Source organism: Anser cygnoides, chromosome Z, assembly GCF_040182565.1.
Source record: "Anser cygnoides isolate HZ-2024a breed goose chromosome Z, Taihu_goose_T2T_genome, whole genome shotgun sequence".
In the NCBI taxonomy this organism is placed as follows: Eukaryota; Metazoa; Chordata; class Aves; order Anseriformes; family Anatidae; genus Anser; species Anser cygnoides.
In genome coordinates, this window is record NC_089912.1 from 4950262 (window position 1) to 5070000 (window position 119739).

The 119739-nt window shown below is 39.8% G+C and overlaps 3 long non-coding RNA genes across 4 annotated transcripts; 2 read left to right on the forward strand and 1 right to left on the reverse strand.

Annotated features, from left to right (window-relative positions):
• The first annotated feature begins 23142 nt into the window (after nt 1–23142).
• On the forward strand, nt 23143–46491 carry LOC125181136 (uncharacterized). Of its 2 annotated transcripts, none has more exons than XR_007160185.2 (3): nt 23143–23443; nt 41877–41978; nt 44851–46491. It is a non-coding gene; the product is annotated as an uncharacterized lncRNA (long non-coding RNA). The 2 variants fall into 2 exon arrangements; XR_007160186.2 differs by lacking the exon at nt 23143–23443 and adding an exon at nt 35080–37422.
• A 4576-nt stretch (nt 46492–51067) lies between these two features.
• On the reverse strand, nt 51068–65911 carry LOC106049248 (uncharacterized). Its single transcript, XR_001214415.3, has 4 exons — nt 65828–65911; nt 60895–61105; nt 57017–57121; nt 51068–53059 (listed from the first exon to the last, which is right to left on the reverse strand). It is a non-coding gene; the product is annotated as an uncharacterized lncRNA (long non-coding RNA).
• Nucleotides 65912–83449: 17538 nt separating this feature from the next.
• Nucleotides 83450–90695, forward strand: LOC136789107 (uncharacterized). The gene is made up of 3 exons (XR_010827914.1): nt 83450–83555; nt 84112–85384; nt 89023–90695. It is a non-coding gene; the product is annotated as an uncharacterized lncRNA (long non-coding RNA).
• The last annotated feature ends 29044 nt before the right edge of the window (nt 90696–119739 follow it).

Consider the following 119739-nt stretch of genomic DNA (forward strand, 5'->3'; position numbering starts at 1 on the left):
GTGATTGGGTATGCTCAGTTAACAAGCTGAAGATGCCTAAACATCAGACTAAACAGAGGTGTTTTGGGAGAAGCAACCAATTAAGGTCCCTGCTTCTCTGTACGTGTAATCAGGTTTTTAGCCAGAACATTTCAAGGAAAGTCTGACTTACTGCAGTGGATGCTCTGGGGGATGTTCTAAGTTGTATAATTTCAGTGTGCTGCTAATCCTTAGTGGCTTACAGTTTTAGGAAATGACGCCCCTAGACTCTAAGTGAACCCTGCAGTGACTGAACTAAACAGCTGTTAAAAAATAATAATAAATAGGAAAGAGGAGGACATCAGCCTTTTGTTTCCTGCAGCTGATGGCTGTAGGGCTAACCCCAGAAATAGGTCGTTTATTGTAAAAATTTGGTATTTCTTAGCTGCGTGGGATGTTTGCTGTTAGTGAATAAGCGGCATTGACTTTTTTAGGTGTCATCATGGCATCACAGCATCACGGCAGGGCACGTGGGGTGCCAAGGGGCTGCGGCTGTCAAATGAGGAGCCGAGGAGTCTTGTGTTTGTGGGACCTGAATTTGATGGACCCTTGAAGCAAGGGCCAATGTTGCCTCCTGGATTTTGGGGATGCTGCTTGCACACTGTGGGCATGTGGAAGTGGCTGAGAGCTTGCTCAGCCTCCGGTCTGAGGGTGAGGGGCTTCAGCACCCTTCGTTGTCATCCCAGTGCCTTTCATGGGAATGGATGGTAATGAGGAAGTAAGAGGAGCATTTGGTGTGTTTGTCAGCTTGCAGAAGTTTACTGTTAGTAAACAGTCCTGCATAAAAGAGAAGAGTCCTTACGGGAAAAAATAAATAAATAAATAAATCACTATTTGAACAAGTCCATCTTACAATTTTTTTTTATCCCCTTCCTGTATGGCCTGTAGGAAGGCTGAAAATGCTGGCTTTTTTGGAAGGTGTAGATTTGGGAAGTGTGAAGGTTTGTTCACCATTGTAAATAATAATACTTAGTAGTAAATAGCAGTAATTAAAAAAGAGCTCATAAGCTCATATGTATGGGAAGTATTAAGCCTGATTGCACTTGCTGGAACTGTTCCCACTCTCCAGCGTTCCACATGGCATAACTGAGGAGGGCAAAGAGTCTGGAAAGAAAATAGAAAGGGTTTAGCCTTCAGTACTTCTAGGAAGCTTTTCATTTTAATAAAATCAGTTTCTTAGCAAATTGCTTTTGGGGCAGGCAAGGAGAGGGGCAGCACCGCCACCTGCCTGCCACGGACATGGACCTGTCCAATGCAGAAGGATTGTGGCGTGGACAAACACACTCCTACCCTTGGAGCTTTCCTGAAGTCATCCAAAATTGCCATCAGATCTTCAGCACTCATTCTAATGTTTCACCTGAGTTATGGCAGGAGCCAGCCTCCCTGCCAAGATATTTTGGGTCAAACAGGCTCCTGCAAACCTGTGGCAGAGGTTCAGAATATTGCCAAGGAAGAGCCCTCCGTTGTGACGGTGTTCTTGGATCTGTTTTTAATATGTTGTGAATACATGTTTCGTAAGAGTATGTGTGATTTGTGCGGAACTGAAGAAGGGTTGACATTTTTTCTGGCTTTATCTGAATGCTGGTTTTATTTTTGGGGGGAAGGAGGAGGAAGATAGCTTTGGCTGCAAACTTTTCCTCTCAAACATAAAATTGGTTAGAACAATGAACACAAACTGCTGCATATTTTAGCACAATCAGGTTGATAGTATTATTATTATTACTACTGCTACTACTATTACTGCTACTACTATTATTACTAGCAGTATTACTATTATTACTAGTAATATTACTATTATGGTAAAAAATTCTTCCTAAAATTATTGCTCAAAGTGACACAAAGATAGTTCCTATTAGTTTTGGAGACTACTGACACCTGCAAAGACACATCTCATATAGTCCTTGGTTGCCTAATTGACGAAACGAAGCTTTTCTTCTCGAGAGGAGATTACCAATTAGCAAAAGGTGTTAGTGCACTCGAATCCAGCAGCCACGCATCCCCTGAACCCTTCCGAGCCATAGCTGGGAGGAGAAGCTTTCAGGACAGACCTTTCCCACGAACTTCCCCAGGCTGCACTTTTACCGAAACAAAAAGTCCCCGGAGGCCTGGTGGCAGCAGCTCCTTTCAGCCAACACAGCGCTTGGTGCTGTGCAAAGCAGCGTCCCCCGGTGCTGCCGTACCTGCACAAAGCACAGCGTGCAGGCAGGGTGTTCGCAGGCAGGCTTGTTTTATCTTCCTTGGCAAACACAGCAGGCACGAGCTGGCTTGGAAGCTTGGTCTGCTCTGGCTGAAGTACAAGAGCTACAGCTGAAAAAATCACTGCAGACGTTTATTAATCTAACTCGGTGCATTTTGCCATGCCATACAAAACTCACACAAAGACCCAAAGAGTTGCAGGATTCCACACGGTCAGCAGTCTGCAAGCACATCTATTCTGCAAAAGCAAAGTTATGATCCTCGCCATTAATTTCCTCATAAGGACATTTTCCTGAAGACTGCAATAAGGTTACTTTGAAACTAACAAAACAATTTTTTTTTGAATTTTAAGCAGCAATTTAGTTTTGCAGGTACCCTTATAATCCTACAGTCTCTACTGTTATTAGGAGAATGATTCCCAAGTTCTGTATTTCTGTGAATCTAAACATACAGATTACATGACAGATCCTTCCCTTGAACTATATTTGTTATACCAACTCAACTGAATATTGCTGAAAACAATATTGTGTTTATTCTGTGAGGAAGATGCTGAAACATTTTTCTTTGGCATCTTTCCAAAAATCTTTGGAACTCTCAGTTCTAAAATACTCTAAAATGTTGTAATTTGATATAAAGTGAAAGCAAATTCAAAAAGTCTTTTAAAATTATGATGTAATTATATTCTTCCATAATTGAAGGAGATTATGGAAAGCAAAGAACAGATCAGTACATGAAAAAACATATTCCTTAGGCAAAAAATAAACAAATAAATAAATAAATAAAATAAAAAGGAGAAGTTGCCTTTAACATCCATAACATCCACATTTCATTTTGAATTTAATATAAAATTAATGGTAGTGGGAGAAGAATACAGGGTTTCATGTCATTATTTGTCTCACTGAAGGAACTGTTATTTTTATAAGGCATCCTTTTAGTAGAAAGCTCCCTTTTTAAAAACAATAAAGCAAACACAGGAACAATTGTGGTCTATGCACCGTCTTGAACTACTGAACAGAAAGAATTAGGAAGCACAAGTAACTCAAATGTGGTTTAGGATGGGTGAGCAGTACATGCAGCAGAGCAGAACCATGTGCTGGGGGTCACAGCTGTTACTATTAAATTATTCAGGCAGTGTAGCATGACTTCTCGTACCCCAAACTATTTTAATCCGATTGCATAAAAACCCTTCTTCAGAGTAAAACATAAGTAATTTTAATTATATTTACAACCATTTACAACCATTAATGTGCCTATCTCACCTTAAAATAAGGTGGAGAAGAGGAGGCTCAGGGGCGACCTTATCGCTCTCTATAGGTACCTTAAAGGAGGCTGTAGAGCAGTGGGGGTTGGTCTGTTCTCCCACGTGCCTGGTGACAGGACGAGGGGGAATGGGCTAAACTGCCAGGGGAGGTTTAGGTTGGATGTTAGGAAGAACTTCTTTACTGAAAGGGTTGTTAGGCATTGGAATGGGCTGCCCAGGGAAGTGGTTGAGTCACCATCCCTGGAGGTCATTAAGAGACGTTTAGATGTTGAGCTTCCCTTCCCTTCCCTTCCCTTCCCTTCCCTTCCCTTCCCTTCCCTTCCCTTCCCTTCCCTTCCCTTCCCTTCCCTTCCCTTCCCTTCCCTTCCCTTCCCTTCCCTTCCCTTCCCTTCCCTTCCCTTCCCTTCCCTTCCCTTCCCTTCCCTTCCCTTCCCTTCCCTTCCCTTCCCTTCCCTTCCCTTCCCTTCCCTTCCCTTCCCTTCCCTTCCCTTCCCTTCCCTTCCCTTCCCTTCCCTTCCCTTCCCTTCCCTTCCCTTCCCTTCCCTTCCCTTCCCTTCCCTTCCCTTCCCTTCCCTTCCCTTCCCTTCCCTTCCCTTCCCTTCCCTTCCCTTCCCTTCCCTTCCCTTCCCTTCCCTTCCCTTGCCTTCCCTTCCCTTCCCTCATTATTTCATTCACATTCATTTCCACACTCTTACTTTTATAATTAAATAATACTTAACTGAACGTATTTTAATGGCGTATGTAATGAACATATTACTACTTCTTTGAAACTGTCCACTTGGGCTGATGGAACATACTTTTGATGTATGATCATGACAGTCATCCCATTGATTCTGGCTTTTTTTTTTTTTTTTGGTCAGGAATTTGGCAACATTTGGCAATAGACATTACATTTTTATGTTTTCAGGAGTGAACAATTATCTTCACCAAGATATGAAAGTGTGGGAGTGGAGGTTAGCAACTAAATTATTAAGGCCATTGCCCTGGTGTTGAACCACATTTAATTTGGTGTAATTCCATGAATGCAGCCATCAAGTCCCAGGTCAGCTGGGCTGTTTCGTGTTCCCTCCACAACTCCCACAAGACAGGCCTTCCAGAAGATGACATCTGTGATTATCTTCATAATTCCGGACTAAGGTTATTCATGGTTTATATCCATTATCTTCTGTGCAAAATATGTTATTTCACTTGCCTCATTTTTTCACCTCTTCTTTCCCACCTTGCCTACATATTCCCAGGGGCAATAGCATTCTCCCAGGGTGATAATTTTGGTAGGCCACCTTTGGAGACAGTCCCTCTGGACATTTATACACTCGTCACTTCTGGAAGCAGCATGTGAGATGCATGAGACAAACCAGCAGCAAAGCTAAAGCATTTCCGTATAACACATGCACAGTAGATCTTCTGAGACTTGCACAGTTTTAAAAATCTATGATGGTGTAAAGCCTCAGCATGACAGGCTTGACTCTCCACGATAGCTCTGCAGAAAATAGAATTAGATTTCAATGTGTTATGAAATTCAGTGTCTTAGGGTTCTCAGATAGCAGTGAGAGTACCTGAACCAAGGAGAAATAATGTTACAAAGAGAAGCCACTTTATTAAGTGAATTGTCATTTCATGTTTGGAATTAAAGAGAGAGCAAACACGATGCTGAGGATTTTTAAGCTTTTACTTCCAAGCTGCAGTAAACCTGCAAGACTTATTCACAGCAGCAGAATAATGACATCTCAAGGTTTATGCGCAGCATTAGCAGGCAAGGAAGGTCTCAGAAGTAGGTTGACTCAGCAGTACCTGACCAGACTGCTGGCTGAGCTGAGGAAATATCATTGCCGCCAGGAATTAAATGCAGAGGCTCCTTCAGCTTGTGTAAATTTCTCTGTGCCATTTGAAAAAGGTACTTGGAGAAAAAGTAGTCTGTTTTTTAATTTCAATGTTTTACTCATTTGTTTAAGTACATCTCCGGTTTGTGTTGTCGAATGTGAACAGGCTTCCCAAGTGAATAACTTAAAAAATAATTGAAATTCCTCTCTTTAATATCAGCTTGAGGATCTCGATATCAATGCCTACGAGTTCATCTTTCCAGCATTAGAACATTTTCAGCAGTTATTAAAATCATGCCTCTTCGTGTTATCTTCTAAATGCACAACCTCTTTATTGTATCCTAATCCAACAAGATGAATGTGGAGGTGATGTTCCCATCCTGTTATTTTCCAGTCTGGTTCCAGTTCTGATATCAAAAAGGAGTAGTTCTCCATGTGCAGTAGAAAAAGAAGACAAGATCCACAGGGGGCTTTTGGCATGTTTGTGGCCACTTCATGCAGCTTTCTTTATTCTGTGACAACTGAAGTGAGGGCCTGTGGGAAATGGCTGAGGTTTGTTCCCTATCCCCATCTTCAGAAGTAGATTTTTCATGGCTGGAGGCAGATCACCTTGCCATACCTCACACCCCCATGCCCCCGTTATTGCCAAACTTCCTCTGCATGCTCTCTCCCATGACAGATGCTGCCAAGATCTCTGCTCTCAGTGTGTGGGTGATGCTGATTGCTTCATGTTAGTGGGCAGCAATATTTGCTGTCCCTAGGTGGCTCAGAAGAGACATTTATATATATATCTATGTATATATGACCCTCACAGTCAAAAATCTTTTGCCCCCTGTGTGAGCTCCATTGGCTCCTTCTGCTTCCAAGCTATCAGCTGGGAAGCTGGTGGGGAACAATCTTCAGTATGCTTTTTCGCTGCCACCACCCCAGATTGAGAGAAGAAGTGATTAAGGTTTGGAAGAAAGATGGATTAAGCCAAGCCCCCTTGATGCCCTAAGGAAATCCAAGCATGTGTGTGTGTGTGTGTGTTGAGGGGGGTGGTGGTGGTGGTGGGGAAGCCTTGACCCAGGATCCTTGTCTCCAGGACCCTTCATCCAATTGCTTAGTCTCAATATCCTAATATCCACCTTCCTGGCCACTTCTCTAGTACATTTTGACCTGAATTTTAAAGATTTCCTCTCCATAAAAACTGTTCTTGCAGGCCACTATCACATTGCAAAGTTCAGAGATGTCTTCTGGCCCCCCTCTCCCCAGTTCTTTTTATGTCTGACACTACTGCCGGTTTCTGTAGATTGTCTTTTTTATGTTTTCATGACCTTCAGGCAGACTAAACAAAAATGTGGCCTTTTGTCTTCTCCTTCTTGCTTGTCTTACATTATAACTATTCCTTCCACTTTCTGTTTTCTGTTTGTTGTTTCATCCATATCAAGATATGTACTGTTTTTTGTTTTGTTTTTGTTTCTAGCGGAGAATTTATTTTGTATTTTTTTTCCTTTTTTTTTTTTTTTTTACGAGTTTGATACAAAATGTGTTTTGGAAGTGTTGGAAGGTGTCTCTGACTTGGGCCTCATTAAACCTGTTTTTGTTAGCATAACATTTCAGGAGGTTTCTGCCATTGTAAGTTTTAGTACTTTATCATATGTGCCTTGACCTTGACTGCAGAAAAAAGTATAATAATAGGCATGTCTCTTTTTTATTGTGACTGAGGAAAGGTCTCCAAGGCTAACAACTCCCAACTTTCCATGGCACTTGATGGTAAAATATGAGATTTTACCTTTTCTAGATTAATCAGTGCTTCATAGATATAAAATGACCGTCCAGTTGTGTTCAAGTGTGAAAAAAGGTGTGACATTAGGCTGAGAGTTTCAACACCATAGCTGATAAGTATTTTCTGCTGATTTGCATAAAACTTGCCCAAACTACTTTTGAGAATCCAAACGTCTGACTGCTGAGATTTTTACTGCATTTGTGGGGCAAGGGGTGTTCAGAAGCCAAGTGGTAATGCTGGTTTGTAATTCTGTTTGCCACTCTTACTCCCCAAAGTAGATTGTTACCTCAAAAAAAAAAGAAAAAAGAAAAAAAACTGATTTCTGAAGATCAAAGCCTAAATAATATCAAGGTCATAATATTAAGGAAGACCTGAGGTTCTCCCCTTACAAGTCCTGAGGCACCCTGAGAGGTTTCTCCGCCAGCAAGCAAACCCCTTTTCCATTTTGTGCTGGGGCAGTGGTAAGGACCTGGGTAGGTCTGCCCACTGGGAGCCCCCTCTGCCCACCACCTCTGCTGGGCATGCTGAGTGATTTACAGCTGCTTCGAGTAGCTCTGCTCCTGTGGGTGCTGTGCAGATCCAGCCCTGAAGTTGAAGAGCACCATGAGCTCAGCCAAGCTTCTCAGGTTCTCTGACTTGCTGCAGGATGTCCTGAAGATGTGTTCCTTCACCTACAGTCAGTGAAGTGGTCCAGAGCTAAGATATGCAAGTAATGAAACTGGAGAGGACAGCAGAACAACCTCTTTTTGATGTTTTCCTTTATATTGTGATGGTATGTATATTTATTCATGTTTCCTGTTTCCTGGAGGATGGAAACGGGAAATACAACTGTTTGTAATTGGAATGGGACACTAATCCTTGTTTTTGACCCATGCAGTTGACTTCATTCCCAGCTTGAACCTATGTAGCTGTATTTTCACTGTTTATGACATGAGCAGAGCCCGTCACATAGTTTTAGCTTTGTAGTCACTGTTGGGCCATCTATTATCCTGCATCTCCTATTAATTTTGAAAAACATAATAAACTCACTCTGAGAGATCTGCATGGTATATCTTAATGTATTTTTTTTTTTCTGTACATTTTCTAGGTTTTCATTTTTAAGCCTATTTCACGGGATCTGGCATTACTGCAGTGCTGGCACAGTTGTGATGCCAACATATGGCTCTTGAATGGAGGAACAATGTGTGCAATCCTGACAGCAAAGGGACTGGAAATCTTCAGGAGCTGATGAACGGTGTTATGAAACCATCTTTCCAGCTGGAATGAAGGAACAAATTCTGCGTGCTCACCTTGTGCAGTCAGATGGATGCAGGCAAGTGTTTAGGCTTTTCTCTGCAGGGCAGTCATGCTGAACGCGAGACACATTCCAATAATCGAAATGCTATAATTGTTTACTTCAGAAATGCTGCATTTGGTTGCTTTATGAGCATGCACAGCCTGTGTCGTTGCTAGGTAAGGCTGCAGTTGGCTTTTGCAGGGAGAAAGCAAGGAGACTGAATCCATACGGCAAATATGCTCACGCTGCTACACTGGAAATCTCCATTTTAGACCTACTTGTGGTCTCCATTTGTTTTTTTGCTTGTGAACCTGAAGCTAAAAGGCAAAGTGTGTTCTTGTTTGTGCGTTATTGGCACATGTTGTGGATTTTCATGTAGAAAAGGCTAGACTGGCTGCTGCTCTTCCAGCCAGGGATCGTGGCTCGTGTTGGGGCAAGCACAGCTCTGTGTTACCTGACAGGGACGCCGGTGCTGCAGGCTGGCAGCGGGTACCTCAGGACAGGAGTTATTCAGGTTGGAAAAGACCTCTAGGATCATCTAGTCCAACCTTTAACCTTGTACTAAAGTCCACCACTAAACCAAGCTACTAAGTTCTACATCTACACGATTCTTGAAGACCTCTGGGGTGGTGACTCAGCCACTTCCCTGGGCAGCCTGTTCCAATCCCAGACAACCCTTTCTTTAAACAAATTTCTCCTAATATCCAACCTAAAGATAGGAGGGGAAGGTGGGCCCTGCGTGACACCCGGGCCTGCTCTCTGACCGGGCTCAGAGCCTGTCATGGCAGTGGTGCTGCCGTAGGCCCGTTTTGTCAATCACTCACCCTTGTGCACAGCACAGGGGAAAGGGAATGGCCCCAGTGAAGAGGAGTGGGTTGTGGTGGGGTGTCTGGAAAGCAAAGCTTGGCTTCCATAGCTTGGTATAACCGGTGGTGTGTTCACACCATGTTCACAGTCACTGTAGGCCCACTGTCAGGTTAGGCCAGGAGTGGCAGGACTGCTGGAGTTCATGTCATAGCCCTCTCACCAAACACCACATCTGTTCTACCAGAGGAAGATTGTGATCTGCTGCCTCTAGCAACTGCAAAACAAACACGGTGGGGACCTGCCAGGTGTAGCACGCCTCAGAAACTCTTCCCCAGGCACCTCACAGGCTCTGGATAACCTTCAGATGGTGCAAAGTCTTCACCTTGCACCCGAGATCTCTCTGAAGAAGAACACTGAGTGCTGCAGCTTCGCTGCAAGCGAGGGAAATGTTTACAAGCAAAGATTAAACTGACTCAAATAGCTGCATCACAGACCGTGAACACTGAAGGAAATGAAAGACAGGAGAAGGAGTAGTCAACATACTGTGATCCTTTCATTTCAGCTGCCTTGAGCAACATTTTTCTTACAAAGGACAAGTCAAGCACTCTGCAGACATAAGGAACATAACAGGTGAGTAAAACAGGAGTTAAAAAGAAATCTCTTTGCTTTTAAAGTTATCAGATTTGGATCTGGAAGTCATTGAGAGTTGAAAAATATGCACCCCATGATACCATTTTTACAAATCCTCTTCTTAAAATAGAAAGACACTTTAAAACTATTAAAAAGAAACAAAAAATTGAAATCAAGCAACACAAATCCCATTTTCTGTTAAAACTTTGTGTTGTAGTTCTACAATCTTACTGAAAATTTAGTGTTGCAAGATAATTCAAGTTCTTAATGGAATTATTTTAAAATTAAAAAATAATTTGATTTTCTGGACTCCAGGGTATAATTTGATGCTCTATATTCTAGAAAAATGTTTTCAAATTAGTTTTTATCTGCTGAATAGAAAGATAAAGCCAGTACTGGAGAAAATACAGCATGTAACACATCAAGGGATTAAAAATAGATGTTTCCATTGTTGTCTATTTTGGGTTAGTGTCCCAGAATTATGTGACATAAATTGCCTTAAACAATAAAACACAAAGAACTAAACAGCTAACACTAGTATTCTTCCATGAGGTAGGGAAGGTTAATAGCAATAATATTCCAAGGGAAGTTATGGAAGAAGAACACAACTCTAACTTGGCTTTACTATGGAAAAAGCTCATTTTTGTTTTGCTTTGGGGTGGCCCAAGACAACCCTGCTCCACCATGGGGAGGTCACAGACCTGCACCAGGCTGCAGCCTTGCCATGTGGTGGCAATGCAGTGGTTTATGGGCCTGGATGCAGTGTGTAGCTCTTCATGTGTGCTCTGCATCAGCATCACCACTACACTGAGGTGAGCTTTGGAGCTGATTTCTCAATTTTTGTAACCCATCCCTAATTATCTAAGCAGGTTTTTATACCTCAGTACCAGAGCTGGTGGGCATCTGACATACACAAGAGAAAAGGTGCATAAGGCATTGTCTAACGTGTGCATGGCCAATACACATCCAAATGAAGCCCATGTATGAAGACATATATATATTTTTTTTCCAAATGATTTTCACTGTTGTGTAGTGATGCTTATTTGGGTTTATCATTACAGAGATGGAGTATGATGGGTGATGATTACCAACAGCAGAAAAAGAAATAGCAATTCTTGCTTTTGCAGTGCTTTCTTGCTCTTGTAGTTCAAAGCACTTGTCAAGCACTTACACGCCCACTTTACAGCAAAGGGTTGTAACTGTTGGCTTAAGCCATCTTGATTCCATTTGTGTAGCAAAATAGATTTTCTCCAGCTGAGGACCTGCCATCGGTTATTTATAGGTTGGCTGCAAACTTTAAGGTGCAAAGTTGCATGGGATAAAGAAAGAAGAAAGGGAGAATGTGAGAGGATATAAATGCAGAGGATGCAGCTTGAACAGCTCTGGGAAACATGAACTAGGAGGGGAAGTTGAAGAAAATGAGGATTAGTTTACTGTAGTGAAGAGATGACTAAGAAGAATCTGATAATCTTTAAATATTCCAAAAAGAACTTTAAGAAAGAAAGGGATAGCTCTCCTTTCTGTCTGCTATAAATGAGATGGGAATTCTGAGTTCATATCATGTTATAAAAGATATGGTTGAGTTTAAACATCAGGGAAAGCTAATGAATATTAAGAACAGGTAAACACTGGAAAATCTGTGTTTTGCCTCGGGAAGCTGAAATACCAACCAATATTATGAGTGGTTTTTAAGACCAAGCTAGAAAAACATGTATAAGGAAAGACATACGTGTAGTCAACTCTGCCTTCAGGCAGCAATATGGATCACAGGATATCCTTACAGCCCTAATTTTTAAAACCTATACCTATGAAGAATCCTTTCTGTAGGTAAATTCAGATCTGTTTCTGGAATCCAAAAAATTCTGACAATTAGATATATCATATACTTGCAGTTTTAATCAGATTGAAGTTTTACAGAAATAGTAAAAGAAACTAAAGTCCTGGTCATTTTGAAATTATAAAAAGTAAGTTTACCCTTGGTTTCTGGTGGTGTTTTACAAACTTTTCAGGGCTTGCCCTTGTAATTTATGGTGTCATCAGAATCCATCCACAAGAATACAACCTTTATTCAACCTTTATATTCATTTTCACAGAATATAAAATCTGCTGACAATCTGAAAAGACAGATGTGAAAAGCATCAGCAATAAAATAAGCCCCAAGCCCTTCCTGTAGCTCATCCACCGTGGTCTGAGCAGTGCTGCTAAACTGACAATGAGATGCTGGGGCTGTGGTTAACTGCAAGAGGATGGCATTTTGCCTCACCTGACAGAGAAGTCCCTGTGGGATTGCTGGAGGACATGCATGCCACTTTGGACTGAAAGATGAAAATATTGTGTAGCTTGTTTACTCTGAGTGGCTCTTCATTTGACAGGGACAAACGTGCTCCTAGCATGGAAGTATGGGTGTAGGTCTGTCAGGATAACAGAAGCACCATGCACAGAGGAAGTTCCTCTGATCATCCCAAGCATAAAATGTGAGGAATGGCAGCCTTTATGAGGGACTTCCCTGACTCCTGCCCTCCCCAGTGCTCCCAGTGCCTTCCAGTAGGATCCTATAGGATCATTAATCCTATGAAAAGAGTCATTAATGCACAAATGACATAAACCATTCAGTTCACACAATACCTGACTGTAAACTGTGGCATTATCTATGAGCAGCAGGAGGATGACAATAAGGACCAAAACAAATCTCAAGGCACAACACCAGTAGGCTGAGAGCCTCCACTAGAGCTGTCAGATTTCTTCCTAGCATGAAAGGGAGCTCCCCCCTCCCTGCCTGTTTAAGGCCTAAACATCACAGGGGCTGCAGAAGTTCCTGTAGGACCAGCTGTTTTGACTGAGAGCAGCAGCTGCCCAGCAGCTTTGGGGTTTTGGGGCTGCTGGGGTGCAGCAGCATCCTCCCACCAGCACGCTGTCCCAGTCGCAACCAGAGGCAAACCGCAGCCACCGAGATGAAAGGCTGCCTCCCTCTGATCTCTTCACGATGAAATCGCTCCAGTGCCACACTGTACTTTGTGTCAATACCTATTTCATTTTTCAAAATCGAAAAAGATATGAGTACTTTGTTCCCTGAATTCCTGCTTCTCGGGGTAACCTAGCAACTCCCCATGCTACGCGGCACGCAGCGGCGCGCCACCCTGCTGCACATCCATGCTGACAAGCTCGCCATGCAGCATTTCACTTGCAGATCATTTACCGAAACTTGTGGCTCTCCTCTCCCTTGAACTTCAGAAATGACAAGAGGAATGGTTTTATTCTCTTTCTTTTGGGCAGCCTTAATCATCCACTGTTCACCGGAGCTGAATAGCTGAAGCTATTTGCATGGCATTTGTAGTTGACACCACCCTGCGAACTCATAATCACTGGAAGCATGAGAATGTATTCAGGCGCACATTTCTGTGTCATTAAAAATTTGCAAGCTAAAATTGTACCTGTGAACAAACAGCCTTCTCGGAAAAAAACAAAAAACAAAAAACAACAGGGAAATCTCGCAAGTGTGGGATGGAAACACCATGCTAGCACATGCCTGGGTTGTTCTGCAGCAGGTGAGGCATCCCCTTCTCTTCTCCCTGCCACCAAGGTGTGCACCCTCCCCAAGCACAGCCTGTCTCCTTCACTTTCCCGCTGCCAAGGGCCCTTCTCCAGATATTGTTCCCAAAGCTGGTGGGAAGAAGAACTTAAACATCACGTAAGGGTTGAAAATTCCTGCTGGGGTTGGATGTTTGCCTGTGGTTTAGCTGCTGGCGAGCAAGAGCAAGGGCACAAAGTTCTGGGGAGAAGGATGAGAAAGTTTTGCATGCAGGTATGAGATGAATCCCTGTGACAATTCTTTAATGCTACAGCTTGTCCAGGAGGGGCTGGAAGAAGCCTGGGAGATGCTTTAAATTTAAATAGCTGACAAACCAGGGCATCGTGGTGCCCTGACTGTTCCTGGCGAGGCTGTGCTGGCCAGACCCCAGCATACTGGGGAAGATCTGGCAGCTCCATGTTATCCAAGGTGTCTTTTGAACAGGGTGGGCAGCTGAAACAAATTTATGAATCATGGTAAAGCAATCTTGTCTGAAGGAATGGCTAAAAAATTTTATTCTACTTTTGTACTCAACAAATCAATGTGTGGTTTGTTTCTTACTTTTTAATTCAGTGGCATTATTTTTTTTTCTTCCTGCATTTGGGCTCATTTTATTAGGTTTATTTTTTTTTTTTGCAAATTTTTCTTTTTTGTCTCATTTTACATTTTTCCCCCAAGGGAAAAGAGGGAAAAAACAAACTACAAAAAAATAATACAAATCAAGAGGCCATTATACTCAGATCATTGTTTGGTGAAACATCAGAAGTTTCAGTGAATTGCTCCACCAACTTTGTAGCTGGAAACAATCTTTTGAATACCCACACTGTATGTATTTGGTTAAAAAAAGAAAGCGTATGTGGTGGAGGAAAAGAGCATTTCATTGTTGACATGTTTTTCCAGATCCTAATATTCTACAAGGAAAGGAAACATTTTCCTTTCTTGTGACATTTGCTTCCCCTGCTATTCCCAAAAATCTCTCTTCTCTGACTCACAACAGAAGTGTGATAGTGTATGCACTGTCTTAACCATATAGAATTAATCTGAGTTTACTAACATGGAGTTATAACATAGCTGACCCGGATTCCTTGTTTACTTTGTTCTAATGGCATGAAAAAGCACCTTAAATTGTGATTGGGAAAATTACATTTTCACCCTTTTTACACAGGCAAAATTGGTTAAAAGTTTTCCTTTAAGAGAATCAGTTTAACTAGCTCTTTCCTTCCCACCCCATCTCATGGTCACTATTCAAAACCACAAGTTTATCTGAGAGCCCGTGCACATTCAACAATAAAAGTTCAGTAAATAAACATCTCCCAGCTTGACTCCCCAATGACTGTGATTTGTGCTAAATAACAAATGACCCATTTCATCAAGCCTGTTGTTACTGACTGACCGACAAGGTGGTAAATATTATAGCTAATGCAGCATACCATGGTGATCCTAGGAGGGCAACAATGCTGAAAAGCATGAGTACAATGTACAGTCTGTCTGGTAAATGGCCAAAGGGTAATGCTAGTCCTGAAATCAACTGCATTAAAAAAAAAAAAGTAGGAAAAAAAGAAAAAGAAAAATACATTTGGCTTTCCAAGATCCTGAGTATTTTTGGATGTGGCAGTCCGTCTGCTGATCCTTTCAGGCAGGTTTGAAATCTAAAGTAGCACATGGTAAGAAAAGAAGCATTTGTGTGTCTGCATCACACAGGTGCAAATGGGAGCATCACTGAGCCCACCTGTGGGAGGGGGCTCCTGTCTGAGCATCACTGGGGCGCTGCTGCTTTCAAGGCAACGGGATGGGGAGTGCTGGGAGGGGAAATAGCCCTCCAAATAAAAAAATGCAGTGAATGAAGCTGCATTTTCCCAGCAGATTTTGTCTGTAACACCTACAGTTCATAGTAGTATTAGTATGAAGGATACACCATAAATATTGATCTCCCTGAGAAGCTGACTCTCTAAAAGCTGAATAAAATGTTGTTTGTGGATGTGCTCAGATACCTTCATTTCTCAGATACTGTTTTGTCTCAAAGTGGGGAATGTGTGAGAAGTTGTAGAGGGGAGGGAAGAAAAGGGAAAGTATCTAGAAAGGTGCAAGAAATAGATAACAGTAGTGTAAAGAGAGTGTAGATGAGGGAGGAAGAGGAAATATTTGGAAAAGCAGATAGCAAAAAATTGTATGGATGGAAATCTTATGGAAGACACAAGTCTCTGTTCCTGAAAAGCATGGAGAAAGAAAAAGAAAGGCAGAACCAGAAAGAAACTGGTGATATAGGAGTAAACATGGGAATGCATGCTGAGAATAACAAACAATGAGAAATCACTGAAAGGAAAGATGGCAGAAGGAGAATGGTGTTAAAAATACATGAATGAACAGAAGATATGTACAAATCAGAGAGACTAAATTGTTAAAATGACGTGAGCTGAGAAACTGAAGAAACAGGTATGGACAGGTAAGTAGGAAGCAAAAGAAATCAAAGGAAGTGAAAAGGAAAGGTATTACTTGCTAGAAAACTGGGAGCCAAAACTTGATATGAAAAGCACATGTAAATATTTTTGAAGTGAAGCTGTCACGTTTCAACATGTGCAGGTTTGATCACAACATAAAATCTGAAAAGCATTACTGGGAAAGGCTGCAGCATGGTATAACCGACGCCGTATCTGAGCATTTCCAGAGGGCATGTGATCTAAACCAGTAATGCACAGCAACCCCATATGACACCGTGGGTGGCACAGGGTTTAGCTGTATATGAAATGTTTGTCTTCCGGAGCCTGCATCAAGGCAGGGACATGCATGCCATGATGCCGCCTTGGCATTATGCTAAAGCTCTGCTCACTTGTGGGGATACTCCTCTTTTAATACAGGGAGCATGTGGCTTCACTGTCAGTAGGCACCACGGCTGAACGGGAGGTGATCTAAAGACACAAGGAAAGAAAACGTGAAGGGAGCAAATTGTAAATTGTATGAAGTAATCCAGAAACTTCATTAGGGGGGTTGTACTCATCGTTGTTACCTGTGGAGATCATTTAGGAGATATATGCTGGTAATCAAAAAAATGCTTTGTGTTACTTAGGGAGAGGTGGACAGAGAAGGTATGCAACCCACATTTCACAAAGATAATACAGATATTAAAGTAAATAACAAGAACTGTGTTTCAGCTCTCATTATTGTTCAAAGCAGAGATCTTGAGATCTTCATAGCTGACATCCTAAAACATACACAGAAAGTATGAGAGGGTTATATGTGTTTCAGAGAGATAACATTACTTGTTTTGGGATTGCTAGAAACAGCTATGTCACTATTTTTTTATTATTATTTTATTTTGTGCCTGTTGTATTCTTTAGGAAAAGAGTGACTCGATTTTAGTTGAGCCACATTTTTTTTTAAATATGTTTTTTCTTAATATTCACCCAGGCCTCTCTGACAATGTGAGGTACAACAAATGGGTATGTTTGGGTGTGAAACCTGTTGCAAATTCTGACGCCCAGTCACTTCTGCTTCACAATGTAAAATGGCAGGAAAGATAAGAAAACTACAGCTGTGAGTTACCAAATTACAGAGCCATTATTTTAATACCCATGATTCAGCTGTCAGAAGCTGATCTAACACATCCACATGCAAAACTTCAAATACATCAACTTTTCAGTATATACATGGGTATAATTCACCCTACTTCCAAACACAGAGAAAAGATTCGTACTGTTTTGCGATCCAGATTTGGAGGCAGAGAAGCTTGCATCAGTTTACTCTCATCTCAAGCAAAGAAGTTGGCTGAAGAAAGGTGTGCCTACCTGTCAAGGGATCATCAGTCTTTTTTCTTCCAAAAGTTTTGAAAATAGGTCATAACTGCTTCTCTCCCTAATATTGCGTTACTGTATTTTGCTGGGCAGTTAAAAAAAAAAAAAAAAAAGGAGAAAAGGAGTATTTGCTTTGAAATTTTTCTTTCCAAGGAATTCCTCTCTTCCTAAAGTAATGCTTGAAGAGAAATAAAATGTTGGAGTTACTTACCGAGCCTTTTACAAAACACAGGGAAATAGACATTCAGTGGTAACGAGAGGAAAGAAATTGAGTATTTTGTGCAGGCACTGGAAGCAATTCACCTTTGGTGCTGAAAACCCACCCCTGACAAGGTCGGGAGAAGCAGGTCTGCTTGGCGAGGTGCCCACAGGGGCTCCTGGCAGAGGTGCCACTGCCCCCTCCCGTGCAGGGGCCGGAGGCTGTCAGAGTTTTTTTAAAACATTCTTTTTTATTCAATATTATTATTCTGCCTTGTTTTTCTCCTGTCCTGTGTTGTGTATCCCCTTCATGGATCCTTTGCCCTTCTGCTCCAAGTCCTGCAGGTCCATCTTTCTTAAACTCCCTCCTGTACATCCATCGCTCCCTGCCCGGTTTTGTGGTGTTTCATTGGAACTGAAGGCAGAGTGCAGTCTCTCTTTCTGCAATTCAGAATGAAACAAATCCAAACGAAGCTAGCCTACTTCACAATTTGCAGAGCTATATGTAGGTACCCACAGATAAGCACTTCTGTGACAGCCCTGGGCCGGGTGGAATAGGTCGGGCTTCATGAGACAGGGAGAGAGCTTCATCTACAGCTTCTTACGTACAAAGTGAGACAGAAACGGCCTCAAGTTCCCTCTACATACACACTAGTTTGGAACTAACCCAGTTGTAGAGGCCTTTTTGGCCCCTGGGGAGAAGTAGCTCCCCTCCAAGGTCCACTTCACAAGGCTGCTGCCAAGTTAACAGCAAGCCTTCTCCTCCCAGCCCTCTCTTTTTCCTCCTTCTACAAAGAAAAGAAACCTCACCTTCAAACAAGCCCTGCACATCTTCAGGTTCCTTAGGTTGGCTTTCGTGACCTGGGCTGGCTTGCGTGCGCTTAGAGAAAGCTTCCTAAAGCAATAACGTAGCAGTCCTGTGGTTCCCTCTCCTACTGCCCAGGCACCTGTTCGCTGTCCCACCTCGCACGGTCATTTTGGGGAAAGAAAACAGATGTCTGTAGAACCTGCGTTTATTGAACTGCTGCTGGTATGGCAGAACATGGCACGCGCTTCCATCACACAGGATTTACTCTAAAAACAGAAACTCGGAACAGCAAACAGTGCTGATCTGAGTCTTACCATTAAACAACTTCCAGTCTGCTACATCTCTTCACTCCGAGTGCTTAAACAGCTAACGCACAGCTTCTACATTGCGACAGAAGTTTACTTTGGATGTGCAGGCGTACTGAGATATGTGTTAGTAGGACTTACAGTTATTAGATTTTGCAATAGTTTTTCGGTCGTTTGTGGACTGGAATATACTGTCAGAAACAATGTAATGTGGAAGTGATGAATCTTGACATTTAAATATTTGTCTTGAAGAAGAAATGTCAGGAATGTATGCAGCCATCTGGGCTTTTGCGCTCAAGTATTAGTGATTAGTGCTGATCAAAAGGAAAATTTATACCTACAAAATATTTAAAAGTTATTTTAATTTCAAAATATATTCCATTTTTATTTTAAAAATCTGTTCTTTTCCACAAATATGTTGTTATTATACATTTAACACTGTGGCCATGTTAGAGAAAAACTCTCTTTTTTTTTCAGAGAAAAATTCTTCCCTCAGAGGGCGGTGAGGCCCAGGCCCAGGCTGCCCAGAGGAGCTGTGGCTGCCCCATCCCTGGCAGTGCCCAAGGCCAGGCTGGATGGGGCTGGGGGCAGCCTGGGCTGGTGGAGAAGAGGGCCCTGCCCATGGCAGGGGGGTGGCACTGGGTGGGCTTTAAGGGCCCTTCCAGCCCAAACCGTTCTGTGATATGGTTTTATGAGTCACAGCATCCGGCCTTTCAGAGAGTCCAGTGCCGGTGCTACTTTGCACGCTATAACATTTTCTTTTCACTTCACGTCATGACTACAGCAATGTTCCTCAAAGAAGAGCCGTCAGGACTGGTGCCAACACCAAACAGTCTGGAGCAGTGGCACATCATCGATCTTTTGTCATCAAAAAATATGAGGGGGGTTCCTACATACTCAGGTGCCAACTGCAGGTGAATAAAATATTCAGGACTGTCATATTTTCACATACAGCTAGGTTTGCTATAGCTTTCATTTCATTCCAGAATACTATGAGAATATACATAAAACCATAGCAAATGTTATAAGCCAGGCTTTGCATGCGTCTTACAGGTAAGGTCAGGTCATCAGCTTTTTTTCAAACAAGAACTATTAAATTCAGAATCCTTCATGTGATCCTATGCACATTTTAAAATATTTCATACAGGTTCACTTGTTAATCTGAAGTTTATGCTGTGAAATGCTCGCTGTTGGGCTCATTTTCCCAATTGCATCCAAACTCTTTGGCCAATTGCAGCTGAATCCATCAGAAAGAATCAATAATAAAAAGTTCCCCCAAGATTTAGGGAAACAGCTGGCCTTGTGGTGGTGTGGGTTTCTGTTACTGCCTTCAAGGCTGCAGCATGTGCTGAGTTGTTCCCAGAAACTGGAGAAACAAAGATGAAAAGTGCTGCAAATGCTGCAGCCACAAGAGAGCTTAGTTTGGTGCTCCTATCTCAGCAAATGCCAGAAACTTTAACGTGGGACACAAATCCATTGAAAACAAGCTCCACCAGAAGTGTTTGCAGGTCTCTGTTGATGCTCTTGTCATTTGCCTCACCTACTGTGTGCTATTTTACAAAATACACTTATGAAGCCCTTGCACCACGCTGACCCAAGCCTGCGCCTAAGTTTGTGGCCATTTCCTAAGTCAGTAGGAATGTTTGGATCCAAAAATGTGCAGGTACAATCTCTTGCAAGCACAAAACATTGAAATCACAAAAAATGTGCCTACAAATGAGCTCTAGATTCTATTATTTTCCATTTGAAAGCAGTAAAGTCACAATTAACTGTGGAGACAATTCTGCAAGCGCTGTTTCTGATGGCAGATTGTGTTTAAAAGCCTCCCGTTTCTACAGGTGCGTATGCCAAGTCGTGGGAAGAGAAAGACAGAGAGAGAGAGATTAACTATTAGGTGCCTATGATCACTGTTACTAAACTGCACTTTGAAGTGCTGATGCCTGTTCTGCATTTACCTCCTTTATGTGCTTCATGCAGAAGCCAGCAGGCGCAGTGTGACGGAGTCTCCTGCAGGGCTGTGTGTGGGCATAGTGCAGGAAAACCTACCTCTTGGACTGCAGTAATGGAGAGAAACTTGGGGTGATTTATGCAGGTTGGCACCGATATTCTGTGGAGTAATGAAGTTAAAGCCCCAAGCTTGCACCTCCTGTGCTAATGTGTTGGCTTCAGCGAAACCAAGTTTCCAGCCTTCGTGTTGAGATCAGCATATGCCATTGCAAGAGCAACAGAACTTAAGAAAAGATACTATAAAAGGCATCAGAATAATGCAACTTCTTTGTTGTGCTGTGGCTTCCTTGTACCTGTTTTATCACAGTATGTCTTGACCATCTATGGCAGAAGCAGTCTCAAAATACCTGCAAATATTCATAAATTGAGAGTACGTTTATTAAAAGTGGTGGTGCAAATAAAATGATCCATGAAAAACAAAGCAAACTGCCCTGGTAAAGCATTGCCTCCAGCTCCTTTTTCCCGTGGGACAAGTGACATGCATTTTAAGAACATGTTTCATTGGCTGTGTACCCTGAGCATCTCCCATCCAGCAGAATAGGCTGCAGATTCAGGGATGTGATATCACCTGTTCCTGCCTTCTGTATTCACAAAGGGAACCGTGAAGATGGAGAGCAAACTTAAACTGTGGCTCCTTCGTTGTGCTACAGCCTTATCATTTAAGTACCACAAGCATTTTATTTATGAGCTGTAAAAATCTGATCTTGCACTTTCACCAGCCTTCAGGACTGCTATGGGGAGAAGTGGACAACCACACAAAGCTATGTAACAAATCTTGTTAAAATGCAGGGATTATATTCAGGTTCTTAATTCTATTACAGCATGGACAATGACTATATTTGTGTTAGTTTCACAATTTGAGGTTAAATAAATCAGTGAATGGAAATCTGGGTGGCAACAGAAAGAGATACTACAGATGGTGATGTAGGCACACAAATGCCAGGCAAATGTTTCTTAAGAAAAATGTAAAACACATTTTCCTTGCCTTCCCATGACTTCCTTCTAATCTGGAGCCTACACAGAGGTTTGAGTCATTTCTGCCTTTCTTTGACCCTTTAATTCAGCGCTTGGTTTGGAGGCTCAGGAGATATATTTATTTATCTCTATGTCTGACTCTCACAAAATGTTCTTTAAGTGGAGAGTAGCTGGAAAGCTCCAGCACACTTGTTCTGTTTCTTGCTGTATTAATACGTCTCACTGTCCCAGAGCTGCCATTTGCAATGATTACCAGATTGAATGACATACAGTATCTTCTCCATCAGCACCACCACAGGGTTTTCCCTGCTGATTTGATTAACCTATCATACTGCTAGTAAAATAAAACAAAAAGCTCTCCTAGACAATAATGCAGCTTGAGTTGCAGGCCTTCACCCATTGTGCCATCCATCTGCTGTTTGTGGGGCCACCTTCCCCGAAGGGAGATGGAGTGCTGAGGCTGAATCTGCCACCTGCAACCCTGCTCAGAAAGTCCCCCTCTCACTCCACGCTCTGAAATCATCCTACTGGGACTCAGAAAAAGACTATAGGAAAACCAAAGTAAGGATTATGTGATTAACTGGTTTGGCTTTCTGAGGGATAATCTTTGTAGGTAAGTGGTGGGGCATCAGGATGCACAGAGCAGGGGAGCAGGAATATTAGAGTTTATTTGTTGTTGTTGTTTCTGGCTGCCTGTGACTGTGTAAGACACTTGGCTGCCTTACAGGTGTGAACATGTGGTTACATCTTCACCGATGAAAATGCAACCTAACTGCGTATTGAAGTGAACTGAAGTAAATCCTTCACGTGCAACTTGATGAGCTGGCGTGGCTGGATATCTAAGAGCAGTTACCTGGAACAGGGCTGCTCTCAAGAGGAGACTTTAATATGCTTGTATTTCATGAAATTTTTCTCATCATGAATCCTCCACGGCTGAGGATCTTGTTTCTGTAAATCTTTGCATGAGCTGGACCCATGGAGAGGGGTAGCTTTGAAATAGGGATTTTTTTCACTCAAATGAAACTGAATTTTGAATCTTGTGATGACTAAATTTGCCCACTGTTCTGTCCACTAGAATGACATCAGAACTGACTCTAGCAAGTCTCTGTCAGACCATTTCCTTAAAACCTTAGTAATTATTTAGGCGGCTAAATATATTGAAGAGAGATATTAAACTTTGTTTAAATTGTTAATTTTATTAAAATGGCGTAATTTAATGAGCCACATTTAAGATATCATTATTTATATGTCATCCAAGTCCATTCAGAATCACAAAATAAGTTTGTAGCTTGGAAATATCTTGGTAAAAAATCAAATTAAATACTATTTTGCAATGAGATACTCATTGAAGATTATGCAAATATGAAGAAGTAGGATGCAGAGAAGTCCTCATTTCTTGGCATAGCATCTTCATTTGTTCACCAGACCTATTAAAAACTAAGAAATTCCCCCAGAGGCAAATTTTGTTTCCTCTTCCCACCCTCTGTAATTTGAGAAAATTTACTGGATTACTTAGATCACCAGCATGATCCGTTATGTCAAAATCCTATTTTGTGAATTCATACACATTAGATTAGCAACAACTGGTTTTAGTCTTCGAAGTCAGCTAAATTATGAATCTACATACCAAGTGAAAAACATCTCTTCACTGAGTGCTTATCATCTTCTGTGAAGAAAATTAAGGCTCCTGCCGCAGGGCTGTTACACTGGCTGCATCTAGGCTGAAAGTCAAAACACACTGTGGTGTTAGCGGGGTCTGACCTTCTGAGTCTGTTCTACATGGATTTAGCATCAAGAAATCAAGCAGAAGTGTAGAGGTAACACCTAAGTGCTGTACACCTCATTTTGTTCAAGCAGCCAGGCTGGCTGCTGGGACAGGGTGTCCCCTTCGAGCCCTCCCTTGGCACAGCTAGCAGGGCACCAGAGGCCTGGCAGCACCGGGTCCTGTGAGGGCAGATCTGTCCCATCAGAGCCACTTTCTGGCTTCAGTTACCACCATGCACAGCCTGGGTGTGCAGGTAGGCACCGATTTCACCCTGTCTGTAGTGCAGCATCAACACAACCTCGTGTCACCTTCACTCCTGCACTGTGAGGGTGACGGAGCACTGGCACAGGTTGCCCGGAGAGGCTGTGGAGTCTCCTTACCTGGGGATATGCAAAACCCGCCTGGATGCTATCCTGTGCAGTGTGTTTTAGGTGACCCTGCTGGGCAGCGTGGTTGCACCAGATGGTATTCAGAGGTCCCTTCCAACCTCGGCCATCTTGTGATTCTGAGTCACGTCGCATGCAGAGGCCTGCGGCCTGCTCGTGAGTGGACTCGGGGCCGGACTCCTGAGAAACCCGTGATTGCCCATTTGGCCAAAAAAGCCACCCTTTTTCATTTAGTTTCCATGCTGTAAATACACAAAACAGGGAGTTTTGTCATAAATTAATAGTTTGCTGATGTGATTACTTCTGCCCATTGGAAAGCAGGCAAGGTTCCCTTTTCCTGCATCATATACACAGATATTAAATCAGCAATCTTTCAGTTGTTGAGAAATCCTCACGTTAAAGCTTCTTAAAAGCTTTCTCAGAAAAAAATCATCTCAAAATAAAGGATTGTAATTTCTTTTTATGGTACCTGTTCTGGTGCTAGGAGGGAAGCAGTATAGTATTATCTGAGCAGTCTGACAGAGCGGTATGATCTATCACACTTGATTATATCTGGTGCAAATAACAATGATTTTTTTTGCTTCAATTTGAATTATTACTTACAATGCAGATACCAGAAAACTACATTAAAATAAATAAATAAATAAATAGATCTCTGACAGAATAAAATGCTGTTATGTTGTTGTTGAAAAGCGATGTCAGTGTCTGAATGAAGAGCATAGAAAGCATTTCTGTTCATATGTGAGTGATATATGTTTATTTAATTTAATTTATATTATTCAGGGTCAATACAGCCCTGAATTTAGAAGCCTTTTGCTGAGCTGATCAGAAGATACTGAGTTTTCATCCCATTTTACCTGACAACCCCACCCACATGTATTTTTATATAATACTCTGCAGAATCATAGTCTATCTTTTGGTCACTGCTCTAATTCAAGCATGTTCAAGCTCTAATTATGCATGTCCCAGGAAAACTTTGCTAACTTGCATCTGTGCATATGAATCAAATGATTGAATGCTGTTCATTGGTGGGTAAATGAACTGATACAATTGAAGAAAAAGAAAGATAAAAAGTCATAAAATGTCTAAATGAATTTTGCATCAATTTTCTTCCAGTGTATGGTAGGATGGGACACAAACTCTAGAAAATAGAATAAACATAATTGTTCTAGTAATTTGCTGTGACATTTACTAATAAATCTTTCTAGGAGCTGGAGAGAGATGACCATACTCTTCTGTGGAGCATAAGATGTATGTCTGTGTAAACCTGGGCTATTAGTAAGGTTCAGCTGCAGAGAAATCTGTCTCAGAGATGGTTTAGAAGGAAATATGCCTGATCTCATCTCATCTCTTCTTTCTTTCTTTCTTTCTTTCTTTCTTTCTTTCTTTCTTTCTTTCTTTCTTTCTTTCTTTCTTTCTTTCTTTCTTTCTTTCTTTCTTTCTTTCTTTTTCATTCTTTCTTTCTTTCAAGAGATCTAAAGGAAGAGTTTTAAAAGAAAATGTTTCATTTTGCATTTTATTTAGGCTATAAATTCAAAATCCAGGCCTTCTTTACCCTTGTGGTAGAAGACTCCTCTGCTGACTGGAAAATTCATACTGCTGTCAGATGAGGAGCACAAATGGAGCCTGATTAATTGACAGAAAGAATGGTCTTTACTACACTATTTAAAACTTTTTGTTTGCTTGCTTTTATGTTAACGGTTATTTAATGTGAGTGCCTCAGAAACAATGCCAATGGTCTTTGTTAAGATTAATCATTCTCTTCCTTCTGAATTACTTGTTGACATGCTAACAGACTACACCTCTGAAGCCTCTGGTGAGCCCTTCAGAAGAAGCAGGGAATCAGGAGCTTCTCAAATCTTCATTTGAGTTGGGGATGAGAGAGGGGAACAAGAAGGAAAGCAAGCATCAGTTTTTATCAAACGACATTGGAGGTCTTCTGTATCTATCTTTAAGTAGGAAGTAAAGTACAGGTCCAAGGATTCTTTTAGGTTCCCTCTTTGGGACCAAAATAATTAGATGTTTTAGAGGGGTAGTTTCAGATTGCAAGTGGTTTGAAAAGTACAAGGTGCTTGTATAGGTTTTACTGAAAGAAAGAAAAAAAAGTGTATTTTTTATCACCACTGAATGTCTCTCCAAAGAAAAATGAAAATAAGATGGAGAATAAGGTAAAGTTTTGTTTCTTGTAGCTGCCATGAATATTCAGGAAGTGAAACAGTCGCAACTCAGAAAATTATTCTGTTTTCAACTGTTTTCAACAGCAGCTTAAGAAAGCCATTTTTCCATTAAAACTGTCAGTTTTGTAACACAGCCATGATTTCAAGCACAGCAATGAAATAATCTAGTTGAAATCAAAGATGGATTACATATGTTTATGTTTATGTTTACATATTCTTAACCCTTAACAGTAAATCTGGTTGTAGGGCTTTTTTCTAGAACATCAGAAAGGAAACCACAGCAATGATGCCAAAATCAACAAAGTGAGCTGCCTCAAGAAGAGCGATTTTCTTTAGGTCTCCTGGTGAAAACCAGAATTCTTTCTTACAGCCAGCTTCCAGTTCCAATGTCAATTTCTGGTCTGGATGTAGGAAATGTACGATGATATTCTTTGATTTCTATTATGAAGAAAGATAGTCTTCATAGTCATAACAGTCAGTATGGATCACTCTGTGAGTACTCCTCATGAATAAGCTGTAGATATTTTTTCTTACACTTCACCCACTTATAGGCAAATTATTTATCACTTACATTAAGTCTCCATCACAGTTGTCTAATACAATGATTTAATGTTTTTTATAGGAGTGGGAATTATCCTGATTCAATCACCATGGGTTCCTTCTTAGAAGGGAATGGCTAAACTTTCTACCTTGTTCTCCATTTGTACTGATACAGTAGATTTTATTTATTTATTTATTTATTTATTTATGTATTTATTATTTAATGAAGGACTTTGAATTAGTCATTGGGGGGGGTAGGGGAGGAGGAGGGAGGCTAGTGTTGAGAAAATGTCTTACAAAATTTGTTGACATGATTTATTTAAAAGGAAGCTTAACACCACGGTGAACAAACAGCAGGTTGAGCGATGAAATCACAATACATATATAAAATGTAGATGATAAAGTTGATAACTAGTCTCTCAATTCAAGAGCTGAGACGTCTACTTCCCAGAAGCAGTGACTGTCCCGTGAGTAGCCTGCTTCTAGTTCATTCTCCTGGCAATTATCTTTACATAACACACTGACCTACCTCTAGGGTTCGTCCTCTGGGATGTGGGTGGCAAGGAGGCCTATCTCGCACAGCTTTTAGGTGTCAATCCAGCGTGTCACTGCAGTCATTATCTTGGTCAAATGAGAAGGTTGCATAACATCGATTTAAAGCTCAAACTGGGGAGACCGACTATATTTATAAATTTTCCAGGTGAAGGCCACAGCTACAAACTTGCCATCTGATCTGGGGGTATTTTGAGGCCTTTATGGGAACACGTTGCCTGAAGTCAGTGGGTGCAGGTCTGACCCTAAAGCCCTGGTGTGAGAGTAACAAGTTGCCCCCATGCCTGCAGCTTAATTAGCGATGTTGTTCTTTTGGGCAAAATTCAGAGCATGAGCAGGCTCCTGCCCTACCTGCAGTGCATTTAACCAGACAGGGAAATCACCCTCCCTCTCCCCCCTGCTGAAGGCTGGCTAGGACACAAGCAGCACCTACGCTCACACTGAGCTGGATCTTGGCATTATGCAGGCTGGGGATTTTTCTCATTTATTTTTCAAGCCTCTAACATGTTCTTCCCTCTCAGAGACGTTTGCTCTTTCATTAGCATATATGAAATATCCTGTGATAGTTAAAACAAATATCCATTTAGAGTTTTTACACAGAATTATTTCTCTCCTAGCAAATCATTTCAGAAATTAAATTACATTTCATCGTCGGCCCAAGACTTCAATGCTTCTTAACTATCAGTTTTAGTCCTATGAGAGGGAATTGAGATTTTGAAAAGAAGCTGGAAAAAGGAGGATTATATGTCTTATGCACCTTAAAAAATTATGTGTTCTTGGATGAAAACAGCATGATTGTATAATACCATTCATTTTGATTTGAAAAAAGGACCGTCTGGGTATCTTCAGAATGGAAGATTCCCTTCTCCAGGTTGCACAAACAAATTGATTTTTTAGCATGTGAAAAGTTACAGTCTCATTAACCTGCAGATGTGCCTAACTTTGGGGAGAAGCAGAGGGCTTAGAGAGGGACGTGCTCACCAGGAAAGTACAGTGACCCGAAACAAAATACAAGTGGGAGTTTTGCAAACTGAAGCTGCTCATAGATGTACCAGATGGATACAGCAAGCTTTACGGGTCTACCCAGAGAGATTTTTGATGCTCCACCAGAGGAAGTCAAAAAAAAAAAAAAAGGGCAAGCACAATTCAGCTTGTCTCAAAGACAAAAAGTCTCAAATATCATATAATGAGTTGGATGTCATTTAAATACTTCCCTAGACAGAAGCTGTGAGATGGCAACGAACGTTTCTAGCATTAGCTTAGTTTCAGTATAGAAAGTTTATGAATAGCAGCCATGAACAGGGAGGTAGAGGGATGTTTAAGGGGTGTGTGTTAAAGGAAGGAAAAGGAGCTTCTGTACAGGGCTAAGTGTGCAATGCTGAACCGAAATGACCCTGCAGCTATAAATATACAAATATATATACATTATATATATATATATATATAACCCTGCAGCTATAAATATATAAGTATATATAAAGTTAAATGGGGCTACCTGAAGAATGTGCTTGAGTTGTTAGAGCGTGAGACACCTGTTGTCTGAGAGGTTTCTGTGCTTTCATAGGAGATAAATTCCTCAAGGACTCCATGGCTAAAGCAAAGCAATCGCACATGTGTGTCATTTACTCTGAAAAAATATCACAAGCGTTGATGGTTGCTTGACCTTCATCGGTCTGTTTAATTAATCAGTGGAGAAACAGCTGATTGAAAAGCTAATGTCATACACGGTGGGGATACAAAATCATTTGTTTCTTCATTTATTTACAGTAGGGGATTTCTCTAAAGATGAGCTTATTGGGCTGCACTTCTGGGCTCATCCATGGCTGAGAAGTGCCAGAAGATTGACTTAGAGTTTTTGAGAGAATACCTGCCTTTTTGAGAGACTGGAGGAAGTGCAGACATCTTCAATGCAGGATGGCATGTCTGGATCAGAATTGAGATAACAACACCTACTGTTCAGAAGAAATCCTCTGGCTATCAAAACACCACAATTTGAACAATGCTGAAGGATTTCTGTGAATAATGGACAATGAACAGTTCTGCTGCTACGGCCTTGATATGTTTCTGTCACTGAACTATAACTATATACTGATAACACCATCACAACTACAATTTTTATAAACGGATGCACAAAACGTGTCCAGCAGAAAATAACGAGCTAGTGTTGGGTAGGAAACTCTCGGACACAAACTGTGGTGTTTGGTGAAGACTGTAGGACTGGATATGATTGCCATTTAAAAACTGTTATGAACTGAAATGAGGAAGTGGAAAATCATCAAGCACCTGGGCAGTCCAGGAACACCTGATACGTGCTGTGTAACACACATGCCTCTGTTGTGAATGCAGAGGACGCTGCTCACTTGCAGGTGCTGGGCTGGGGAGTCTTGTCCTGTGTGAGCTTCTGGTTTTGTGCTTCTTCTCTTTGGGGTCCACCTACACAGTGGTTCCAGACAGACACTGTAAATACAACTCTCCATTACTTATATAATTTATCTTATAGTTAAAAATTAACTATTCAGTGGCATTTAGGTGCAAAACACCTTAAATTTTCTATTTCAAAAGAGTAACCTGAAATTGCTAAGGTGTTTTCAGTCTTATTTTATTTACATTTTAGTCTTATTATTTTTCAGTCTTATTATTTGCAATTTTTTTCAGTCTTATTATTTACATTTATATACTCCATGCATCCATCATAGAGCATAGATGCACACAAGCTAGTTTTGAATGGGTTTTCCTGATAAATTAGCCTGCAGACAGCTCTGCTCTACCTGATGCTGCCATCAGATGTAGCATCCTGCTGTGTAACAAAGCCATTTTTTCCTCTTGCCCAGAAACAAAAACCTGGAAATTATAGATGAAAAGTATTCATATATTCAGGCTTCTGCTCATCACTTGGTGTTGCGCCATGCAGCTCCTAATCTTTACTCTCTTTCAAGCAAGCTCAACACGTTTCCTCACTATGCAGCTTCCAGCTGCAAGCACACTTTGTGGGTGCTTTTTGTGACCTAGCTGGGACGTGCCAGGCTATACTAATCCCAAATACTTTCCTTTCTACAAGCAGGGGAAAAAAATGTCTTCAAGGATGTAATATTCTATCAGCTTACATGACCACCTCAAGCAGTTAGTTCAGAGGGAGTTTAAACTACATTTCCATGTGATTATTTCTTACATAATTTAGATTTTTTTTTTCCCCTGTATTTGTAGGGATCACTAGCACTTGTACTTTCAGAAGGCACTCTAGGAAGTTAGTGAGGGCAAAAACCTCCAATTTTTTTGGTCACCTCTAGAAGATTTACATGTGAGTGTAATGAGAATGAGTGACAAACTTGGTCATGGGGCCATTCGTGCAGAGACACTTTTAGAAGCAGACAAAATTTAGATTTCACTTGTTATAGCGAGATGAGGAGAAAGTAGCTCATTAGAGATGTAGATCTAAAAATAGAGCAGAATGAAAGAAAAGATGAGCCGAGCTTTCAGAACCCAGGAAATGAAGTTATATGCTTGGGTCATGCCTCAGACTGGATGGCTGGAATAAGTGGGGTTTGGGAGTAGACTGTCAGGGCAAATGTAGCTTCTGCAACCAAAAGGAAAGGTGCTGCATTTAGAAGTAGAGCTTTTGTAACTTAGCATGATGAAATTCCCAGAAATCTGATCTTGAGTCCTAGTGTAATATTCCTAGAGATCTGGGGCATGCTTGTGGCAACTCAGATTTTAGGTAAGGCTCGAAAATTTATGAGTGAAAGAAAGGCAGAGAGAGGTTAAGATGTTCATGCATATACAGTCCTTTTCTCTACAAATGTTTATAGCTTTATTAGTAGCACTATACCCACAACATTGCTGAATAATTTGTGGAACTCTTTTTGGCCAGAATATGTTTTGTAAAAAATTGCTTTAAAGTCATCAAAATATTATTATGGCTGCAGAGATGTTTTAAATATTTACTTGTTTTAAATTGGGCTCATTTTTTAACACAGTTTTAATTAGCCCCATTCCTTAAAGCAGGAGATCTTTGCTGATGCAGACCTGTGATAAAGAATAAGGCTGGTAAGTTGAGCAAATTTTCCACTGAGCCATGCATACAGAACCCTTTTCAAGAACTCTTTCCATTTGTGACTTTATCAAGTCATATGTTCACATGCTGGCTACAGCTTGTGGTCCTAGACAAGCAAGAAAAATGTCTGTAATTCTGTCTCACCCAGCACAGTTTGGGACCCCACCACTGGGCGCCTGCTGTGTCCAAGCAATAAACCTGCTCTTCAGTCCACTGAGTTGGGTGTGAATATTGGGGTTGCACAGGAGGCCACCCTTACCACTTGTTCAGCCTTCACTGCTGGTCATTGATCAGCCCTGGGTCCTGATGGCAGTCCCAAATTAGGGGCTCTTGGTGTGATTTTAAAAGCCCCTTAAAAAAGCTGATGCCTAGAAAACTTTGGTAGATTTTTTTTTTACAAATATTTCTATTTATACTTTATGTGTCTTCAGTTATTTATTTCTCCGCTATATTATTCTGAATGTTGAAAAAAAAAAAAAGCTTCTTAAGAGATCCAGTCGTGCTGCTCAATCCCTATCTAAAACCTGGTGCCAGCTGCAGCACTTTCTAATCTTGGAAACAGACTGAATGTTAACTGATTTTTGCCTCCTCTGCATATGTACCACCTTACATATTTGTGCTGTAAATATCTATGCAAGGTAAATAAGCAATTACAGTTAGGACTGGAATAGTCTTTGCCTCCATGCAAGGTTCTTAAGTAGAATAATATTAATAGCCTTACTTAAATAGCCAAAGAAGGAATGATTTTCACAATCTGGTGATAGGTTGGAAAAAAAATCATTATTTTGATAAAAATGTTTTAAATAAATAATTTTAATAAATATGTCGGCTGTTAAAAAAAATGAAAGCAGGAGCTACACCACCAAATATATATTGTATATATTTTTGTTTGTTTGTTTGTTTGTTTTCCCAAGAACGACATTTGGCATATCTGTTTCTTTTTCAATACAAACTATTTTGGTGGAAAATTAGTGTATTAACAACAGAGGGAAGTTTCTGTTTTGGTTTGGAGGCTGTGTCTTTCTGAGAACATGTTCTGAGGGAAAATCACTGATGAGGTGTTTTGGGACAACTTACTGTGAATTAGTGACTCTCTCCTATTCTGACAGTGTAATGGCTGTCATAGAAACCAGTTGCCATATTGCAATTTTGATAAATAAAAATGTGATTTTTAAAAACGTGCTTTTTAGTGAAAGCAATCATCCTAGTCATAGAAGATGTTCACTCTGATCTCTGTATTGGCTCTCTGGGGCAATACTTCTCTCCTGTCTGGTGGTATCATCCGCTGAGTGCTTGTTGTGAAAGCAGTCATAACCGTGTCCTCACCATCCAAAAATCTTCTCCTCTCTTTTCTCCTGTTCTTTCTCTCTGATGTACACACACTTACATGTGTCTACGATAAATGTACAAAATCCAAATAAGCATAGACTAATGTAATTGTTGGCTCCTGAGACAGCTGTGGCTTAAATGGAGCTCAAGCAATAAAGCAGCCTTGCAAAGCTGCCATGGAAATGTGCCAGGCAAGGCACAATTATTGCTCAATGTCCTTGCCACAGTGAAGAGGCAAGGGCAATCTGGAAGAGGAAATAGTGAGAAAGTTTGAGCTGACCGACATATTGCCTAATGAAATAAATGCATGTTCAAGCAGATTGAAATAGTTATGGAATTGATACAACTGATATAAATACGGGTGGTGAAGCTTTTGGCTTCTGTAAAAACAATGAAGCTCCAAGTCTGCGGCAAGCATGTGCCTTACATTTAATGCACTGAATGTAGACAACTGATGCTTTCCAAATACAGACTGCCAAGTGCACAAAGAGCAAAGTTTAGTCAAAGTTCACGCTCAGGTCATACACGCAGTGCAGCCATCAATCTGGACAACCTCTCAGTAACCTCCACATACTTCCAGATTACATCTGGGATCCTTTGTGTCCTGATTAGAAAATGCAACAGTTAATTTGTTTTAAATAGGAAATTAAACAGTCATGTAAAGTGTTATATGAGGGTCATAAAATGGTTCTCAAGGTGCATTGATGAGGTCTGTTTGGGATTTTGACTCAACATTTTGCTGCAGCCAAGAGAAAGAGGAGCAGAATGACTGGAGAAAGTAATTGCAAACTTTTCTTTATATGAAAAGTCAGAAGAGAAAATATCTCAAGCAAGTGCTAAATTGGCAGACTATAGTATGAAGATTTTTAAATGGTTTAATTCTTCGAGTCTCCATCCTTCTCTCACAGACCACGCAGAACTTGCGTGCCTCTTGCACTGCAAAAACCATGCTGCCTGCTGGAGGCCTGCAGGAGCACTGCAGGATGAGGATGCTGGCAGAAAATTGCTAAAAAGTTCCTTAAAACGAAACACATCAAAAAAAAGAGGAGCTGTAAGAAAGTGGAATGTGTCCTCAACCTAGCACTGGGAGCAGGGTGATAGTACTGGTGCTGAAGAGGCACCACTGCGTCTGTCAGTGATTTTTTATTTTTATTTATTTGCTTGTTTTTGAATCTCTGTGTTCTGAAACCAAAGGCGCTTAGATGTTGGAGAAGAGTCAGCACTGGGTGACTGGGGACAGCAAGAAGAGGGGAAGAGGCAGAAGGTCACACACGGCCCAAAATCATGAGGGACATGGGACCTACACCTAGGAGAGGCAGAGGAGAGTACTTTCAAAATAAAGACAAGAACTAATAATATTATAATTTCCTACCTCTTTCCTTCCTTGGTCAGTGAAGTTACTGACATGGTTCCTACATGCTACATCCCTCATCATTCAGAAAACAAACAGGAAAAGAGATCTAACGTGTAAAATTCAATTTTAGAAGGAACACAATAGATTTGAATCCAGGCTGTTTCATTTAAGAAAGATGAGATTTATAACTGTTGAAATATTAACCTTGAAAATCTTGATTTATGAGTGATAATGGAAGCACCGACAAGACCCTTTTGTGTACTCACTAGTGCTGCAACTCCTGATATATGCAAAGCTGATGAGATAAAAGAAAACTAATAAAGGAAAAATAAAGGAAGACAAACTGTTTTAATCTGTTTTAATATCAAATAACTCCAAAGACCCGATTACATGTTTTCCAGAACTAAAATCACTGAAAATCAGTGTAGGTTTACCTACAAAAGACAGTGAACTAGGAGCAGATGTTAAGATGAAACAAAAACAAGTCAGTTGCTGATAATAAGTATTGAGCAAGCCTCTGAAGATGTGGTGATTTGATTCAGGGAGGCACCCAGAAGTTTGAAAGTCTTCAAATCTCTCTAACATAGAAGTTGTTTTTTTCTCTGGAGATTTCTCTCAGTAATAGTGTGCAGTTGGATTCCAATGCGAGTTTTTCTCTTTCTTTTCTTTTCTTTTCTTTTCTTTTCTTTTCTTTTCTTTTCTTTTCTTTTCTTTTCTTTTCTTTTCTTTTCTTTTCTTTTCTTTTCTTTTCTTTTCTTTTCTTTTCTTTTCTTTTCTTTTCTTTTCTTTTCTTTTCTTTTCTTTTCTTTTCTTTTCTTTTCTTTTCTTTTCTTTTCTTTTCTTTTCTTTTCTTTTCTTTTCTTTTCTTTTCTTTTCTTTTCTTTTCTTTTCTTTTCTTTTCTTTTCTTTTCTTTTCTTTTCTTTTCTTTTCTTTTCTTTTCTTTTCTTTTCTTTTCTTTTCTTTTCTTTTCTTTTCTTTTCTTTTCTTTTCTTTTCTTTTCTTTTCTTTTCTTTTCTTTTCTTTTCTTTTCTTTTCTTTTCTTTTCTTTTCTTTTTTTCTTTTCTTTTTTTCTTTTTTTTCTTTTCTTTTCTTTTCTTTTCTTTTCTTTTCTTTTCTTTTCTTTTCTTTTCTTTTCTTTTCTTTTCTTTTCTTTTCTTTTCTTTTCTTTTCTTTTCTTTTCTTTTCTTTTCTTTTCTTTTCTTTTCTTTTCTTTTCTTTTCTTTTCTTTTCTTTTCTTTTCTTTTCTTTTTTTTTTCTTTTCTTTTCTTTTCTTTTCTTTTCTTTTCTTTTCTTTTCTTTTCTTTTCTTTTCTTTTCTTTTCTTTTCTTTTCTTTTCTTTTCTTTTCTTTTCTTTTCTTTTCTTTTCTTTTCTTTTCTTTTCTTTTCTTTTCTTTTCTTTTCTTTTCTTTTCTTTTCTTTTCTTTTCTTTTCTTTTCTTTTCTTTTCTTTTCTTTTCTTTTCTTTTCTTTTCTTTTTCTTTTCTTTTAAGTACTCTCCTTCTTACAGATGATGGAAACATCAACCAGATCAATAAAATTAGAAACAAAACCATTTAAGTGATTTTAAAAATAAATAAAATTTGTCATTTTAGAGTAAGCATTTAACAGTTTTTCTCACTGCATTCAAATCAATAATCACAGCACTAGGAAAATAAGACAAAGTATTTTACTATTCTTCAGTATGGTATTTTGGTGTTAACTGTGTAGTCAGTTCTAACATTTCTCAGGTAAAACACAACACCAAGTAATACTCCATCAGATGTTTCCAGGGATGAGTACCATAGTATGATCTGAACAGGACACCTTTATTAAAACAACAGCAAGTATGCACACTCTAGACAGGGAAACTGATATTTCTGAATTCTGTGACCTACAGCATGCTAGCAAGTTACTGTAGACATGATGCTGTATAGGACATGGATGTGACTTTTGTTGTGATTTCAATTAATTAAGGAAAATTTCAGCAGAACTCTGCATGTTAACTGAGCCACTGTGCAGGAAACCTGACTGCAGAACTGGAAGGATACTTAGATGTGGCCTCCCAGACATTCTCATCCCACCACCCTACGACTTACAATGTACCAGTTAGCAACGGAACAAGTGGGAAGTTCATAATCATGAAAACAAAACAAAACAAAACAAAACAGAACAAACAAACAACAACAACAAAAAAACACAAACCACCTGGACCAAAAAATTTCAATATTTTGAGATACTAGGCTGAAGAAAATACATACTGTCTTCTTTTTAATTCTTTAATGGACTTTAACAGTGGATAAATTTAAGGAAATTTCAACAATACATGAAAGAGTTATGAATCTTTTTTACAAATAAAAGTATCTGTGCATGATGTCTTGTAGTTCTTGACACCTGTGTACTACTGCACACAATATCACACATGCAGGAATTATTGGGAATTTTATTAATCAAGCACAGCAATACCCAGAAGGTGCGTTGCAGAGAACATGCGTGCTGGAAGGTGGCTAGCTACTGACAGCAATAATTTTTCTGTTTTAAATATCCTCGTCATCCAACTGAGGAATGGTAGCTACTGCATATGGCCAAAGAGACTTGTCACATAATCAGATGGATAAATGTCAAGTAGTCAGAAAATCCTTCTTCAGAACTATGTAGTGAGTGCTCATGAAAAATTCCCACTTTTTTGAAAATCTGGATAATTTTCAGGTTTATGAAAGTCTTAATTGGTTCCAAAGTGATTCAAAATCACAAAAGAGGTTAACTGTGTAGACAGAAATTGCAATTTGCTTCATGTTCTGTACTTCTTCAGCTTTTGTCTTAATTGGGATCAGGGTGTAGTAGTGTAGAAGAAGGAGACAGGATTGGGGCAAGTGATGAAAATGGCACCTCCACTCTGCCCTTTCAAGCCATGAACCAGTGTGGAGGAGCAAAAGTCAGTGCAACTGTTGTGGAGGCGTGGAGAAAATCAAGACAGGGCCAGAAATTAAACAGGCCCAAAATCTGACCATTACTAGCCAGCTAAGAGGGTCTTCACGAGTGGTGGTACTCTGTTGATGCTAACATCTCAGATGAAGAGCATCTCAGTTTCTTGCTGCACCAAGCACGGTGACAGAACTAGGTTGATGGAGGAGGGACGTGTTTGCAAAGGATCTTCCAAAAATCCTGAGCCAGAGGTAAAGCTTCCAATTGTCAAGCAAGAAGCACAAACAGTGTTGAGGAGGACCTGCTCAAGCATGGTGCAATTTGTACCTGTTGGTAGCCATGGCACAACAGAAAATTGCCAAGTGACTGTCTTGGTGCTGATGTAGCCCAAACTACTGTGCGTGCTTGCTGGGGACATGAATCTTATTCTACAGAAGAAAGCTGGCTGGAAAAAAGCACAGAGGTTAACACCACATTCATTTCAACTATTGATATTGACATGAACCACATAACCCAATGAAACGGTTCTTATATATAAGGCAAATATTATGTCATTTTATTACTTATAGTTAACTTGCACTGAAGTGATATGCAAGTCATTTGAGTCTGTACATAGAAATAAAAACATCTGCAGGGTATTCCCAAGGTTATAATTTTGCCAAGGATTTCTCTGATGTCATAAACTGAAAGAGCTGAGTTGAGCTGTTTAGTCATAGGAAGGAACCCCAAGATGAAAATTATAGCCTTGTAACGCACAGCAGGCAAGGCTTTATACATTAACAGCCTTAAGTGCGCCATCTGTGACGATTATATCTTCTCTAAAGACTCAGGGTTCCAGTGAAATGGTTTGCATACATATAAAGTGATTTTTTTCCCCATCTACTTTTGCCGTCTTCTCATTGCAGAAGAAGATGTCAGTCTGTGCTCAGTCAATAGGAAGGCGTAAGTGTTATCCAGTTAAAATTTGATTAGAAAAGAAGAGAAATAAAGTTGGAAAGCTGTAGCTTTAAATCTGGTTTAGATAAAATTTCAAAGTGTTGTCACACCAGTCACAGTATCCTCTGCTGACATCAGTGTGTAAGACTATCAGAAAACAATCATATAATTCTGACAGAGATAAGACAATGCTGAGCTTACACTGAAAATACAGAAAGGTCATCAAGCAGTCACATACTGCTCATATGATATTTATCTTTTGGATCCTCAATCCAGAATGCCAAATGTGGGCTACTGTAAATCTTGCCATTGACAAACAAGCAAACGAACAAACACATCCTTGCAAAACCGTATTATGAGAGCACGAGTAGCCTCCTGCCTGGATAAAAGCTTTCTTTTCTGTTAAATTTAACAGATTCGTGTTGATTGGATAGGTCATCTTGAAGAATGACACCTTTAATGAATAATTTGAGGAAAACCAAAAGGAAAGACAGTTTTAGAAATATAATCTATGTTTTTATGTTATGCTCCCTTTCCTTGATAGTAAGAAAAGTTATTGTGTATATGTGAATTTATCTCTCTGTAAGAGAAAGTTAAGATAAGACAGAAATAGAACAAGCTAATGAACATCTGTATTACTTAAATGACACACACACAAAAAATCTTGAGACCTATCAGGCAGCACATTATCATGCACTACCTTTTGCATACAAATTTGATATGGAAGTTAATAATATACCTTCTGTATATTCTACACATTACCTTTGTGGGAGAGGCAATGCTCTCTGCCTGTGTATCTCTGTGTATATACTTGTGTATGTTTGTGTAGAGTTTGAAATCACCTGATATGCACGATATGCTAGCATCAAAAACCCCATATTACCTGGCATGTTCTGCTCCTGAAGAAGAAAATTAATAATAACTAATGATGGTCTCAAGACACCATTTTGTAACAAAACTTCTAATATTCCTTTTTGATTAAGGATGGAACATATTTGTATCTGTAATCCTTCATTTAAGTATATATATATATATAGAAAAAAATATATATTATACAATTAAACATGTTTGGTTCATATCATGTGTATGAAGATACTTATGTATGCAAGTTCCTGAATTCAGAGCAATTCTGGATTGATCTTAATAATCACCAACTGCCTCATCAATTGTTTGTCCCTTGCCTTTTTTTAGGTATGCTGTGACATGTTATCTAACAGGTGTCTGAGACAGAGGCTGTTAAATAGGGGATGATATGAGGGAAAAACATTTTAAAAGAAGGTTAGAAAAGCAAATGACTTAGAAGAAGTGCTATCACATATTGCTCACTCTTTTCCTGACACAGCATCTATTTCGAATTGAAACTTAATTTTATTTTCCACAGTGGAAATAGGATTTTGAGTTTTAACTTTCTTGGTTAGAACAATGTAGACAGTTCAGAAAAATGCATTCATTTATGGAAATTTATAGCTTAGAAGGACAAGGTCAATATTGGCCAAAAAATTCTAACTCAGTTGCCGGTCATTTCAAACAATGTATGAGTGGTTCCCATCAGAGCTTGCAGTATGTAATTTAGTGAATATTTCAGACTGTCCACTGGCATCTTAATTTCTCCAGCAGATCTCCCATGTCAGAGGCAACTGACTACTGGTCCAGTTATTTATATTTCCAGAGTGAATTAACAAAAGCAGCTTTCATGGTTTTCTTCGGTGTTTCATACCACAGATATGCCTGATTGGAAAAGTAGGTTTATATTGAATCGCCATTGAAAATATCATTGGGATGATTTATAGAAAAGGAATTCGCATAATGACTGCATTTGATGAAACTGAAAGCTGCTTCATTGGTTTTGTGAATTTGTGATGTTCCCAAGGCCTTGGGATGAACTCACTGGCTTCAGCCACTCTCCTGGTGACACCCAATCCATTACTCAAAAAATGTCCTACAGGATATTTCCTGCATTGTTCCTGTTTTTCCCTAAGGAACAGTGTGCTACAGAAATCAAACATGCAAGAAGGTTTGGAGCAGAGAGTTAATATGTGTAATCTATTTCATGTGAAAGATGTTTTTCTTTTTGAGACCTCTGGTCAAGTCCAAGGCTGGATCCCATGGAGCTCAAGCAGGGCACCCGGTCTGCACATGTCTGTTTTCTCCCATGGGCACTGATGGTACTTGGAAATTTCCAAAGCACTTGTCAGGATCTGTCCCAGCAATAAGCATGTTCCTAAATGCAAACATTTCAGGGGAGTGAATACAAGGCAATAAGGCAAACATCTCATAACTCTGCTGGAAGGATCTCAGAGGTTGTTATCCGCCTAGACAAATCTACAAGTCACGACTTTACTCAGAAGCAAGAAATGCTTACTTCAACAGGCAGAAAAAATAGCCAAGTCCCACATCTATTAATGAACTGACTTACTGCCTGAGAAAGGGAAACCCGAGATTGTTTGACCAGTGACAAATGTTGGAGATTATATGGAGAAAATAACATCTGAAAATACCCAGAGGCTGGTGTGAGTGACCTGCTCTGTCTGTGCCTTTGAGCATTCTTTAATACGAGCCCAGAAAAATGCAGAAAAGCTTCTTGTTCTGGGTTACCTTGCACCTGGCCTCACAGCCTGCCACTTTCGATTATTTAACACATACAAGCAGCCCCTACACGGTCAAAGGAAGGCACAGTGAAATACTAAAAGTGATCAAATGAACGAGGCTTGACGCCTCTTTTGGAATCTGCAGGAAATGACAACAGCTCCCTGTTGTTGAGAATGAAAGACTATTGTTCTGGAAGAGCAAGAGCCATTAAGCTAATTATACATTTGCATTGATTTGGTGAGAACTGAATGAAGTTAAATTAATACAAGCCAGATGTAAACCAATTTAAGTGTGTTTGCATAGGGGCTTTCACCAGTTTAATTGATTTAAAACCAATTTCATGCACAAACAAAGCCATATATCCTTTTTCTTCTTCTTTACAGACTGAAAATCAAGTAATCATTTCAACTTGGATTTTGAGAACTCTACATTAAAAATGTAGCTGCATTGCTATGTAAGAATGACTCGACTAACTATTATCACAATGCATATCCTTCCAGAAAGAGATCTCAGATTCAGACTTCTCTTTGTAACCAAATCCTGTATGTCAGGATTTGGGTCCAGACCCTTGGCTTACAGGATCAGAATCATGGCTTTATGGTTACATGAGGGTGAAATTGTAATTTAGTTTTTTTTTTTTTTTTTTTTGTGTGCTGCTTATTAGGGAAATAAAAAACAACCACAAAAAGACAAGAAAAAAAAAAAGAAAAAAGAAAACAAAAAAGGCTTTAAGATGCTTCAGATATACAGAAAAGAAGAATGTTATTTTAAATTTTAAATTACCTTTTTAAAAAAACAAAACAAAACAGGCTTTTATTGTTGTCTTTAAAATCAGCAGTTTGGAGAAGTTGCAGATGGAGAGGGGAAAACCACAGAGCTCCTAAAACACATGCCAAAATTTGCCTGCTCTGCCAAGACGTAAGGAGTAGAGATGTCAATGTCAAAGTGATGGGATGGCAAGGACCCTGCTGCTGCAGCATAGCACATAAATGAAGGAATGGCCATTTTTGAGATATAAGCAAAATGCCTGTACACACATGGTCAAATGCTTGATCATGTGCAAATGAAATAGAAGAACTAGAAGAGTATACAAAAAGTACGGAACAATGCTACAGACTTGGTAATGCATGCATTTACTTGCAGAAGAAATAGAGTCAGCAGGAACCAATATTTATCTTCTGGAGAAAAGTGACTGGCTCATATTAAGTCAGTTTAGACAAACATGGGATTAAATTTCCTATGTCCAATGGAGATTCTGAGTGTCTCCTTTAAAGCAAAGTTGCATCTATAACATGCAAAAACCATACAAATTTATCTTTATTCTTCATAGTTTCCTTAGAACTAATAGTTCTTTATTTGACATAATAAAATAGATATAATTTACAGTTTTTAGTTTTATCTTGTGTCATGTTTTATTTATCAACATTAAAAATTACTTAGAATTGCATAATTCAAAATAATGATATAAGCAATTCATTAATTCAATTACAAATTAAGCACTTGATACAGTTCCTTGCTCAAAAATGCAGACATGAAAAAATGCTTTTTAATTATAAAATTATCAACCGTGACTTGATGAGTCATTTAATGTCCCACTGCAAATGCTTCCTTGATGAAACAAGGCACATCTGTTAAGACAAAATGCACTACTTTCACCTCACCAGAACCGTGTGCAGCCTGAAGTCACCATCATACATCCTCCACGGTAACCCAACTGTGCAAATTCTAAATCCTCAGTTTCCATAGTTCCATTCTGTGGGCTCTTTGCAAATAGCTGCATGAATTTTTCACCAGGAAAAAAAAAAAAAAAAAAGAAAAGAAAAATAAAAAATAAAGAAATCAACGACTCACATGTTCTTATTTTGTTTCAGGGCTGCCTGGGAGCTTCTGGGATATAAACACTCATGCGTCCTGACATCTGCATTGAAAGAGCGGAGGCTGCTGAACCTTTAGCGCAGGCTGCTCTCCTCCAGGTACTCACTTAGACCAAAAAGTGAAATCTAAAATAAAAAATCCAAAGAGAAACTTCCCAAAGTCAGAATTTTGCTAATTCTCTGAACAGCAGAGAGAGACTTCCTGGGTGGAAAGGTCTTGGCTGTAAGTATTAAGCAAAAGGTGGCAAATCATAACTACCATCACTTGGAAGCTTTCTGTCTGTAACTCAGGGAGCAACGTAAAGGCAAATCTTGCAGATATTCAGAAATATTCCTGTATGGCTTCAGAGCAGGTGCTGGAAAGCCCATGGTTTTCTGCTCTCCTTTCTGATTGCTGAGGTTTCAACGTTGCAAACATGCTACTTCATATTACTGATGGAACACAGCAAAATGAAGCCAGAAATTCATTCCCTAGCAATAAAATCAACCTGAAATTTAAGTTATGTAGTGGATGGTCAAAGTCCTTGTCCCCAGTCTAAGAAACACATGGCACTTCTATCCTAGCGTGGATGGGAGGGATTTAAGGGTGCTAGAGAGGACCCTTTAGACTGTCCCTGTATTGAGTCTGTCTTTTACACTGAAAACTCATTGGGTCAGAGCCTGCCAGCTACTGTGTGTTTGCAGAGAGTTTAATATAATAGGGACTGAAACCTCGGCTGCTGAAAAGACATAGACATAATACACATCACTGGTAACAAAAATTTCAAGCTGTGATAAAAATTATCCCTCTCCACAGTTTCTCTGCTTGAAATATTATCCTGAAAGCCAGTAGGAAAACAGAGTCCTCAAAATGTAGCCTTCTGATTTGTTTACTCAGGCTACGCTTAGTCATTTAAAAACAGTGTCTGTGTGTGTGTTAGCTTTAGCTAACAGTGTCAGGCTTAGAGAAAAAATCCCCGTGTGTTTCTTTTTCTGTAGTGTGTGTGTTTATGTATGTCTGCTCTCTTCCTATTGTCAGCATCTCACCGTGCTTTGGGTGCTGTCTCAGAGAGCTCACAGCCAAAAAGATAAATAGCACTGAGTGGGAAAGAGAAAGATGCAATCAAAATATGCTCAAAATTTCTGTGTAGGATCTCTCCCTTGGGACATATGAAAAGTCTAATCCACTTTCAGAGGTGGTAAAAAAAAAAACCTCAAAAGTGTGTTTTCTATACCTGTACTATCACTTCAACTGCAAACACAGAGCTGGAATTGTCTTTCCAAATGTGTTTGTCTGTGAAGTTGTAAGGAGCCTTATCAATGACAGCAATTAATTCTGCTGTATTACCTCTTTCCTAACTACATTTATGTAGTTAGGAAAGATGATCCTGAAGGCACACAACCACATTATCACGTGTACACACTGATGTGCACTGACAACGCCTAAAGCCTATTTACCGTTGCATAGCCTCACAGAAAAACGCAGACCAATTTTGTAATAGTTTAGCGGGCAAACGGACATGTTTTAGCTCATTTTATTCCCTGACACCAAGCCAAAATTAGCAATCAGTTTAGATACCTCTGGTTGTCCATTTCTCTGAGGAAATGACTAGGCTGAGGCAGCGACATTACCTCTTTATGCCATTCAAGGCATGTACTACGATTCAGAGGAGCGAGGTTCACAACACAGTCCCAGGGCTCGGCACAGAGATAATGCATCATTCCACAGCAACTTTCTCCTGCCATCCCCAGAGCAGCCACCACACAAGCCCACACCATTTTTCACCAGGAAATTAGGTTGTTAAACCCAACACATGACAGCGTTTCTGCGAGGGGTGTTAACGCAGGTGTGGATTTCCACGCAACTCGTAGCACACAAATGCATTGGAAAATAAGCAGCTAAGTTCAAGTTTAAATATATACATATATATAAACACGCACAATCCAAACAAAACAGACAAAAAACCCTGCCCCATCTGTCAAATTGTGTGTATGACATCATCAGATATTCTTCACTTGTTTGCAGCCATTCAGACCAACCTGCCCCACAGCCCGGGCTTTGTGCTCCAGCTCTCTTTACAGGCTCAGCGGGCTGGAAAATTACCACATGCTGTCACAGTTAGCTCAGCCAGGTCTTGTTATCATTGTTTCCAAGGAATCCATTCATCCCATTATTTTACATATCGGGCAGACGTCCTGCCACGGAGGCTTGGGCCGCGCTAGCTTGAAGGGCCAAACGTTAATGGTTCGCTTTTGTTGGCGCAGTACGTGGGAAAAAGTGCCCAGACAGCTCACTGACACTGGTTTAGGACCTCCAGACTTAGGGGGTAGACTGTGAAGAGCTTTTATGTAAACAAGACCTCAATAAACAAAGAATATATTCTGTGTCAATATTCATAACCCATAAATTTTTCTCCTCGTCCCCCACTCCTGCCCCCCAGAGCAGCATAACTCTTCGGATACAAAGAGGCAAGAAAGTGGTATGGATGGTCAATGCCTTTCACAGAGCCGATCTGGGGGATGTGTGCAAGAAACCATACAACCAACCCTGATTTATAAGGGATATTATTGAGCTCCCGGGTGGAACAAAGCAGTTTTATTTCGAGCTTGCTCTACTATTGGTGTGGCTGATAATGGGGCATGTGATTGTGGAAATTTAAAGCTTGTGATTTGTGTATGTCATAGCTGATGTGTCAAAAGGAAGGCAGAGCATGCCTTTCTTTCCTTCCTGGGCATGGATTTTCAAGCAAATGGATCGCACTAACGGCAAATTTTATTTCCCTCTGAGGGAACTGAAAAGCCTGGCAATGTTCAGGAAGTACATGGTAAATTCGGATCATTCAGAAAAAAAAGAAAACAAAAATCAGGATAAAGAATAATATGTTCAGTTATGTTGTTTCCCCCTCATGTTGATGGTATTTTTAGTTTCTTTCCTTTTTTTTTTTTAGCCCAAATTCTTTTCTCAGCTGACTTGACTTCTGTGATTTCACAGGGCTTGGTTCCGATCGGGAGGGGCTCTTGCTCTGGGACAGCTCCACCAGCTTCACCTGAGTTCGTCCGCCTTCAGCCCACCATGGTCAGGAGGAGGACCTGGCTGGTGGGAATGGCTCTTGGCAGGGCATCTCCAACCAGGACGAGTCCTCGTCAGTGATGTGATGTCTCGGGGGCAGAAAGAGACGCTTGGATCCTTCAGTTTGAATGGAGTGGAGTGAATAACAAAATGTGTCACGCAAACAAGTTGCAAAACCCTTTATGCCAAGAGGGAGGCACTTTTAAAACCGCGTAAAAATTAATCCCAAGCGAGAGTGTCTCTGAGTGCCTGGGGCTTAATTGTCAGATCTGAGTACGCTCTTCTGCCTCAGGTGTCAGGCTGGTGCTGGGGAGGGAAGGGGCTGGGCTTGGCATCTGCTGCCTGCAGCGTGCATTTCAGGTGCTGAGTATTTCCCTTCTGTTATTTCCTTTGCCTTTGGACAACAAAGGTCTTGATAACATGACCTGGCTGCTCCTACTGTGACAGCATGTGGTAATTAGCTGAGTCCACTGGCATTTCAAAAACCTAAACAAGAGTCTCAGCTTTTTAAGCTTGCCTGCAACTAGCACAGCTGTTATTTCAGTTAATTTGTTTTATTGATACGGGAAACATCTACAAAGAGCCCCACAAAAGTCAGCAGCACAGTATATCTTGTTTTCTGTAAACAGTACTGAGTGCATGAGAACAACTCTCAGGCTCTTTCTAAAGCCCGTCTGAGATATGTTTCAGGTAGTGATAAAATGTGTGAAAATACTTGCACTATCCTAAATTCAGGTTAGCCAGTTCACGTCTCTATGAAATATATTCTAATTTCAACCTAGATTATTTTGGTGTCTGGCAGCTACTTTTTCCCTTCTTCAGATGGCATTAAGAGCCAATTGAGGTAAATTTATTTTTCCATAAAAGTAAAAGCATCAAGGCTAGAAGTCCAAAGCCAAGCCTTCCAAAAAATTATCCTAATAATTTTGTAAAGCGTAGATAATGTCATCTTGGAATAAAAAGATTTTTTCAGGGTAAGAAATGCTACATTAAGATAAACATTAGAACTTAGTGTTGCCACCTTAAACGTAACTTTTAAAAAAAATCTTACAGGCTTTAAAATAAGCATAAAGAGAGAGAGAGAGAGAAATAAGAATTAGACTAAAAAAGTGAAAGAGCACAGGAAATAAATAACACTTAAAAAATCAATTATTTCAGGCATTCTGAAATGCAGTGTTTTGCCCTTAACTTTTCAAGCTTTTATGTTCGTGTGCACTCACTCATGCAATTTCCAGTGTATTTAGGGAAGATGGAGTCTGGAAGTGAAATGGGAATAAATTAATAGGAATTGGCCTTAGTTTATGTGGTCTTCTAAAACTGTATTACCAAATACACAGACTGCATTATTCAAAGCAGCAGTTTCATGCCTAGCTTTTCGTGGCAGTAAAAGTGTTTTTGAGTGGGAAAAAAGTGCAAAAAGAAAGACATTTTAATGTACAGTGGCAGACAAATGCCTAAGTCCCATTAACATCTGGGGACATTAGAGCACTTGATCTTTTTCTGTGCACTGCTTTACTGGGAGTCACCTGGTGCTTAGCCCTTGAAAATAATAAAAAGCCACCACTTGCCTGGCAGTCAGAATGTCTCTTGTAGCAAAGGGTTTATTTTTCCTCACTTAATACTGTGCTGCTGTCAGACCTCAGGGTTATGCCTGCCCTCCTGTTTAGCACAATGAGTCAGACTGTCCATTTTCAAAGAACCATCACGCACCCACGCACCCCCAAGCCCTCCATTCTCTGATGCATATATCTCCATCAGAAATTCAGGTGTGGAGGGAAGGAGTAGCCCCTTCTTACAGTGCTAAAATGCCACTCGGTTTTTAACTAGTCAGCTCCTGCACTCTGCTCTCCAGCAGCCTGAACAGGATGGAAAACCTTGCCCTAAGTTTTCACTTGCATTTCCAGTTCTTCAGAAGAGCTTTCTATTGCAGAATGAAGATTACAGCCCACAATACAGCAAGGACTGAGCCTGTGCTGAGGATCATAATTGCCTTCTCTTTGTTAATATGCATTTCCCTTTGGAAATGTCCTTTTCATCACCTGGATCAGGAGGTTTTTTACTTTGGGAAGCAGATGAAGATGTCCCTGCTAACCAAGGTACATTACCTCTTCTGGGGCAGCAGACTGACAGTGAGCCTGTCCTTCACAGATGTAGGCTACGTAAATTCTTCTCTAAATTACAAAACATGGTATCTGAAATGTTTGGGATAAGATTTTAGAGAAGAAGAAAATAAAGAATTAAATGTTCTGATAAGTGGCTGAGACACTCACCTCAAAGCTTATAAGAAAGAACTTAACTGCAGGCTACCAAGAAACCTCTTTAATCTCCTGACCACAAAGTGTAAGCACAGATAAGTAACTTCCATTGCCTGCCCACAAGCATGAACAGCTACCGTTTATCTGAAATTTGTAAAACCAGAAAGCTCTCTCTGGGCATGACTAAGAGTCAAAACGACTTGGAAAGAAAATCCATGCTACTCCACTATATGGAAATAAGAATATCTGTATTCTCACAAAAGCTTCTCCAGGACTGTAGAAAAAAAAAAATCATAACTCAGTGTGATAGTGGCCTATGATATTCTGCAAATAAACAGAGCTTTCTTAAGCATGAAAATCATATCTTTGATTTTGACAGCCATCTTTTCCAAGTAAACATGGAGATACTTAAGGGACTGATTCAGTGACCTTAAGTGAAGGCAATAATACAACTGCAGAACAGCTCACACTGAATTTGGTAGGATTTTGACCAAGGAATATTACTTGAATTCATAAAATTTACAAGAAAAGGCATTCAAGGGCATTCAAGGAAATCAGCAACCTCTGCATCCTTGTCCTTGTGTCACCTTCCATTCTCTTTGTAAAAAGAAGTAAAAACAGCTCAGAAAAGTATGCAAAACTAATATAGACTTTATCTACCTGACCCATCATAACAAATCAGCAACTGTCCATAGTATTAGCCATTTCCTATCATGTTACATTAATATTACAGAAGTTTAGCATTTGATTGCCCCAATAGGATATGACCTTGCAATCATTTCAAGCAATTTTCATATCAGATTAGTGAAAACAAAGGCTAGCACACTCAGATGCTAGGATGGAAACTACCAATAGAACACGTCAAAATATTTCTTTTTTTTTTCTTGTATATTAATGTTTGTATTTCCCATTTCAACATTTTCCTACAAAATTTCATTACTGGACTTGGACAACTAGCACATTATCACTTACTTTTCAAATTAAGTAAGTAACCCATGAAGAATCATTGTAGCAGCTTTTAACACCTTTTATTATCAAATTTACAGCTTCAAGAGAAACAGTGGTGGCTACTGGTGAGGACTGTGTGAGACAACAAAATCAGAAGTGATGCAATGAAACTTACGTAAGATACAGATAAAGAAAAAAATTCCTAGAGGAGTTGTCCTTCTAATGATACAGTAATTGTCTCAAGGAAGTGGTGAAAACCCCTTTTCACTATACAATCAGTGTTACACTGAAAAAAGCACTACTGTCTAGAGAATAATCTTGTGCCAGGCAGCAAGAGGATTGGCTTGTTTTTATCTTCACTTTCTCAGATTCTATGATTCAAGACTGGCTTAAAAGATGAAAGACTAATGGTATTTAATGGCTTGCTGAGTTCTTGTCTGATTGCTACACGGTTTTCTTGCTTTCAGAAATTAAATAATTTAAGAAGAGAAGAAGAAGACATTTATATAGCTTATGGATTTTTTTTTCTCTAGTCACATTAATATAAAGAGATTCAAACAAAGCTCCTTCAGAGTCTGCCTGCACCACAAAAGAGAATCACTGATAATGCAAGTGGTGGAAAGGCAGTGATGCAGCATGTCTACACTGATGACTGCAGTTCTGGTGGAAATTCAGTCCACATTCACTCTTTTAACATCCATTTTATTTTACTTTATTTTATCCTGTTGCAATTTGTGGTACCTTCCTTGTGCTTTTTTCTAAGCTTTCTAAGACCCTTCTGGAAGTTTTATAAAGCAAATTCAGGGTGCTGGGAAAACCTGGAGAGGTTTGGTGGGAAAAGAGCTCATATGTGCTTAATTGCCTGGGAAACTCTGAAAGAACCAGTCCCATTTCATAATCCTGTCAGGTTCAAACTCTGGCTGAGAAATCATGTTCATTTCTCACCAAGAACATGTATTTTCTGGAGCCTGCAGAGCATTTGACATACTAGGGAGAGCATTATTACGGCAGTATCTGGTGCAGGGAGAAGAAAAGGAGGGAAAGATTAGAAAAACACAAGCTTGCTACACTGTGATACCCAGTAATGTGTAAAAAGCTCATAATCTCAGGTTTTGCCTTGGGCTGGTGCCATCTCTGTGTCACTTGCCTGTGAAAAGGGCAGGCTGAAAGCAACAGTTCCTGAATTTATTACTGCAGTGAGCAATTCATTTAGACTGAACAGATACTAATTGCAGCAAACCTTGAATTCCATCATTCTTGCTTTTTATTTTTTTTTTACTGAGTAAAGTCAATCATTTCTCCTTTATCATCTGTTCATCCCTTGTATATCCTTGCGATTCCAGTAGATCTCATTGAGAGATGAGATTGTTTGTGTCTTCTGGTTTGTCTCCTCAGCTCTCTGGCCAGTCTGTTTTCTTCCCTGTCCTTGCTTAGAGAAATGGACAAATCGATTAGTTTAATAGCATCCGGGACTGTGAGGTATCTCTTGCACTTTTTTCTACATGCCACAACCTTGGTGTCACTACTTCTGGCCCTTTTCTGTGGGTGATTTGAAGATCTCAGCGTTTCCTGCTGCTTCTGCTCAGCTGAACAGTGTTTGGCTCCACGTGGAGCTTGGCCACCTGCAGCGCGCCCAAGCTGTGCCTGAGCTGCAGAAATGGCAAGGCTTCCTCTTTGCTGGATGTCATTAGCAGTGCCTAGATGCTGCTCAGGCCAGAGCATTTACAAGAAACTTCTCAGACATGCTGGAAATGAGTAAAGTAGATCACCTGAGAAGCAAGTGCTGCTGGCAAAATAGCCACTCCTGCTGCACGCTGTGCTATTCATAAAGGTAAGTGGCCTCCAGCAAGCTGGGCTCCCCATGCCGTGAAGTGCACAAAATAGAGCCTTTACCTATGCACCGTGGGAGACGGAACCTTACACACTGGCTTCATTACACAAAGACTTTCCATCCACACTGCCAGGACAGCAGGCACAGGCTGAAATTCTAGCAATTACTTTGGCTTCATTTCATGCTAAGCATTATAAAGTGCTGGAGATGATAATGCTTGGCATAAGTGTCCCCTTTGCTGTGACTGTGTCTGTAGCACACCGCAACCGTGCCTTTTCTGTTTGACATTGGAAATTAACATCGCCATACTTCATTTTAAACATCTGTTAAATGGAAATAATAACACAGTGCCTACCCCCTGAAGAGGCCTGTTGTGAGGCTTAACTAATTATTGCGCACTTGCAAAGTGCTCTGAGATCTCAAAAAGAAATATATCATCAAAGTGCAAAGTATTATTCTTGTGCAGCCGTCGGAGAGCACATTTTCAGACAGGCTATAAATCTGTTACCAGTGTGATCCACGATAGGTCTGTCAGCTGAAGGAAAGACATGAATGTTTAAACATTTATTTGAATATTAAACCAAAGGTCTTCAAAACCCATACTGAAGGCTCCACTGCAGTCCTAAGTGAATTCTGGTCCTGTAACGGTGTGCAGCCAGAGTTCTACAGCTGAGGAAATTCACTTTGCCAACCATGCTGGAAACTTGGATGGCAACTTCAGTAAATCCAGTTACTCTCTTTTCACCTCGGTCCCTTTCCAGACGAACAGCAAATCCTTTTCTTCCAAATACAATAATTCTTAGATTTGCTGGAAAGAATATTAGAATCTTATAATTGCATTGAATTGTTTGTGGCCAGCTGGTATAGGCTACTTTTTTCCTGAGGACCTGCTGAATGCAGGGCACTGTTGGCTGTGCTGTTTAGTATTACATGCGAGACTATGAATGATTTGTAGTCTGGTCCATGTGCTAGATTTCTGTGGTTGTTTTGGTTCATGTGGATTACGCTGGTGTGGCAGACATTCTTCAGCCAACTTTAGCCATCAGTGCCCAAAAATTAGCAAAAATGAGATTGCGCCGGGGTCTTGGAAGAGCCCTCTGTGTATTTCCCATGGGCTATGAAAGAAATAGGTATGAGAGGACCATTAAGGTGTTGTTGAGGCATTGAGGCCCTGTGACCTGTCACAGATTTGCTGAAGGCAAGTTTCCCACTGCAGCAGATGGCGACAGCAGTGTGATCCCCATTTGGGGGTATTCAGATTCAAGTAGCTGACAAGATCACACCCAGGGCATGTCATTTCCACTGCGACCGCACACAAGTGCCCAACGCCAAGGGCAGGAGCTGCACTGCTCGTGAAAGATCACAGCTGAAGGGTAGATGTCTCTGTGCTTTATGGTAAAAATTGTGAGTAACATGGGTCAACTCCTCCTGCACTCAGGCAGTGCTTACTAATGTGATATCCATCCTCCAGCAGTCGTGGATATCTGCTTGGGACCGGAGGTCCAGAGTCCAGGGTTGGCAAGGATCCACACAGTAGCCAATAGATACAACACAATTTATTACCACTGCAGATGCAGTCAGTCCCAAAAACTTCTGGGGAAGCCCTGGGAGCCCTGCCTAGACAAGAAGAACCACAAGGAGCCTTAGAGCAATAAGAGAACAGTCTTGGCTGATCACCTAACTCCACGCAGTACCTTGTGCAATGGCCCATATAAAATCAGTAGTAAGCAAAAAAAAAAAACCGGTAGGCACACTGAAGTTTTGTCCTTCATCAGCTCAAGGAAATCTATATTACTACCTGCAACTCTCAAAAGTCAGAACGCTATTCAGGCAACAAATTCAGAATGACTGGCTTAGCCTCATGGATCTGAAGAGGTCTTTAGCACTGATATGAAAGAATAATAATAAAGATGATTGTTCCAGTGAAAGTGATTCCAGAAATAAGCACAGGGGGTAGATTTCTGCCTCCTTAAAAAGCTGTCCAAACAACCTCCCTTCTTCCAAAGCAGAGCTGGGGGTCTGCAACCAGCAGTCTGCAGAGGGAGTCTCCACTTGTGCAGTAACCTCAGCATTGGGTTTGCACGTGGCACCTACCTGCTTTGCCACGGTGCAAGTAATGCAGGCTGCTGTGGTGGTAGAAATATGCAGAAAGAGGTGCAATGAAGGAGTTAAGCAGAAAAAAAATGGATTTATAATTTCTGTTATTGACCTCTTCTGCTGCCACAGCCACATATTATACAAATTGTCAGCAGGATGGTAGCTGATAACATAAAAGGCTCAGAAGCACCAGATTAAAATTAAAAATGTATTTTCAACCACAGCTCACAGCTTTTCCACAATGACAAATGCAGCTTGCCATGTGAGCCCTCAGAACATCACAGTGACTGCAGAAGATAGTTTCTTCTGCAGCCATTTAAAATCCTGGCTTCTGTGTTATAGAGTAATAAATAGAAGTGAATTTTACTGGGGATGCCAAACCAAAATGTCAGTCAGCGTAACGTGACTGGGAAATGAAGGTATCAATGAAGTTACACTAAGCTTTTGGGTAGGATCTGGCCCAGTTATTTCCCACTGGCTGGACCAGGTATTATCCAATCACTTATTGCAGGCAAATGTGAAAGTGCTTCTACTAGTTAAATTTTCTCAATAATTTGCACATGAAGACCTCATTTGCTATTTGCTTCTTACCTCCCAGGGCCACCTCTGTGGCTGCTGGACTTCTCCTTTCACCCCTGGTGCTGCAGGTGTCCTCTGGACCTTCTTTTGAGGCTTATCCCTTATCATTTGCACAGACATGTCACAGCCTCCTCTGCTGGAGGGTGATTTTCAGCTGCATGGTAGTTGTCCCCAGGTGAAACAGTCTTTGGGGCACCATCCCCAACCCAGTGGAGGTGTGGGATGTGTCAGCTTGGCCTGTGCATCTCCAGGACTTGTTCATGGAGAGAAATAGGAGCACACTGTGTGGTACCTGGACACTTCTTGTCAACCTCGAGCTCGTTGCTTCTTTTCCTTACACGTCCAGATTCCCGGCGGGTCTGTCAGAATACGGTGATTTTCCAAACTGTTGTGACAAAGGGAGATTGTGGGCTTCCTGAACCTGCAGAAGAGATATCAGATGCCAGTATGACCAGCTGCAGATGCTGATTACTTCTTCAGCCCAGTCCAATCAAAACTTTGATAACAATAATGCATTTTTCTTTTCAATTCAATTTTTTTTATAAATTGTAGTCTGGTAAGTAATATGTTTCAAATGAACTAATAAATACATTTAGTTTAAATTGAAGGAAATGTACTTATATCTGGTCATAAATCTACTCTAAATAAAAATTATCAGGTGCGATTTTGAATGTTATTTTGAATCTGATCCAGAATCTCCCACTCAAATATCATTCCTCATGCTCACAGAACCACAGAGCTGGGTAAAACAAAGGGATTTATGAAATATTTGTTATGCTCTCTTCATCTGCCCTCCAATTTCTGAGTCCTTCTGGCCACACAGCATGTTACTGAACATTTCCTTGCAGCAATGAATCGTAAGACACTTTAATGAAAGGTGAGATTCTCATACAAGTTCCTCACACAAGTAGTTGTTATTTTAAGCAAAACACCATATACTGTGAAAAGTATGATGAAATTTCAAGAATTGGTACACTGGAAAAAAACAGTCTGCGGGGAATCATTGCCTCAATAGATTTTTCCTCTTTGTTTAAGTTATATATTACTAGTTTCACCTTTTGTGTTCTGCTTTTAAAACACACTAGTTCATGGATAAAGTACAAATGCACACAGCACTGAAAAAGCACCTTTAAGATACTGGCTATGGGGCTAATATATATATATATATATATATGTATAAATTAATGTAGGAAATGCATTTTTGTTACTATTATGCTTGGAAATATTCCTAAAGAGCAGACATATGTCACAGGAACAGACATATTTCAAAGGAAGAAGCCTCCATTAGATGATAGGACTAATAATTTTTTATCAATTAGAATTCCTGATGGAAAGGAGCCAACTCTCTTCATTAATAATATTAGTAGTGGTTGGAATTACACCATCTGTCTAGAGATATGGATAATATTTTGAGGAGAAATGTCAACTGTTTAAAGAACATATTTGCAAGGAAGGAAAGGGAGATAAAGCAAAATTATCTCTTTGTACCTGCTGTAATTTCTACAGTGCCCAGAGACCCACACCTTTGCTTCTTAAGGTGTTTTTCAGATTGAAACTTTATTTTTACAGTGTTTTTGCTTTGTGTAAAGTATTATGTTATACAGAAATATACTATACCATGCTATTTTATTTTATTTTGGTTTATTTTTTATTTTACTACTCTGTTATTTATTCAATGTGGTAAGTTGTAAGCTTGATTTATTTTAACTGAGAGAAATCAGTTCTTTTTTTTTTTTTTTTCTAAATGTAAATGGATAGCTTAGCATCACCTGCTGTCAAGCCTGTGAAATGGTGAGTGGAAGTATACCCTATGCTTCTGTAGCATAGAAAGTGTTATGATTTCAAATATACTTTCTAGTTCAAGTTGTCACAAACCTATCACTGAATATTTGCCAGCATCTCATCCAGGAGGCATGTGAGAATAATAAGAACACCTTTTTTATTGAATATGATCACACCAAGTTAAGTGGATATTTTGAATTTCTAGGCTTCTGCTCCATGAAGCCATGTCTTCTCTGGAAGTATGTCTCAGATTCAAATTTAATTAGCATCTGAATTTCACAGATGTGGATGATACAACTTGTTCGCGCTGTCTGAAGAATGTATCTCGTGGAGCTTTTGTAATCCTGGAAAATATGTAGAGGTAATATAAGATAATAAGACTTCAGAAACTCCTTTATCCAGTGGAGGAACAGCAGAGCAGGACATAAGCAATCCAGGAGGTTCCTGGAGGACATCAATGACAACTTCCTGACCTGACTGACAGAGAAGACGATGACGAGAGGTGATCTGTTGGACCTCCTACTCACCAACAATGAAGGGCTTGCTGGGAACGTGAAGGTCAAAGGCAACTCGAGCTGCAGTGACCATGAGATGGTGGAGTTCAGAATCCTGAGGGCAGGGAGGAGAGTGGAAAGCAGCTATGCAGACCTGGGCTTCAGCAAAGCAGACCAGCCTCTTCAAAGACCTGCTTGGAAGAGTCCCATGGGATACAGTCTTGGTGAGAAGAGGGGCCAGATAAAGCTGGTTAATATTCAAGGAATACCTCCTCCCAAAAGAAGGGTCCATACTAAGGGATAGGAAGTCATGCAACAATGCCAGGAGGCCTGCTTGGATGAACAAGATGCTCCTGACAAAATTCAAACACAAAGAAAAAAACACAGGAAGGGTAGCAGCCATGTCGGGTAACCTGGGAGGAATACAGAAACATTGTCCGATACAGTTAGGACAGATGAACTCGAGGTGTCTTCCCACCTCAACCAATCTGTGATCTCAAAAACGCACAGGCATTTCCCCCATTTTTTTGTGTGCTCTAATGTGAGATGGACTCTCCTTATTGTAGCAGTTTGAGAATTCATGAGTTTTTCATGTCTACTTTTTACCATGATGATTATATACTGCCCACTGAATCTTACATGTTCTTTCCTAAGGGTTTGTTTCTTGGCTTGCTGGTTGATTTTTTTTGGTTGTTTGCCTGTTCCCCCCCCCTCCCCCAACATCCCCCCTGTTAACACATATTAACAGCCATTAACGTCCTCATTCACAATATTTTGTCTTCTAACACATTTGCTAATTAATATATACATATTTCATATTTTCATTGATTCAGTCTATTTACTTCGTCCTATTTTGGAACCAATGCATTGGAGACACATTCATTTAGCGATTTTACTTTTATTTTTTCAGTCTTTTGGCTTTCACATTTTCTTATTTTTTCAAAAACTTCTGATTGAATTTAAAATAAAACCAAAATTTAAGCTATATGAAATTAAGTATTACTTTGCTATCTAGAGAGATTAGTTATTGAATAAGCTCAGCAGATTAACTATAGCTCTTACAATTGATTTCATTATTCTTCTGTAAATCATTCAAGATTCCTCAGAAAATTATCACTCAACTTTTTTCCCATTTGCTATTTCCTGTAAGAGCCCTCCAATTTTACTTTCCCATCTAACATTTTTAGATAATCACTTTTTATGTCCTTTTTTTTTTTTTTTGGTTGTTGTTGGCATATGTTGAATCTCATGGAGCTCTTTTTTTTTTTAACATTTTTGAACTTTTTTTCTCTGTTCGGGAAAGGCAAAAATTACAGAGCCATGATTTGATCTCCAAAGCAAACTAGACAGTAGACAATAGAACATTAGAGGAAATTTGGAAAGGAAGAATAAATGGAAAAGTTGTATTTCATACTAGTAAATGGAAAACAGACTGAAAATGCAACAGGGTTTTCCTAAAAGTAATCTTCTGCCATAATAAGTGGGTATCTTCAGGCATTGTAGTCATACTTAGCAGAAAGATAAAGATAGAGAAAGGAGAAAGATACAGAGATATGTAAAAACTGCCAGACTTCAGTTAAGCATCTGATATACTGCTATAATGGAAAGTCTCAGTTAAACTGGCAAAATAGGAACTAGTTGGAAAAGTGTGAGATGAGCACAGAGCTGAAAGAAAAGACGGCACTGTTTGTGCTGAAAGGAGAAGCATGAGGCAGGAGGACAATGAGAATTGACTTACTTAGGACACTAGTATTTAGTCCAGTCCTTTTCAGTAGTGACTTATTCATAAGGTAGCTTGGCAACTTGGCAAAATGTAGTACTGCGCAAATGGAAATTTGGAAATGCTCAAAAATAGGATTAACGCTGGAAGCTTGGAGTCCAACAAAGGAACTGATGAATCTTGATAGTTGGAAAAACATGAAATAGATACAATTTAATGTAGATAGTGCAGTCTTTAACTTAGGAATGAATAACATATATGTATATAAAATAGCTTTTTTTTTTCTTTTTTTCCCCCTAAAAAATCTGAAGATGTCAGTCATTGAATGCCTAGAAGCCATCAGTGTTGATAAAGCCATTGCAAAATGTGCAGGCGTTTTTACCTTTCACCTCATGCAGCCCAGGGACTTCCCATCTGCAATGCTTTGTGAAATTCTGGTCACTTCTGTGTGAGGAGGATGAAATCAGACCAGAGGAGAAACTGGAGGCTGAGGAGGAAGGTAAGAGAACAAACAGGTTATCCTGAAAGAAGGGACAAGCACAGCTTGGCTTACCTCATCCTGCAAAGCAAGGCTACAAAAGGACGTACTATTGCCTCTGATTTGTGCCGGAAGCAAACACCAGGAAGGAAAAAAGATATTTAAGAAAAGGACAGCAATGTCTCACATATGAATAGTTAACGAATGTTGTGCATAAACTCAAAATGAGCTGAAGGTTGTGAAGCATCTGGGGAGTGAAATTCTGAAATAATCTCCTGTAAGAGTCATCAGGAAGACGACATTTATTAAAATAATACCACGATGTGATAGCATCTGATGGAAGAGGAACGGACTTGTAGGGAAACAAACTTATTAACTGGCAGGAGGTCTCTGTCAGTCATCCCATCTACACTCATTTTCCCCTACGTATGTCCTCCTTCCCCCCATCTTTTACAACATTTGTGGTTGGTGAATTGTAGCTTCTTGTGGCCCAGAAAGAGAATGCAGCTTTCACGTAGGCTGTGTTACCCTAGGAAATGCCAGCATGTCCACCTCAGCTGTTACCTCTGATTTTCATTTCAGAAAACTTGTCTTCAAACACAGAGGTGACAAAGAAAAGAGAAATCAGGCAGCTGTTGGGCCTGGAGGGCAGTTGCACAGTATAAACAAGTGGTACAATTTCATGAAATATTTGTCCTTCTGGGGCATGCATTGTACCTAATATTCATTCTTTATAGTTCTACTTAGGGGTAGATAACTTGAATGGAAAAAGTTCGCGTTAATATTATTTTTTTTCACCTTTGAAACAGTCCACTGGTCTTATAACCATACCATCCAGAAAAATTCCTCTCCATTTGGGTGCAAGCTGCTCTGTTAAGTACTGCCAGTTCCTGCTCTGCATCAGACAAAACAATCAGGTACGGTTTTAAAGCAGCCACTGCCATTTTGTGTCCTAGGCTCTCTTGCTCAGAAGCTGATTGTGTCTCTCCAGAAAAGAGCACAGGCACTTTGTTGATTTTGTTGTCGTTGTTGTTGTTGTTATTGTTGTTGCCAATAAGAGCTGGGAAGCCCGGTGCTGGCACAGTGCTCTCTCCAGGCTGAGCGTGTTTGCAGGTTGCCTTTCCCATTTTACTTCTCCAGGGGCAGTCGATTTACCTTTTGCTTGGAAGTTTATTTCTTGCACCGTGTCTGGTGCTGCACTGACTCACCTTGTTTTCCAGTGCTACAACCAAGCTGTACTGGGGGAAGAGACTGGTGACGGTGCCACGGCATGTTAAACCCTGATGGATATTTCTGTAAGGGCAAACAGGGGCTTAAGTAAATAAGACATTTTAGGAATAACTAGGGAAGAGGGATGCTGTACAAAGGGACTAAGTACCCTGATATCTATAAGAGCTTCTGTCTGGGTGGGCTGAACTGACAATTCTTTCATTTTTGTGGTCTTCTTGTGGAAGCCAAAATTTTAAAAACTGATTTTAAATAGAAATTATTCCATATTAAAACAAAACAAAACAACACAAACCTTTTAGTGAAAATTAGAACAAAATTCATCTTAGGTCTTCAGGAACACAAAAACATTAATATTTCCCTCAAAGTGCTTTGCATGTTGACCAGCCGTGTCTTGATTTTTTGCTTTTGAATACTCCTGTATCCATCAAAAAGATCATCTGGAGGATATTAGTCATCACTAAAGCCTATCTGGATTTTTTACACGAAATAAAGTTCTGTTTGAAAATGCTGTTTGTCGGAACTGAAAGTCTGCAAATGTGTCTGCTTTGGTGCAATTTTTGATCCTCAAGGAATAGCTCCCACAGGAAACAGACTGACTTCTTCTCAGTCTGACCTAGCTGGCTCCCTAGGGACCTGGGATTTCAGGATCCTGGGACAACCCTGGTGCAGAGCTAAGAAATACAGAACAGGTGAGAGGAAGGGAAGGAGTTAATGAAGATGTTTTATTAAGAACAGTTTTTGCTTTGGAGAAGCGCAGAAGCATGAATGTTTCCCTTTTCATGGGACTTAAGGACTTCGTGGCAGTGCAATAAGCAGCAGCAGAAATTAATTTCCTTTGCAGTTTATTAGGGCTCAGGCTGTGTGAGGCTAGAAGTGTGGAGGATTTCCAGAGCGTTATTTCTCCTAGTGGCTGCCTCCTGAATGGCACTGCAGCTTGACATTATCGACTGCACTAGTCTAACAGATGTATCAGGACTCATGTGTGCACATTAGTCACGCATGGATTGACAGTACTTGTAAATGTCTCTTATGAAGCAAATTTTCATCAGCAAGCATTGTCATTTTAAACTGACTTTTATAAATTCTAATAGCAATAACGTATTTACTTAGAATTTATTATATTTAACTTAATTAGTTGTTTTCAAACAATTTTTATTTTGCTTAAGCTTATATAATTTAGGGATGTGTGTGTTCATGCATATACATATTGATTATCAGCATTTGTATCTAATTCTAGTGTCTCATTGATTTTACTTGAGCATAATTCCATTATACCAGTCTGAGACCAGAGGTGAGCTCTTTCTGTCTGTGCTAAGCAATTTTTTTGAGAAAGAATTCATTTAAGCCTGTCAGACAGAGCACTGGTAACAAGGAGCTTCTGAACCTACAGCCTGCCTGCAAACACCCTGGAAATGGTTGTGTAGGAGTAAATGCAGGTCTCAGTCATCTTCATGCTAATACACTAATTAGAAGCATTTTCAGGCCAGGGAGCTTTAGCTCAGGCCTCAGAGCTGAAATGACTTCAGTAGAGAAGGTGGGTATAATGACCTTCTGCTGCAAGGTGGATTACTTCTGTCACATCATCAGTTTTAATTCTTCTTGATCCTTGTTGCAGCTTTTTGATGATACGGAGCATGGGGCTCTTTTGAAACCCTTGGAGTGTATTGTGTGCCTGCTCCTGACATGGCTTTCATTGCTACTTGCCTCTGCAAAATCACTTTGTACGTTCTTAAAAGGTGTTTTCCAGGGTATTTTCTGTGTGAACTGGAAAAGCTTCTGGCATTCTGCCTTGCCAGTAGGTGTCTATATGCAGGATCGCGACGATAGGCATTTACCTTCTTGTTTCAGATATTTCAGCACACTTGTTCCATTCCTGAGTCTTGTAGTCTAAATTCAACGTGAAGAGCCTCGGTGCAGCGCAGGGGAGGGCAAGTGCAATGATCCAGCGTTTGATGACTGCTTTGTGGTGGATGTGGGGTCCCCCATTCACAGGCGATAATGCCTGCAGCAGTTATGATGCCCTGAAGCACCATGAATGAACTGAGAAGATGAATGTACTCCACACAGTCATTTTCCATATTAGTATGTAACCTTTCTGCCAGACATCATTAGCAGTATGAAGTCTCTGCTGTCTCAGGGCTTCCTTTAAAATAAATACAACAGTTGTACTGAGCCCACAGCTAATGTCACATCCACCCCCAGGTTTAAGGAACTTAACCTACTTTTACAGGTGTTATTCCCTAATTTGCAGGTCCTCAAGTGTATTTAGATATAGGAAAGAAAAAATATTATTTTGGGGGTGACAAATAATCACAAATGTCATTAATTTGTTAATTTGCATGACCATTATATGAATCATATAAAAATAGTCGCACAGAGAAAGAAAACCTGAACAACACACAAAGGGCATGGCCATCTCCAGATCCCAGTTATTAAGCAGGCAGCCTGGCTTACAAATCTTCAAATTAATGCATGCTGTTTAGGTTTTGGCCAGGACTCAGATCCCTAATTCTGACCATCCCGATGTTAAACATCACGTGCAAGTGACATACCCCACAGGCAGGGGACAGACATCTCCAGACTGCCATATGTCTCATCTCCAGGTCACCTCGAGCCAGGCAATCGCTGAGGCTGGACATTTTCTACTCCAAGAACCATGCAAAGCTGGGCAAGTGTAGATCCACCCCGTGCTGATCTTAAAATGTCCCTGGTGGCAGGCAGTCCTGTGCTTTGCGGCTCCAGTGCCACAGCCCTCACTTCACCCTGCAAAAGGCAAAATATCTTTGTGGGTTATGTCAGCCTGAGCTGGAACATTATTCCTTCTTGACCTGGCATAGCCCTGAGGCCAGTCCTGAATTGGACTTCTCTGCTCAGAGACAGCAGGGAGTGAGAGCTGCTGCCCAGTTCCTGGTGCGGTGATGGCACAGGAGCACTGCCAACAAGCCCTTGGGTGCCCCTCTGCCTGCCAAAATCTGCGTTGGCACAGGCAGTGGGATGCATTCTTGGGTCTGGGCTGGCCACCTCGACCTGCTCGAGGTGTGAGCACAGCATGATCCCATCTGCCGGCAAAAGGATGGCGTGGGGACCCGCTGTGTGCCCTTTCCACAGCCCCCCTGGTCACCTGCCATGATCCCTTCGCAGGGTTTCTTGTCCTTCTGGTGACACCAGGATGGGATAGGGCACCGCGATGCCAGCATCGCAGCACACACAGAGCAAGTCTGGCATCCACCTTCCGTATCACTTCCAAGGATTGTGCTCGTTTCTTTGCCACTGTACTTCCCTCAAGATTCACAAATTGTGCTCTCTGAAACCCTTAAAGTCTGTCCCACTGCCCTCAGAGGGGTTCTGTTAGGTTGCATTTGATATTATTGAAATGCATTCTCTTATTTGTGACCTGGTAACCTCACTATTCAAGCCAAAGCCATTCTATAATTCACTGCCATAGTCATGTACCTCTCCATCACCCGCAGCACCACCTGCGACCTGCAGTCTGGTGTTAACAGAAATGCTGAATAGCTTTGGAACGAGAACTGGTCCATGGGGACTCTCATGAAAGGTCCATCTTTGGTGATTCCCTGCTGATTGACCTCGAAATATGGAAGACAGGTCAGATTTTAATCTAAATGGGGAGAGATCCCTTGTTTCAACTGATACCTATTAAAAAAATTATATATAATAAACTTATAAATATAAACAATATAATACAAAACCGTGGATAAAAGCTGACACAGTAGGGCATATGCTATAACAAAGCAGGCCATCTGTATGATCATATAAAAATAAATCAATAATTTTGTAAGATCATGAAAGAATTATTCTCCATTTATCATATTTAGGTACATACAAATAAACTTAAATTATATTTATTGTCTCTAATTCTAGCCTCTCATTACCTAATTGATTCTCAGACTATCTGTTTTCTTCAACACAACTTCTATGCTATTTTTCTTAAAATTGCTCTAACTGATCTATAATTTTCTCCTGCAATCCCAGTCAAGTTTTGCATCTTGTTTTGTAGACCTCTGTTGGAGATCCCTTCTGAGTTTATTAGCACTTACTAAAGACGGTGATTTATGATTCATGGAGATCCTTGCACATTTCAGCTAGGTCTGTAGGATTTTAGTTATCCAGGGCTGTCTACTGGAAAAACTTACCATTAGCTAGTGTTGTCTTTCATCTTTTTTTTTTTTTTGGCAAATTACAGCCTTTCTATTCCATCACTTGTCGGTTATATTCTTCTTCTTGTCTCTGTTCTAGTTAGAGAAAGAAATTTTTGCTGACAAGTTTCTCCCTTTCTGACTCCTTTGTTTACTATTATACAATCCCTAAATTCTGAGTGGAGTTCAATTCTCACTGAATATACTGCACACGGCATCACAGGGCAGAAATACTCTTTTTGTAAGTAAAGACTGCTAAAGCTATTGGAGCAGGGTTTTTGTTTTGATTTGGTCTTGTTGTTTGTTTGTTTTTTTTTTTTTCCTCCTCTCTTCATCTTCTGGATTTGCTGTCAAGTAAAATGAAAACTGAATTGAAAAATAATTGAAAAAATGTTTATAGTTTAGTCAACCTCACTTGCTAATGGTTGAGATGAATTATGGTATGAAATAGGAATCCAGTTTGAAGATCCTGAACTCCTGCTTTGAAATCATCAGAGCCAGTTCACACCATGGAAGTGGACAGGAGGAACATGTCCTTGCTATAGAAATTAGTATTCTAACTGGCAAACTGTTGAAAATGTAAAACATCAACAAGGGTTTAGGTTCTAGCTGCAGGGGGTGCATACCCCACCATGAGACTGGATACAAATGCAAGCAATTGAAACTGAGCTAGAAAAAAACTCTAGATCACACCTCCTTAGCTGCATTGGTTATTCAAGATTAATGGGATTCAATCAATTAAAATGCTTTAATAATTAATATCGACAGAAAAGAGAGTGCTGAGTAGAATAGTACAATTTTAACCATATTTTTTGAACATAAATGTACATATTAGAGGAGATCACTTTATCAGAATAATCATGTAAATACATTCTGTGAGAACTGTAAATAATAACTTTCATGCCGCGATTACTAGGAAGGCATTATGCTGCTCTGTATATTTGTCATTTCCCTGTGAGGCATTTTTAGATCTTTTCTTACTGGTTTAGATGACATATAAAGCACACACATGCTCTTAATTTCATTTATAATTTCAAGCAGCATGTAGTTGCATAATTTGCCTTTTAATTACTGCTGTTAGCCTTTTTGTATAATAGCGGATATTTTGTACAGGTCATTGTCACTCTAAACTCTGCACAAGTTGTATATTAAGTATATAGTACACCTAGTAGGGTACAGCAATTACAGGAGATAAGTATAGACAGCGGGAAGGATCAGTCTGACCCTGTACTGATAACACTGAGAAAGCTCAAGGGGAGAGGGAACAAACACCAGAGTGCCAATACAAACACATGCAAAACTTACATTAATCCAGTAAATAACATTTTTTTTTTTTTTACTTAAAATAGTCTGCTAGAAATGCGGATGCAATCACAGGTTACTAACAAAAAGTATTTTAAGAGAGAGGGCCAGCTCTGCTGTGCAGTGGCAAGTGAAAGAGCCCTGTATCCTCTTGGCTTTGCACTGAGTGTTTGGAAAGGAAGGCGTGCAGCTTGCTGTGTCTGTACCACCCTGGTCTGGGCACAAAGAGACTCACCAACAGCATGTGGCCAAGCCTTTTCTTCAGGAATCTCAGAGCCACCTGGCTTGATTCTTAGGAAGTTATTTTTCCATAGTATTTAAGATATCCTGGACAGCTGAAGGCAAAAAGCCCAAATTCTGCTCTGCTACTATCATATTCCAAAAAAAGCGCTACCAGAAGACCAACTCCAACTTCCTACTCTGGCCTCACGACGACTGTCAAAAATATTTTATAAAAGTGTCTGTTAGGATCACTGAAGCATGAAGTATTCTTCAATTCTCATTTATTTGTTACTTTCTAAAATCTCTTCTTTAATTTAAATAGATCAAGAATGCTAAAAAGGAGACTAAAATGGCAAAAGATTATCAGGTTACACTTTAGGCTTTGTTTTTTATCAGTGCATATACCTTTGCCCATTTCTGTTGTCCCTTGTCTTTGATAATTTATTTGAGACTTACAATTGCTTTTTAATTGTTATGGACACTACTGACATCCTTTAGTCAAATTCCTCCTTACAATGCAGATTGTCAGTGGTGTACTCAGATATTCTCCAAACAGAAATATTTACATTATCTTAAAAATGAGGTGTTAAAAAAAAAAAAAAAAGATAGTGCAATCAAGTATTTCTTAATCCAGTATCCAAGGGGGGGGGGGGGTGGAAACACCACCAAAAAACATGCACACACAATTTGACAGGCTCTAAGGGATATTTCACGTGGTTTCTTCTACTCAAATTTCTGATAATGCTACACAGTTGGCAGAAAGCTCATTTGATGAAGATAATTGATCTGCCCTGGATTAGTTTTTCTCTTTTAAGCTTCAGTGTCAGAAGATATCTATCTCATGACAACAGCTTCCTTAATTTGAAAAAAAAAAAAAAAAGAAAAGAAAAGGTACTGACAAATATAAAAAACTCCAGCAGAAAAGACAACCTGCTCCCAACTCAAATGAAGTTAAACATGCATTTAACAGGAGCTGGATGATCTGCAGAACAAATAAGGTCACTTTGACATGTTTTGAATCAATTCACATCTTCAGATAATCGCTAATGAGAAGCTTTTGTCCATTATTCTCTCCTACAGAAGCACAAGTTTATACACATGTCATATAAAAGAGTGTGGAGTACTGAAGATGGAGGATTGTATATGTTATGATGTGGTATGTACTGCAGTTCAATGGTCCATATAGACAATGAGTAGACAATGAGGTAACTACTGACCACTACTACTGTTTTTGTTATTGTTTTTAATGAAGGGATGGCGCAAAAGTATGTGCAAGCACTACGAGCAACACTGCTCTCCCTAATAGGTACTTTTATGGTCTCTACCAGCCAGGAAGACCCCCACAAGCAGTCAGGGAGGGGTCTCACACAAGGTTAACCTATGCAAATAAACAGAAAAGGAAAAGCAATAGACACATTTTCTTCTTTCTGCTACATTAGTTCATCTATCTCACTGAAAACTCCTGGCAGGTGGAAAGCATTCAAGAGTTAGCAGTCTCCATCATTTAGGGAGATTTTTAACAAGTCTTCTCAAGTGAAAGATAGCTCAGTGAAGGAAAATACGTAATCATATGGGAAGCTAAGACAAGCTCAGACTACAATTAAAAGGTTTTAGCATCTTCCCTCGGCCATCAGTACAATTACTGATCAATTGATCAATTACCTGGTCTGGTGGAAGGTGTCCTGGCCCATGGCAGGGGGTTGGAACTGGGTAGGTTTTAAGGTCCCTTCCAACCTGAACCATTCTGTGACTCTGTGTCAATTACAGTAATGTTTCAGGTCCAATTGATTAATGTTGACTTTACCTGGTGTCCCATGTGGTGCAAAGCAGTAGTGATTTTGGAGGATACCGAAGGTAGAAGCTCACTCAAGGACTGTCAGCACAACAGGAGTAGCATTGGTAGGTGTAGTGGGTGTCCATGTCCAGGTTTTGGTAGTGGGGGGCGGCAGTGGCGGCAGGAGGGCAGGAGGTGCTCCAGGCAGGCAGCAGCAGTTCCCCTGCGGCCTGTGGAGAGGCCCCTGGTGGAGCAGGCTGTCCCCCTGCACCCACGGGTCCCACACGGAGCAGATCTCCACGCTGCAGCCCGTGGAGGAGCCCCCGGTGGAGCAGGTGGATGTGGCCTGGAGGAGGCTGCGGCCCATGGAGAGCCCCCGCAGGAGCAGGCCCCGGGCCGGAGCTGCAGCCCGTGGAGAGGAGCCCACGCAGGATCAGGGGGTCTGGGGGGAGCTGCCGCCCGTGGGGGACCCGTGCTGGAGCAGTTTGCTCCTGGGGGATGGACCCCGTGGTACGGAGCCGTGTGGGAGCAGTTCCTGAAGAGCTGCTGCCTGTGGGCAGCCCCCGCAGGCTCAGTTCGGGCAGGACGGCATCCCGTGGGAGGGACCCCACGGGGAGCAGGGGCAGAGAGGGACCGTGAAGGAGCGGCGGAGAAAAAACTTTACGGACTAACCGGACACCATTACCTGTTCCCCTGAACTGCTTGGGGGGAGGAGGTAGAGGAAGGTGGATGGGGGGAAGGTGGTTTTAATTTGTTTTGAGTTTTTCACTGCGCTAGTCTGTTGTTAGTTGGCAATAAATTACATTAATCTCCCTATGCTGGGTCTTTTTAGCCTGTGATGTTAATGGGTGAGCAATCTCCCTGTCCTTATCTCAACACTTGAGCCCTTTCTCATCTTCTGCCTTTGAGGAGGGGGAGTGAGAGAGTAGTTGCAGTGTAGTTTAGCTGCTCATCAGGGTGAAACCACCACAGCAGCATCTTCAGCATCGGTTATTTGTTACCGCAGTATCAGGTGGACCTTCCAGAGAAATGGGAAGCCCTCCAAGCTTCGCCGTTCACTGCTGTGTGAGTTGGTTCGGCCAGTGCTGCATGCAGAGGAGGAGACTGTGAGGTAACTTGGCAACCCAGCAGTTTGACTCAAAATCCTTAAGCCTCTCCTGGAGAATCTAAATGCTGAAAAGAAAAGGGATCGATGCTAGCAAGATTTTCTAAGGCAGACATGCTTTAAAAAGTATACTCCTTTTTGTCTTTGGTATACCATGTATATTTTCTGCACTAAATTCTCTTCTCTCTCTTTTTTAATCTCTTTATTGGTAGAATACAGTTTTTATTTGACTTTGCATAAAAAAAGGGAGAAAGGCAAACGAATCCATTTTTACTTTATATTGCAACCTACTTCTTGTCTAAGTTACATATAAGTTGTACCATAGAAAACTATACTTTGGAAAGGAGTGTTTTAAAGATGTCTTGCTGAGACAGGCAACAGCAGAACAGAGAAAATTATAGTTATTCTTTCATTTGATCTGTCTAGAAAACGCCATAGTTTTATCAGCCTTCATTCTGTTTTCTCCCACGATAGGAAGTGTAAATCTTTCTATTCAGCTGTATCAGACTGCTGAAAGTTTCCCATTTTCTTACCGTTATGATTGACAAACCTATTTTTAGGCCATTCTGAAGATGCCCAGCATGAGTGACGCAGGGATACCATAGTGAGATGTGCCTGAAGTGTGAAAGTTTCAGGACAACACTCCCAAAGATGGTTGCATCCAGGACTTCCCAGGAAAACCAAGTGCCAGGCAGTGCCTGGATCCCTGGGATCTCTGCACAGCTTCTGCTGCTCCGTGGCCCCGTGGCTGCCAAGCTGTGCTCAGCCCTGCTATGATCTTTGGTCTTACCCTGGTGGCGCAGTCCCTAGGCTCAGCCGGTAGCTCATGCCATGTCAAAGGCTGCTGATCTTTCCACCCCGATGGCAAAAAGGCTGGAAGCAGATCGTGCTGGAAGAATCAGTCACTGGGATAACAAAAGTGATAAACTAGGAGACTGAACTCTGAACACTGTCTGGAGTGTATTGCTTCCTCTGCCAACTTTCTTTAAACGCATAATAAGAAAACTCACTCCTGAGTCCTACCAACTCCCTGGAATACAACTGGCTTCTAACAGATTTTTTAGTTTTTTAATTTTTATTTTTTTTCCCCTTTCACTTAAAATAAAACCTATAACTCTTGCAGACTGCTCCACTGCTACATTACAGAGCTGCTCTTCGCGCATGACCCACTAACAAGCTAAGATTCACACAGGCTGGTTTCCTGGGAAAATTACTGGGGGAAAAAAAAAATTCAAGTGATGAGGGATGCATCAAGTCCAAATGCATTTTCAAGTATCACACAGAAGCAGGAAAACAGATTGCTTGAGAGGGTGTTAAAAATATTAACCAGTACATCTAGGGTGTGATTAGGTCACCTGCCTCTCGTATGCAACTGTGCAGCTCCAGCAACACCTACAGTTTTCCAATGGGAATGGCAAGTATCGGATCTTTGATTGCAAATCTGATCAGAAATCAAGTGGCAGTTTCACTTTTGCTGAAAAATTAGAACATATAGTGAGTGTAAATACTTTCCAGATACTCAACACTAGATTAAAAAAGAGCTTCACCTCATCTAATTCCATAAATGGAAGCAGTCAAGTGGCAAAGAGACTTATACTTTCTATCAGAAGGAAGCTCAGTTTTGACAGCTGTGTCTGTAGCACGGTATTCCTGTGCTTTTCTTTGTCATTTTTTTTTTCTTCCAGAATTTGTCTAAATGGCTAGTTTCTTTTCTGGGTTCTATCATAAGAAGCCACAGGTGCTTTGTTAAAACATTTCATAAAAATAAATAAATGTAACAATTTGGCTTCCAAACTTTTAAATGTTTTGTGTTCTGAACTTTGGAGATTTTGAATTCTGTATGTGTGAAGATACGGTGTGATAGAATCTAATCCTAAATGCCTGTGAAGTCCATAGGATTTTTTTTCCTTTGCCCTCTCCAGGCATACCCCTGTTGTTTCACAGCTGAAACACATACACAAAAAAGTAAAGCTGTCTTTATTTGCCACTGGGTGGCAAATATTGATGAGGTTCCAAATTTCTAACTGAAAAAAACTTAGCTCTTCTTGCAGCAGAGCTATTGCATGGCAGCAATGCTAATCTGTGTGGAGAAACAAATGTACTACTGTTCTGTTTATCTTTCTTAATTTTAGATACTGGCAACTGCAAAGCCTCCCAGGCTACAAGTGTACTTATCCTTAGAATACTGCCACAATGTAGGAAAATGCTGTCATCCCTCTTGTGTGGTTTAACTAATGAAACATTGTGGTTTTAGATGCTGTATATGTGAAAAAATTTGAACAACATCTTTTTTTTTTTTTTTCAGAGTAAACAAATTAACAATTTAGCAGTCATTTCAGAGGAATGACCTGTTTGGGATTAAACTTTGTTTTGGGATAATTGTTTCACGCACAGTTGAAAATAATTCTTCTAGAATATGATTGCTTGATTCAAAAATGTTTTCAAAGATGTTTATTCCCAAGCAATCAAAATATTCTTCACTAGAGGTACCAAACAGTTTCACCATGTAGACAGATTCTAGGGACTTGCTCATAGTCACATGAAGTGTTTGCTGGAGCAATGAATACATTTATTTTTAAAAATAATTTATCTCTATTTCAAGGACTTCCCTTGATTTAGCCAATGCAAATGACTAAGATTACCTTAGAAAGAGTCAAGAGGTTAGCCATATTTTATGGCATATTTTTTGAATATATATTTTATGTTGTCGTACCCATACCTTCCCCATTCAGAAAAGAAGTTGCATATAACCTGTAATACAGTAATTATATTCAAAGTTCAGATCTTTGTCAGATTTGGCCATGTCTTAGATTAGTGGCTCACTATACCACTTTACAATTGATTTAATCTTCTGATTTGCAAATAAAAAAATCATTGAGTGTTCTGTAGTCAAGAAAGAAAAATACGTACATATCTGCTTCACCACATACTGAAATTAAGAGTTTTTCCACTGACCTCATCTGAAAATAGTTTCCGTCTTGTTATTTATGAAGGCTGTGTGATAGTTGTATATTTCAGATTGACCTCATTAAAATCAATAACAGCCTACTGAATTTATTGCTTTCAAATATTCATTCCCATTTTTATCTTCAATTTGTCCACACATTGTCCCAACCTCCGGGAGAAATGCTGTTAAGAAGTAAAGGGGGAGCATTCTCTCTACTCGGCAAGAACATGTTAGAAATAAAGTGTTGACTGTAAGCCATTAGTGTGGGTGATTAAACCATGAACTATTTTACTTCTTTAAGGAAAACAAAATGCAATCCCTGTCTTAGATAGTTTATTCTGTTTATTCTTGAAGTGTAAAATAGGAGCCATTGACCTAGATTCTGATCTGGAGGGAAAATTAATAAGACTGTATTGATGTTATCACCACCGCAGCCTAAGAACTATCTAATCTTCTTGGTATATAGCTTTATTGAGGATTGAAAATGTAAAAACAGACAAGTTTTCAGCTAATTCACATAAAAGAATATTGAATTGTGTTTTGTCAACAAATTGTTGAAATAAATATAAAATAAACGTGGGGATCTGTTTTGTTGAAATATATGTATTTTTTTTTCCACAGGACTTTAAATTCATTTACTTTTTAGACAACACTTAATATCCAGGGCCAGTGAATATTCAGAAAAAAACATGAACAATTGTGGTTATAACTGCTGTGTTAACAACTCCTGCAAATTCATCAAAACTGTGAGCAAAGGAAAGCTATTAATTAACGGGCAATATTATCATACAGAAAAAGTTGTGAGAGTTTTCAGTGAGTTGTCAAAACAGAAGGGAAATGCTAAAGAAGTGTAGTCACATTTCTGACAAAATCATTTGTAAAAAAAAAAATCTTTATTTTTGTATAAATAGAATGAAACACCATATTTTATTGCTACTTTAATGCTTCCACAGTTGAGAAGAACTCTTTATGGTAAATAAATTAAAATTATTTTCATACTGGATAAAATAAAGTTTGCATGAAGCTAGATTCTGAAAGGATTTATATTTTCTGTGGAAAAATCATATGAAGATGTGATTAAATTCAACAAGAAAGCAGTAATTTTCTTACTGGGTAGTTTATTAACTAAGGAGCCTAAGAAGAGAGTGTATGAGAACTAGAATGATATATGACAAATGTGAACAAAGTCACATAGAATATAAACAAAGCAGTTCTTATTAGGCTGGTAATTTTCCTACTTTCTTTTAAAATTACATAGAAATTTCTCTTCAGACCACATTCAACTTCTAATATACCTCTACAGCAGTCCACCCGTGGATTTCTGACAGATTTAGGTTAAACTAAAAAAAAAAAAGAAAAGAATTTTTTGTCCAGCTGTGACTTTTAACAAGATCACAGATATTCCATCACTTAGCTACCAAGCTAGAGAGATTATCCTGTGGATATATTCCACAGGGTATTGTGAGACAATATCACATATCAAATAAAGGAAGAAAGACAGCAGAAAGACTTGTTTTTTTCCAAACCCGTTATCTCAAGGATGAAGCCCATTACTGAATTTGCAGATCTGGAGTCTGAAGCTTTCTGTGCTAGAGTAAACCTGTAGAAATACATTTCTCTTTAATGAAAGTACAGCAGTTCAGGGCTAACGTGGGAGGAAAGAACTAGATCTGTTGTATGGAAATGATGCATCACTTTTACATTTGCATAGATAAGGTTATAAACTTTAGTCTTGGATATCAAGAATCCACCTATGTATGTTTGTACTGTTTCCCTGTGTAAAGTATACAGCAATATAAATAAATATGATTGATCTATAAAACATAAACATATGTAAAGTACCTATAGATTTACATGTGCATCTATGCATAAATTAATGTATAGCTGATGTTTGAATGAACAACTGCATGCACTTGTTATGCTCCTATGTGATATATCCATTGCATGTGGTTTATAAGCAGTATTTAGATGACAGATGTTTATGCAGCTGGCAGATGCTTACAAATTATATGCAGACATTTGTGTACATATATATGTACGTGTACATATGTTTACTATAGCTGTCTTGTTTGCCTTCTGAGCCAATTTGCTAACTGCTGTAAAGAGCCCACACAGGCCTTCATAGCTGAGCTATACCTTTATAATCTAGATTATGCAAAGTAGCATCTGTACTTTATTATGCATTATTTTGAATGAGGGCTGCGGCATGATTTCAGAGCACTGCCTCTGCATTTTGAGCCCAGCTTTGCAGGCTTTGATTGGTAAACTCAAGCATGGAAAATTAACAGCAAATGAGATCAAATATGCCATACCAATGTGCTCAGCTGTACATTTCTAAAGGCTCTGCACGCTGGTAAACTGTCATTTAGTCGCAGTAGTTTACAAGTGACTCAGCCAAAGATGCCTGCACCCTGAAGGCTGTCAGTTTCTACATCGGTGGTTTCTAAAACACACACTTGAGTCTAGAAGATAGTTTTTCAGGCAACAACAGAGCTTCGAGCTTGGCCTTCACAAACAAATAACTAGAAAAACCTGCCCAGGCAACATAATACACAACAGAGATACTAGCAAAAATGTAGATCGTTCCTGTTACTAAGACAACTGTCCAAAATGAAAGCTCAACTCGAGGCAGAACTTTCAAAGGTGTAGTTTTGCAGTCTCATTCAGCTGCTCTCTGTTAAAGGGAATGAACCAAATAGGCATTTATACTAAAACCACTCTACACTTAATGGAGGGCAAAGATCTGTAATCTGGGACGAAATAATACTTTCACACATTTTAAAGTCCCTTTACAGACCTTATAGGTGTAAGGAGGTGGTTTAAAGGTTACAGTGAGCAGTTGTCTCAGTACATTTCATAAGAACTTGAGCGGCACGTAGCAGTAATGATTTATATAAAGGCAATAATTTGCAAATGCATTGTGTAAAACAGGCATAATAGCTGCAGACACTATGTAAGTGTTGACTCCTTGCATTATGCATTTATAAAGTTGAAGTGCATTTTCTAGTTTTATAAATTTTGAACTAGTTCAGAACACAGAAAACTTGAAAAGAATGTGTGAAAGAGCAGGACCATTTTCCCAAGGCTAATTTGTTCTGTTGTATTTTCTTAGCAATTGTGGATGCTAGTGTTTAGCTGAAGACACCAGACATCCATAGGCTGCCTGGTGATGTGTTACTTCCCCTTGGGAAGCAAATCCAGAGGGAGAAGAAGTAGCACTGGTAGTACTGCCCTGTTTAAACATCAGGGACTATTTAGGGAAGTCAAAAGTGTGAATCTGTAAAGGAAAGAAAAAAAGTCAATTTCATTTTCCAAAAATAATGTCCTGACACAACCATGAAGAATTTTTGGATGAGTATTTCTCTACCCAGTGCATCCTCAAGTAGGGCACTGGAAATATCTCTTTCATATCATTCTTAAAAAGAACATGATCAAGGCCAGAAAAGCAAAGATGTGATTACTGTAACAGTACTATACCGTTGATGGGCTTCTTCAGCTGCAGAGGACCAGTAGTTCTGGGCCATAACATTGCTCCCTGTAAGGTTTGCAGGGCTGTGACATTCGGGGACAGGCCAGTGGAAGCTGTGCTGCAAGGGGATGCACTCCAGAAAAAAAAGAGATTTTTTTTCATGCTGTGGGTAGTCCCCACTTGGTACCAGCCTCCTTCAGACACACATTAAATAGAAGTGTGATGCAGGGTCTGAGCTTTCTCAGTGGCGCTGTCCCTAAATTCCTGCCTGCATTGTGAAAATCTGCACAGATGTTCATGTGTGTCCCCTAGGGGATTACACATCTTTCAGAGAGGTATGAAATTAGGGTATTGCATACGACTCCATACATAGTTTGTCTCCAAAATAAATGGAGGGGTTTAGTTTGATCATCCTAAAGGATTTGGCTCAGAACCTCTTTTTGTTCCATTTCAGTAGGGAAGAGGGCTGGATGTAGGCTTTGAATTGGCTGAGGTCCAGCCCTCTGGCATGGTAAGAAGCAAGAGCTTTTCTCTGAAGTCGTCCTTCAGCTTTTCTTTTACCAGACCCAAAATGCATTGTTTCCAGCTTCATCTGGGCAGCATCATGGTGCCACAGGGCTCCGACGGCAGGGAGCACGTCTGACCTGCACCAGCTTTGTGCCTGGGTAGCTCATCCTGGTGCACGTGGCAGCTGGGCTCTGTCCGAGGTCTGTCTGGAAGTGGTTTTGTGAAAACAGAAAGCAAGATATGTGCCAGTGGAGATGGCTCCTAGGTCACTGTGTAGTTAACAACCAGACTGAAATAAATTATTTAAAATAAAAGAGCTGTACTTCTTGGGGAAGAGCTTGTACTTGTTTTCCTGGGCAATATTGAGGAATTGACTTTGCAATCCCTCACATTGCAGGGGTAAGCACATTTCTGAAATCATAGAAAATAAATAAATACATAAAATGGCACTACTTAATCTGCTGGCAAGCATGCATGTATATGCATGCGAGCAGATTCTTTTTTTCTGTATGAAATGAATCAGACATGCAAAGCTAGAGAAAAGGAAGTCTCGGGACAATCATCTCTTTGCTCTTAGTATTTCTCTGAAATGAAAAAATCATCCGTTCCTGGCTTTCAGATCCCTTGTTCATAATCCACATAGGTTATGGCAATGTCCCTTCCCATTATTCCACTGCACAATGTGTCACTTTCCAAAACAGTAAGAGGCAGAGACACATGCTCCTTTTAGCTGGCATAGATAAATCTCTTTCTTTTATACTTAAAAAAGTCAAAAATATTCTCTTCTATTTTCTTACAAAGTGTTTTTTTTTTTTTTTTTTTTTTTGCCTTAGGATCAAGATCAATGTACACAGAAAATAATTTCAAAATCCAAGACACTTTTTATCAGATTATTTTCCCACGTGAGTTTTCAGTAGGTGTTCTGCCTTATCATGGGAAAAGGGGCTTTGGTTCTTTTCTTGCACGTCGTTAAAGTGAACAGTCGAAAGCAGAGGATTTTAGTCTATGTATGCAGATACTGAGTGAGCTATCACCCTAAATATACAGGGGAACAAAAATAAAGGTGCTTCTTGCAGACAGTGTGATAGTTCTACACCTGATGGAGTTTCAAGTGTAAAGATACATATTCTGAGTACATAAAGCATTGTGTTTCTAATCAGAGTTGTAAAACGGCTCTAAGGAATATTTGCTTTTCAAACACTAAAATATAATTCTATTCTCTTGACCACCTTTTCTCTATTTATTGTGAGATCCATTGCACACCAGTCAGGCATCTCTTTGACTGAATTTTAGTGCACTGACTTAGAGGTGATTCATTTCTGTAAATTAAATGCCGATATTCCAAGGCAGTGTGTGAAAAAAGGGTTAACTTTTAAATTAATAATGAAGTTTAACAGTTAAGCATCAGCCTCTAATTAGACTACTCAGAGAAAAAAGAGTAAATACAGATGACCTGAGATCTGGTCTTCCATGTGTTTAAGGAGAGGTAAGGAATAACAGAAACTAATAGTTTAAACTTTATTTTTTTTTGCTTCTGCCTTCTCATCCTAAAAGATGCCCCAAGAGGGTTGAAAAAGCAAGATGCTGGAGGCTGAGAAGAAAGGGGACAAGAGAATACGTGAGGGTCCGGTGAGACATGGCAGGTCTTTGGCCACCAAGCTGGGCTGAGTGGGACATAGGTTAGGAAAGTAAGGAGCCTTGTTTTAACTTCTATCTCAAACCATTTCAGGCACCAGGAGTGAAACCAGTGAAGCAAATGAAGATTTTATTCCATCATAAATCTCTTGGACCTCTATTTAATGTTTCCAAAAGAAAACAGAGAGCAAGAGAGAAACTCTAAATCAGAACCAAAATAAAGTTTAAGTGCAAGTCAGAGTCAAGTGGACATGCAGAAATGAAGTGATGAGTCACTTAATGTCTGTGCTCTGACACTGCCCAAAGCTGGATATAAAGCTCACAGCTGAGAAGCACAGCCCAACACAGTTAATAAAAACGAGAAAGAGAGGTCAATTGAGCACCTCTTACTCACAGTTTAAAGGATGAGAGGATATGCTTGGAATGGCATTTACTGCCATGAAAGCGGGCAGGGGGAGCAGCTATGGACCTTCAGCGACTGCAAAAGCCCACACAATAAAAAGGCCCTATTTTAGTTAACATGTTGTCAGCCTTTGAAAACTGGTGGTGTAACAGCTGGTTTTGATGTAATTTCTTTCGAGGCCACTAGACTACAAGCCGTTTATTGCATTCTTCTGCCCAGACTGCTCCCTGGATACAGCCTGAAGTCAAGAGGTCAGAGGTCTAAAGCCAGAAGCCGAAGGATTTGTCATCATTTAACAGGTCACTTGGTGCTAGTACCGTGCAAGCCGGACGGTGCCGTGGAGTCTAGCATGGCATAACACGTTTTGTTTTTCACGAGAGAAGTGCGTCTGACCCCACTGCTTTCTTACCTGGGGTCATCAGTCTGTGCCTGGGTGTCAGTGGGAGAAAAGTGTGCACAGTCACACGCCTGAGCAAAATATCTTAAATTAGCAGCATAATTATGGGTCGTCAAGACTTGCCCTCAATATTCAAATATAAATCTCCAAAATATACAGAGTAATGGATAGGACACGTGCAGGTAGGGCAGATCGTTAGCCTCTGTGGGTCATTGAAGCTTCGCCTCCTATTCCACTCTCAGTTAAATAAGTGCAACTGGAAAAGCAGAATTGTTCTTAATTCCTGAGCAATTTAGGTGCCTGGCCACTGGATCTGATCATTTCCACTGTTTTGTGTTGCGCGTTATGATCTTACACGTATTATGATCTTTTTTCTATGAGTGTGCAAACAACTTGGCTTAAATCATCTGCAATTAGCACATATTGTCTGTAAGGTGCATGTGAACGTGGGAGGACTGATTTACGAGGGTCTGAGCAAACGCAGTCAGTTTCAAAAATAAGGGAACTGGATGACTTGATAAATTGTCCTTTGAAAGAGTGAAGGAAAAGTGGAACAAACATTTTTCTACCACTGCAGCCAGGAACTTGAAGCTCCAGCAATGGGGTTAGTTCTGAAGCTGATTCTTGTGAAGAACCTCTTTTCTTCAGAGGAAAATTATATTAAGCAAAGAAGCAGAAACGTTCATATACTTCAATTCTTTGTACAATTTATATCTTTTAGGTATCAGAAGGGCTATCTGAGATCACTTCTCCCAGTAATTGTGATTCTACAAGCCAAAAGAGGGTCACCTTTTGCTTTTATTATACGTCCAAAGGACATATTCAAGCAAAACAGGAAACTGTCATTCCGATATCTTCTAAAGGCAGAGAGCAAATCAGCCCAAGTTTGCTGCTCCCTTTGTTCTTCTGTAGTGACAGCATTGTGGACTTTGCAAGGTGATGAAGCGTAAGGTCAGGCACTTTCTGCAAGCTCATTTTCTTGTGGGGACTTTAATAAAGCAAGAAATTATTGAAACCTTCAGGAAGGACAATTTGAGAGTTCACTCTGCCTTGTGACAATTATGTAATTGCTTTTCGAGGCTGAGCTCTCTCTGCATTAGGTCACTCAATCTTCCAGCTCTGGGTAGGTTGGTGCAGCTGCCCAAATGCAGTTGGGCATGTCCAAGCCCTGGCCTGGAGCTCTTTACCCAAGGTCCTGCCCTGTGTGCCAGAAGCTGCAAATTTCCAAACCACAGAAGAAAAATAATAAGCCTAAAGTGCATCTTATTTTGATGTTGCGGCCATTTTAAAGGCAAAGAGGGCAGAACGGGGACATATTTTCAATTATTTACACTTCATGCAAAATTGTACTTTCTGAGAAAGTAAAATGCAGATGAAGAGATGCCCCTTGTCTGATCTAGTGTGCCCTTGCTCTACTTGTTGCAAAAAAAACTCATCAGACTTTTATATAAGTGCAGTGGAAGTAGGATACGCTGTTCTTGCTACTGATACTTTCTAATCCATCCTAATAGCTTTCCGAACAGTATTGTTCTGAACTCCAGTTCTGAATTACAAATTAAAAGAGAAGAGACAAAATTTCCTTACAGCTTAGGAGAATTTGAGTAAAAATTCCCAAGAGCCCATGTCTCCTTCCAGCACTTATTTGTTAAAATGAATGAGCAGGATTTAGGGCGAGGGGAAAGGGAAGAGATTGGAAGGGAACATAAGGGAGGGGAAAGGGAAATATTTACCTTTTCCTGTTTTTTTTAGTAAGAAAATGATATTTGACTGTCAGAATGATGAGTTCTGCATACTGAAATGAATATCCTGAATCAACATACAGCAAAATGAAAATAATACTTCCAAAACTATTTGATTCACAAGTCAACCATCTATGAGGTAGCTTTTTCAGTTCAGATTTGAAGTATAGATCAGAGAGAGAGTATTTTATATATACATATATATATATTTATATATACCAGGTCTTATACTCCCTTCAAGTTCAATCCACAAATTTCAAAAGGACCAAAACAAAAAGCAAAATAAAGTTAAGAAAAGTCCTCACACCCTATACCAAAAAGCTGTTGTAGAGAAAAGACAGGGAACTCTTTCTAACAAATGGGATTTTGAATTTGATCAGTGCTACAATCCTACTGTTGCAAAACTCTACTTAATGCTGCATTAGTGGTGTCCCAGAAAATGTATTATTTTGATATTTTGGAATATATTTGGAATATATTATTTTTTATGCTTGCCTTTTTTTTTCTTCTTCTTTTATTTTTGGTAAGGTGAAAGAAGAAGCTACCCTTTATTTTGGAAAGTAATTGGAGAGGAGCTGGTTATAGAAAAGAAGCCTGAATAAAAAAAAAAAACATAGATGAAGGAGGATGCTTTGTGTATTTGCAGACCAATTTGACTTGGTGCTTGGGTCCGGAAGAAGCGCTGGTTTGTGGCTCGCTTGGGCACGCATGGAGCTGGTGGGATCGAACGGCGTGCACTTGCCTGGCCAGGGAGAATTAGTGGTGTCAGGCAGGCAGGGGCACCTGAAACAGCCTCACTGGAGGAGGCTGGGCCTCCCATGACCTCCACGAGCCAAAGTCGATATAGGCTGCCTGTCCACACACCGGCAGCCTTCATCCATACCCATCACGTGCAGAGAAAAGAGCCTCCAGGACCGTGCGAGGACCTTGCTGGCTGCCAGCACCCTTTGTCTCTCCCATACGGGCAGGACATGATTCCCCGGGATTAGCCAACAATTACGTGCTCTGAACTGATCAATTCAGCCAATTTACTCTGCGGAGTAAATTGATCCTCCAGAACAAAGGGATCTGCCAGCGGGGTGGTACCTGAGAAAGCAGCACGCCTGTGTAAACAGCACTGTCCTTGCCCCAGTGTGGAGTGGCCCCGAGCCATATGGTGCCACTATGAACTTATTAACTGGAGGATTAACTCATCTCGGCACTTGGGATCCCCAGTTTCCAGCTGTGAGAGTGATTGATGGGCTAACTACTGCTTCAGCCTTGGAAGTTATTTCCTCCATTTAATGGAGTCAAGAAGACAGAAAATTGCCCCCTTTGTAAATGCTAATCTCACCACTCCTTCCAACACCCAACACAGCAATTTATTCCAGGCAAATTCTTAAAATTGGTATACTACACATCAAATGCATACTAATTAGCAATTTCTTTTGAAGGTTCCATCACTTATTAAGGATCTCCTTTTCCGTATGTTCATCATGCCCCACTTCATCCTTTAATTACAAAACAGCAGTTTCTGCTAATTGTGAGAAGGTACAATGTACCCAGTATCTGTCTTAAAAGCTACACCTTCTGAGGCTTAATTTGGGGTCAGAGGGAAAGCAGGCAGATAGGCAGGCCTAAAATCTGAGTGGCACTGTCCTCATTTTAGGCATATGCATTTTTATTCCCACTGGCTACGCTGCTTTTCCAAGCCCTCCATGGAAAGGGCATTTCATTAGAAGCTGCAAAACTTGTGTCTGCACAGCACTGCACCCGTGCTGCCGGGGAGATGGATGCTTTCCCACTGCTGCTGAATTGGACCTCACCACCTTTATGTCTGGGTCCACCCACCTCACCACCTTCTATGTCTAGAGAGAAAATGTCAATAAATCTTGAAATGCACAGTCCGTTGTGGATCACAGTGTTTGGTCTGTATAATTGGGTCTGTGTTGATTCAGGACATGGTTATTTTGTTTTACCATGTACGATTCTTTAGTGACTGGGTAATGGGTCTTCATTTCTTAAAAGACTAGCTATATATTGCTTATGGATGCCATCACTTACACCAAAATTGTAACATCAAGATGTAAAAGAAGCTTGCAAGAAAATGTACCCAAAGTTGGAGACGCATAAAAAATTTACACATTTTTCTTGTAGAAAACATTAAAATGTGCTCTTTGTTTTGTTTTCCCTATGTCAAGTAAATGCAACCATAACATCAATAAATAACTTGTGCTTATGCCTATCATGATTAATAACTGAAGATGGATAAATAAATGGCCAAGTTCTAAAGCAGATTTCACTTCTATTGTATTTATTTTCATGTCCTTATAGGCACCTTTGAGTTGCTTCAGGTCATTATCTTTTGCAACACATACAGCATCTAAAGCCCCATTCAAAGTGAATACATTGTTTATGAAATGAGGGAATAGCGTGCCATGTAGATTTGAACAAATGAAAGCTCTAGATGCTTGCTGAAATTTATGTTTAATGGTTTCCCTATCATTGCTTAAAAGATGAATATGCTTTTGTGTGTGTGTGTGTGTGTGTGTGTGTGCATGTGTGTGCGTGTATGTGTGGTGAATTTAAAGAAGATGATCATTTTAGAACACATATAGGCACGACAATTTGTTTGAGTAAAAAGGAAACTCAGGCTCCCTTAATCACTCTTACTCAATGACAGAAAGCTTGTCTGAAGCCATGAGAAAATATTCACTCAAACCTTTGTTAATATTTTTCTATGGTTTTGTTGAAACTTCATTTCAATCAAGATTTTCACACCAGATGTAAGCGAGAAGAAATGAAATATCTTTATCTTTTAAAGGGAACGTTAAAAGCAGCATTATCTAATTTCGCTTCATATTGCAGCATTTTAAATAATTACATCAAACATTAAAACTGAGGTTAAAACAGACGTTAGTGCGTATGAGGGCTGGCTGCCAGCAAGTACCACATTTGGGTTTTGTACCAACAGAAATCCACTGAACAGATATACTAGACAAATTTGTGACTGTTCCAAGAGCCTTAACTCATTGGTACATTAGAAACTCTGCCGTGCAAGATCAAGGACCAGTGCAAGGGATCCAGAGCGGTACCCTGGCGTGCATCAGCAACACCATCAGAGGAGGCTTACAATCAACTCCGGCAGCTGCAATGAGATTCTCACCAGCAACCAATTCATTTTACCTCACTGTGGTGGTTTTACTCAGCTGGGCAGCCAAGCTCCACCACAGACACTCTCTCACTCCCCCTCCTCAAAGGGAAAGGGGGAGAAAATACGATGGAAGGGGCTCAAGGGTTGAGGTAAGGACAGGGAGATCACTCAACAGTTATCATCACAGCAAAACAGACACAAGACGGGTCCCCCATGGGCGGCAGGTCCCCCACGGGCGGCAGCTCCCCCCAGACCCCCTGCTCCTGCGTGGGCTCCTCTCCACGGGCTGCAGCTCCGGCCCGGGGCCTGCTCCTGCGGGGGCTCTCCACGGGCCGCAGCCTCCTCCAGGCCACATCCACCTGCTCCACCGGGGGCTCCTCCACGGGCTGCAGCGTGGAGATCTGCTCCGTGTGGGACCCGTGGGCTGCAGGGGGACAGCCTGCTCCACCAGGGGCCTCTCCACAGGCTGCAGGGGAACTGCTGCTGCCTGCCTGGAGCACCTCCTGCCCTCCTGCTGCACTCACCTGGGGGCTGCAGGGCTGGTGCTCACTCCTCACTCTCCCAGCTGCTGTTGTGCTGCATTTGTTGTTGTTGTTGTTTTATTTTCCAGCAGGCCCAGCTCTGGCCAGCGGTGGGTCCCTTTTGGAGCAGCTGGAGCTGGCTCCTTTCTGACATGGGGCAGCTGCTGGGCTCTGCTCACAGAGGCCGGCACTGCAGCCCCCCCACTACCAAAACCTGGACATGGACACCCAGCACACTTGTGCCCAGTCTAGGGAACAGTGAATTTGTACATTGCACAAAACACTGTGGTAACAGTGAGTTTTATCCATATCCCTGTGGGCAACCTAAAGGCAGCAGATAGCCTGCAGATAGGGTGAGACCATGCCCAGAGGCAGGCTATCCCATCTCTGTTTCAGTTTCCATCCAGCCTGCAGTCCCAGTGCCTGATGCAACAACTACACAGACCCATGTCTACCAGCTAAACATGATGGACCGGCTCATGTGGACATCTTCTGGGAAATAGAAAATTTCACTGGAAACCCGTTTTAGAAGGAAGTTGGAAAATGGCTTTTCATCATGTTGACACATCCCTTGCTGGCAGTTTCAGAATAAAGTGCTTTGACTTCAACCAATTTATTTTAATTGTACTTTAATACATGTCTTGGAAATAATTGTTAAAGGTAAGCATTATTTTCCATTTCTCTGAACTGAAGTGGTTTTTTAACCAAACCCGGTAATTTGCTAAGCCTACATTGCATTGAACTTCATTTTTAACACCAAAGTCTTAACAAAAGCAGCGTGATTTCTGGAACATTTTCTCAAAGTTCTAAAATGTCAGACTGTGTTACAAAAAAAAAAAAAAAAAAGAAGAAGTCTGAAAAACAAAGAAACAAAAGTAATTTACCTGGCCTAGTCAAGGATGGAAAGCAAGTTCTTTGTTTCATAAGCAGTTTTTTACTAAAATATCTTGCAAATCAAGAGGAGAAATGAGAGGCTCCTTTTATATATATATATATGCGTATATATATACGCACACGTGCACTTATATCTCCATGCATACATATCCGTGTATATAAGCAAGTGTGTACGTATGTGCATATAAATATGTGTATATATCTATCTGTATGAGTATGTAAATAATGTTATGACTTCAGTCAACATCTTGAATTTGGGAGAGGAGAGTGTTGCACATTATTTTTTGAACACTGAAACTGAAACTGACAATATTGTGTTTTGTTTGAAGTTCAATCATCTTTCAAAGGATTAAAGTATTTCTTATTTGTAAAAAAATAAATATATATATGTATCTCTTGTCTGGCACTTCATATGATATGTCATGTCTGTGCCTGCTGTGATTTGGGATGGGTGAACATTTTCAACCTCAAAAATAATGATTTAAATTAGGAGCTGACAGACTCCCACAGTCCTGCAAGTGGCGATGTTATTGTGAAAAAATGTAATTAAATTGTCTCTGTCAGGGAGAGATTTGGCCAGTCACTCAGTGTACATCTCACATGCTAGCACTTCTTTCATTAGCTATTAACAACATCATCTTTAGGTACTTTATTTTCAGCTGGAATATCATGCTGATCAAACTACACCTCTTATTCCCTTTAATTAGGAATGCAGCATCCTTCTGTCCTTAACTTTGGCATCTCAAAAGCATTTCTAAAATATCAGATCCTCTGTCATCTGGGCTGAACGTGATGATAATTGTATTTTTCTCTCTAACAGGAGATCAAAGCTCCAGAAGAGCTGACATGCATTTTGGATATTCAGACTCAAGCTTGGAGGTCAATTGAACCCAGAGATGTTGTGTTGCTGATTTTATAGCATAAAAGTTGCCTTTAAAAGCACTGTTCATTGACATGCCGGTACCAAACTGCTGTCCAAATTTCATGTACACCAAGTGCTTTATTGAGGTGTGTGGGTTTTTCCGCTCATGTGCTGCCATTCACTTGAATACAGAAAATTAGCATTGATCCAAGGCTTAGATCTGCCAAGGCATTAGAAGAACTTAATAATTTTAAATCCAGCCTTCTTACACCCTGTGTTGAAAGTTTACATGGAGGAATTTGTATTTGCTTTCTCAGTCCTTACTAAATTTCTAAGCGTCCTGCACACACCTTGGAGAGGCTCTAACCTTAGGCTATGAGCAGCCACTGTAAGATTTCACTCATTCCTTCTCCCCTCTCTATAATGAATGCTTTTTTCCTGTTGTAGAGCATATCTCCAGATCCAGGGGAACTTTCTCCTCTGTGTGTGAAGGCTCTCAGTGTGAGGTGAGCTCCCAAAATCTGTGTGGGTCTGTCCCGGGAGGATGTGCAAATACCCTGATGTTTGCTGTGACTAAATATTTTGGATATGCCCATCACTATTCTGTGATTACTAAATCACTGCCTCCCAGCAGGACTGTAAACTAATGTAAAACTGTGTCCTTTGTCTTATCAAAGAATTTCTTATCTCTGTCCAATACAGCAACTGCCAGAGGTGGCATGTGACTACATGAACTGTCCGAGGATTTGACAAGCATGGGAAGTGATCCTCCAGTGGCCATTGTGGGTGAGTGAGAGCTGCAGTAAATCACCAGAGCAGCAAGCAGAAGAAAGACTAGCTGTGGCGTAGGAACTGTCCATGTTTCCAACGGTAAAACTCCTGATTGATGGAATGTGAAACTTTTCACATGAATTAGTGCAAGAGTATTTTGAGGGCAGTGGTCCAAGCGAAAAAAAAAAAAAAAAAAAAAAGAGTTTTTTAATTGGGGCAGCAGAAGGGAGATGGGAGCACTCCTCACCACGCTAATTGAAAGAGCAGACTCACTGATTTTATACACTGGGTTGGTCAAGAGCTTTCTATTATGCTAGAGTTTATTTAAACATGGCACATCTGTGGCTCCAGTGCATTGCACACAGATGGCATCCCTTTTTGTTAAAGTGCTTGATAACAACGTTGCTTACTTGTCAGTCTAGATAACCTCAGATAACATGAAGAAAGTGCTTATGTTATGCTTAATGACAGCTTCATTCATTATGCCACTTCATTCTTTCCACTTAATTGACATTTGCTAGGGTCCTATAACTCCCCTCATTTATGGGAATTACAGATGCCCTGGGCACAGAAAAGCTGCCCCAGACAAACAGCACACCACCTTCACTCCCTGGGTGTGCAGCTCTCCTACAACACACCAGGGGCTGAAGTCTGAAAAATGAAAGAGAAAAGCTGGTGGGCTGGGGGCAATGACAGAAGTCAGTCTGTGTACTAAGTGCTACTCATTAAAGTGGGTCCCTGGTGAATATGACTGCTAGGCACAGGTGAAAGGGCAGGGAATTAATGACAATTGCCTCAGCAGTGACAGGGAAGCAACAAGTCACCTTCCCACACTGGCCTTGATCTTGCCTGTAAGGGTCGCTGCGAGGCGCTCCAGGCAGCCCTGCCCCAGCCCCTGCAGTGGCCACGCTGTGTGCAGTGAGGGTCAGCAGCAGCATCATTACCACAGGGCATGGTGTTAAGGGGCAAGTCTCTCTCTCTGTCTTCTTACTTGTAAGAGGAGAGGGGCAGGACTGGAAAGGAAAGTGAAGGGCTCGGGGAATGGAGCTGGGCTGGAGGAGCTGTTACATCTTTCCAGCTGAGCATTAGTGAAATTGGTTATAACCCCATCCTACAGCATTTCACCCGACCGGGCTGCAGGAGGACTCCGGCTGCCAATCTCTCTCAACCCCACTGCTCATATGGACAGTCTTGCACTCAGAGGGTAAGAGCCCTTGGATATTTTGACCATGTGTTTTTCCACAGCAGTGGAACAGGTTTGCTCTGTTACTGAATGAACACCTGCTCATTAACTAGCTCAGTGAGCAAGCAGATCTGTGATGAGACATTGCCAGTCCATGGTAAGGTGCCTAAAACAAAGGGCACATCACCTTCCTGCCTCACGGCATGCAGTTCTCTGTTAAATCACTGTGAGATACTGGGGGCTGATGCACAAGGAGTGGGAGTGCCACTTTCGTGCCAGTTCCTTTTTTGCGTTTTCCTCTTTTCCCTTGGGTTCGTTCCAGCTGCTGCCACCACCAAGTTTTAGTCAAGTGCCATGTTTTTTTAGCTTACCTTCCTGTGTGGCATCAGGGAAATCTGGAACACGCAAACTCCTGTCTCCTGCCACTCTCACTTTGAGAGCCAGCTAATAGAAAGCATTTGCCTGCATGTGGGGGAAAAAAAAAAAAAAAAAAGTTTTGCCGTATACTCGTCCTCTGAGCTAGAAGTACTTGGAAACACTGCATCAGTGAAGTTTCTGTGCAAGCTTTGAGTACCATCATCAGAGCAATGTTTCAGGATCAATGTATATATAGTTTAGATTAGAAGAGGATTCATAATGGTCTGCTTTGCAATGTCTGGATAAGTTTTACACAGAAACTGACTAACAACTTAATATTTGTGCTTTCTTTCATTTTGATCGCATTTTAAAGTGCTTTATGATTCATTCCACTTCACACAATAATCAAATATTCTCAGCCTCTTTGGACCCACCCTTTCTTCTTGTGGCACCTCACTACACCAGTAAATGTCTATCCTCTAATGTGGTATTTCACTCCCAGTCTCTGCTGCTGAAAGTAGTGATGTTGATCAGAACAGGGGACTTTAAAAGATTCATGGAAGCAAATCTTAACAATGCACATCGACAGTACTTTGAACATATTTTGCATTTTATAGCTAGTGACTGTAAAACAATTTTGAATTACTCCTGAAATGAAGATGCATTTGGTAGAAAATCTGTTTTGATGGAGGACACTGTATTTATTTCAGATAATCAAGACATAGGAGGTTCTGCCCAAAATGCCACTTTAAAATGGTCTTCACCACTGAGGTGCTGACCAGATCTTCAGGTATGAAGAAAAGGCAAAGTCAGTTTTCAGAAGCCATGGTGGAAATTCGGGCAGGATTTCCCTTCCTCTTTATCTCTGTTTATGGGAAGTGGAGGGAGCTTTAATTTCAATTTAAAACTTCAGAAACAGCCTAATTCATACTATACATCCAGAAAGTGGCTCTTGATGAAGAGGAGTTTTGTGTGTGGAGAGCAGGAGGGAGGAGAGCAGCTTTGTAGCTGGTTTTCATGGACTTGCAAGGGTGAATCCAGGCTGAGAAGTGTATTAATTCTAAAGAAAAGTAATAGAAAGATAAATATAAAAATGAGCATAGACTTGCCTTTGAATCCTAATATCTTTATCCTTGGGGATTTGGATTCCATTACAAATATTAGCAAAGATCAAGGGCATTTTATTTTAAGGGCAAGCCTAATTGGAAAGGAGTTAATTCTACAAAAGTGGAAGTCAGCTAAATAAATTAAAATTGATGAGAGGCCTGCCGTAGAGGTGTCAGATCCTCTAGGATTCTTCCCACACAAGTCAAGCCTCAGTCTTCAGGGGACCTCTCATATCTTCCAAACCCCAACCCACTCTTTCCTCTAGCTCTGCTACATCCTCCCAGCCCTTCTTGTGCACATTTTGACGTTGATGCTCTTGCAGATCTTTCTCTCCCCTTCCCTCTTCCTCCCTTTTGGAGGCATAAAATGCTCTCTGCCACCTACCTAGGCCACTGAGAAAAGAGGGGCATTGTCTTTCCCATTGGTTATTTTAGCTGATTCCCACTCTGAAGTCCAGTTTCTCTCTTTACCATCTCTGCCAGTAGGGAAATGCTTTAAGACACATGGCAAATACTAGCTTTTCATTTTTTAGGATTATGATTTTTACTCCTAATTCTCTTCATTAGTTTTAGAACTGATGTATTTCAAATGGGCAAAGCAACCAATAAAGACAATTTTTCCATGCAGGCAAAGCAGACAATGATCAAGAGAGAGACTCAGGAAGTTGAGATCAGCTTCAAATTTGTTTTTTACCTGGTTCTCTAACGAGGCAAGGCTCAGTAACACAGGGCTTCAGCATGCATTCGTACCTGTGTGCGTATGTGTGTCTGTTTTCCTTCCTAACATCCATTGGAATCTTTGGGTCAAGCCCAGTGAAACTGCAGAGTGCATGAACTGGAGCCATTATATCCCTACAAGTTTTATGAGAAAATACAGTATCACCAGCTGCTTGCCTTGCTCTGACTCCACTCCCTGTTGGCCTCTGTTGAATCCCACTGGCTGTTTTGCCTAACAATGTGCAACTGCTTTTAAGTTCATAATAAACAGCTGGGCAGATGAGAGTGGTCCTGTCAGCATCTCTACCAAAGCACAATCTGTAATGACATGCCACTATGTGTGGGTACCAGCTCTGCCTTTCAGAGATGAAAAGGAAATAATTGCACGCACAGTAATTATTAACAATAACACAAAGATAAATTTATGTAGATGCCCTCAATAAAAATCTCCATAACACTGAAATCATTTAGAAGTTATTTTGGGTAGGCAGAGATTTTATTATTTTGTTAACAATTCCTGTAATTGTGCTACTAGGAATATATAACAGCAAGATATCATGGGAAAATATTTGCTGAATAAAAAAATGAAAGAAAGAAACTACATAATAACTGATTGATTGGAAAAGAAGCTGGTGATAGAAATATCCAAAATCTGGAGGTACAAAATACATGAAATCAAGGACTCGTGTCACATTTCAACAGATATTGCTTGGATAAATATAGACTTTGTGGTTTATCAAAAAATAAACAATAATAATAATAAAAATGAAATAAAGGCACTTTCAAGAAAAAAAAAACATATAATAATGTTACAAAACAAAAATAGCTCATTATAAATTTAACCAGACTGCTAAATTTGAAAGCAAGAGTAAAATGTTTCAAAATCATCTCTATAATGAGAAATAACTAACAAAGAACTGCAGTCTTATTCATGAGCTGCAATTACACTGATTTTATCAAACACCAAATGCTTAAAATCTTGAGTAGCCTGGTCACTTGTGAACATGAGTATTTCATTTGCAAGTACTCTCCTAAACCTCCAGACTGCTGGTAAAAGCAAGGAAACACCAATGACAGATTGAAATAATAGTTTCTAAAAACAAAACATCTGCATGTTAGGCTGGGATGTTGTTTCAGTGCTATTTGAATTTCTGGCAAAGTTAACTGTGTGTAAGTTCATTGTCTCTATATATATACTAGTCAATTAACTTAATCTTTGTCTTTTGAAATGATTCTGATATGGGCTGTGGAAAGGGGGGCACAGTTCTGAAACTTCAGTTCATACATGTAACAGTTACTTTGACTCAAAAAAATATTTTTAAGGCATGAGCACATACTTACAGCTGTGGTAATGTCAACACCCTACCCAATAAACAGAATGTGCTTAATTTTAATAATCAAAATCAATGGCATTACTTGTACCCTTAAGGCTTATGATATCTTATCATAAACCTGAACTAAGTTCCTTTAAACACACAGGTCCATTATGCAATAAATCCTGCCGACAGCAGAGCTCATCCATGGTGTGGTCCTCCTCCATGCCCCTGGTCCCCTCCGCCCACTGCAAATGGTTATTACTGACCTTGCTGCGTGATCCTGCAGGGAGGTACAGAAAGACCAAAGGAGAGAAATAAAGCAGGAAGAGGAGCAGAGACACCAGATGTAAAGGGAAGGTAGAAATTGTTGCTGATATGAGTAAGCAAACATCTCTGGGAAACAAAATTTTGTTGCTGTGACTCTACCCACTGCTGGGTCAAACTAGATGGGACAAGAACAATCTTTTTTTTTCAGAAAAATAAACACAATAGAAAGTACTTAGCTCTTGCTGGGAATAGAATATTTTAACTGTCAGTTGGCATTTGTTAAAATTCTAGCAGCAGCACTTAATGCCTCAGGCACACCCAGGGTCTTAAGTGTTGTGGCCAGCTCTGAAACATCCAACAGCTGGAGTTGTGAGTGTTTGCAGAGGGAAATATTAAGGATGAATATCCCCAGGGATGGCTACTTCTACATAGCAAGGGAGGACGCACAACAGCAGGTGTTTGGTCTGGCAGGTGTCATCAAATTAAAAATAATAGACATGGGTTTTCTTTTCAGAAAGTGGAAGTTCTGCAGATCTTTATTTCAAGTAGGTATCTCCAAGGAGGACAGGGAGGGAATGTGCTACCATTTCAAAGGGTAAATCAGCGCTGAATCAAATAGTTACAATTTTGGGCCCACCAAAATGGGCAGTCTAGAATTGTAACACACATTTATGGAAGCCTTCTTTGAAAACACTCTCCAAATGCTTTCTAGTCTCTGTGCTTATGTAGCTGGCACAGGAAGGAAGCCTGCATAGTGGGGCTGTGGTCAGAAGGGATTTAGGTCATTGGCGATCTGGGGTGGCCAGAACTCTGCCTGCTGTGACCACCCAGACTTCAGCCAGCCCCACAGAAAACATTTCCAAAGCAAACTCCAAAGAAAAGGTAGCAATCAGAGTGATTACCTGGGGAATTTTTCCAGGTCATGAGGCCATGATATGGTATAAAACAAAATATATGATATAAAACAAAATAGCACAACGCAGTTTGTCTGTGCGGGAGGAGGATCTTAATTTTGCTTTTCAAATGAGTAGAATTTTCAGCCCTGGAGAAGCCCCTGCCACCTAATTCACTCGTGTTTCAGCTGCAGGTTTTTCTGAATCTTGGCACACAAATATATTTTGTGCTGAGATTCTCTGTGACCTTACTATGCCAGATGTAACAAAGCTTATGGCATCAGACAGGACGGGAGTTGGCAGTTTTATGTCTGGATGAGGAATCTTACTGTTAGAAATATATTTTTCATTATAATTTAGGAGTATGATTCAAACTTGGGATAATATTATTAATGAATACTTATTAACTAATCTGTCGGGTTATATTTTTCCTCTGTGCAGCTCAGGAGACTCAGGCCAAAAACTATAGTGCAATGGTAGTTTTAATAAGGAGTTTATCCCACTGATATAGGGCACAAAAAGCAGAAGGAGAAGAGGGAATTATAAAAGCATCAAAGTAAGGGCTGAGGCTGGCAGGGTTAAAGTGGGATCAAGGCTTTGACATGATAATGTGTAAGATAAGTAAGGTAAAAGATTAGTTATGGTCTTCAGGGCAAGGCAGTCCTGCTCATGGTGCTCTTACAATATATCTTCAGATAATATTTTTAATTGGAATTCCTTCCATATTGAAGGAGGTACTAAAAAAGGCAACATCTGCATTTTTACACCTCTGCTTACGTAAATGCAGCTCAGGCGTTTTCTTCCACACAGTCTGGTCCTCTCCACACAGCACTAGCCTTCAAGTAAGTATGACAAAAGTGGTGACTTCGACCTGTGCTGGGTACCGCAGCTGACTATGAATATGGAAAGGAAGTGTCTGAGTTAGAAATGATCAAAACTAAGATAAGTTAGTATGACGGCATCTTCTGGAATTAAACACCCAAGTGGTAGAGGCACAGTAGTGTTGTACATACTCTGCAAGACTGTACCATGACAAAATCCTTTGGGGAAATTTAAATAATGGAACAGATTATTCTTAAGTTAAATGATACACTTTATAACCCACTTCTTATTTTAGAAACATTTAATAATATTAAATTACCTAAATGGCTAGGGAGGGCTATGCTTAGTGATCTACTAATTGCCAGCAGAGTCATTCCAAAAATGGAAACCCCCAAATGAACCCACCCCAATTCTGTCCCACTCACTAATAGATTGAGACTACTCTCAAAAAGTTTCAAATATGTGAGAGATGATTGCATTTGACATTGCTCCCAGTTTGAGTATACAATGTGACCTCCAAAACTTTCTTCAGTTGATGTCAAAAATTTATTACAAACCTAGTGAGATGTGAAAGCCACACGCTTCAGTCTTCTTTGTTACCTCTTACCAATTTGTTCAGAAGAAACTCCAGCAGAACATTGGCAAACATCAGTCAATAGTGGTTTTGCATTTGCATAGGACTACAAACGAGTGATAAGATTAACATTGGATTCAGTGCAATAAATTGTCTGCTGCATGTCTTTAGAGGGTAGTTCATATGCTTAAATTCAGTTATATAGCCATTTTTAAATTATTTTCTGAGCTGTGCCTTAAGTCTTTTGTTGACTTCAATACCATTGACTTGAAATGAAAATATAGCAGTACAGGTAATGACTCTGCATTAATAATCTGTAAAGCATATTGATAACTACCCAGTTAAGTCATGTACAGATCTTTACAATATCATGCTAATTTTAAAAGTTTTGCTGTATGTAAATTATATGTATGCATTTCTTTGTGACTTTTTTAAGAAAAATATCAAAAAGAGTTTGTAATTTGAAAGAGGTCACAAGAATATTGTCACATTTTATATATTGTTTAAAATAAATAACTCCTAAGACGTTCCCTGAGACATTCCCTGGGAACTTTAGCCTTTTTTGTTTGTTTGTTTGTTTTTTACAAAAAAGAGTTTCTATAAAGTGCCTTTGAGAATATAAGTGGTGCTTTAATGGCAGAGACAGAACTGCAGAAGGGGAAGAGGGAACCTCTAGCATATCTGGGATGCTGATAGACTTGTGGACGTGAATTAAAATTAGGAAGCTAACTTTGTTACTGTCTGCAACTGTTGGACCCATCTCTCAAACAGAAGGTTGGCCAACTCAGAATGAGCTATCTACTCACAAATCAGTTCCCAACTTCCTGTTTTTCAGCCTGGCACACTAATGTGAACTAATTCAGATTTTGCTTTCTCTTAATAAACCGTGCTGAAGCCTGTGTCAGTTCAGGAGCTGATTCGTGAATGGAATAGATGTTTTTGCCTCAGGGTTGAGAATGTCCTGGGAGATACAGGGCAAATACCTGAGGGATGTAACTAATCCACTGCCCAATTTTCATTGGTTTCATCGACTCCTCCATCCACTTTTGCAAGTAGTCTGCCTACCTGTGAATATCAGCCTGAATCTTATTATTCCTCTTCTGTTGTGGTTTCCATAGTACTGCCCTGCAGCAGACACCTGAAAGGTGCCATTCAGCAAAGCCCTTTGATGCATTCCTAAAGATAATGACCTTTAAAGAAGGTTTTAATAATTTACCACACTCCCACCTACTTATCCAAGGTTTTTCTAATTCATTTAGCACCACAACACTGAACAGCTCTAGCAGATGTAAAGGCAGTCCCCTTGTTGATCCAGAACCCAACAAGACTTTTAAAGACTCTTTTGTTTTGCCATATTTTAAAACACACCTTGGCATTAAAACCCAATGAAATAAGAAAGAATTGAGCCTCACTTGTGTGGATACCTTTGATTCCTCTTCTCTCACTTACCTGCTTACACTGTCTCAAAGCTTTCAGCCCCCATGGAGCTGCTAGCAGCATAAAAATAAACTATAGGCTATATCTCACGTAGATTGGTGTTCTCTTTCACTGCCATATGACAATGGTAACTTCAAGCTTGCTTGCCTGAGTGCCTCTCCCTTTGTCTTTTCCCCAATTTCATGTTCATTTTGTTTGGTATTGCAGAATTACAGGAGTTGCCTGGTTTTGCCCTTTATACCTCAAGGAATACGAAGATCATTTCATGTTCAGCTTGAGAAATGATAGATGGAGTTCTGAAGCAATCACAGAAACCTTCAGATACTTTTATGGAAACAGGTAGATGTAATTGTTCCTCAATCCAGGACCACTTTTCTGTCTGGATGGATTAAGAAATGTCATGGTCCACCATTACTTTTAGGTGGTAATTAAAAAGGAGCATGTACAAACTTTGTGTTATGTTCCTTCACTGTTGTTGTTTTGCATGCTCTTCAGCAGCAATTTCTAGTGCTACATTAGGAAAAAACAGGTGCCTAAGGTGTTTTCCTTAAGCTATTTTTCCTCACAAACCTGCTATATCATTTAGCATTTAATAAATCAACTTTGGATGGACGGAAAAATAAAAACTTTATTAAAGTCCAAGAGCAGATTTTAATAAATGAGGAGAGAGCCAATTTTCAACATTTCAGCTTTCATTTTTGAGAAATCCAGTGACATCCACATTTGCACTTTAGCTAGCACCATGTCAGAGATGAGACTTCCCGTCAGAAGTGGTCAGCGGAGATGGCAGGCCAGAGAGTGTTGTCGTTGGCATAACAATGAACACTTATGCTATGTGCCCTAAAAACAGATGTCAAGGAAATCAGGAAGATGCTGAATTGTGTAGAACCCAGAATCAACATCTACATCATTCAATTCATTAGTGTCAAGGAAATCAGGAAAACACTGAAGTGTGTAGACTCCCAAATCAGAATCTTCATCATTCAACTCATTAGCCTTCTAATTTTTAATATTCACTGCCTATTATATCTGTGTGTCTTGAACTTACTGTTTTGTACTTAGCACAAAACACCATGAAGTGAAAGATCTCTACTGATGCAGGAGAATTTCAGCAGGCATGTATTTCCATCACTTATCAGATCAAAAAAGTTCAGATCACCAGAAATTTGTCACTAGTAGGGTATCTCCCACCCCTCTTTCCCTGCCTCTTGTCTTACAGTCTGTACTTGTCACATAAGTGTGGAAGAGCTGGAAGGTATCTATTAAAGTATCGACAGCCATTATAAAGGTCAGTCTGCCTCTTCTTTTTTCATGATTTTCAGCCATTCTGGGATAGAACTAGCAGTGCTTCTGTATTTGCACAGAGTTCATGTATCAGGTATATTTGAAGAAGGTGCCTGAGTAAACTGCAAAATAGCAATTACATTCCTTGAACATACAATGAAAAAATGTTTGCTTTGTCCCTGCTTAATGAGAAGACAGGCTTGGCTCTTTCAGAATTTGTCATAAAGTGTTTTGATTACTTCTTACTAGTTAACTGTGAATCTTTTGATCTCCTGATTTTGATAGACAGTGACCCTGTCATCATATCAAAGCACTTCATATTACAGTAAATGGAGAAGCAGAGCTCTCTAGAGATATCCTTAGGGCAAAGTGTGTATGCATGCGCCAGGAAGACAGAGAAAAAGGGAGAGATCTATAGCAACTAGCCTATTTAGGGTTTTTCTATACTAGAAGTACAATTGTGTCATGGGACCCACTTACAACACAGTTTCATTGCAGAATGCAGCTGGTAACCTTAACCTTTAAGCCTTGCTGTGGAACATAGTTATGGACCCATCAACACTGCAAAATAGAACCATATTGTGTTTGGGTCAGGGGATAACTATGCTGTAAGTTTGTCCTTTGTCACGGCTGTGATTTTAACACAGACAAGGCCTTCCAAAACCCAGTATTATATTATATGTCTTGTTCACTACTAATAATTGCTGCTGCTATGGCTGTTCTAGGGGAACCACCTGCTGTTCCCTTTTCTTTTGTAAAGCAGTCCCTTTGGCAGCAATAGTAGTAATTCTGCGAAACACTGATACAGACAATGTATGTCAGGTACAGCAACTGACAATTTTGCATGGCAAATTTCTAACTTTGTATAGAAAGGTGAAAAACAAATTTTCAAAGGACATTTGTTGCTCTCAGAAGCCATCTAATTCTCGTCTTTTCTGGTGCCTGTAAATGTCAATGCAGTTAAAAAGCTTCCTTTAAGTTTTTGTTACTGACTTGAACTTTGCCTGAGAGGAGCAGGCTGATCTCTACAGCAATACACTGCAAGATCTGGTTGCAATAGGCACCGTCTGCCTCCAGCTACTATACACAACACTACAGCATTTAGGGTGCTCAGATGGTGGTTTATTGTTCTGCTGTGCAGAAGACCCTCAGATCTTCTTTTCCCCTTAGAGGACCCTACCAGATCTTTGGGCAGGGTTGATAAACTGCTTACTGACCTACATCATCTCAACTGGCAAACTTTTAGCCTCCATATCCTCTTGTGCCCCATATCAAAAAATGCACCAGGAAGGGATGCACTGACTACCCTCAGCCAGAAGAGCCAAATAACATTTTCTTTGAAATCTTTGCAGGGGAAAATTGAAAGGAGGGCACATCGCCTTTAGAGCAATGCACAACTTTCTGGAACAGCCCTTTCTCCAGGAGAGGTAATGGCTTACAGGCAAGAACTCCTTTCCCAAAGAAGTGAGAAATGCATCTGCCCTGACAGTGAGAGTGTGAAACCTTCAAAATTTTGTGATGGTGCCTATGCACTAAGGTGACTGACGTGTTAAGCATGGAGAGATGGAGGCACCTCAGGCGACAGAGCCGGGAAGCAGCAGCCCCTCTCAGCTGGGACCCCACTCTGTGCTGCCCTCAAGGCTGGCAGTACAGAAAGGGAAGGCAGATGGAGTGCCACGATGAACTTCTCTGCTGCAAGAGTTTTATTTGCAGCTGTTGTATCGCCACGCCTCTCCAACTCTGAAAAGCAGTCTGCAGCACTTGGTACCCTCTTAGTCTTTTCTTCTTACTGAAGAGCAGAAGCAACTGCTCGGAAGGCTTTGGGAGATAAATGCACACAAAAATGTATGCCAAGACAGAAAAATGAGGTGGGGGGAAGTGGCTGGGGGGAGCATGCTGACTGTAGCATCAGTGTCAGCCCTGAGCTGGGATGGAAACACAGGCAGTGGTGACTGCTGCCTTCAGTTGCTTCCCCTCACTGCTCCTGCTCAGCTCGCAGAGGAGGAGGGAAGGGCTCACTGCAGAAAGGGTTTGCATCTCCTAACTCATCCCATTGCTCATTAATGAAGATTGCTTTCCCTTTTCCATTCCCCAGCTTTTACATCTCCTCATCAAAGTTTAAGTTATCACTCTTCAAAGCAGTGAAATTGCATCCCCAGCATACAAACCTCCCTGTGTTTAAAACAATACTAATACATAAATAGAAGGAAAAAAAAAGTATATCCTGGTATAATTTATTAATGTATTTTGTTCAGGAAAATAAATGCAGCTTTTGCCAAATGTACAAAGAAGAGGGAATAATTCTAAAATATTCAATGTCCAGCCAGCTTGATTTTTCAGACTGAATTGCTGTTTTGGTGCAATTTTTCTTCCAGAAAGCAATGCATGGTTTCTCTTTCTACAGCCTCTCTCCTGACAGAAGTTTTCTGTTCTCAAATACTGCTAAAGAGCAACCTGGAAAGATGTGTCATGGCAACTGGAATTAGTTCTCTGAACTTCAGCTGTCTTTAGCCAACAGAATGTGTAAATTTTATTTTTACTGAGCACGAAGCAGCTTTGCTGATGAAAAATGGTCTTCACTCACATTTGAAAAAAAAAAGCAGAAGCTCACATACATCTCACTTGGATTTTTTTTTGTTTTTAATTTCAATAGCACAAAAAAATAAATATGCCATCTGCAGTAAGGGTTGTCAGACAGCTGTTAATTAATACCTGCTGGAGGATGGCCATTACCCTCCAGAAATGGGCACTGAATTTGCCTGTACAGAAGTTTTAGGTTTCCTCTGTTTCAAAGAGCACCATTTTTTGAAAGAAAGCAACCAAACTGGAGCATTTTCTGGGTCTATACAAAGCCTGATGTTCAATGTCTTCCTTCTTTCCCCATACCAGGGCTTTCTTTTGCCTTGAGGCTGTTGGCTGCTGAAAAAGTGCTGATAATAAGGCAGGTAATTCTGTGTCCACCAGAACAGTGCAGGAGGAACCACTACCACCTAGAGGTGCCCGTGCTGACACGGGGGACAAGAGGAGGCAACTCAAGGGCAGGAAGAGCAATGTCCACCTTGGGCTATTGCAGAAAACACCTCTGTGCATGTTTTCTCAATCCTTCTCTAACTGGGGCCCCGATGGAATCAGGAGCACTGCTGTTTGGTGGCTTATTAAAGCTCTCTATTCCCTGAACTTCTGCCAGCAGCCAGTCTTTGAGAAGCTGCTCCTGCCAGCAAGGGCGGCTGAAATGCTTTTCTAGTCTGTAGAAAAAAGCTTTTTCTAGCCTTTCTCCATGTTATAATATTAAAATGTATAAATATCCTTTGTGGAAAAGAGACAGTTTTAGAAAAGGAGAGCACAAATATTTCTGTCTCCTTTGGGTACAGAACTGCTTGGTGCTTGACCCCTGTATGAAAGAGGTGGCAATGCTTGCAATACCTTGAGTTTCTGTGGACTGCATAGCCCAGAGACCTCACAGCCTTGCTGTGCATTGCAACTCCTTGCTGCCTCTGAGGACACTTGATGGTATTGCTGCCTCTTCCAGATGAGGAGACTAGGGCAGACATTACTAGGAGACACAAGAAATATTTTGAGAGAATAGTCAAAATGTAGGGCTCTGGCTCTATTTGTGGGTCATGTCTGCCTTGCAGCAAATGCAAGTTTGACTTTGTGCTTTGGTTTTGCAACTTGAGGTGTTGCTTGCTTCTGAGGGAGTGAAAAGTCATAGTTCCAGTTCACCGCAGAGCAATGCCTTCCTTTCTACATCCGCCTAACAGCAGCAGTGAAAACCTGTTGTGGACAGCCGGCATGAAATTGTACTGACCAAACAGATGTCACTGCTGGAAAACAGGCTCCACATGTCTTCACGTGCAGAAGAAAGAGCAGGTAAGGACAGTACTTTGTCAGGTGTTGCAGATAGGTACTCTTGCTTCAGCAGGGAAAATATCTTTAAACTACTGAAAACTATTTTGAGATTGCCAAAAAAGTATGATTTTTTTTTTCAGTGGTCTTCATCTTGTTCCTACTTCTCCATCAGTATGCTTGCTCATCTCGCAGTACTTACTTATGAAGGTGAAGGATCTTGTCCTGATGTTCAGTGGAACTCATTCCCCCAAACCCGTTAAAACAGATTTCTCATGTGATTCCACTATCTGGTGTATTTCTGAGAGCTGTTTTGTCTCACCCCTGCCCCCCATAGCATCTTGCAATCAGGCCCAGTGGCGGGCTTGCTTGTGTTTTCTTAAGAACAGTGGTTGCCTGTGGATGGAAGGACTGTACATACAGATGCTCGCAGCCTTTTCCCATAGAAATCCATTGTGTTCATTAGCACAGATAACAAAATAATGAGCAGGAAAGAAATTCTGCAGACTAAGCCAGGCTTATTGCAGCTGCTGGTGTGATCCATGCTGGTGGTGCTGCTGGAGTGTGGAGGGAGCTGTGACGGCACAGACCGATCCCCAGACCATGCTGTCAGTAGCCAGCAGGGGTGGAACAAAGGGCTGAGAAATGTTATTGTCCCTTAGTCCTGTGCACACCTCCCCTCTCAGCCCAGAGCAGAGTGACCTCCTGGTCTGGAAGTGGCAGAAGAAATACAGGCAACAACTGCATGTACAAGGATGGCCCCACAGCCCTTGTCAGGCTGTTATATACAGCACAGCAGGAATTTATTTCAAACCAGCAGAGACTGGGGCCCCATAAAGCAGTACAGCCTCAAGGCAATGAAATAAGGTTCGTAAAATACATAAACTGCAATACCATGCAGTGGGGCATGCCTCCAGTCAACTGCAATTCACTGGTGGCATCGTATGATGGATACTCCCGCAGCCTGGTTGTTTGCTGATGGATCAGACCAGCACAAGCTGTCTGCTCCTTTCCTCTCCCTCCTCTTCACCTCCTCATCACTGTGCTGCCTGTTAGGGGGCAGGGCTGAGGGTTTTGACTGCAGAGTCAATGGTAAGTGGGGAAGCTTCAGCAAAACCCTGCTGCAGACCTCCTGAAGGCTAACTCCTCTCATCTCAGCTCCAGCGCAGGGCAAATGTCCACCCGTGACAAACTAAAAAACACAACAGCAGACAAACAGAAAAATAGGGGGTAAAAAAATAAAAATAAAAATAAAATCTGTGATGATGATGCCTGATCTGTATTACAGGAGAATACACAACAGGCTGAAGCACTGTTTTTTTTTGTTTTGTTTTGTTTTTTTGTTTTTACACTTCAAACTACTGTCAGTGTGATGCTGAACAAGTGCCATTAATCAAGAGCTCTGTAATTCATTAGGCACAGTGATGTCCTTGAAATGTTATTTCAGTATCATTGTTCAAAGGCCCCTGTAACAGATTTGAAAAACTGAGCTAAAAAGAATTAGCTACTGCATTTTAAAGCAAAGACTAGATATAATTGCAAATAGCAACTTTCTTAACCTTAATCCGATTATAAATATGAAAACAGGAAAATCCATAACGCCTTGGTGAATAACACAAGACGCTCCTCTATCAGCATCCCGAGTGACACTGTCCCAAGCCACATGCTGCACAGGCAACACAGACAGGGATATGCAGGATATTCCCCTTCCTGCCTGTATCCCAACTGCTCTGAGTCCCAAACCATCTTGTATAATAGAAGCAGTTGTGCATTTATCCCTTAATTAATACAGATATCCTCAATATTTGTGTCAATACACGAATCTGTTTTAATAACACTGTCGACCTGTGTGGTATCTGTTGGCAGTGGTTTCCACAGGTAGATTATACAAGCTTCAGAGCAAGACTTTGATCATTACAGTACATTTTCCAACTAACATTTTTCCCATGTCATATCACTTACCTTCTGCACACAGCCTGAGTTATGTGCAGTTATGTGCATCTCTTATCTGGCATCCTTTTAAAAAGAGAGCTTTTGGCTTTTTAGCTGTTATTTGAACAGGACACCTTTCATATATTTAACCATTTCCATTACCTTCAATGCTTCTCATTTTACTTGGTCTATTTCTCTAGCCTTAGGGTGACCGTACCTCTGAGGAAGCTATTCTGAGTGAAGGAAGGATAAGTTTTTAACAGTTGGCATTGTATTCCTAGCACAGAGAAATGTGTCCTGTCCTCCTTGCAATATTTTCTTATCCTTTTTTCTCATGTGGATACCTGCATTTTGGTCAGAAACAGGGTAATGTGAGTCTGAGCTGTTCTTGTGCTGTTTCTAGAACATGTTAGTTTACATGTTGTGATACTGGATTTCATTGGCGTTTTCTTCTGCAGACAGAAACTTTCTTAGATGCTTCTGCAGATCCTTGCCATCCTTGTCTTGACTAGTCTGAATTTTTTTGTGTTGCAGACCTTGTCAGACTTCTTATCATTAGAAACTATATTACATCAACTATTGCACAGGACTCAAAGCACTTAATTATTATATTTTGCTTCAAGAAAAATCAGTATGCTTCTTCTTTCAATAGTGTTGGATTTTGCCAAAGAACTTTTGGAAAGTTGACATTACATTGATTATTTCTGGTTCATTCTTTTTACTGATAAAACATAAGTATGTGTATAGTAGGTTGCAGAATTGTGATATAGATTTTTTTTTCTTATACCTATATAATACTATTATGATCTAGGCACCTTTGTTCCTCCTTTGGATGGCATTTGGGCTGATATCTTTTCACAGACTTGCCACTTAAAAACAATACAGGCAGAGAAGTGTCATTACCCTGGAAAGTATAAAATGTGGGGAACCTGTAAAAGAAGCTTTGTAACCCTATGTCTGAATGATAATGTGCAAGGCAACCTATAAATAAATAAGTGGTATATAAATAAAGGTAGCATATAAGTAAACAAACAAAATGTTTATATCAAATGCATCAAATGGTTCTATACTGAAATAAACGACCTACCTGCTAGAAAGAAAGATTTCAGCTGCCTCCAATGCTCTGCTGAGGAGGGTCAGCAGAACGATGATGCTGCATGGCCAGGGGAGGCCGTTCTCTCCCACCAGCAACCAGGCACCATGCACAGCACACGCCGGTGCTGGTCCCAGCACAGCCTCCTGGGGACTTTTCAGGTTCCACCTACCAAGACCAGAGCACCTCTTCCAAACAGAATCAAGTTTGCAACGGTTTAAAATTTTCAGTATGTATTTTTAAAAGGGGTCAATCACCACCCGGTACCAGATGGCCTGAAACTTTATCATATAGCTTTTAGTGACCAGCAGGTCCATCCTTCACATAAGCATGTTCTTACTGCCTCACGTTCACAACACAGGATCTTCTCCTCCAGCACCAGCAAAGCAGTTATAATCAGAATTTGATTAGCAGTTTTGGTTTTGTCTTCTGATGGTGCAGATATATGCATGGCTCATTTGCCTTACCTTCTGTATGAAGAACTGGTTAAGTTGATTACCTAAGGAGCATGTTTCAAAGGCCATGGGTTGATCAACCTGTTTTGCTACCATGAATACCCCTGCTGAGTTTTATTTTTGTCTTCACTACAGGTAAGTGATTCTGTTCTTTTACGGTATTACCCAGGCTTTCTCTTTGGGTTTTGTGGACCCTAATCTTCCCAAACATAAGTAAGTCCCTTTTGTATTATTTCATTTTCTTCAATTTAGCTGCCAGAAACAGAACTCTTTTTTTTTTTTTTTTAATGAAATCGATCAACTGATATTGTTGGCCAGTTTACTCAATAAATGCACATTTTAAATGTGATTGTGGCAAGAATTATGACATAGTTTTATATTACTCATTAATTTATTACTGAATGAAAATGCTTATTATATGTACTCTATAGACATTGTGTGTGTGTATGTACCTGTTTGTTGCTTGCTTGGGGAAATACCATAACAGCGAGGCTCTGGAAGCTTAGCAGAGGCATTTCCAGGACTGCTGCCCCCCTACCCCATCCCTCAACCTATTTCTGACTATAGGGTAAATCTGCTGAGGAAATTGGCAGCTGCTTGACAACTCCAGAAATGAAATGCCAGCGTGTTCTACCAAATGGTTTTGCAGTAAGTTAATGCCACAACTTGTACAAAATGCAGTTTCTGTTAAAATTGAAATGATGTATACTTCATATTGGGTTAAAATGTGTCTTTTTTTCTAAAAGAGAGAAGGGTGTAATTTTGCTCAAGATGAAATGCTGAAACTGATCTTTGACTTTAAAGAAACTTCCTGTTGAAAAGAGTGATGCTAGATATTACTTCTACATCATTTGCTCATCACTTCTTTTTACCCAATTATTTAGCAATGTTAAGTGGAACAGCACTTTACTAGGCCTTCTGCAATACCATTTGCTAAATCAGAGATGTTTTACAGTCACCGAATAAAATGAAAATAATGCGTACCAGGACTAGTTAATTATATTTACTGTAGATAGTAAATTATATTTTTACACATAATGATTCTATTATAGCTGTAAAAGTAGTTGACTTTATAGAACAAATATACAAAGGGTTTATTTAATAAATCATACACATAGGATTCACAAACTTGACATTTGAATTGAACGAAGACAGTGCAGAAGTGGCTTTGCACAGAAAGCCTGTCTCTCCTTCCATCCAACTATCCGAAGTATTTTAAGGTATTATCATTTTGGTATCTACATTCCAATTAGTGACAGGAGCTGCACAATGAGCTCACACTTCCATTACAGCTTGCTGCTAATGGTTGGAATTAGTTTATTTAGTCACAATAAGCAGCATGTTCAGTCTACTCCAAAAAGTCCTTGCTCACCTAAATGCCTTTGCACAAGAGTCACATTTTCAGACCCCTCATTGGGATAATTCACTAAAACTTTTCTGCATGCAGATGCAGTTCTCAATCCCTGCCTTATGGTTTTGGGTAGTCGCTAATCTCAAGTGGCAGTTGCGTTGCTGAACACCCTGCTTCGTGAAAATGTTTCATCAGGCACCTGAAACATTCTCGACACCAGCCCTATTGAGAAAATGGCTTTGGTAGCATGGTGAGTTTAGCTGTGGCTTTCTCACAGGTTTGTGTGTTTAATTATCTGGTAGAATGGAGGAAGGACTAGGAGCTGAAGGCAGAGGAGGGCTTGCAAAAGAAAATCATGTGGAAACGTGGTATGACTTTGAAGGTTTCAAACATTATTAAAAAAAAAAAAGAGGAACAAAAAAAGTTTATGTCCATATGTCTGGCCTCAGTGAAGTGTCTTTTCTTGAGTGACAGCTACAGATTCAGCAGGAAAAGAATCTGCATCTGCTCAAGTGCCAGCTGTGCCCCTTCCTGCAACTTTCTGACTATGGGTTCAAACACTATGATTCAGGCTGGATAATAATGCCACTGAAACCAGGTGAAATATTCATAGCACAATGTATCTACTACTGAGTAAAACACATGCAAGTAATTGAAACAATTGTGCTAAATGACGACTTCATCATCATTTTACATACACCTGTAAATACAGAATTGTGTAAAAACAGAAAATGAAGTGATTTGTTTTTTATTGCTGCTCATTTTTATCTTGAAATGCGTTAGTTATAATTTACATGGCGGTGATTTTTATTTTCCTGAGGGTAGAGCACTGATAGAAGCTATTTGGCCTTATTTTCATACAAGGAATAGCATATTGTACTGTTATATCATTCCTTGCCAGCCCTGTTGGAATAAGACTCCGACAGCAGTAGGAAGCAACAACCTATACCATCAGGCAAATGCAGTAGAGGAATAGGGCTATTTCTTATTTGCCTGTGAAGTAGAGCTGTGAAAATAATTATGTTCCAACCCAAAATATCTAACACGTTTTCTTTAACCAACTTTAGATCTTGAGTTTGTTTGATCCGAAGTGACATTTTTGGGTTTTCTAAACGAAGAAAGGTGATATAGAGGCAGAAGGCTGTCTAAAAACTGCCGTTAAACTCTTTTTTTTGGAAAAATACTCTTTTCAATTTTCAAAAATGAACTTCATGTAAGATCAAAGTAATTGAGCTTTTCAGGAGGTAATAGGGGAGGGGGAATCAACTAAAGCAAGCATTCACATTTTTCCCTTCTGACCTCAACCATTCTATGCCTTTGTGATTTTACAAGTGTCACCATGGTTCTAAAGCCATATTTCTGTGGCTGTAGACAGCCTGGTTGTCCTCAGAATAAAGCAAAACAAAACAAAACAAGCCATGTGAAACCCTTTCATAATATTCACCCTCAATTTTAGGAGGGCTGTGTGCTCAGTTTGGAGATTTCTGCTGAAACATCTAAGCAGAAAAGGCTTTGTCAAGAAAAGTCTCCTCTCCTATACAGTAAGACAATTTGGGTTAGAAGAGCTTGTGACAGAAGATGCACTAAAGGATTTATGGATTTTTAGAGGGATGGCTGGTTCTGGGCCCCCATGAAGGCTGATTGATAATCCTCCATCGATGTTTCCATTTTCTTTACTGTAGATATGTTATTTAGCCAAAACTCACCACATCTGTCTTGCATGGGTGTTATTGATACACTTTCACAGCGGGCACACAGAGTTTGATTTTGCTAAACTCGGGCTTTATAGGTGTTTATGTTTCATTTCTCTTTAGTCACAAGTATTGATTTTGGGGAACACTGATGTTGGAGTAGAAATATGAGATACAGTCAGCAACTTGTCTGCTGCCCAAAGTACAACAGAAATAATAGTGCAATATAGCCCAATACAATCCAACAGAAAATGATATTGGCTATTGCTTTCATCACGTTTGCTCATCATTTCACACCCTGAATGCCAGGGACTGGTCTATGCTTGGCTCCAACCTCACCATATCTCCTGTTGTAATTCTTGGCAGCTCCCAGTTAAATGGTTCCATTTTCTGCAGCAATCAGCCATGAGCCCAAATGATCTCACTTCTCTGTGCCTGGCAGTGAGGTTGCAGTCCCTGAGGCATACTGCTGATGGCAAGGTTTTGACAGCTCCATTCATACCCCAAAATATTTCGTCTTCACAGATGTCCACCATGGAAGATGTGCCTGTTACACCTATGAGAATTTGGTCTTTTTGGTCAGTGTTTATACACTTTCGTTCCTTAATTGGCCAGCTTACATGTCACTTACATATATAAATTGATTTAATCTGCTTCATATACTTCCCGTGCCTCATAATTTCTCTGGTGAATTGTTATGATATTGAGTTAAAAATCTCAATGTTACATTACAAATGAACATACGCAATAAATTAAAAAAAAAAAAAGACTTTGAAAAGTATCTGTTACTATAGGAAGATGTACTTTAAGGAAAAAAAAAAAAAAAAGGTCACCCATAAAACCACCTACTTTCCTGTGTATTTTTCTTTGTCCAGAAACTATTTTCAAAATATGAGTGAGTAATTTTTTTTTTTGCAAGAAACTACTGCAGCACTTTTGGATTCTGACCATACTGTATACACTGCAAGAACAGGTTTTCTTTCCTACTATTTCTCTCCTACCATTTCTTAAACGTGGGATAAATTTAGGAGAAAACAAGCCATACACAACAGATATTAGTCATGTAACCCAATGCACTGCTGGAAGATTTTCTGTAAGCGGAGAAACCTAGAGGTTGAGCAGATGGAACCATACTGAAAAAAAAAAGATCAGAACAGGAAAATAAACATTAAATATATGTTTAAAAGTGAAAGACTGAAATTGCTATATTTTAGATTTGATTTAAACCAGTTCCTTGTTTACAGTTCATCCACCCTAAGAATTACATTTCAGTTCTCAGTAGCTGAGGGTTTCTCCAGGATTTTGAATCTCATTCTGTGTTTACAGTAATACAAGAATATATTGCTGCTGCTAATCAAATCTTTCAATAGACATCAACAGTTTTTAAGAGGAAACTTATTTTCCAGGTTATCCTGAAATGTTAAAAGTCTGTTTTAAAATGCTTTTATTTAGAAAGCTTTCTGTGATCCTCACCCTGTTGTTGTCCCCTGTGTTCTCAGGGTGCCCAGAGAAGTCACTTAGGAGAAGCTCTCCTCAGCTGTGCACCGAGACCCAGATTCTACAATAAATAAATAAAATAAAATAAAATAAATATTAAAATAAAATAGAGTCAAATCATGGCATTTTATTGCTGCTCCTTTTTCCTTTTGCTTCTCTCCTTTCTTTGCATCATGTATTGCACATGAAATACAGTTTGCACATTACACAGTTTTCATGATTTTTGTTGTTGTTGGGGGAGTGTCTCTTCTCTGCCCTGTTCTGAAATGCAGCCTCAGAAAATAGGAAGAGTGTTACCAGTGACTTCTTAACATTGGCATGGCTGGGGGGGCAGTTTTTCTCTTAAGAAGTCAGAAGGCGTCTGGTATGAAATTATACCAGTGAATTAGCACATTGAGACAATTGTCTGTGATTCAAAGCACACTGACGTCATGAAGCTGCCACCAGCTGGAACCACTTTTAGCACTGGTGCTAAGAAAATTGCAAAGGCAAGATTGGCAGGAGAAATAGAAACGGACGTGCGGAAGAAAATAAATGGAGAAAAGGGAAAAAAAAAATAAATCACTAATTAGCCAAGAAATGAAGTATCTTTACAACCACTTTTCACAGCCTCAGGTAAATGAAGGGCTGAATTTAGCAAAGAACAAATAGATAAAATAAAATAAAATAAAATAAAATAATAAAATAAAATAAAATAAAATAAAATAAAATAAAATTTCCCCTAAAAAAATAATTCATCAGTTTTGTTCTTTGAAATTACAAGTTGGCTACTTACTGACTGTTTGCATGGGATGTTACAGTGGTGGTTATGCTCTTTTCTTTCTGTTGAGGAATTGGCTCCTTGAAGTGATCTTCTCTCATCATCTCAGAAATGAACTGGGTGTGAATTACTCTGGGAAGGATCCAAGCTTACCCTGACAAGCTTTTCTTTCTCCAAGATGTCCTTCAATGCATAACCACCAGCTAACTCCCTTGTCACAACTGAATATTAATTTTCTAATAGAATCTACATACTACTGTTTCCTTTTTCCCCATGATATGCTTTGCCTCTTGACACTCATCTATGATTTTAAACCTAATAATTTTAAATTACTAAGGCGTTATGACAGTTTTAATTTTCAGGTGATATTTTAGCAATAGCAAACCCCTTTTGTTATGAGAATGCAGATAGGACTTGTCCTCAAAACCTAGACAGTGCCCTCTGAAGTTCATTGTGTAAATGTACTTAGAGATAGACAAGCTAAAGAAGGAGAAAAAATAGGTGAAAAGATGATTTTTTTTCTTCTACCAGTTAAATGATATAAAAAAAAGTACAATCCAGAAATGCAGGAGTCTTACAGCTGAGCATGCACAGGGCTCACCGAGAGAACCAGAATGGAGCAGTAAGCGCCCAGGTACCACATCTGCAGTAGGACTCCTTAAAAACAGTCTGTGATACTGCTTGCTTCAAGAAGGAGCCTTTTCTGCACCTTCTGAATTGGTGTCACTACCAGTCAGTGCCTGGAAATAGTAAATAATAGCAAGGTGCCTCCCCTCTTGTCACTGCACCTGTAACCAGTTGGAGAAACCTCTGTTCATGTGTAAGGTGTGCTAAACCCTTCCTTCCCTGTGAGCAAACTCCTTGCACTCCTGGTGTGCCATCTTGACTCAGAAAGTCTCCTGCTTCTTCTAGACGGTCTGAATAGTTCTGGGAAAAAATAGGTTTTCTACAGCAAGGGCTAAAATGAGATGTTGGATTTTATTTAAACTTTTTCTCTCTCAAAGGGGGGATGTTGTGCTCTTGAATATATCAGTGGGCTATTTTTTAAAATACATATCCCAATATCTTCAGTTTTGAAGAGACCTTTCTTTAATGCAGTTTACTTATGTCAAAATATTAATTCAAAATTAGTGATCAAATGAGCAACTCACAGACATCCCAGCAAGCAAGGCATTCATGACTTTTATAGCTGACTCTGCCAATGTGTGCTGTTACCCAACAACTTCATTCCACTTCCATGAGGTATTAGGATCCTTCTGCTCTTTTGTCCATCCTCAGCTTGTTTTAATAAGCCTAGCCAAGAGGTAGTTCCTCAGTCCTGCTCTTTCCCTTTCTAGCTCTGGCTGCCCCATCCTTGGCAGTGCCCAAGGCCAGGCTGGATGGGGCTGGGGGCAGCCTGGGCTGCTGGGAGGTGTCCCTGCCTGTGGCAGGGGGTGGCACTAGGTGGGCTTCAAGGTCCCTTCCAACCCAAACCACCCCGCGATTCTGTGTTGACCTGAAACTAAAGACCTGCAAGAGAATCAGCTCTGGATCTCAACAGGAACAGATGTCACCACCTTGGAAAACCATACCCTGCAAATCTAGCTCTTCTGTTTAACGCAATTTCAAACCAAAGCACAACTTCACCTTGCCCCATTTTAAAGCTTTTCAAAATGTTTACATGCAGCTACGAACTATCTCTGTAAATTCATATGTTAAATTCACTGTTGTGCTTCCAAGGTCTTGTATTTAGTTTATTTGTTCTGTCTAAATTTGTTTTACACTTTGTGATGTTATAGGCAGGGTCAGAGCGAATTTAAAAACAGTCAGTTAATGTTTTATGGGCTGTCTTCACACTGGAGACAGAGAAGTTTTTGCCGTAATTTTTATGTACAATGGTGATAGAATAAGCATGGAAACATAGATGTAGATGACATACAAGCAAGCATGAATAGATAGATATATTGTTAGAAGCAATATAGAATTTATTTGGAGATTTTTTTGTTTTACATTCAAATGATCAGCCAGCAATAGCTTTATGGAATTTGTACAAAGTGATGATATTGTCACTTAATGATATAAAATGACTCCTCCCAAGATATCGAACAAGTCTACACTTTCCTTACATTATCATACATTAGTAACAATCGTAAGTAATTGTAATGTATGAAAATTGAGTTCCTTGACTGGAACAACCATCTATTCAGCAAACAAGAGTAGCTGATAAATGGCTTAGTTGCCACCAATATTCATGGAAAAGGGACTCAAAGAAATTTAGAGGGAGAATAAAAATACCAGGAATATGAAAAACATTAATGCGATGCTAGAGTTGAAAATTGAACAGGCACATTTGAATGTGTGTTTATAGAAGAGTAATCAACTTCATATTGTTTCTTTAATAGAGGAGTTAAATGCCCAAATTATGTTAATAGGATGGTAGAATTTAAACAAAGGAGTTGGAAAGCGAGGTTACAACTTCCCACTGTAACTGAATACAGTCTCTTTCAGCTGCACTGACAGGAAGTCTATGCAAAATAGTTGTTATACCTAAAAAAGCTTATATTCATCATATAAGTTCTATTCTTTTAATGTATCAAAACTAAATTTGATGTTGTTAACATCTCACACCTTTTACCTTAACATAACCCTAGCATGCATTTATATCAGGGAACATTAAAGAAGCCCATCTTCTGAACCTGGAGCAGTACCATGAGGTCTTCAGTTCTGTCCAAGAGCACATCCTCAGATCCCTGCTCTATAGAAATACCTGTTTCTCTCTGTGGATTATATAGAGGGCTTAAAAAATACAAAACCCAAAAAGTTCATGGTGAGAATTCCCCTAAAAGCTCATCCCTTCAGCAGATCACCTCTGATCAAAGTTTTTCAGTTAAACTTCGGTCAGTAAATAATACATGTATATTTGTGTACATATGTCAGTCTGAGTGTATGTACTTCTGTAGATATACCTAAAATGGGAACAATCATGAAAACAATTATTTCTAGCTATAAAATGTGTAATAAAATAATGGCGGCCAGCTTTAAGAATTCATATGATTTCTGTGAATTCTTTTGCAAAAAATCAGTGAATATATTTAATATCTGTAGACATGATTCCCATTCTGATAGCCTGAATTTTACAGTAATTTCAAATGCATATTTAAACAGCTTAAATACCTGAAGCCCTGTGTATTTTATCTTATTTCATATTGGACAAAGTAGCACCACAACATAATTGATAAATTCTGCTATTAAATAAAAAATGATGTAATCATAAGGTAACAGGATATGACAGTTCATGGCTTTGTGCAATAGTACGACAGCCTCCTCTAGTCTCAGGTAACCTAAGTGAACTGAAATTTAAAAACTAATGAAATTCTAAAGGGAATGTTTGATGTCAAACTACTGTTTTGATCGTATTACTGCTACATTAAGTGTATTGAATATTATTTAAAATTTAAGGTTAAAATAATAGTAATGATAATAATAAATAATGATTCAGGTTGGAAACTTCCAATTGTAACGTATTTCTCAGAGCTTGACTATTTCAATTTTTATTTAGTTTTATTTTATATTTATTTAGGACACCAGTAAAACGGAACAAAAGAGGAAAAACAAACATATGACTAAAATTAAAACATCCCATGGTAAAAACGATTGCCAGTAGCTGGCAGAAGATAGATGGAAATACAATAGTTTGTGCTTTACCATCAAGTAATTGGCAGTTTTATTCCTGCAGTTATATATTATTTTCTGAAACAGAATTTTAAGAATTACAACAGCTCTGTACCCAGAGAGTAGAGAAGATAAGAGAGGAAAACACTTGTAGCGTCCTAAACCATCAGATTACATTTTCATAGAGATCTTTAAAGGAGACAGAATTTGCAAAGCAGTTGCTGATGGTTGAATTATCAGATTCTGTTACAACCAAAGGAATGATGTTAAACTTTCTTCCTGGCAGCATCAATCTGACCAGAAATGGGTAATCATTAGTATAAAACTACCATGTAACATTTCTGCCTGAAGTCAGATCAAATGAAAATACAATTAATCATAGATTTCAGCCAGTTAATTATTCATCCTGAGCAGCATATTAAAATTTAAAGCTCTGTAACTGGCAAGCTGTATTTATAAAACACATTCAAGATATTGTATTCTAAAGCTTAACTATAATGTTCATAATTTGACTTGAAACTCTGTCATTTAAATTCCAAGTCTGTGTTATATGAATTTTATTATTATCAAATTTGCTATTAACATATTAAGTAAAAACAAAAACAAACAAACAAAAAAAATGAAAGCAAAGCAAAAAAAAATCATCTGTAAAATTTGGTACTTTGGCTTCAATTTAAATAGTAATTAACCTTTGTAAAATTTACACATGAGAATATACAGTTAGCTAAATAGAATAGGATTGTAATAAATATTCATTAATATATTTGGAAGAATGCAAGTTACAGTATGAAATCACAGAATAATATTGATGGGTTTGACAAAGAGAAGTCAAACAAATGGAAAATATTAAATAGCAGCAAGGAAGCTATTAGGATAAGGCTAGTATAAATCAACCAAAAATGAATATAAACATAAACATATGGTTATAATATAATTAATTCATTTCTTTACATCCTTTTCAAAGGCATAGTTTTTTCCATTATTCTGCACTTTCTTTACTCCCAGGATTTTCTATAGATGCCTTCAAAGAAGTAATGAAATATACCAAATTTTGGGCAATAAAACCTATTTTCATAGTAAGAATACATTATTTTTAATCCTCTCATTTTATAGCACAACAATCAAAACAAGATTTAGTTCCCAAATAGAGTGTTCAGAATTTCTATAACATTTTTTTTCTATTGCAGAAATATACATTTGGTACCAAAAGAAGCATTTCATACAGTGTAGTGCAATTCACTCAAATAAGGTTATTAATAATAAACAGAAAAAAATGCATTTCTTTGATAGTGATGATTAATAACATTGGTATTTAGATTATTATGATCTCAACAATGGTTAGATTCTTCAGAAAAAACTAATTCAAAAGCAAAATTTGTACACAGCTTATTGAATTTGCAAACCAGCTTTTATCATAGAAAAAAATAATGCTTTTTAAAAAATGCATTGCTTTCATCCTTAATCTATTATTATTCCTTTAAACAATGTCCAACCCAAGGTTCTGCCTAGGACAAGAAACACCTGTAAACCCCTGGCAGTATAAGGGAAATTAAATTGCAAGCAAAATATTTAAAGCAAACAAATTCTTCAGTGGATGGCCTAAGAATATCTGTTATCACAAGAAAGATAGTCATAGGATTAAATGTGCATTTTGTTCGTGTTTGATTATTGGTTGAAAATGCACTGTGCTTTAAAAATAAACAAAACTCTGACGGTTAATTAATTTAATAGGCAGTCCTCTTAAGGAGATGTCCTCAAAGCAGAGAGATTCAAGTCATACCAAGGTGACTATGATAAATAGCTTAAAATAAGTAACTTAAAATAAAATAGAACTTTAAAGATTTTTTTTGAAGCAGTCTTTAACAAATGTTTTCATTTGTTCCTTTTGTGCAGTGTGTTCAAAATGAGCTTTGTTACAGTTAAGAGAATCCTGAAGTCAGAGGCAGCTTTGATAATTGCTTAGAACATTTATATATATATATATAAACATAAATAAATAAATAAATAAAAACATATATATATAGCAACACCAATAATAATAAAAACATCTAGAGTCTTATTCTTAATGATTTTGCGATTTCTTGCTACAGTCTGAAAGATGAATCGGTAGTACTACAGGGACAACTACTGCCTATCTGTGATTGAGAAAGCTGGTGTAATTGTATGACTTTCTTGTATAACGCTTTAAACAAAAGTAAATAGTTTAAAAAAAAAATAGAAAAGAAACACCAAAAGAACTGGAAAGCTTAGCTGTGTTCAGTGCCCATTGATGAAAGCACTGTTCTCTGATCCACGCTGCTATTGTTGGTTTTAGTTTAGCTCCCCCTCAATCAATATCTAACGGGGCATGATTTAATAAGGTTTTATAATCTCCAAAAATGAGGGGAGGGCGGTGGTGGTATTGTCATTCATCAAAGGGAGCCTTTCAGGTTTCTTTGGTTTCACCTGCTGGGACCCATTTGGTCTCTTTCAAAGAGGGTGCAATGACAAAATGAATGAGAAATGCTAGAATAAGAGTCCCTTATTCCGCCCAATAGTATAATCAATGAGTGCTTGTAATCCCTATTGTACTTCACAGAGGTAGTTGTAAGACAATTAAATCTCGCTTCTCAGGCAAATGATTTTGGTAGTTAACCTGAAACAGCCAACAATATTGTAGAGAATGAATGCATCTGAAGCAATGATGTAATGGGATACTGCTTGGCTAGAAAACCTTGGTGTTTTGGTTTGGGGATTGATTTTTCCTGCTGTCGTTGTTTGTTAGTCTAGAACTACAGTAAATGTGAGCTACAATTACAGAACAATATTGGCAAAAAGTAGAAGAGATTTTAATTTTAATTATCAAAGATGAAAAAGGGGTGAATAATCCACATATTTGCTCTTTAAAATGCAAAATTTGTATCATAAATGAACAATAAGAGAACCTTACATTTTTATCAGTCTAAATCCTAAATGGTGGCTTAATAAATAACAAACATTTACATAGCTAGCATCATCTTGATGTGACAACCAATTTAACCTTAATTTCATTTGCACCAGCTAAAATAAATTCCAGTCCTTTTCCTCCTCACTGAATTGGTTGCACGTCAAAAGAGAGCTTGTACTCTTCTGAAGAGACAAGCATTCATTTTGTTCTCTGTATTGTTTGTCCACCTTCTACCACACAAACCTTATTCTCTGAAAAGCACTTATCTCCTGCATCATGTCAGCTTATGTATTTTTCTCTTTAAAATTGTGGCTTTGCTATTATATTCAGTCTTGAATCATTAAATATTTCAGCAGAACTGTAAACATTTTTTTGTGCTATAATTAGAGTACTCCACAAGCCTGGAATGGTCAAAATGCAATGAGAATTTTTATGCTTAAGACTGCACAGGCAGAAGATGCCAGAGCCAGCAGATATACTCAGACCCTTATTTTTAGATAGTATGTAATATATTTAGAGAAATAAATGTTTTTTGCCATTTATATTTTGAAATATTACTAAGGCAAATACGTATACTTCTATTATTTTAAATTTCAGTTTCATAACAGCAGTGGAGACAAGACCTCCAGTTTTCACTTTTTTATTCCAGACTTTAAAAAGTGATACTGCCTGCTGGCAAACATCTCTGCTCCTTCTGTTTTTGTGTAAAGGGGCCTGTTGTACGTGACATCTTTGGCCCTCAGCTGCATGAGGCAGTGCTATGAATTGGGTAAGGGACGTTGCTTTTTTGGAAGGGAATCTACCTTATGAAAATGGTCAGCTTTTCAAGCATGTTAAAGTATGCTTTTTTTTTTTTTTTTTAAATATATTAGAGGATCTAACTTTTCTACTAGCTTCTTTCTGTATGAGCTTTTTGCAGTAAATCCTGAATGTTATTTTTCACTTTGAGCTGTAAGTACTTGTTTCAAAACTAAAGTTCAGTTTTCAGGGGAAGGCCACAAAATACATCTTAGAAATACTGTAAGAAATAGCTATCTCAATATTATTCTGCAAAGCAGAGATTGGATGAGAACGAAAATGTGCCTCAACAGAAAGGGGTGGAACTAATTTGGGGCAGGGAGCATCAAGTTTCTGATTGGTTGAGATTAAAAATGTTATGCTAAGATTATTCAGCAACGGGTAGGAAAAAAAAAAAAAGTGTTGTGCGTGGGACATGGTGGAAAAAGGCGTAAAAGAAGAGGGATGCTCTTTAGAGATTGTTTGGTGGTGGTTTGGAGATGAAGGCAGAGGGAAACCATGATGTGGGTTTGGGGTGGGATGGGGAGATGCCAGCAGGGCTCTGTGCCCAAATGCACACAGCACAGTGTTGCCTGGGTGTTTATGGACACAGATGAGATCCCCCTGAGCCTCCCCTTCTCCAGGTCGAGCAGTCCCAGCTCTCTCAGCCTCTCCTCACAGGAGAGGGGCTCCACGTGGAGTACCGGGGCACCAGTGTTAGTGGGTGTGCAGGAGCACACGGGATGGGGGAGCAGACAGCCTTCCTCTGCGTGGTCTTCACCAGCACCAACAGGAGAAATTATTCCTCTAGCCACTTCCTTTCTGCCCCATCCTGCGATTTTGGGTGCTCACTTTCCTTCCTTTTGAAGGGGTGACCCTTTACTCAAGTGTCTCCGTCCTGGCTTGAGAGATGCATTGGAAGAAGGGGTCTACTGCTAGAGACCCTCTTCAGAAATACTGCTGCCCCAGTCAGGATGGGATGTCTGTAATTTGATGCTGTTGCACACAGCTGGCTAACCAGCAGTGACATTGCTGAAGGCCTCTCCTTTGCCCTGTCGTCGCAGGAATTAACAAGCTGTCCCCCTCTTGTTTCCTCCAAATGCCAAAAGTTTAGAAAAGTGACCTAGTGGCACCCAAATATTCTCTCTTTTTTTTTTTTTTTTTCCTTTGCTGGAGACGGATACCTTTGTGCAGCTTGTTAGGTGGGTGGGATATCACGAAAATGTGTGAAAAGCTGCTCTGGAGACTCTGTGAGCAGCCGCGTGCTGTTCTGGAGGGCAGCATTAGGATGTCTGCTGGGTTCAGTGGCTGTGACGGCATGAGATGAATTAGGCAGCAAGTGCCCCTGAGCCCGGAAAAATGGTTCAAAAACATTAATTATGTCCCTTAGTTTTCTTTTCTTTGTTTTGTGTGTTAACGATATGAGACTATTTGTTTAAAACAGCTGTGTCACTACTGTGTCACAGGTTTTTGTGCAGCAGGACACATTCACCTCTGTTTTAATACCTGGGTTTTGACAGAGCTCCCCTAGGTCGTATCAGCCCAAGGGAGCTGGCTGAATACTTGTTCTTCACTGTACTTTTATGTTATTTAGCTTTTGATAAATTTCGAACAGTTTTAAATGAAACAGTTTTAATTGAAACAGTCCATAACACTCTTCCTATATTTAAAAATAAGAAAAATTGAGGAAGCTATTTCATGGCCCCTTGCCCCTCCCTTCCCCCCCCCGGCAAAAAAGCAGCATTTTGTTCTTGGTTTCCTCATTCTTTTCTTGGGCAAGGGCAAAAATAGGTACTGATTTTTCTATGGAGCTGCATTTTCTAGAAGAGAAGTTCGACAACAAAACAAACCCCCTAACAAAAAATTCAGCAAACTAACTAAACAAACAAAAACACAAACACTCCCCCCATCCCAAAAAAAAAAAAAAAAAAAAGGAATAGAAACACCAGTCCTTTTTTGTGTTCGTGTCTCTGCATGTCTCTGCAAACACAAAAGGGAAAGATTGCGGCCAGAACAGAGACTTTCCAAATAGCTTTATTTTTACAAAAATTATAAAACAAACCAAAACATTTGCTAACACAGTCAAAAACCCTTGCAGATATAGTTCTATCTGTGCCCAGGTGCAGCAGAAGGGTTCCTTTATTTCCTTTATTAGCCATACCTTTAATCATCAGCTTAACCGGAGCCACTGCTCTTTGTATATTTCCCTGGCCTGTTCCCACAGCGGTGGGGTTAGATGAGGGGGACAGACACCACTGCTCTGCAGCCTTGCTAGGGAGCAAGGTCTGTCAAAGTCATACCAAAGTTATAAGGAATTGTGTCAAAAGTGTAACACCAGATGCTTCACTGGAGAAAAAATTAACCTCCAATTCTTTCCTGAATGAAGTCCGGGGTTTCCTCAACTTTCCTCTCCCGTTCAAGGATTTACACGTGCAGTTCCATTTTTATGGTGACCTGTTCGGATCTGAAAGACTTTCTGTTGAGACTCACCTCGTTACTTCTAGTAAGAGGGAATTAGCGTTGTAAAATGCTGAAATTATAAAGGGTCATGGGCAGAGAAATTAGCCAGTTCAATAAGTGCAAATACAGAGTGGCTTATGCTGCAATAATAATAATAATAATAAAAACAATAATAGCAATAACAATAATAATACATTTGAAGGAATGTGCAGCTTCTGAGTTTTGCAGTAGCAAGACTCATCTCAAGTTTCCAACAACCTGTTGTTGTTTTGCCTATGAAAAATCCTGAATTATGGCTCTATTATTTCAAAAATCCTCTTAGAAAGGAAAAATCCCCAAACTGGACGTGTGTAAAGCATACACATTACAACCCAACTTTATATATATATATTATATATATATATATATAAAAACAAAACAACAACAACAAAAAAAACAGTCATTCAGAGTTTGCTGCACCCAGCACAACAGAAGTTTTGCAAAGGACATGAAGATTTCAGCTTTTTCTCCAGCCAGACTACAGCTGTCTGGGTTGTGAATTCTTCTTTTCTTTCTCTCTTTTTTTATTTTTATTGTTTTATTTTTTGTTGTTGTTGTTTCTTTGTTTGTTAGAACCATGTGAAATTAACGATTTAGCAATTTCAATCAATGTGACTGGAATTGAGGAACAAAATAAAATCTCAGCTTGAGTTTAGGGTTAAAAAAATAAAAAATAAAAAAAATAAATAAATAAATGTTCGCCCACCTTTAGAAAATCCCCAAATAGACATAAAGAAGTAAGAGTAAACTTACTTTTTCGATGATATGTACTGGTATGGCAGCAAATCAGAAACTAGAAAATCTAATATATCTGTGTAAACATAAGTAGGAAATAAATCACGCTGATGAGTTTCCTGGTGTGTAATACCTTTTCTGAGCACACGTAAAATTTTCTAAAAGAGGCTTAAATGAATTTCTTAAAATATTTCCCAGACTACAACAGATTTGTTGTTCACACACTGGGCGTGGAGCTTTTTCTTTTTTTTTTTTTTCCTATTATTTTAAATCACGGCACATACCCCAAAGACCCAAACCTCTTTAAAACAGCCGCTTTGGGGCAGGACCCCGCAGGTTTTCCCACCGCAGAGGCGCGGGGAGGTGCCGGCAGCGAGCGGTGGGCGCGCAGGGCTGCGCGGTGCGGCCCTGACACCTAGCGGGGACCGGGCACCGGGAGGTGGGTGCTGTGGGGCTCGTTCGCTTGTGAACGAACCGAAAGGATAAATAAAGTAGTAGGAAACAGTTAAATAAAATAAAAATAAAAATATAAAATACAACTTATAAAATAAATAAAATAAAATATTAAATAAATAAAAAATAAAAAAATAAAATAAAATAAAATAAAATAAAATAAAATAAAATAAAATAAATAAAATAAAATAAAATAAAATAAAATATAAAATAAAATAAGATAAAATAAGATAAAATAAAAGATAAGATAAGATAAAATAAAATAAAATAAAATAAAATAAAATAAAATAAAATAAAATAAAATAAAATAAAATAAAATAAAATAAAATAAAATAAAGAATAAACTTTACTTTTCTCCTGGTCTGTAGGTGACTATAACCCAGAAGTTTCCAGGAGGAGGGAGGGGGAGACGTTCACCCTGCCTTGCCTCCGTGGGTGATAGCCTCTCCTGCTGGCCAGAGCCTGATTTCTGTGCTCTCAGATAACTGACTGTTTTTTGCACACTTCTAGACCACAGCCACTGTTAACTGAAAGATGCTAGTCTGTATTTATAATATTTATATTATATTATATTATATTATATTATATTATATTATATTATATTATATTATATTATATTATATTATATTATATTGTTGACTGTACTTATAATATTTAGACAATCCCTAGCATTTATCACCATATCAGGAAAACTGTGAACCAAATGCCCACTCCTCCTGAAGTCAGCAGGCACAGAGCCAGCTGGCAGCGGTGCTGTTCTAACATTCCCTCTCCTTGTGTTGTCACAGGAATTTAAGGGCTGGGCCATGCTGCAAGTCCCCATCTCAGCTGGGTAATTCAGGTGCCTATCAGTGACAGAGAAGCACCCTCCCTTGGCACGTAATGGGGAGGAATTGGTTGGTTTCACAGAGCAATGTGGAATAATTAACTTTACAGCCTATCTCAGGCGTTATTACTGGAGGCCACGAGATATTTATGTTTTCCATCTCAGGGCCCCACCGCTTTGCACTTTATCCTCATCCTGCTGGGAGCTCCTGCTCTGGCAGAAGCGGGAACCTGTGCATTTTGCCATAGGTCTCTGAACTGGTTAATAATGACCATTCCTTTCCCTCTGCCACACGTCTGTGCTATCTCAGATCTTCCTATGTAGACTTCACTGTCTAAAATTTGCAAATTGTTCTGTGCACGTCATTAGGAAAGGGTGTTGCAAGTGGGTGGCAATGACTATACAGGCACAAATAACTGTTTTTGAATAAATATGTCTGTGTGCAGAGATCGTTGCATGAATGGGTAATAATACAGCAGAATATATATGATATTTAAAAAATAATAATAGTTAAAAACCGTTTCCCAAGAGCCTATCTAGGCTTATTGAGGTAGCAATGGTGCTGGGTCCCATGGGACACATGGTCATTGCCCAGGACTCACAGCCATTACGTGACTAACACACCGCACACTGCTTCATGGGGTTGTATGGCGGGGAACACAAAAAGCAGCCCCAACCTCCATCTTTCAGACCCTCAAACAGTATCTCAGCACCTGAATGTTAAATGAAGCAAACAGCACAGACTTTTTTACTACTAGGTACATTCAAAACTACAAGGAGGAGATGGACAAACATAGCAGGACCAAAACAATGAACAGAGAGAAACATCTTATTGTATGTCTGTGTTGGAATAATCCCCCAACAAACAACTTATTAAAATACCTCTGTTTAAGTCTTTAGCCTGGAAACATCTCTACTACCTTCCTTCTGATGCAACAGGTCCATTTTTGTTTATTTATGTATTTATTTCCAAGTTCCCTTCATGTGACAACACCTTTGCTACCTTTTGGATTTCTGTAGATTCGCAGGACAACCTGGGTGCATGGTTTGGAGCACAAATACAAAACCTATGCATGTTGAAAATATTTCTTTGCAGAGGTCAGGAAGGATG